This window comes from Phyllopteryx taeniolatus, chromosome 7 (assembly GCF_024500385.1).
Source record: "Phyllopteryx taeniolatus isolate TA_2022b chromosome 7, UOR_Ptae_1.2, whole genome shotgun sequence".
In the NCBI taxonomy this organism is placed as follows: Eukaryota; Metazoa; Chordata; class Actinopteri; order Syngnathiformes; family Syngnathidae; genus Phyllopteryx; species Phyllopteryx taeniolatus.
Window position 1 is genome coordinate 6,478,711 of NC_084508.1, and position 122,438 is coordinate 6,601,148.

Below are 122,438 nucleotides of genomic sequence, written 5' to 3' on the forward strand. Positions count from 1 at the left end.
TCCAATATGGAGTCAAACAGTGGCCAAGCGAAGGCCGTATTCAAGTAACATTTGAACTAGGGATGCACCAGTATCGGTATCTGTGCCAATACTGTACGTCTGTAATTCTCCGATACTATGACACTAATACCATTTCATCAGCTTGAAATGTACCTTCTGGGTAGGAGTCATGTCAGCGGTGTGGAGTTTTATTTTAGAACTAGCAAGTAGCAGTCTTGACAATACCACCCTCTTTATTTATTAGTCAACACACAGGAGTAACATTGACATCCCATCATGACGAGAGCCGGCTCATGATTGAACCTGATATTAATGAAGCTTCCGGTGCGTCTCATGCAACTGTTGCACAAACAGGAGACGGCAAATCATTTCCCACAGAAGAAACCGGATCAGCTCCTCAAAGCTGAGACGCTTGCTTCCGCAATGCCAATCTTAACTATAGATCAGTTATCGGAACACGTATATTATTTTTGTTTTGTTTGACATATTTTAATTTAGTACAGTATTGTGTTGTGTGTTTTGCAGGGATTCTGTTGTTTCACTTTGAAATTGTTTAATAGAAAAAAGTTAAAAGATTAGTTCAATTGTTGTTTTTATTTTATTTTATTCTATTGTAGAACAAAGAAGAGTGAATAAAGGCATAAATATAATGGAAAAATTAAATTAGTATGCAGAATTATATTATTTGTGCATAATAAAATAATGTAATTAACAAAAAAGGGAGCTGAAAGTGCCCATTCTCTAAAAAGAATCGGAATTCCCATCACTATCTTCTTCATCTCCCATCAACTGTATGTACTCATTTTACACAGTGCCCCCTAGTGTTCAGACTGTGGAACCACAACAAATGCCTTGTGTTACAGGCTACATTTAAAATGCTACTTGTAAAATGCAAAAAAAAAAAGGAACTTTGTTAGCCATCTTGAAAACGAAGTTGACCTGAGTATTTTCCGCTTCAGGACGGAGTAGTGGGAGTGGGGATGATGCCTGCGTTTGGGGGTAATTCGCAATGCTGTGACACGGGTGTGAAGTTTTAATATTCCTCTCACGACACTCAGTTCTCCTGCCCGTAATTTTTCCGTGGACTCAGTTTCCTGGAAAAAGAAACATGCAGAATGAATCATCATCCTCATCATCATCATCTTCTTCAGGTTGATAGAGTATCTGCAGGCCATGAGGAATTACTTCCTGCTGGAGGCCGGCGACACCATGTACGACTTCTACACAGCCATCTTTGACAAGGTGCGCGAGAAGGAGAGCTGGCAGCAGCCGTCCTTCCTCAACGGCCAGCTGCAGGAAGCTGTCGGACAGCGCCGCCCGGAGGACAGTAGCAGGTACTGCGTTTGCATTTCTCTGTTTCAATGTGTAGTGTTCTGTCAATAATCCACGTCTTTCTACCTTCATAAGATTGTCGATCTTCTTGGAGACAATTGACCCCGGCCGCAAGAAACACCCCGTCAATAATCTGGAAGTACTGACCCTCAGTTACAAGGTATGTTTTTCTTATTAGCCACGGATTGGAAGGTCAGAAGGAGCTACATTGTGTCTTTGTTTGATCTGGAGAAAGCCTAGGACAGAGTACCCAGAGAGGAACTGTGGTACCGCATGCGGAAATCTGGAGTGGCAGAGAAGCATGTTAGAATAATACAGGTACGAGGGCAGCAGAACAGTGGTGAGGTGTGACAGAGGAATTTAAGGTGGATGTGGGACTGCATCAGGGATCAGCCCTGAGTCCCTTCTTGTTTGCAGTGGTGATGGATAGGTTGTCAGAGGAGGTTAGATTGGAATCCCCGTGGACCATGATGCTTGCAGATGACATTGTGATCTGCAGTGAAAGCAGGAAGCAGGTGGAGGAACAGTTAGAAAGATAGAGGCATGCACTGGAAAGGGGAGGGATGAAATACTTGGGGTCAATGGTGAGTGTGGTCAGGAAGTGAAGAAGCAGGTTGGAACGGGTGGAGGAAGGTGTCAGGTGTGTTATGTGACAGAAGAGTCTCTGCTAGGATGAAGGGCAAAGTTTAGAAAACAGTGGTGAGGCCCGCCATGATGTACGGAGCTGGAGGTGGCGGAAATGAAGATGTTGAGGTCTGCTCTCGGGGTGACCGGGTTGGATAAAATTAGAAATGAGCTCATCAGAAGGACGGCCGAGGTTCGATGTTTTGGAGGCAAAGTAAAAGAGAGAGCAGACTTCGATGCTTTGGACACGTCCAGAGGAGAAATAGTGAGTAGATTGGTAGAAGGATGATGATGAGGATGGAGCTGCCAGGCAAGAGAGCGAGAGGAAGAGCCAAGAGAAGGTTGATGGATGTCGTGAGGGAAGACATGAGGGCCGTTGGCGTTGGAGAGGAGGATGCAGGAGATAGGCTCTCATGGAAAAGGAGGACGCGCTGTGGCGACCCCTAATGGGACAGGCCCAAAGGAAAAGAAGAAGTAGTTTCAATAACATTAGCAGGATTAAACAACTAAAACTGTACTGTACTTTTATATTATTTCACGTTTTTGTTATATATTTATCAATCCATTCCAACCCCACACCCCAAAAAAACAACAATGTGATTGAGTTAAAAAAAAGTTTTTTTTTTTTTTTTTTTATAACTCATTCACAGCCAGGCCTCCCAGTGAAAACGGATATTTAACTTCCATAGCCGTCAATGGCAGTAATTAGAAAAATAGCACTCTATAGTATTGTATTGTATTGAAACATACATTAACAGAATCTAAAGAATTAAACATCAGGCATCATGAAGATTTTTTTTCCGGCTCCTTCCGGTGTGCACGCCTTGGCCACCAGGGGGCAGTATAATACAGAACTACAGATATACATGAAGGAGACTGTCACAATGTCAGCAAGCTGCAGTAATATTAACTGCTTTTTGCAGAGGATAAAGGAAATACGCATGTGAGTATCTTGGGGAAAAAAAAAACATAAATTGGGTCATTCGTAAATCAAGGTACCACTGGAACAAAATTCAGGCATGTGCAGGAGGCGACTATCAAGGAAGCTGTACATTTGGTAGCTTGGTGCCAGTCAACAAATGATCAAAAGACAAATGAATCCAAATTTGTTCTTTTTTTTTCTTCTCTCCCACCTCCCCCCCACAGGTTCCGTGGCCTGTAGACATTGTCATCAGCTCCGAGTGCCAAAAAATTTACAATCAAGTGTTTCTGCTGTTGCTTCAAATCAAATGGGCCAAGTACAGCTTGGACACACTTCGATTCAGCGGTACTTTTCGTCTTTCCCTCCATCATACTCAACTGCTCCGAACTATAATCACACTAACCGATGCGTAACCAAAGTGTTGAAATGATCAGAGTTTGCAGATTTCACAGAGAAACTGGAGGGGGCGCCGGCTGACGATGCCAAGCAGAAGGAACGACCGGTCAAGCAGCAGATTCACCGCATGTGTCTGCTGCGTGTCAAACTCATGCACTTTGTCAACAGCCTTCACAACTACATCATGACCAGGGTGAGACCAACTTCAACACCTAATCACACGCCCTCGTTATACACTGGTACTTTTCATTACGAGTGCCCCAACTTACCAGTTTTTCCAGTTACGAGCCGTCGCCCGGTCGTGTTTTTTTTTTTGTTTTTTTTTTTTTGACACAAAATTTCAGTCACGACCGAGCTTCGGATACGTTGCAATTAAGGTACTATAATGCCCTCACATGTGGGGAAAGGAGAAACCTGGACTGCTGTTTATCGAATGGGACACACAGTCAAACACAATTACTAAATAAAAACACGCAGAAGGAGCTGCTGTCGGCCACAACTCACACCCAGACGCTCACACGCAGGCAAGTTTGCTTGTTGCAACCCGACTCCAGCTCATGATGTCACTCGCTAGAACACGCCCCTTAAAGGAACACATCCAACACGCGAATACTACGATGCGTACAGTAATTTCACTCGATAAAAGGTGTTGATTTCTTTCAATTTGTTTCCTCTCGCTCAGATACTGCACAGCACCGGACTGGAGTTCCAGCATCAAGTGCGGGAAGCAAAGGACCTGGACCAGCTGATCAAGATCCATTACCGATACCTAGCGACCATTCATGACCGCTGTTTATTGAGGGAGAAGGTAAATAATAGCGATGTAACGGTTCATGTATTCCTATTTTGATTTTTCAGTACGGTATTTTCCCAAAAGGAAGACAACTGTTGATATTGCACTTTCCTGAGAAGAAAATGAGTGGTGACGTTGCACTTTCCTAAAAAGTAGACAAAAGATCAGTGTTGCACGTTTTCAAAAGGAAGACAAACTAGTAATATTGCGGTTTCCAAAAAAACGAGCATCATTTCTGTTGCATTTTCCCCAAAGAAAAAGAAGACAAACTTCTGATTCAGACAACTTTATTTATTGATGTTGCACTTACCTTAAAAAGAAGACAAACTAGTAATGTCGCAGTTTCTTCAGAAGAAAAAAAGTTTAGGCTTTTTTTTATGCTATTCATTTTTCATTTTATTGTACTAATTAATTTTAGTTGAGAGTATTTCTTTTATTTGATAATTTACTGTTAGCATTTTTTTCCCTGCGATTTGTTCTTTGATTGAAATGTGTACGAACGTGAACACAACTGTGACATCAGCCATTTTGTCCTTCCTTCCTTCCCTCCCTCAGGTCAGTTTTGTGAAGGAAGCCATCATGAAGGTGCTCAACCTGGTCCTGATTTTCTCGGACCGATGGCAAGCTGGATTTGGAGCCTGGAAGTAAGAGCGTGTGTAGAAAAGTGTAACCTCATCAATCCTTAATGAGTATTTTTGAGAATTGTTTTTTTTTGCCATAGGGTTGAGTCCATTGCCAAAATGGAGTCCGATTTCAAAAACTGTCACATGTTCCTGGTGACCATCCTAAACAAGGCTGTGTGTCGCGGCTCCTTCCCTCATTGTAAGTACAATTTTATTGCAATTGTAATATTTTATGCACAGGCGAGATGTGTGTGTGTGTTATTTTTTATTTTTTTTTTATTGCTGTTTTTGTTCACAGTGGAGTCGCTCGCCCTCTCGTTGATGGCGGGCTTCGAGCAGTGCTGACAGGGGAGGCCGCAGTCCAACAATGTGCTTTATGAGCACTATACGTCATGTGACTTGTTTGTAAATGTCTGACTACCAGCTGTCAATGTGACTGTTAATAATGTGTGTTTGTTCTATGAAGCACAATAAATTCGAGCTGTCATTTTCATGGCCTGTTTTACCGGCTTTGATAATGCGACATTCTTCAGCATTTGCAATTTGCCACGCATCATTCGGTCATTTAACGAAAGCAGGGTACTTGAGAAAACGGTGACGTGTCCGTCGAAAACAAGCTGTTACGTGAGCTAAATTGCTTCCAAGGAAGACGAAACGCCGGCTGTAATTTACATTTCAACAGCTAACAGGAAAAAAACTGAATTGTTGCAATGTCTGCAGATTTGTTAAAAAAAGAAAAACTGAAATATCACACCGCCACAAGTATTCAGACCCTTTGCTCAGTATTGAGTAGACGCACCCTTTTGAGCTCATACAGCCATGAGTCTTTTGGGGAATGATGTTTTTCACACCTGGATTTGGCGATCATCTGCCGTTCCTCCTTGCAGATCCTCTCCAGTTCTGTCAGGTCAGATGGGGAACGTTGGCCTCATGATTCTCATTTGCTCTGAGATGGCACTGTGAGCTGTAAGGTCTTATCTAGACAGGGGTGTGGCTTTCCTCATCAAGTCCAATCAGTACCATCAAACACAGCTCGACTCCAATGAAGGTGTGGAACCATCTCAAGGATGATCAGAAGAAATGGACGGCACCCGAGTTAAATATGAGTGTCACAGCAAAGCATCTGAATACTTATGGTTGTGTGATATTTCAGTTTTTCTTTTTACATTAATCAGCAAAAAATTCAACAATTCCGTTTTTTTTCTGTCAATATGGGGTACTGTGTGAACATTAATGTGGGAAAAAATTAACGTCTGTATTATACTGGCCTGGCACGGTGGGCGACTGGTCAGCACATCTGCCTCACAGTTCTGAGCACCTGGGATCAAATCCCGGCCCCGCCTGTGTGGAGTTTGCATGTTCTCCCCCGAGCCTGGGTGTTTTTTCTCCTGGCACTCCGGTTTCCTCCCACATCCCCAAAACATGCGCGGTAGGTTGATTGAAGTCTCTAAATTGCCCGTAGGTGTGAATGTGAGCGCGAATGGTTGTTTGTTTCTATGTGCCCTGCGATTGGCTGGCGACCAGTTCAGGGTGTACCCCGCCTCCCGACTGAAGATAGCTGGGATAGGCTCCAGCACGCCCATGACCCTTGTGAGGAAAAGCAGTAAATAAAATGGATGGATGTATTATACTGCCCCCAGGTGGCCTAGGTGCGCATACCAGAAGGAGCAGCACAATATCCATTGAACCGAAGCAGAAAATGTGGCAAAAGCTGTTTAATTCTTGACATTATATGCACTGTGCAGTGCTAATTTTCTTATTAAAACCCATTATAAAAATTCCATTTTTTTTTGGGGGGGGGGGGGGGGGGGGGGCTTAGAAGGGATTAATGGTGTTTCTATGCATTTCAATGGGGAAACCATTATCAGATGCGCGCGTTTTGAGTTACGAGCGTGTTCACGTAGGGCATTGCACTCGTATCTAAAGGCGGCCCACTGTACATTCCTTTGGCTTCACCTTTCCGGGCTGGTGGGCGGAGTCGCTCCTCCTCTGCTCCGTTCTATCTCTGGTTTTCGCTTCCTGTTGAGTTTCCCTGTTTGTTGGAAGCCTGGACAGGAACTCCGAGCTCCCGCCCCATGGTCATAACACCGAGCCTGGAAAGCCTTCGAGCTGCCGATGATAGATCGAAAAACTCCCCCCATAAACTCAAAACTCGGACTTCGACCGTTGTTGGAAAAGGAGGAGGCGGAGGAGCCGACGGCGTGTCCGTCCGAATGGAGCTGCTGTCGGCCTAGTCGACTCTCGGTTTCCCGTAGCTAACCACCAACTCTCTTCTGCGGGTGAGTTTGGACTGATTAAACGGCGAAGTTAAGCTAGCAAACTTTGGGTGTAGTCCGCTAGCGCCGCCTGCTTGAAGGTTTTCCCACAAAAATAAAACAAAACTTAGTTTAACTGCGAATGTATCTGGGGTGTTACTTCTTAAATCGTATTATAATGTAAAAAAATAAATAAAATGGTGACCTTTTTTTTAAGGGTTGGAGTGGTGAGGCCGCGGCGGCGGCAGGCTCACCGCAGCGACATGTTGGGGGCAGTCGATTTCTCACTTCAAAGGCAAAACGGATAATTCTATTTAAATTCATGACATGTTTGGTTTGATTTATGTTTTTAACTCCATAATATGCACACAGGGATGATTGTTGATTCACCTGTCCGCGAACAGGGTAGGAAAGCAGTGTAAAAGCGTAGCTGTGGTTGATGATGCGTTCATGGGACTGTCCCTCCCGTTCACTGTGTTGCGTTGCGTATGGAAAAGAAAAAAATAACTACGAACAATACTGTGTAGTAATACAAACAAACAATAAAAAGAAGAATAAAGACAGCAGATGAACTTTTTAGTCACGTTATTTTTTTGGGGACATTTAAAAAATGTTTACCTACATTTTAAACTTAATACGGGTCAATTTGACCCGCTGCATGAGTAGTTGTTTTCGGTCGTCATAATGTAAACAATATAAGAAATAGAGGAAAAGGACAACGACAGCTAAAGTAGTTTTGTACTTTTTTTAATATTTAAAAAAATACATTTTCGACATTTTTAAGCTTTTTTTTAATCGGGTCAATTTGACCGCTGCATGTGTAGTAATTTTAGCCAGGTTTACATTTTTTTAAATAGATTTTTCAATTTTAAAACGTATCAGTTTGACCCGTTGCATGTGATTAATTTCAGGTCTTTAAAAAAAAAAAAAAAAAAAAAAAAAAAGTTTTAAGTACGTGTTCCGAATGTTTTAATTTGACGTCGGGGTGGAAGGAAGGCGTGTGGTAAGCCACATTACGTTTAGTGGAAGTGGTGCTGTCTTTTTTTCTTGTTTTTGTGGCCAAATCACCTCTTGAATGTAGCCTCGGAACAACACTTAAGCCAGCGATCCAACTATGTGACAGTGACACTTAAAAGTACTGAAAAGTGATTTGAAGGTTTCAATTCCCCCACTGTTCATTAGAAGAAAGTGCCAGTGTGGATAATACTGACACAAAACGACAGTCTGTTTCATTTGTTGTACACTACAAATGTTGTGTGGTTAGTCGCTTTCTTTAGAATTCTAAATTATATGTATCATAAATACAAGAAAAAGAAGGACAGCTAAAGATGTTTTATCCACAATTTTTTCTGTACATTTAAAACATTAAAAACGATACATATATAGGACAAAGACACACAAAAAACAAGGACAGCCAAAGAAGTTTTATCTCCATTTTATTTTACATTATTCAAATATATTTTCAACTTTTGCCCTCACCATGTTTTGTCACTTTACTCTTTATAAATGAAAAAAAAGTAAATAAAAACAAAACAAAACATACAAATAAATGTTTCTAGCTATTTAAACTTCAATTTGACCTGCTGCGTGTTAAGTCATTTTAAGTCTGCAAATTTGAAAAACAAATAAAAAAAATAAACATACAAAATAGGAGAATATATATATATATATTTTTAATGAGGACTGCAGAAGAGATTTAATCCACCTTTTTATTTACATGTAAAAAAATCGATCTTTTAAAACTTAAAACCAGGTTAATTTGACCCACAACACAATGAGTCATTTTTGATCTTTGGAAATGAAAAACAAAGATCACAAAAATATAATAAATAGAAGAAAATAACAAAAACAAGGAGAGCGCAGGATGTTTTGTCCACTCTCCCCCCCACCCAACCCCACCCCCTACATTAAAAAAAAAAAATATATATATATTTTTTTGATCAGAAATGTAAGAGGAGGGCTGTGAGAATCCTTTCGATGCAAACTGTCAGGAAGTTCTGTAATGCGCCGGAGTTTTTTTGGAGAAGTTGAAGGATGCCGATAGCTATAGAACAGGAAATGGAATGTACCGCCACAAAGAGAAAGCACTGGCAATGCCTTTGCAAGTCAAATGCGCTGTCCTGTTCAGGATGAGGATGAGTAGTTTTGCTTTATTTTAGTTTCATTACACAGTGGCACACATGTATTTTTACACTTGAATGTTTTTTTCAAAACATTGTTTGTACAGTTTACGTTGTCTTAAAATGACAACGTTGACATCAGCCAGCTTTCCTCGTATTAATTCGCGAACTTATTATCAGTTGTCATTCCACCAAAAGATTGCGCTGATTACATTTGAGCGCATCACCACGCTTCCTGTGATGTCACAAAGCGATGCAAATAGTTTTAACAAACGGGTGGGCGGTTGCTCGCTTCTGCGCTTGGCGCTGCCCGCGTCACCCACAGTCAGGCCACTCTAAGTAATAAGCCTCTTACCGTGCGGTGGCAGGAGCGAAACTTCTCGAGCTCATCTCTTTTACCAGAGGCGACACTTTGAGGTTACCCCTTCTCTTATTTATTTATTTATTTATTTTTACTCACGTTCTTATCTTGTGGAACCAAAACTGCTTTGTAAAAGACTCGCTTTGAAATGGGGAATACTCCAAAGCATCTTTTGGTGATGTTGACTTAAAACCTTTGGCGTATTTTCTTTGTGAAAGAGAACCTTTGGGGTGACTGCTTCTTAACATTCTTAACTTGTGTAACCAACATTATATACCCTGTGGGAGATTTCTGTATGGTTGAGCTCAAGATGAATGCTTTCTAAGCCATATGGGGAAAAAAAACTTACAAATAGCTGAGTGGAAGTGGTTCTTTTGCATCCCGTGCGTTTGAGTTGCACTTCCCTGTCTTGTCGCTTGTTGCAAGTAAGATTGGCAAAACTTTGCTTGTGTGGTCATTTTAGGTCTTCGCAAAGTCAAAAAGAATTTTAGAGATGTAAAAACAAATATTTTTTTCTTTGCTTTAACAATTTTTAGTTTGTTTTTTTTCTCAAAATTTTTTTTCTCAGTTTTCTTCACTTTTTTTTTTTTTTTTTTTTACATTTTTAAAACAAAAAATGTTTTAACAAATGTTTTTATATTCGCCCTAAGTTAGTATAAGCGAGAGTTAATTTCACTTGGACGTCTTCTGTTGGTGTTATGGTTCCCATGCATTTATTGATATATGCCCATTAATATATTTCATAATTCCCATTCTATATAGGTACGAAAGGAATTAAACTTGTAATAAAGCGAGCCAACTTTGATGTCCTCCTGTGACCTTCCGGGCCCGACATGCTTTGTTTGACTCGCTGATTGTTCGCTATCAGGGGGAAAGTAAGCAGTCAGCATCAATGTGATGAACCACAACGCTACACAATTTTGTTTGTTGTTGTTCTAGACCAGCGCTTCTCAAACTGGGGTCTCCCGTCCACAAAATCACTTGCAATAAATGAGCACGTCGTATCATTTAAATTAAAAACGTTGCATACCCACATGTGGGAGAGCAGTGTGTCAATAAAACAAGGATGCAAAACCGGTTACTCGCCTATACATTAGCCAGTTAAAAACTCTTTTGTGACGTATCATCATATAAATCAGATTTTCCTGCAAGGGTAGTCAAGTTTTTTTTTTTTAACTAAAAGCATGCTTTTTCAACAATAGTCCTTTTTTTTTTTTTTTTTTTAAGGATAAAGGTTTCTTTTCCCGAATAAAAAGTATTATATTACTAGAATGTAGTTGCATTTTTGAAATTTACTTGTAAAAATATGACTTTCTTCCTACGTTAAACTTTGACTTTAATATTTAATTTGGATTTTTCTCTCGAGAAAATACCATTTTAATCTCGTAAGATTTCGCCTTTTTACCCCCAAACAAAAATTTTAGTTCTTGTAAAGATTATTTTTTTTTTCTTGAAAAAATGTTACTTTATACCAGGCCTGTAGCTATCGAATGTTTTTAAAACAGTATTCTTTTAATTACCCCATTGAGTAATGGGATGAAAATTGGTTTTGTATAGCTAAATACCAAAACAAAGTGCATGGAAGGTGCAAGTATTATTATTGTCCACTTGGGGTCGCCATCCTCACATTCTACATTGTAATGTCTGTGACTTTTTGACAGTGTGTGGCTTTAAAAAGGCGGGGTCTTGGTTTGGTGAGTGACATGTGCATCAGCGAATGAGAGTGCAGTTGGCTGGAGTTTGTTAGGTTAGTGGCAGGCTTCCTAACTGGCTAACTGTTAGCAAGTCTGCGTGTTGAGTGACTGGGTGTCAGTTGTATGCTGGTGTATGAATGTGCTTATTACATGTTTCTTTTGTTGAATAAAGTGATTGAAAGTGCAGCGGTGGCCGTGTCTGTCCTTGACTACTAGTGGGGGCACTACAGTACATTCTAACTAGCGATAGTAGGCTAGATTAAATTAGCTAACAATGTTTACATTAACCTGTGTTGACTATTGTAAATGTGTTGCGTTAAAGACCTACTTTACACTCATGGCTCATTACTTTTCCTCTAAAAAATATGTCATCATAACCTTCTGACTTCTGACTTCTGTCAACTGTGTTTGCTTGACGAAAGTAGTAAATATGTTTTGTGTGTGTGTGTGTGTGTGTGTGTGACTCTTGCCGGCAGAATGACGACCACGGTCACCTTAGAGGATGCTCTCTCCAACGTGGACCTTCTGGAGGAGCTGCCGCTGCCCGACCAGCAGCCGTGCATCGAGCCCCTGCCCTCCTCGGTCATGTACCAGGTTAGCGTCCAACGGTCTTCACCTTTTACGTTACTCATTTTTACCTAGCACTATTTGGTACCTGGCCGCTGTGCTGTACACAGTTCTTGTGTTCAGACCACATAAATAGCAATAGTGCTTTGGCACCATCTGGTGGCATCTTGGTGCCAAGGGAACCATTTGAAGTGAGTTGAGGAGCTTAATTTACCCAAAAGTCGTTTTTTTTGCCACCATCTTGTGGCACCTATTGAGAATTACAAATCCTTTTGGAAGGAGGGCATCAATTGCTTGCATAGTTTTTGCTATTTGCGGCAGGGCTCGGGGTCTTTATCCCCTGGGGTTCATTGTATAACAGCAGGCAACTGTCCCCCAGACATCATCTGGAGCAGTTTTTGAAATCTGATTGGTTGTAGAAACTGTCCCATTGCTAATATAGTTTAAGTTACATTTCCATCAGTACAGATTGTGAAGACCCTGGGCAGGCTAGATTGACATGGCAACACACGGTTTGAAATCTGATTGGACAAAAAAAAATCCAACATCCACATACAGCAGCACAGCCAAGAGAAACACTATGGACAGTTACAAATAAATGAATAGAATTTCATGCACCAAATATTAGAATTCTAGGTTGTAATGTAGGTCAGTGCTTCTGATGGTGTTGACAGCCCACGCGTCTCATCGACGTCGTCTTTCCTTTTCTGTCGCAGCCCAACTTCAACACCAACTTTGAAGACCGCAACGCCTTCGTCACGGGCATCGCTAGATACATCGAGCAAGCCACCGTCCACTCCAGCATGGTGAGCTCCCTCACAGCTTTGAAACCATACAGTCCATTTGAATTCATTGTGCTCCCCAGCCCATAGGAAACAATGGCACTTGTACTAGTACTGTTTTTCGAGGCATTTTTACACTGATCACACCGATTAAAATATGGCACAAATATTAATGTTATTGTTGCTAACTTGCAGTCTTTGCTGTGGTTTCAGAGGACGAGTGTATGCCAGCGGGCGTCTTTGGCAGGGCTCAAAAGGTTTTGTGTCACATTGGGGGGTGGGGGTGGGGGTGGGGGTGTCATTGCTGGGTTTTGGACTCAAACAGCACTTTGTTTGGAAGCAGCAATGCCTCACTCTCTTTCTCCAGTTTCCCTGCCACCTCCTGAGAGTAAATGACTCACGCATGCCTGCTGCTTTTTGAAGTGTGTGTGTGTGTGTGTGTGTGTGTTAGAGAGAGAGCATTTGGAGGGCAGAGACTGAACACATTAAGTACATTGTTTATACAACTGTATCAAGATACCAAAATAGTGTGAAAAGTGCAACACCGTCAGCTTGTCTTCTTTTTAGGAAAGTCAACATCGATAGTTTGCCGCCTTTTTAAAAAATGTTTTTTATTTATTATTATTATTATTATTTTTTTTTTTTTTAAAGAAAAATCCAACACCAGTACTTTTGTCTTCTGATTAGGAACGTGTTTTGCTGATAGCTCGTCTTCTTGTTTGGAAAGCGCAACATCAATAGTTTTCCTTCTTAGGAAAGTGCAACATCAATAGTTGGTCTTATAGGAAAGTCCCAACATCAGTAATGTTTCTTTTTGTTAGGAAAGTGCAACATAAATGCGGACACGCAGACACGTGCAACAATTGCGCAATCATTTAAGTGCAACTGTCTTAACTATTGATGCTCTCGTATGAGACTCATTGAAAATAGTCCAGGTGTTAGGAATTCAAGGCAAATGGTGAACCTCATGAAGTGTTCAATGAGTGCATTCCGTTTTGACAACAGGCTTCATAGTGTTTGTTTATTTATTTATTTTGGTTTGTGGCTCTAGAATGAGATGCTGGAGGAGGGTCAGGAGTACGCGGTCATGCTGTACACGTGGAGGAGCTGCTCGCGTGCAATCCCCCAGGTAATCAGCACTAGTCTTCATCGTAGCACGACTCTCACTCACTCGCTGCTCTCCTGGCGCAGGTGAAATGCAATGAGCAGCCCAACCGAGTGGAGATCTACGAGAAGACGGTGGAGGTGCTGGAGCCTGAAGTCACCAAGCTGATGAACTTCATGTACTTTCAGGTACACAGTGCAAGTGAACTAGGGTTGCAGCTATCGAATATTTTCAGAATGGAGTATTCTACGCGTTATCTTATCGAGTAATTGGATAAGAATGGAGTTTGTGTCATTAAACACTATAACGTGCATGTGAGGTGCAGGTATTTATTTTTTTTGGTCCACTTTGAGATTGCCATTCTCATGTTCTACTGTAGTATCTGTGACTTTGAGTGTGTGTGAGACGTTAAAGGGCGGTCAAACACACAAATACCAAACTAAACTACGGCCCTCCCTATATGATCTAATCTCGCTATATTGCAGATTTGCACTTATTGCAGGTGGGTCTGGAACGTACCCCCTGCGATAAACGAGGCTTCCCTGTGTTAGAATGGACAAAGCCATATTACATGTTTTTTGCCTTTCTTTTCAGCGCACCGCCATTGACCGCTTCTGCGGGGAGGTGCGCCGCCTGTGTCACACTGAGCGGCGCAAGGACTTTGTGTCCGAGGCGTACCTGCTGACCCTGGGGAAGTTCATCAACATGTTTGCCGTGCTCGACGAGCTCAAGAACATGAAGTGCAGCGTCAAGAACGACCACTCTGCTTACAAGCGGTGAGAACAACCAATAATCCTACATACAATAAAAGCCTGGATCTGCACCTAAATATAGGAACATTTCAAACAGATGAAATATCATTAAAAAATAGTAACGTTTTAGGATTAATAAATATTAGTCAGAGTTTAAGAAGTCTGTATTGTTTGCACCTAAAAATGTCTTAATATTACCAATATGAATATTTTCATAACAAAGGGAAAAAAAATCCAAGTCTGCACCTAAATTAAGTAGAATTTAAAATATTATTTTAATAATAAAGTAAAGCAAGCTCAACTGTCAATATTAACAAAAAATACAAATATTTTCTAATTAACAGCTGTTGTTTAAGTCTGAATATTAACCTAAATTAAAGAAAATGTCAAAACAGATGAACTATTAAAAAAATACATTTTATTACTAACAAGGGTTTCGAAAGTCTGGATCTGCAGCTAAAATATAGTGTGGTGTCTAAACAATTCAACGTTACAAAAAGTGTGAAGATTTTGTTAGCAACAAAAGTTTTAACAAAGAAATACAATTTTTAAAATGTCAAAACATTAAATATTGTACAAATATTCATATACAGTATTATTTAAAAAGTAGTTAAAAATGTGCATATTTATCTAAAAGATGTTTAAAAAAATTACATCAGATTCTTCCCCTAAATAAAGGAAAAAGTCAAATGATACAAAATTAAATGTCCAAAGATTACATCTGAATTTTAACAAATTTAACAAACCATTTTATTTGATCAAAGACCTTTAAAAAGAAAAACATTGCATTGTTTTAAGATTGTTTCTGTATTTGAGGCGCAATCAGAGATAGAACAAACACTAGGTGGCAGCATCTGGCAACAATCCAATTCACACGCCTTGAAAGATGGAAATATCTGATCAAATGCTGTAAGATTTTGAGTTGAAACAAAACCCTCCTTCCTTGTTGTCTTCCAGTGCTGCTCAGTTTCTACGAAAAATGTCCGAGCCCTCGTCCATTCAGGAATCCCAGAACTTGTCCATGTTCTTGGCAAACCACAACAAAATCACTCAGGTTGGCCTCCACAACAACAAATGGCATCAATAGTGTTCAGCCTTGAAAAATGAGGCAATATTCAAAGTTGGAAACTTTCCACGGAAATTCATGGGCATTTATGAGAATGTACCAGGAGTTTACAGAATGTCAGTTATTTTAATATGGAATTCAAATGTAGTTTATGTTTAAGACATAATCCTCACTAAAACAACCATATTTCACGCAGGTACGGTTGTACCTTGACTTTCAAGTGCCCAAACTTTGTAATTGGAAGCCGTGTAGTGCTGAAATAATTACTCGAATAATTTCAATTTAAAAAAAAAAAAAAAAAAAAAAAGGGTGATGAAGCTTTGCAGGGGTTGTTTTTCCAACGACCCCAACTCGGGTATTACAAATGCAAATTTGCTAACGGTTAGCCAGTTTACAGACAGCCGCTAACCTGAGACACTCTAAAAAATGTCTGCTTATGACAAAACCATTTTTTTTATATCAATACTTGAATATGATACCTTTCCATTAAACTATCCTCAATTCCCAGTCAATTCTGTCACGTTCCCTTTGAGAGTTTCCGATTTGGAATATTTCCGAAATTCCCCATCTTAACTTCCCATGGAAATTTGCTGCAAATTTACTGCAGATGTTCCACCCATTTGCAATCCTAGTTTAGTTTGGTACATCTAAAAAAAAAAAAAAATCTGTATTTGTGTCCACACGCAGTCTTTGCAGCAGCAGCTGGAGGTGATCAATGGCTACGAGGAGCTCCTGGCCGACATCGTCAACCTGTGCGTGGATTATTACGACAACAAGATGTACCTGACGCCCAGCGATAAGCACATGCTGCTCAAAGTGAGTCAACAGGAAAGAATTTGCTCCGGTGTATTGTTTGTCCCCGGTACTGAAACCCCCCCACCGCCCCACCACCCCACCGTCCGACCAGGTCATGGGCTTTGGCTTGTATCTCATGGATGGAAACAGCAGCAACATCTACAAACTGGATGCCAAGAAGAGGATTAACCTGACCAAGATTGACAAGTTTTTTAAGGTATGAATAGTCGGTCACAGAACAAATGAAACTCCAAAGGTACCAATACGATAGCGCTTTATATTGTGGTACCTTGACTTATACATTCAGTGATCTTTTTTTTTTTTGAGTTTTCCCTCATTTCACCCTAATTATCCCGCATGTTCTTAGCATTTACGCTCCCTAAACGCGATCGATTCACTTGCCTCGTGTCGTTGGCAGCAACTGCAAGTGGTCCCTCTTTTCGGCGACATGCAGATTGAGTTGTCCAGGTACATCAAGACCAGCGCTCACTTTGAGGAGAACAAATCCAGGTGAGAGGAGACCGCACACGTGTAGCCATTTGGAATTGAACCATTGGAACGATTTCTATCCTGCCTTTACACGAACGAGTCTTATTTCAAACTGACACATGGGTCTTAGTTATAACTCACATTTGCACATGGGTCTTATTGCTGATGTTAGGTTTAGCCGTACATGCCCCTATATCCTGCTTTGTCTCCCATTCTGTGGTCTTTCCCTAACTGACACGACTTCCCTTGTCCCCCCACAGGTGGACGTGCACGTCCATATCCAGCAGCCCTCAGTACAACATCTGTGAACAGATGATCCAGATCCGTGAGGATCACATGCGCTTCATCTCTGAGCTCGCCCGCTACAGCAACAGCGAGGTGGGTATGGTAATATGGAGAGATTGATTTATTGGTGGGAGCTGTTACATTGTCCTTGAGATGCAGTGGCGGGCCAAAACGCAACATAATGGCACATAAGTGTGCTTGGCTGGGGCTTGTATCACACAATGTGGTTGATGAACTTAAACATGTATTCCATTGTGCTGTGAGAGGAGGTATGAGCAGTAGGCACGAGTGAGTGATTTTTACGGGCTTTTTCTTCTCTCAAAGTGAATCTGTACTTGATGTATATGAATGTATGTAATGATCCTTAGGTGGTGACCGGGTCAGGGCGTCAAGAGGCCCAGAAGACGGACACGGAGTACAGGAAGCTGTTCGACTTGGCCCTGCAGGGCATGCAGCTCCTGTCGCAGTGGAGTGCTCACGTCATGGAAGTGGTGAGTCTCACAAAATATAATCAAGTTATTGTTGGCATGTCAAGTAAAACTCCCCTTTTATAATGGGGGATAGAGACCGTACAAAAACCCGTCATACGTGCTTTAAACGACAACCCTTTTCTCTGCAGTATTCCTGGAAACTGGTTCATCCCACGGACAAGTACTCCAACAAGGAGTGTCCCGACAATGCTGAGGAATACGAGCGCGCCACCCGATACAACTACACCAGCGAGGAGAAGTTTGCCCTGGTGGAGGTGGGCTTTGTCATTGAGACGACGCCATGACAAAATCACACGTACTTCTGTCCGGCAATAGCTTTGATGGCACCGCTAGGAAACAAGCCCGTCCGTACGCGTCGTGTGACCGAGGCCGAGCGAATGAGCAAGCGAGCTAAATGGCTTGAATGATGATTTATATCCTTGTTGTCTCCCGCAGCGCCGTACTTTAATCGTGGGAAGTGTCGGTCTAAAAGATGTCACATGAGGAAAATTGCTTCCGAGAGAGATGAAATATCGGCCGTGATCAACACTTTTATATGAAGCAGCTGAAAGGGACACTTGGGTAAAAGTACAAGTATCGTTGCAGAAAATAACTTTGGTAGAAAATAGAAGTTAGTTGCCTGTTACCGGTACTTGAGTAAAAGTCGTAAAGTAGCTGACATTTTCCGTACTTATGTATTACGAGTAAGTATTGCAACTAGAAGTATTTTTAAAAAGGTGAGCGGTTAGAATTTTCATTGTTTTTTTTTTTGATGATGTCAACAAACAATTTCTTCTGATTTTATTATTTAGCCACCAGTAACAAAAGGCGGTTCGGGGAAATGGATGAAAAAAAGTACAATTTTATTTTGGAAATGTTAGTGGAGTAAAAGTGAAGTTGCTGGAAACAAAAATAAAGTCGAGATCCGTAAAAATTCAAGACTGATGTGCTCTTTTGACGCTAAAAATGGATAGCACGCTCTAGAGCTGACAATAGCTAACAGGCTAGTTATAAAATCAAATTACTCTTTAAGACACCCCAACCAAACCTTTTTCTGTACCTTCCACAAATCTGATGATGGCGTTTGACGGCCACTCGTTTTATCCTCTTCACCCACAGGGTCCGCTTGGTTAAATTCATGTTTTGAAAAAAACCCAACATTTTTGGGTTCTGGTGGAGCAACCACAAACTTGTTTCATTGTTTTTCAGTTGGAGAGACTCGATAAGCTTTATGGAAACGGTCGTATTGGGTGTTTGCCTCTGGCAGGTGATGGCCATGATAAAGGGGTTGCAGGTGCTGATGGGTCGCATGGAGAGCGTGTTCAACCACGCCATCCGCCACACCATATACTCGGCCCTGCAGGACTTCTCGCAGGTGACGCTGCGCGACCCGCTGCGCCAGGCCATCAAGAAGAAGAAGAACGTCATTCAGAGGTGGGCCGGATACAAACGCATGCGCTGTCGATTACGTTCTTTAATCGATCGAGCCCACCGAACATTTACATTAAGAGTCCTGTAGTACTGATTTAGCAATTTTGTTTTTTCCAAAAAATGGTTAAAATGTACAGAGGGTGTAAAAGTACAATTTTGATTACATATTCAAAATAATATTTAGAATGCCAAATTAGAATAACATGCAATGTAACATTAAGGACGGACACTTGCGTGCTTATATTGCTGGCCTTTTGCATTTACATTCTTCTAGTCTAGTGCATGTTTTTACATATTTTGTAAAATAATTTTTAAGTCAGAAATATTTGGTAAACTTACATCATAAAAATAAACATTTAATACAAAATATTGAATTTGAAAACATTTCCATCTATTTTTATTCATTCATATCTTGAAATAATAATTTATATATTGTATATAAATAGTAAAATAAAAAATAGTAAAATAAAACACAAATTATTTGTTGATTAATTATAAATCAATTATGTTTAAGCAAATTTAAATTATAATTTATTAAAATCAAGAATAGAATATATTAAAATAAAATATAGATATTATGGTTAAAATAAGCACAATTTCCATGCACGTTTTTCTTAAGTGATCTGTCACAAAAAGTGCATTTAAAAAATAATAATAATCACGTGTGGCCCAAAAGTGACGTGACATTAAAAGGTCGATACACCCCTGTTCAAATGCCAGGTATTTGTGATATACAAAAATTCATTTCAAAACCTTTTCTACCGTTAGTATGACCTATAACATGTCCAACATAAGGTTATAAAAAAAAAAAAAAAAAAGAGCAAGCAAAAATAAACGACTGAGATAACTTGGTTGCACAAGTGTGCACACCCTCTCATAACTGGGGATGTGACTGTGTTCAGAATAACCAATTACATTCAAACTCAGGTTAAATTGGAGTCAACACACACCTGCCAGCATTTCAAGTGCCTCTGATCAACCCCAGCGAAAGTTCATCTTTTCTAGTAGGCTTTCCCTACCATTCTTTCTGCTCCCGCTCCCCAGTGTCCTCCAGGCCATCCGGAAGACGGTGTGCGACTGGGAGACGGGCCGTGAGCCCCACAACGACCCCGCCCTCCGCGGGGAAAAGGATCCCAAGGGTGGATTCGACATTAAGGTCCCACGACGAGCCGTGGGACCCTCCAGCACTCAGGTGACACCTCCTCGTCCACGTGCATGACCCGCCACTAATTTTGGCCAAACTAATGTGTTCACCATCACGCCAAAGCTTTACATGGTGAGGACCATGTTGGAGTCCCTCATCGCCGATAAAAGCGGCTCCAAAAAGACCCTGCGTAGTAGTCTGGAGGGACCCACCATCCTGGACATCGAGAGGTTTCACCGCGAGTCCTTCTTCTACACCCACCTGCTAAATTTCAGCGGTGAGCTGCCACAAGGCACCCCCATAGACCTTTTCAGTGTCGTAAGAGACCACCACTAGTAAACAAACACTTCTATGTGATTTGACCCAGGCACAGCGATTGAGAAAACAGCAAAAACCACTTGATGATTTTAGCCTTCTTTACAGTTGTAGTTGGAATGTGTGCATGTTACGTAAGGTAAATTGCACGGAAGCGCGGCAGCTGTTTTTTTTTTTTTTTTTTTAAACATTTCAACAGGTAAATTTATTCAAAAATAAATGTGGTGGAAATTCAGACATAATTAACATTATCGTTGAGGGACTGGCTAGTTAATTGACTTTTCTCTTGCTCGAATTAATGACACAGATGTGCTCTTCTGATCTTTTTTGTCATTGTTTTCAGTTCAGGTAAGCGGTAGTCACTCACTTGCTACCACCAGCAATTGTTTAGAACTGGTCTCGCTCTCTCTCTGTCGACTTCTTTGTAGAAACCTTGCAGCACTGTTGTGACCTCTCCCAGCTGTGGTTCAGGGAGTTCTTCTTGGAGCTGACCATGGGCCGCAGGATCCAGTTCCCCATTGAGATGTCCATGCCGTGGATCCTCACAGATCACATTCTGGAGACCAAGGAATCTTCCATGATGGAGTGAGCACACCTACTCGCTTTGTTTTTGTTTTTTGTCTTTGTCCGAGATTCAAAGATGTGTTTATTGACTATTTCATTGAAGGCACACTTTGAAGATTTGTGACGTGGTTCATAAAATTCCTTCTATTTCAGGTACGTGCTGTATCCCCTGGATTTGTACAACGACAGCGCCCACTACGCTCTGACCAAGTTCAAGAAGCAGTTCCTCTATGATGAAATAGAGGCTGAGGTAATTCATTTCCCATTGCGTCTGTTTGTGGCCAACTAACCCAACAACGGGGATGAGCTGTTTTTTTTTTTTTCCCCCCCCCTCTCCTCATCCTTTCTTCACTTTGTTCTTTCAGGTGAACTTGTGCTTCGATCAGTTCGTCTACAAGCTGGCCGATCAGATATTTGCCTACTACAAGATCCTTGCTGGAAGGTAGCTCGAACACATTTACTCCATGGAGCTAGAATACTGTCATTTAAAAAGAAATGCTCGTATTGCAGATGATCTACAGTGAACTATGCATTGTCACTGTACAAGTAAATTGAGTTACCAAGTTGTCATGGTACCACTGTGTTGTTTTTGTTTTTTGTCTGTTTTCAATGCGGGCATTCTCCTCCTCCTCCTCTTCTCTCACAGTGGTCCATTGATAAGAAGTGTTTGATTCCTTTCAGCCTCCTGCTGGACAAACGTTTGCGGGCTGACTGTAAGAACCAAGGCGCCAACATTCCCTGGCCGGACTCCAACCGCTATGAGACCCTGCTGAAGCAGCGCCATGTCCAGGTACCTACAACTATATATATTTACAAAAAACTGTCATTTGATCAAAGCAAAGCTGTTGGGGTTAAATGGCTTGAACGGTGATTTGAGCCTTCTTCTGTAGATTTGGTCGCACCATTCTTTTGAGGAGGTACAGAACGACAATGGCATACCATAGTTTCGTATGCAGTAAAGGTTGACAGTGACTCGAGATGTGCTATTTGCGAAAAACAATGATCGAGATGGCGCTCGGCGCTCTGCCTCTCACTCGCTCTCGCTCTCGCTCTCTGAACGTGCAGGAGGAGTAGGTTGCAGTGGAAAAAATGGCGTCTTTCAACCATTAAAAAAAGATGGACTCTCTCAAGTGCTACAAGATGAGACTTCTAATCGCACAAGTTGAAAAAAAGACCAATTTGGTCACAGTCTCGAGTCCTGAGACATGGTTAACATGATCATGGAGGGAGCGAGCGCCTCATTATTGACTTTCCTGAAATGGTTAACGTGCTAATGTTTGGTTAAATTACTCAAAGACCACCCAAGCTAACATTTGATTATACATACCTCCTGAGAAAAAGTCTTCCACAAAGCCAGTGATGCAGTTTTCGTTCTCAGTTTATCCCTTTTAGAAGTGGCTTCTCCGCCACTGGACAGTCTTGCGATCGTCTATGCAAAACTATTTATGATGGCCACTCAATTTATTCTCTCCACCCACAGGTTGTGCTGGATGGATTCGATTTTATTTTAAAGTAAATCAAAAAACTAAAGGAAACATTTTTATCTGGTGGCGCAACCCCAAGCGCTACATGTTTCTGTCATTGTTTTCCGTTCAGGTCAGCAGTATTCCTTGACCTTTCTGGCACCGATTGTCTACCGACATGAAACGGCCTATAGCGTTTTTTTTTTCCCCCCACCTCGCTAACATATCGGCCTTGCGCAGCTCCTGGGCCGCTCCATTGACCTGAACAGGCTCATCACTCAGAGGGTCTCGGCCGCGCTGTACAAGTCCATGGAGCTGGCCATCAACCGCTTTGAGAGCGAGGACCTCACTTCCATCATGGTAAGCAAATACCTGCTCCAAAAGACAGGATGACGATGTGTTGAGGCACTCACCTCACCAACATGGGGACCTTCCCTCCATCTACTTTGCATCAATCTTTGTGACACACATTTTCTTTTTGGGAACAAAGGGGTTGAAGGAGACACTATGCGTTTTTCTCACCATTTCAAACAGTTCCCACGTGGCTTAGTATTTGTTGCATACATTTGTCACATTTGAAATATGAATATAAAATATGTCCTAGGCCAGTGATTCAAGTGTCACCTACAAAATGCGTAGCAACGATCATTAGAAGTAAATTCCGGAAGTGTAGTTTGCACAAGTGCCGAGTGCTTTTAGTCCGAAAAAGTATATTATTGTCAGCCACAATAATCTACTTCGTTCTTCGCCGCTCGAAGGAACTGGAAGGCCTCCTGGAGATCAACCGCCTGACGCACAAGCTCCTCTGCAAGTTCTTGACGCTGGACAGCTTCGACGCCATGTTCCGTGAGGCCAACCACAACGTGTCGGCGCCGTACGGCCGCATCACGCTGCACGTCTTCTGGGAGCTCAACTACGACTTCCTGCCCAACTACTGCTACAACGGCTCCACCAACAGGTAGCGGGAGCACGGGAACGGCTAGTGACTTGTTACAGCGACGTCCGTCTGGTGCGAGTTCTGACTTTTTGTGCTCAGGTTCGTGCGCACCGTCCTGCCTTTTTCTCAGGAGTTCCAGAGGGACAAGCCGCCCAACGCTCAACCCCAGTACCTGTATGGCTCGAAGGTCAGTGGCACTTTTCCCACCCGTTATACATACAACCTCGGGTTAGGTCGCCGTCGGAGGGGCGCTAAACTCGTAAACTGAGATCCTCCTGTCTTTGAGGAAATACGGTAGGTTCTTGGCCTATTCACACGGGAATCCAACACGGACTCTCATCCACAACTGCTCCACTTTACCTTACTCACTAGGATGAAGAGATTCACTCATGCAGATTAAAAGACTGAATGAAGCAGTCAATTTGAGTTGGCTAGGTTTTATTTCCTGACACATAGGATTCCAGAATAATCCATAATACAATACAACATCATTCGTCGGGCCAGACAATACGGCGATGACCTCAATCCAATCGCCTCAAACTGGCTCGCTCCCAGACAGCCGAGCCAGCGTCCTGAGCTCGTGGAGGCCGCGCCGGTCGCCGTTATCGCAGCTGCCCCTGGGCGTGCAGAGCCGGCCGGCCGAGGAGCGACCCGCCCGGACCGCGTCGGTCACCGCCGAGCGTCCTCGTCCCCCGCCGACGCCCCCCCGACCCGTGCAGGCGCCGTGCGGGCACCCCCGCAGCAGGACGCCGGCGATGACCAGCAGCAAAAGGCAGCAGGTCAGCCAGGCGCCCGTGCCCGGCTCCCAGCCGGCCCGGTCCCGCCCCTCGCCGCTGTCGTTCGGCGTCATGAACGCCTGGCACTGATCCCGCGCCGGGTTGGCGGCCTGGCACGTGACGCACAGTAAGTAGGTGGTCTGCGGGAGCAAGTTGGCCAGGTGGGTGGCGGTCTGGCTGACGGGGATGCGCTCTTCGTGCATGAAGCTCTTGCGCTTGAAGGCCACGAGCAGGCTGTTCCAGTTGGGGCTGTACATGACGCTGTAGAAGGTGTCCAGGCAGCCGGCCGACGGCGGCCAGCTCACCCTGGCAGAGGTAGCTGAGATGTTATAGACTGCGACCCCCATGAGAGTAAAAATGCTTCCTGTCAGGGAAAAATGATAACCCCATTAGTAGGAAAGGTCTTTGACAATAACGCGAGATCAACAGTTCAAATACAACCCGATGGCTGGCCCACACAAACAACGAACGACTCCCCCGCCAGCCAAGCAGTAACACAATATCAGCGCGATATCCGAAGTACCGCGAGAATAACCCATGCCTCATTTTGCCATTCATTACAAATGTCAATAGGATGAGGACGGGGCGACGGGATTGTAACAATGCCAGAATAATAAGCATTCTGTCCGGGGGATTGTCTGGAATAAAGCCCTAGTCAGCTCAGCGGTGGGATTAAATGACATAATCCCGCCTGGTGATTTGCCACGAGCTCATTGAGTCGCCGCCAAACATTTGAGTCCTTTTAGCATATCCTAGTTATTGCCCAAGATCATTGCTTGGCAAGCCTTTTACACAAAGTTCCACCTAGAAAAACCAAACAAAACCAACCAAAAACGTAGCTGTCTTAAAACCACCATCATGACCGACATTATTTGATGATTGAATTAAGTGGGGAAAAAAAATGAAACGCGTAAAAATTTCAACTTGGACCTAATTAAATGCATAACAGCAAACCGTTGTTAAAAATGAAATGCAAATTGATTAACCGTTAGTTAAATACAACTGATCTATCTGCACTCAGGCAGTGACTCTTTCATGCGCCACTCGTGTTTTTGAGAATCACCATCAAATTATGTCCAAGGGCACCCGGCGTCTTGGAAAATAGGGTTTGCCGTCGACTGTAAAACACACACTTCCATGTGGAATATGAAAAACACATTCAGGGTTTTGAGCAATAAATGACAGCACGTGGGACTTACCTCTCCAGGCTGTCAGATTATCCCGAGTCACATCTGGGATGACGCCGTCGACGGGCAGCGCAGACGAGCGCGCCCTCGTTTTAGCCGCCGCGGTCGGGGGTGTGCGCAGCCGCCGACGGAGTGGGGCGGGGGAGGTGAGGTGAGGTGATGTCCTGTGGTGGATGGCTGAAAAGAGAACGGTCCCAAACTCCAAACGTTATTATGAGATTGACGGGAAAGCGAGCATCTGGTCCTAAAAAGCAAACAAATGAGCAGCTTTGTAGGGAATATTTGAACAATTTTACAAAGGATCATTCCCAAATTGATGCTGATAAGCAGACTGCTTCATTTTTTTGTATTCAAAAAAGAAATCATAAGCTGATCTGCTGCTCTCCACATCCATGATTTGTCCCACAGTGACACCTTGCGAACGAAGAGTGCATGTGACGCATCCATCGCCCACTTCAACCACAAGTATACGCATATTTGTTGAAATTTTTGCTGATTTATTCAAAAAGAAAAACTGCAATATCACACAGCCATAAGTATTCAGATGCTTTGCTGTGACACTCATATTTAACTCATTTCTTCTGATCATCCTTGAGATGGTTCGACACCTTCATTGGAGTCCAGCTGTGTTTGATGGTACTGATTGGACTTGATGAGGAAAGCCACACCCCTGTCTAGATAAGACCTTACAGCTCACAGTGCATGTCAGAGCAAATGAGAATCATGAGGTCAAAGGAACTGCCTGGAGAGCTCAGAGACAGAACTGTGGCAAGGCACAGATCTGGCCAACGTTAAAAGAAAAACGTCTGCTGCACTTACGGTTCCCAAGAGCACAGCGGCCTCCGTAATCCTGAAATGGAAAACGTTTGGGACGACCGGAACCCTTCCTAGAACTGGCCGTCCGGCCAAACTGAGCAATCGGGGGAGAGGAACCTTGGTGACAGAGGTCAAGAAGAACCCAAAGATCACTCTGGCTGAGCTCCAGGAATGCAGTCAGGAGATGGGAGAAAGTTCTAGAAAGTCAACCATCATTGTAGCCCTCCACCGGTCAGGGCTTTATGGCAGAGTGGCCTGACAGAAGCCTCTCCTCAGTGCGAGACACATGAAAGCCCGCATGGAGCTTTGCTAAAAAAAAAAAACACCTGAAGGACTCCTAGATGGTGAGAAATAAGATTCTGTGGTCTGATGAGACCGAGATAGAAATTGTTGGCCTTAATTCTAAGTGGCAAGTGTGGAGAAAAGCAGGCACTGCTCATCAGAGTCCCAAAAGTGAAGCATGGCGGTGGCAGGATCGTGCTGTGGGGGTGTTTTTCAGCTGCAGGGACAGACAGGGAGACTGGCTGCAATCCAAGGAAAGATGAATGCGGCCAAGTACAAGTAAGGGTAACCTGGACGAAAACCTCCTCCAGAACCTCAGACTTGGGCGAAGGTTCCCCTTCAAAAAAGACAATGACCCTAAGCACACAGCCCGTGACTGTTCTTGAATGGCCCAGCCAGAGCCCTGACTTAAACCCAATTGAGCAACTCTGGAAAGACCTGAAAATGGCTGCCCACTGACGTTCCCCATCCGACCTGACAGAACTGGAGAGGATCTGCAAGGAGGAATGGCAGATGATCGCCAAATCCAGGTGTGGAAAACTGGTTGCATCATTCCCCAAAAGACTCATGGCTGTATGAGCCCAAAAGGGTCTGAATACTTGTGGCGGTGTGATATTTCAGTTGTTCTTTTTGACTAAATCTGCAAAAATGTCAACAATTCCATATTTTTCTGTCAATATGGGGCGCTGTGTGCACATTAATGTGGGGAAAAATGAACTGAAATGATTTTAGCAAATGGCTGCAATATATTAAAAAGAGTGAAACATTTCAGGGGGTCTGAATACTTTCCATACCCACTGTATTTCTGGGATCCTGTCCTCTTGTTTTGTTTTTTTTTGTGTTGGGAGGAAGTTCCATTTAGACCGAAGTTGTGCTTTGCCACCGTCTGTAATTTCCAATGTATTAGGGTGGGCATCAGTTACTCGTGGATTTTCCCTCTTCGCCCACCGTGCTTTTTGTTTTAACTTCCTGATGCCGCTCCTCCTTGACCGTTTTCTCCCTCCGTGCGGCGGCAGACGCTAAACCTGACGTACAGCAGCATCTTCAGCTGCTACCGCAACTTCGTGGGCCCGCCGCACATCAAGGTCATGTGCCGGCTGCTGGGCTACCAAGGCATCGCCGTGGTGATGGAAGAGCTGCTCAAGGTGGTCAAGAGCCTGGTACGTCCTATCGAAAGCCTCGCGATTGCGACATCGGGGCGGCTCGGCGTACCTAATGAAGTGTCCGCCGCCCGGCCGGCCTCCGCAGCTCCAGGGCACCATCATGCAGTACGTGAAAACCCTGATGGAGGTGATGCCCAAAATCTGCCGACTTCCTCGCCACGAGTACGGCTCGCCAGGTTCGTGTGTGCTCTCGTTTGCGTATTTTGTAGCGCTACTTTGCATGCAAGCAGGAGGAGGACTTGCATGCAAAGAGAGAGAAATAATAGAAAACGTTGGCACTTCCATCCCTTTCCTCAGAAACAAGACATTGAAAGCGGACGCAATTCGATTCGGTCTGTAACATGGCAGACAATTGCCCAAAATGTTGATCATTGTTTTCCAAAATAAAAAGTCTCCTTTGGATTAAACACAAAGATGGATCGGTCTGCTTTCGTGGAGGACTATAGAAATCTTACTGTTGAAATTCCGAGCATTGGGACAATTGAAAGCGCGTCGATAAGCGATTCATGGATGAGTTGTCGATGAATTGTTTTAGCGCCACGTCTTTGTTAGGAATCCTGGAGTTCTTCCACCACCAGCTGAAGGACATCGTGGAGTACGCCGAGCTGAAGACGGTGTGCTTCCAGAACCTCCGGGAGGTGGGCAACGCCCTCCTCTTCTGCCTGCTCAGCGAGCAGAGTCTGGTACGAGCGCCGCCACTCCCTCCGCAGCGCCGCTCGTTCAAATTGAAATGACGTCGTTCGTTTGGCGTCGGGGAGATGATGATGTTACACGAAGTTGCCGACGTAACACAAAAAATTGGATACATGATGTTGTCTGGTAGAAAACAAAAAAACGTTGTTGGATCTCGAATGAAAGACATTCAAGGGATTCCAAAATTGGGTCGTCGCACGTCAACTGCCCCAAAGTGGCCACGATAGCGCGCCTATAAACGACACGATTAATGGGGGACACAAATGGCCGCCGGACGGTGATGCGTGTCGTTGTGCAGTCGCAGGAGGAGGTTTGTGATCTGCTGCACGCGGCGCCTTTCCAGAACATTCTGCCCAGAGTCCACGTCAAAGGTAAACCGCCACCACGCTAATCCAACGTTTTGTCTCCTCAGTATGCAAATCATCCCACGTGAAGGTGGTATTCAGTGACTACAGTAGAAACTAAAAAGAATGACATGCACATAAGTAGAATGTGACTCGGACTTCAACCACGGTAATAACGAGAGCGTGAAATGAATATAACCAACTACAATACGAGAGGAAAATCAAATTGCAATCGCCTTCAACACAGCAATAAGAATATAGGATAAAAAGTGCAGCTATTCAAATGGAAAAGAAACTGCAAAAAGTACTGTTCATGTAATAATGATTGAAATAATGCAATCGATGTAAACTAAATGAGCTAATAATCAAAAGCCTTAATAAAATACATTGCATACAAATATATTTTTAACTAAATGAAATGAACAAACATATGTTATTGTGAAATTAGGAAAGTAACATTAAATGTGTTAATACAAATCTTGAGTATGAACTAAATACAACAGGAAAAAAGATACAGTTAATGTAATAACAATTGAAATCATTGAATGGATAAATATAAATCTCAAGTCCAGTAAAAAGATGTGATTCAATTGTTTACAATTATTCAATGTATTACGCGTACCTTTAAGCAGAGTAATATTGTTACATTCATGTCGTCATAAACAATGCGTAAAGTTGATAGAAAAGGGCTAATTGAATGAATGAAAATTCTATTATTGAAAATCAAAATTAGATACAAATATAATTGAATTGATTAAAAAACATGAGGGTTAAATAGATACAAATGAACTACAACCTTAGTAATAACGATTTTGTTCAATTAAAAAAAAAAAAAAAAATACTCACACCTTGTCAAAAGAATAGAAAAGTAATATAATGATGAATAAATGAAAACAACCCAGTTCACAAAATACAAAAATGAATATCTGAAATGTACGTCGTAATCCTGTTGTTTGTCGAGTCAGAATGTGTGCGCAGGTGTATTTAATGAAGGGGCCGTGCGTGCGTGCGTGCGTGTTGACAGAGGGCGAGCGTCTGGACGCCAAGATGAAGCGTCTGGAGGCAAAGTACACGGCGCTGCATCTGGTTCCTCTCATCGAGCGTCTCGGCACGCCACAGGTACGCCGTCGTTACGTGGGCCGTCCAATGCGCCCGTTCGTCGTCCCTGACCGCGGGAATTAGTGCGCCGTGAGTCGTGTTGTTTCTTATCAAAACTGCTTTGAAACATGTATCTAGGTAAAAAAAAAGTATTTTCCATTTTTGAGTGCAATGCGTTTTGATTTGAGTCATCAGTTTTTGTATTTTGACTACATTTATGTTCACCGTTAATGTTCAAACTGTGCATAATGTTGCAGGCCCACTATGTTAATGTTGGTTATGACGGTGGTCCTTTTTTTGTTTGAGAACCGCTGTTCTGGTTTGTCGTTTCCCCCCCCCCCGACGGCAGCAAATCGCCATTGCTCGCGAGGGCGACCTGCTGACCAAGGAGCGTCTTTGCTGCGGCCTGTCCATGTTCGAGGTGATCCTGGCGCGCGTCCGCGGCTTCCTGGACGACCCCATCTGGCGCGGCCCGCTGCCCAGCAACGGTGTCATGCACGTGGACGAGTGCGTTGAGTTCCACCGCCTGTGGAGCGCCATGCAGTTCGTCTACTGCATCCCCGTCGGCGCGCACGAGTTCACCGTCGAGTGAGTGCCGTACCCTCGCCACAGTGGAGGGAAATAACCAAGGGAAAATACTTGCTTACTGTACTTGAGTAGATTTGTGTTTTGTAGAATTAGACAGCAAAATGTTCGCTGACTTAATGCTAACGGAAATGATCAGAGATGACAATTATTCCAAGCCTCCAAACAACTGGGAGCAACAGCACATACAACAAAACACAAAATGTTCAGCCAAACCACAGAAAAACAAATGTCCGCTAGCTTCATGCTAACACATAATGCGAAATGCCACGGATGGGCTTAATTACAAACCTTCAAACAACTGCTAACTTAACCATACGTAGAGCAACAAACGAAAAATGACGTTTGCGCCATCTGGTTCCGGTCCGGTTTTCAGGCAGTGCTTCGGCGACGGCCTCCACTGGGCGGGCTGCATGATCATCGGCCTGCTGGGCCAGCAGAGACGCTTCGACATCCTGGACTTCAGCTACCACCTGCTCAAGGTGCAGAAGCACGACGGCAAGGACGAGATCATCAAGAGCGTAGTGAGTACTTTCCTGTACTGTGAAGCCCCCGGTACACCTTGGACTGGTTGCCAGCGCACACGCATTCAAACCTGTGGACAATTTAGAGCCTTCAGTGGAGCTATTGGGCATGCTTTCGGAATGTGGGAGGAAGCTCGAGAAAAGCCACACACCAGCATGTTGTTAATTAGTCTTTTTTTTTCAAGTTAAAAAAAAACAAACATTTTGCATTAATTTAAAAACAAAAATGTTTAAATCATTTCAAAATTCCTTTTTTAAGTTTTGCTTTAAAAAATGCATCTATTTTTAATTTATTATATATTTAAAATGATCAATGTTTGTAATATGAAGAATAATTGAATCTTTTTTTACTCAATTTTAATAAATTCAACTTTTGGCATTTCTTTGTCATCGTTTTATCACCTACAAATTGAGTTATTTCCTGAATTTGTATTTTTAGAATTTTGGCAAGTTGTATTTTTTTAGTCAGTTGGGGAAAAAAAATTATTATTTTCTTTCTAAATTAATGTTGAATGAAAACGTTTTTTTAAAGAATGAATTAAAAAATATTTTTCTCAATTTAATAATGTATGAGATTTCAAATAATTTTTAATAAAACAATTTTCACTCCAAAAATATTTTCTAAAAAAAATATATTTAAAAAAAACGAACTGTTAAAAATAATTTTTAATTTAAATGTTAGTTTTTTTTTGTATTCAAATTTAAAAAAACATGATCGACTTCACCTATTTTGATTACGCACTATGGGATACACCGTGCTTGACTACAAGCATCCATCTCGTCTTGTTTTTTTTTCTCCCCAGCCGCTGAAGAAAATGGTGGACCGCATCCGCAAGTTCCAAGTGCTCAACAACGAGATCTTCGCCATCCTGAACAAGTACCTCAAGTCGGGGGACGGCGAGAACATGCCGGTGGAGCACGTGCGCTGCTTCCAGCCGCCCATTCACCAATCACTGGCCAGCAGCTGAGCGCAAACGGCAAGAATATCCTCTTACCTGTACAACAGAAATATTACAAATATTCCCATTTTTTGACTTTGTTAGCAAAGACCACTGAGTTGTATTCCCGCAATAAACTTTTTGTATTCACACGTGCCTTATCGGGAAATAGATATTTGTTTTATACTTCTAGATAGATGACTTTTTAAGAGATTAATATTTAAAAGCTTTGTGATGGTGGAACATTAGAGGTGAGGTGAAGGTTGTTTTTTTCTTTTCATATTCTGCATGCCGAACGCATTTCTATTCACTGTGCCTTGACTTTTAATCATCCTTTTATTATTTCAATAAATATGTAACAAATCTGTTGATTCATCGTTTGTCAATTAAAAACAACACAAATAGTAACTTTCAAGTACCACAACAATTTGTAGTGATGGCAAAACGTCAAAGAATATAAAGGATCTTTCCAGTGTGTGAAAATGGGGGGGGGGGGGGGTCCTGTTTATGCTGCGGGTCAAATTGACCCATTTTAATGTTTAAACAAATAAAAGGGTTTTTTTTGGTGTAAAATAAAGTAATCTACATATTCAATAGAAAAGCTTCATTTCATATATTTTCAAGTTTTTAACCCTCCTGTGATGAGTACACCAAAAATGTTCATGGGTCAATGTGACCCGTTGCATGATTAATGCAGGACAGGTGAAATGTAGTGGGAATGAGAAAAGAACAAACCGCAGTAGTTTTTTCTTTTTTTAAATAGGGACAGTTTGACCCACAGCATATGTCAGAGGTTTAATTAATGAGATGTTTTGTGGATTTTCTTTTCAATGTTTCCCATCTGACACATGGATAAAGAACCCTTTTCTTATGTTGTGGTTCAAATTGACCCGTTAGTATTCTACAAACTTGGGAATCGATTGTGGTTGCCAACAAGCAACCATTCTTTGAACATTTCCTTACTAAACATTGACCTGTTCAAAACGTGCCTCATTATTATATATCTTAATTATGTAAAAAAAAAAAAAAAGATTAAACATGCAGCAGGTCGCATTGACACACAATTTCTTGGTGTACCAAAAGAAACATAACAGGAGGGTTATACATAGGTATAACACAGGTCAAATTGACCCAGGATAGTGATAGGGTTAAACTCGGTGGCTGTGTTTGGAATCACTACATAAGGACGCTTGTATAGGATTTTGACCATTTTTCATTTCTGCAAATAAATGCTCTCGATTACAATACAGTGGTGGTGCTCCTATCACAAACTATTTTGTAGCGTATTTTCGCTAAGAAAAATATCTCTAGAATTGTAAAGAGTTTGCGCATCATGCTTTAAAAAGGTTTATATGGCTCATGGTGTACCCCTTGGCCACCAGGGGTAAGTATATTAGACATCTGCACAACTGCTCTGTAAACTGTAGTGGTCTTTCCCCGCCCCCACAGATGAATACATCCATCCATCCATTTTCTGAGCCGCTTCTCCTCACTAGGGTCGCGGGCGTGCTGGAGCCTATCCCAGCTGTCCTCGGGGTACACCCTGAACTGGTTGCCATAGGAACAAACAACCATTCGCACTCACAGTCATGCCTACGGGCAATTTAGAGTCTCCAATTGATGCATGTTTTTGGGATGTGGGAGGAAAGCGGAGTGCCCGGAGAAAACCCACGCAGGCACGGGGAGAACATGCAAACTCCACACAGGCGGGGCCGGGGATTGAACCCGGGTCCTCAGAACTGTGAGGCTGACGCTCTAACCGGTCGTCCACCGTGCCGCCAGATGAATACATGCCTATGAGTATTATATTATCTGTCTTACATGCACAGTTTGTGTTCAGATAGATGTTGCTTAAATGCTAGTTTTATTAGTTTCACATTGTGGAATTTTCTAGGGCAAAGTTATGCGTTTTAAATACACGTGTAGTCTTCATTTTATTTAGTTGGACAGTAAACTTACTCTGCCAAACCACCTAGAGCACATCTCAAATGTTTGCTAAAACTAGTGCCTCTGCTCTAGTTTATCAAGATCCGAGCCTTGGCAGATTTTTTTTGTTTTGAGTTGCGAGCAAAAGTTTGGGCAGCGATCTTCATAAGCAGCAGAAATGGGAAAACTTCAAAAAAGAAGCCAAGTGCTTCCTTGCAGCTCTTTATTCCCATGTGGTTTACTGTAAAACTAAGTGTATTTAAGCAAACAACTTTTGTCTTACCAGTGTCCGCAAGCTTCACAAAACACCAAACCCTTTAAGCAACGCATATTTGAACAGTGGCGCAACACATCGAGATGGACAATAACACTCATGACTATACTATTAACTATTAGTATGTTTTTATAAAGTGCAATATAGTGCTACTTTAAATGAAAGTATTTGTTAGCATTTTATTGGGGCACTGGAACCGATGAATTGCAATTTCATTCATTTCGATCAGGAAAGTTGATTCGCAATACAAACGCGGTGACAGAATGAATCACTTATCTCAAGGCACCACTGTATTTGGGAGTCATGCTGTCGATTTCATGGAGTAAAACTAAAATGTTCATTTGACTCAAAACCAGCGAAACCCAAGAAACTGATCATTTTGCAGTGATCGAAATTGTTTTTCCCAGGGCAGTATAAATGCAGGGGCAATTGTGAATGCCCAATAATAGGCCAATTCTAAGTTTAGGAGGACTTTTTTTTTTTTGCTTTAACCATCATCGATGGCTGGTACCGTATGTGGCCCATGATAGCAAGTGATTCCCAACACAACCTTTTTTCCCAGTGCTACGACTGAATGGAAAAGTGAGAAGGGGGGGGGGAAAATGGAAGTAAGGCAAAGGAAAACAAGTACAATCCATTGGTCCTGATTGTCTCCATTTGGAGTCCTTACGACGCCAGGCTTCCGTTGCGCCTGGAGACTGCGTCGAACGGCGTGTCGCGCTCCTCGTTGGCGCCGTGCTCGTCGCTGCAGAGGAGTTGGTATGTGCCGTTGGCGTTCCTCTGGTCCTTGCGCACGGCGGTGGCGGCGAGCGCGGCCAAACTGACGTTGACGTCCTTGAAGGCGTGCAGCAAGAAGATGCCCGCCACAATGGTGAGGAAGCCGGCCAGCGTGCCGATGACGTCGGCCGCGCCCATGTGCCGCCACTCCTTGAAGAGGACGGCGGAGCAGGTGAGCACCGAGGTGGTGAAAAACACATAGTAGATGGGCGTCACCAGGGACGTGTTGAAGATGTCCAGAGCCTTGTTGAGGAAGTTGATCTGGGTCCCCACGCAGGCCACCAGGCCCAGCAGGAGGAGCCAGGGCAGGGGGGTACGCGCCACGTTGACGCCGCCCACCGCCTCCTTGATGGCGATGCCCAGGCCCTTGACGCACGACACGGACAGGGAGCCGATGAGTGAGCAGATGCTGATGTACACCAGGATGTTGGTCTGGCCGCGGCGGGGGGCCACCGCCAAGATCAACACCAGCACCACCGTCACCACCGCCGCGGCGAAGACGAAGAAGCCTCAACGACAGACAGAGAGAGAGAGAGAGAGAAAAGAATTGCGTAAAAACGGTGGCCTGTGCTCAGAAATGTTTGAAGAAACAGACGTTAAAGGAGCGATTGGCACAGTGTGGTACACGGGCTCCCTCTAGTGGTATGCGAAACAATCACTGAAATGTTCAAACCGTGCATAAATTACAGTAGCCTAATTTGGGGGTTTTTTTTTATTCAGTCTAGAACATTTGAGTACAGTTCAGTTGCATTTCACTTGAAAGTACATTTGCATTAATATTTTAGACCTGTTTAGCTCATTTTTAAAACGGTGTGCAATACATTTTAATTGAATCATTTAAATTGTTTCCTCGCCCCTAAATTTACATACAGTGTTAATGTTCAAACTGCATAATGTTGTAGTGGTTTACAATAATATTAAATATACTTTGTAGGCGTAAAACCTCCATCTTGTATTTAAATAATGATGGCGGTACTTTTGAACGCTAATTATTTTTTTAAGTGTAAAAACAAAAGTTTGAGAACCTTTGTTGTAGACGATATAAAGTTGGTACAATTTATGTAAACATTACCGATGGGAACAGTCGTTACATTTGCATTTTAAAGTACAGTTTAAAAAAATAATAATAAATAAAAAAAATAAATAAAAAAAAAGGGAAGCAAGGTGGACACAAATGGCCCAGCAGAGGGTTGAAATGTTCCCTCATGTGCATCATAGAAGCACCTTTTCCCCTCTGTGTTTCTATACGTTACTTGATTTATCCAATACGGCGTGCGGGGTACCTGGGTCGACCAGCTTTCGCGCCATGTCCTCCAGGCTGCTGATCTCCTCCTCTTTGGGGGCGTGGATGACCATGCTGGTGGAGCCCAGCACGCTGAGCAGGCAGCCCAGCTTACCGTGAAGGTTCAAGCGCTCGCTCAGGAAGTACGACGACAGCACCGCGCTGAGGACAAAAATCTCATCAAATCAACGGACATTTCAGTGAAAATAGGAAGAAGAAGAATTCAAAAGTTTCCATGTGTACCTGACCAGCACGCTGAGGGCGCCCAGGGGCGTGACCAGAGTGGCGGGGGCGAAGGCGTACGCCGCAAAGTTGGCGGCCTCACCTGCACCCACTGAAAAAGAACAAAATTCATAATAAATGAGGTTTTCATTTGATATTAGAAATGCTACTTTAGGGGCGCAACAACCTATTCAACGACAATCATTTAATCGTTCACAGAGACCTTGTTTAACTTAAAACTGTTCCAGTCCTCAGAATTTCAGCCACTGTGGCGCAATCCAAGCAGAGAATTGGACTGACGTATTTCCGGGTCACAGATATACAATATTAACAGACTTTCCTACGTGGCGGCCATGTTGAATGCGGGGCACTGACGTGGCGGCCGTGTGATGATGCTTCTATCTACGGTCTACTGTGCAGAGAGCGAGAGAGACTGGCATGGCTCTGAGGCAAACAAAACAGGTCTTTGGAGTCTGGAACAGTAACAGTTTTGGGGTTTTTGTGTCAAGCTGTTCACCTTTGGCAACTGATTTGGAACTCGGACGCACACTAATTCCTTGCAGCTCATGAAAGCCACTCGCCTATGATGAGTACTGTATGTCAACAACGCCGGCGTGGTAAGTTGGGATCAAATGTGAACCTATCCATTTTTCCTAAACCCCTACCGAAGTTCCACTGCATTTGACGTTTACATTACACTGGTTCACTTATTTCTGAAATGTGAACGAACAACTTGGAAGCCAAGCAGGGTTCCACTGTGGTTCATGCAAATGCAAATGTTTAAACCGACTTACTTGAAAGTAAACCTGCCCACCAAAGCCACTCCTTGAGATACGCATGACCGCCCTGACCTGAAAGGTGAACGAGAGGAAAAGCGGTTGTAAAGAAAGCACACGCTCGCTGCCACATTCCATTTGCATTGCCACATGGAAGTAAGAATTCCCTGTTGAGAAGAAGAAAACAAAAAAAACAATCAATCGGCGCCGCCCATAAGATCAAACAGGGTGTGGCCGCCGAGCTTAGTGTCATCAGCGGGTTGCAACAGAGAGACTGGAAGAGTCACACAAAGGCATAAAATGTCTTTAGAAAGGTATTGGTCAATTCGTGGATCAAACACCAGTTGAGAATTTGGCCGTTCACCTCCTGGTTAGAGAGGAGCAAAAAAACAAAGTCAAATTATGTCCAGCTGTATTTTAGCGTCATCCTGAAATTTCGTGCGTGATCTAAGCGGCACAAGTAAGCATCTGGTTTGAGTAAAGTGTTGCCGGTGGCTCATTCCCGCGCCAGAGAAGGGCGGTCGCAGGTTTTGTCCCGTACTTGCGGCTTTCCGGTTGCACAAACGCCATTTGCTGACGAGCAGGCTGCCAGCTAAAGTGAAGACACTTTTCCAAGTAGACCTTTTTGTCATGTTTGTAGACAACAGCAGGAAAATGAATGACTACCACTGAACTGAAACGATGACAAAAGCTTATTGTGCACGGCCAGATGAAGATCAGTGGATATTTCTTTTTTAGGTAGTGCCTTTGGAGTACGAATCTACATTTGACTCATCCACAGCAAAGCGCAACTTCTTTATTCCATTACAGGGCTGCTTAAATAAATCGCACGCCAGTAATTCAGTGCGTCTGCTTGCCATGTAATCTAAGAGGGGGATTTGCTGGATTTTAGCAGTCGTCCTTTTGGTTTGCCTTCAAGCTTTGTGTCCGTCACTTCTTGCCTGCATTCTTAGATTCTTTTTTTGTTTGCATAGAACAACGAATTATTGTTCTTTTGTAATTCCACACCACTCTAAGGCTACGTTCCCACTGCAGGGCATGACGCTCAATTTGGTTTTTGTGGGTTAAATCTGATCTTTTTATGTAGTTGTTCACATTACAAAAGCAAACGAGTCGACTTCTGAGGATGGAATGAGTCTGTGGCGTCACACGCACGCAGGACGTCACGTTGGGTATGCGCCGTATTTACGCAAGTCCATTTTCTCGACAGTCTGTTTTGTTGAACACTTGCGACGACGTATCGGTCGGATAAGCGTCGGATACATATGCGATTTATAGCCACACGCCAAAGACGACTGGGTCGGGGCGGACTAGGAAAAAAATTGGAATTGTACCGTTCCCATGGACAAGGGAAAAAACAAATCTGACAACGTCAAATTGGGCAAAAAAAAAAACAACAACATTGGAGTTGACCTGCAGTGTGAACATTGATATGACAATTTCAGCGATCATTTTTGTTCTTGTTCTCCGGCTTTTGAGGAAACGTCACTTCGAAATTCTTATCCTTCGTCTCGTAATGCCGGTTCAAATTGTAAATAATCACAGCTGTAATTTCCTGGCATATTAGGCACATTAGTTTTGTGCTAAATGGGGGGCGGGGGGTAGAAGGAATGCAAATCTTTCAGTCTCTTCTTTTTTTTTTTTCAATTGCCGATTTTCTAACTTCCCACTTTCCTTTTCGAGCGTTGTAAGATTCTCACCCGCTCGCATGGACCCCTTCCTGGCCAGACGCAGCAGGCCTTTCTTCTTGAGGATGAAGCTGCCTCCGATGAAGACGCTGGAGCTGATGGCCAGAGCCAGGCCGATGTAAAAGTCGTACTTGCCCCGGTCCAGAGCCATTCCGAAGCCGGACGTGCTGCTATTGCCGCTGCTGTCGTCGTCCCGCGTCACATTGACTACCAGGCAGCGAAGAACTTCCTGCTGGCCAGAAGCGCAGCTCAGGTTGAGCCACACGCCTGAGAGAATAAAAAATAAAAAATATATATATATATATAAAGAAGAGAAAAAAAATCATGCGATAGTAGAAGCAGCCACGCTTTCAAGCTAAATTCTGACAGGATAATGTCGTCCCGCATGAGCAAAACAAGAAAAAACTACACCTTACCTTATTTGCCTGTATGGTTTCCCCCCCCCCAGATAAAACTGATTTTCTCAACACGGGAAGCTGGTCGCTTGCAGCCTGGCACGAGACGACACATTCGCCACGCATCGCGCTTAAATTCTCTTAAATAAAGCCACGGATGGGGAATATCTTGCTTTCCCGAATCCGTTCCATGCTCGTCGTTAAAGCTCCCTGGTTCCCGTCGCTCCTGTCCCTGTTTTTTTGTTTTTCCACCTTAAGACGCCAAACATCTTTTTAATGTACTTTTATTTTTGTTTTTTGTTTTTTTACATTGTGTCATCATCCGCAGATGTTGGAAAAACAGGTAAGTGGCTTATTTTGATAAAGGAGTAGAAAGTACAGATATCTGTAAAAGGTCGTCAGAAAACTGAACACTTAACTACAGATACATTTCATTTAAAAAAAAGTACTTTACAGTAACAAAGTATTTGTAGTTTTTCTTTTTTTTTTTTTTTTTTTTTAATAAATACTACCCACCGCTGCTGACAGGTGTGGAGGGCATTTCTTTCTGCCAGGTGGCAAGCCAAGCACTTAAGCTGAACTTGTTTCAACTCCACAGAGGCGTACACCGAAACATTCTCTTACGACTGGAAAGAATGAACCCACCGTTTTCGCTACCAAAAGTCCAATTGGGCCCCGGAGACGACGGCGAGTCCACCACCGCCTTCACGCTGCACTCCATAATCTCGTTTAACCGGCTGTTCTCTTCTGTGGAAACGCCACGGCCGCCACCCCCCCCACGCGAAGGAGTCTTTTTACAGCTCGTCACGCGCCGCGTTATGTTAATTAAGAGCCTTTCTTTCTTTCTTTTTTTTTGGGGTTTCGTCTTCCTTCATCGTCGTGAGACATTCAGGTGACCTCGGCAGGTGAGCTCAATTAGCTTCGTGGCTAGCGCGCGTCCCGATACCGGCAAAGGTTTTGACTTATTTCCGCGACATTCGCGAAAAACATGTAAAATAATCAAGTGATATCAGGTTTAAAAAAAAAAAAAAGATTGGTTTTGAGTTAAATCGGACACAAACCCGCACTGCTCCACACACGCGTTAGCTTCCCTAGCATGACGTGCTAACTCCGGCTAGCCAAAGTCGGTCAACAATCCCTTTTAGAAAAAACAAAAAACCAAAGCTACTTTTATTTTTGGATGAATGTGCTGCAAAAGTACCTTTCTAAAAACACTCCACCACAACCGGCCGAGTGAAGCTCTCTCATACACACGGCCGCTTCGGAACCATCGCAGCCTGCGCCTCCACAACCGTCCAGCGGCGATGACGAGTGGCTCTGGCTCGCCGGGCGGACTCGGCTGCTCCGGCCGCCTGCGGGAGAGCCGGCAGCGGCCCCACGCTCCGCGGTGTTCACGCGTGGAATCACACGCTCCGCCCCCACCCCACGCACACGTTATAGCTGACTACGCAGTCAGCATTTCCCATTCTTGATTCAAACAATGGGGAGAATATTACTATGCTATCCGCTGTTTTGTTGTACTCGGGACAAAGCGATGTCTAATTTAAAAATAGTGCTTCGGTGCCATCTGCTGCATCTTGGTGCCAAGCAACTATGTTGAAGTAAAGGGGAGGAGCTTAATGGATTCACGCCATAGCCTTGTCTAATAGGAAGGGGAAGAAAAAAAACACTTTGCTGCCATCTAAAACCACTTGGAAACCTTTTTGGGAGAGTCAATTAAAAAGGTTTACAATTGCTTATGGATGCCACAAGATCGCAAGCAAAGCACTACATTAAGCTCCTCGACTGTCTGCTTTGTCAGTTGTTGTTGGGTTTTTTTCAGTTATCATGTACTCACACATATGACAGGTTAGTTCACTTTATTTTGTATATTTATCCAAACATACAAGTCATTGCCAATGGCAAAGAGAAAAATTGTGAGTACTGCAAAACATACTTCTAAAAGGCAAGGCACTCTGTGCTTCAATAGAGGGAAGGAAAAAATGCAATTCAATTCAAATGTGCTGCACATAAATAAATAAAAATACATGAATATTAAAAACACAGTTCTTAAAAAGATGAAATGGATTGAACTTCAAAGTTAAATACAAATGAAATGTACCGAGGCAGTCAACCTTTCACATACGACAAGAGGGAGTCTAATGCATTCAGTGCGGCGTTTTTCCGTCAAGCGAAGCCAAGACGATTTGAGCTGAAACTGCGGTGGAAAAGCTACGCTGATGCCCCTTTTCCATTGCACACTAGCGACTTGGCTCCACTTGCTTAAATCACCTTTCTCGTGGTGGAGAATTTTCTGTCATTGTAACATTTCCGCTAGGGGTTTGTAAGTGTTTAGAGGATCATAAAGCATCAACACCATGCATCTAGAACGTACACAATCTGTAACAATGACTGTTATTGCCGTACATTATTCAACACAAACAAAGCACCTTCACCTGAGTCTCATCAATACAGTAGTATTAGCTAGCATACTAGCTTAAATAACACGCTGGAACAAACTGAAGCGATATCATATATGGACAAACAAAGAAACGTTATTAAAAATCGCCTTTTGCCATTTAGACGCGTTAATAAATGTAAGGGAATGTAGGAATTTGCGAATGCTGAACAAAGTCTATGCAAGGGTTACACATGTGTCACATATTCACTGTAGACCCGAGCAGTGCAAAAGCAAAATGTGTTAGTTCACACGAAGTTGGGTAAAAACACAAAACTAGGTCGTCTTGGTTTGCGTCCAGGCGAACCGCCAATATTGCGGGGATTCGCTCTGGACCCGAGCAGCAGAAAAGCAAAACGTGTTAGTGTCAAAATGTCAAAAGAGCCCATATCACTGCGTCTTTTCGGTTTGCTTCCAGACGAGCGAGGCTTCCTGCGATAGCCGCAGCAGGGCGACGCCCACGCACAACGTGACCAAGCCGCAGAGCGCGGCCAGCCAGTCGGCCGCCGTCGGCGCCGTCCGCTCCTTGAAGAGCAGCGCCGACGACACCAGCGCCGCCGACGTGAAGGCCGCGTAGTACACGGCCTCGAACACGCGGGAGTCGAACGCCTCCAAGGCCTTGTTGATGTAGAACAACTGCAGCAGGACGCAGGCCCCCAGCGCGGCCAGCAGGCCCAGAAACAGGGCGACGGCCGGGCCGCCCGAGAGGAGGTCGCGCGCCGCCACGCCCAGGCCCTTGCTGCAGGGCACCGTGAAGCTCCCCAGCAGGGAGCAGATGGCCGCGTACGTGCCCACGTTGGGCCGGCCGTAGGCGGGGGCCGTGCGTCCCATCAGCGCCGCCAGCGTCAGCAGCGCCAAGAGCGCGTAGGTCACAAACACTGGAAGGACCACACAATTGCATAAAAAGACCTTCACTACATGCCCCGCCCATCACTAGAGCACATTCATTTGTTCCAGCCCCTCAAAACAATCCCAAAAAATCGTGTTACGTTTAGTTTGAGCTTATCGCTGACCGCTGAGCTTGCCCAGCGAGTGAACTGAACGAGGCGACGGAACGGCAAAGAGGCTGCGGTCACCTGGGTCTGCCAGCCGGGCCTCCAGCTGGCGCGCCGACGTCACGCTCTCTGAAGCGGGCGCGTGCAGCACCAGCACCGCCGAGCCGCAGCAGCACAACACGCATCCCAGCTTGCCCGCCGTATTTAAACGCTCCTCCAGGATACGGGACGCCAGCACGGCTCTGGAACACACAAGGGCACAATATTAAGGGACACTAGTCTCTTGCCCTGCCTCAACCCCTGACATCGGGATTTTGGCCTGTTTTACTGCCCCCGCTGCCCCCGCCACACACACACACAAAAACACGTTTTTGTTTATTTTATTTGATAAACTCTAAGTTGAATTGGCACAAAATATATTTGATTGAATTTTATTTGAGAAAATAAAATATAGATATTAAATATGTGTTTAATTGGTCCAAAATACACTTGCTTACATTTATATTAAAAAAAAAATACAGGACATGTGTAATGGGTCTAAAATGCACTTTTCTATTTTATTGGAGAATCTCTGAGTTGAATTAGTCCAAAATACATTTGTTAAGACTCTGATTTGAGAAAATACGTTTAAATATGTTTATGGTCCAAAATACACTTGTTACAATTTTATTTGAGGAAATCTGTTTAATTGTTCAAAAAGAAACAATTTGTAGATCTTATTTTAAGAAAATCTAAATTTAATTGGTCCAAAATACCTGTTACAATTTTATTTGACAAAATCTGTTTAATTAGTCAGAAATACACCATTTTTTATTTAATTTGACAAAATCTAAGTTTATTTAGTCCAGAACACACTTTAAATCGTATTTGATTTAATTAGCTGAAGTTTTACTATTTTTACATTAAGTTTGAGAAAATATCCCAAATACACTTTTTTGTTGTTTTTATTTGAGCTAATTAAGTTGAATTTTTACAAAATACATTTGTTAGAATCTTATTTGAGGAAATCTAAGTTTTATTTTGGCAAAAATACATTTGAGAAAATATACAATAAATTAAATTGGTCCAAAACACATTTAACAATTTTATTTGAGAAATCTATTTTCAATCACTCCCAAATATATTTTTTCAAATGTTATTTATAAAAAGAGAAGATGAAATGGTCAAAAATGCACTATTTTTAGATTTTATTCAAAAAGACTGTTAAATTGGTTAAAAATACACTTTTTTTTCCCTAATCACTGACCCTGATATTTTGATCTAAAAATGATCATTAAAGTCTTCCTAGCTTTTAAGCAGGAGCGGCGAATCTACGGCCCAATTGTAAAAGCCTTGTAATATAAGCTCTAAAAATGGTCATAATAAAAAAAAAAAAAAGTGAGGGTATGAATGCATGTACAGTACGCATGCACACTATACTCATTCACGTACCCAAATAGAACTCCAAGTCCCCCCAGCGGTGTGACGATGACGGCGGGGGCCGCGTTGTAGGCCAGGAAATTCCCAATTTGACCTACGACCACTGAATGACATGGGAAAATGTGCGTCAATGTATTTAAACATAAATGTGCACAACGCAGACAAGGAAGGCTCTTTGTGTCGCTGAAAGCGTGACAATGTACACACACACGCGGTACAGTGAACCCCCGCCTATTCGTCAACTCACATACTTTGTTTTTTTTCCCCCCTCTGGAACCTAACCCACAACTCTATAAAACCCACTTATTCACAAAAAGCGCACAAAATATGAAGATAGGAGCAAATAGTTGTTGGTTAGGCTCCAAAGGAAAAAAAATTCAGGAGCAGGTAAGTTCGCAAATAGGTATGGTATAGACCTCTCACACATAAAAAAAAAACAAAAAAACTAACATTCACCCAGCAAAAAAAAAACACACAAAAAACAAACCTCTCCAAGACATTTTTCTTCCTCATTTAAACGGCAGGGGTCGCCAAACTCACTGGACAGCGTGCCGCTCCACCACACCACATCTTTCAAGTACGAAACCCCTAAAGGAAATAAGAATAGTCAATGTCTGAATTCGGCTCAGTGCATCCGTTTGAATTGATCGCATAGTCGCGTTTAAAAACATAATCAAAGTTTTGTGAGCTTTCATCCACTTTCGTCCAATCTGTACCTCGTTGGCGTGATCGTAATATCCCCTTCTTCTGAAGCACAAATGTCGAGCCGTTGATGAAACTGGAAATAACCGCAATCGCTATACCGACAGCTGGCTTCGAGGCGACATTCGGCTCCCAGTCTGAAAACATTTCGATATGCTAAGTTTATTTTCGCCCAACTACTTCTGGAGAAGGTTTTCTGGGCTCTCAATGCCGGGATATTAGGACCAGGATGTGGAATGGTGCGCATGCGCAGTTGGCTGCAATTCAAATTTATTTTTATTTTTTAAATTTTAGCTAAAACAGACTTGAACGACACAAGGTGTACAATATCAATCGATAAAGTTACATCATTCTGGATAATTATTAATTGTGAAAACTCGTTAACACAAGCGTCTTCACGTAGATGATGATCTAATAACAACATTATTAAAGGTCATTTGAGTAAATTAGTTATTTGAGACATCGCGTGGACATCGGGGTCACTGCCTCTGGATTGGCAGACTGGGGTGGTGGTCACCGCCGTCATTCTTCAGTACTTTTTTTTTGTGACATATTTTTTTGTGTTGCGCCGTTCGTAAACACCAAATGTCGTATGTCGACTCCATCTACGTACAACGATTCCGCGAGCCTCGGTCCCGCCTTGAATTCGGAAGAAACGCTTGCTTTGTGTATCGCTGTGCGCCGAGCGGGCGGAGCGGCGGTTCGTAACGCGAGCCTCCCGTCACCAACTCTACCCCGCTTCCCTCGGGCGGCCCCGCTTAGCTAACACAAACAAACGCAATGGAGCTACGTAATGTGTCTCCATGCTTCGTGCTCCTGTCGGCGACCTGTCAGTCAAGTGGAAATAATGCAGTCGAGTAGCTAAGGAGAGGACGGCGAAGACGTCAGCGGAGACCCGCAGGTAAGTTAAAGGGCTTTATGGTGAATTATGAAGTCGTTTAATTGGAGAAAATCAAACCAACAACAAAAAAAAAACGTTTCCCTCGGGGTTTCCGACCCGGGCTAGCATGACGATTGCTGGATTAGCATAGCTAGCCGTGGCTAACGTTGTGTTCCAATTGCGGCAGGCTACTTTAGCTTTAGCCGGGGAGCCGCAGGGCTAGCTACTTTGCAGCGTTAAGTCTACCTCAATATTAATATGATTTTTGGATGCGGCTACGTCGTGAAGGGTTTCACTGTGGCAGTCCGGCTTGCATTGTAAAGCTACGACGATGATGCTTTAGCTCAACCCTCCCATCGTTATGTCACGAGAAATACATACACACATAAACAATATATTAGCGCATACATACATACATACATAAGCATATGCAATGCATCCCTGCCGCTAATTTACATATTAGCTCGTGTTAACTTTCAACGTCTTATTCGCGCAACGATGCAACGACCGTGTGACATTCTCGTCGCGATTAAAATAAAAAACACCTAAATATAGACGCGGCCACGACCTATTATTTATTTATTTTGTATTAATTTGTTTGCGGGGGGTGGGTGGTGGGGCAGCAGCCTGTAAACATCTTGTGATTGAATTTCCGAGTCTTGCAATCATATGATGAGATCAGTGGCCCGTTACGGTGGTGTTTACGTGATATGCATGTAATAAGTTGCGTGTACGTTCACTCCACGAGCTGCAGCGGTTTGTTGTCATGTCTGCTGTGTGGTTGAACTCGTATGTCATCTGATTTATATTACATGAAGTCATCGTTTTTCTTTTTATGTTCGCAGGTTGGCTGCGTTTGCAGCCGAGAGGGGAGGGTGGGTGAGGATGCCTTCTCCGTCTTTTAACCTCGACGCTCAGAGCAGATTCCATGACAAATGGCTCAAGATAGATTTACAGGTATGTGACACAATAATCCACAAAGGCATTCTCCTGTCATCAAATTATGGTCTACAGTCTCATTGCTAAGAAAGCCCTTGAAATACTCATATTGTTTGTTACAATGTACCGTTCTGAGTAATCATGTTCAAGGATGGTAGACAGAATCGCCCAATAGGAACACATTATTACGAAAATGAAGTATGAAAGTGGCACTCGCCAAGGTCAAGGCGCATATTTTTGAACTTCTCTCTATAAGGTAACAGCAAATGTCACATTGATGTGCGGTAAATATCCATTATTGAGTCATGTTTTTTTCGTGTAAAATTCATGTTTTGTCGGTTTTGTATGCACGTGATGCATGGTTCATTTTATACCTGTGTTTTGAATTCGTTTTATTTTTCCAATTCCAAAGTCTTTGAACGCCCGTCTGAAAAAGGGTTTGCATATTCAAATATTAAAATGCGTGGCGTTGTCCAGCCACCCGCGTCTAACATGGCGGCAGTTGCTTTCAACACAAAGTTCACACAGATTTCGCAGCTCTTTGAATTCAGATAACGAGATGCGTGGTTGAATGTTCTATTTTTACCTTAAAATACTCAGCTGAGAGTTTTCCAGTGGGCTAAAAAAAAAAATGTTAACATGTTTATCGACAAATGAGTCCGCCAGCCACACTGGATTACTTTTAGCTCAGCCTATCAGGTCATGTGAAAGTGATCACATGTAAATGTATACATATCCAGTGTAAATATATATATATATATATATACACGCATGCACAGTATGTTGATTTGTTATTATTTTTGAAGTGGCTTCTTTCCTGTGGTAGTGGGCCTTCTCTGCAGAAGGACTGAGCGAGATGTGGAACGAAATGGTGAAGGATGAGGAGATAACGTTCAACGGAGAGGAATCGGCGTACCCAGGTACGACACAATCTTGGCACGTTAACATTTATTTATTTTATTTTATTTTTTATCAGGAACAGCAAAAGGCTCTGGGTCAATTTGGCCCGGAGTGCGTTTAATTATCCAAAAGTGTCAAAAACAACAACAAAAACATTCAATAAATAGTGTTCTCTCATTAACCCCATTCCTAGTTGTATTTCATTGCAAACATGTTAAATGTGTATGCTGGTTACAGTTATCACCACTAATGTTTTTATAATACATTTTTAGAAGCGTTCAGTATTTTCATGTATTTGCTGTGGCTTTAAAGTCACGCTACGTATTGCTGTACGGTTTACACCCCGAGTCCATAAAGATGTCGCAAGTCTCGCAGAGTGGAAATGACTCACTGGCAGCAGACTAGTCGGGTCTGAATTCTTTGATGCGACGCAAACTCAGTGCTCACCTGCGCCATACCTTGCTGTCTTCATGATTTGACCTGTGTGGTAGCCCGTTTCGTTGGCAGACGAGTTGGGTCTGAATTCGTTGCTGCAACGTGGACATATTGATCTGCTAACATCGCGCACATGTCAAAATGGTTTGAAACAATACGACGCTCGCTTCATGTTTTGATCTCTACAACAGCCCATTTAGGTGGCAGACTAGTTGGGTGTGATTTTTGTTTGGTATTTTTGTACCCGCACTGTACTGAATATGAACCCAAACTTGACATTAAAACTAATGAATTTGCCGTACCATTACACCTGTAACACAAAAACGACACAAAATGGCGCCTCTTATAAATACTACAACTGCCGCCTTCTAAACGCTGATCTATGCTAACGATCCTTACGGCCACGCAGAAGACTGCTCGGGCTGCTTCGGAGGTCAGAAGAAGGATGAAGCCAACGACAAGGAGAAGAAAGACGAGGAGGAGGCGGCGGCGACTGCGGCGTCCGCGGCCGTCCACCGTTCCATCATCGAGACCTGGGACTGGGGGCGGCAGCCAGGTGAGACACTCGGCCACGTCACCAGTGGTGCTTTGCGGATGTGTGCTTGTGCAAGTCGGCCGCTTTGTTATTTGTACCCCTGCCCAGTGTCATACATTGTGGGTCGTATTTACTCATGAGACTGGGTGGGATGCCTTTTTGCTGCATGGAGATAAGCTTCGGGTTGAGTATGGGGCTGGCGTGTGGGGGTGGGGGCGTAACAGTGTTGGAGGACTGCTTCTTACTATTGATTCAGGAAATGACATCATCGGTAACCGGATCGCCGCATGGATGAGCGCTCTGCCATCCGGGCTGAGGGTTCAAACGGCACACTTCCTGCTCATCCACACCCACTCGTATCTCGCACGGCAGCAGTTTTCAAACTAAAATAAATATTGATGTGGAAGTCGCCTGACAGAATGGTCTGGCTGCCATACTTGGCTGGCTTCCGGTTTTGATTGCATCAGTCGCTCGTTTAGGCGGCAGATTAGTTGGGTCTGAATTGGTTGATGAGATGAGGAGCCATTGATTATGTTAACTTTCAAAATGGTCGCTCATCATCATCATACTTTGTCTTTCTTCCTGTTTTTATCGCTTGGGTAGCCCATTTAGGCAGCCGACTAGTTGGGTGGGACAGAATTAGTTGTTGTGATATGGGCATATTGATATGCTAACTATGCTCACCCAGGCAACCACACTCCAGATATTCTTGGCTGGAGTTATTTTTTGTTCTCAATGGTTACATATCAGATCTCCCTCGTCGATTTGTTTTCTCTCCGCAGCTCATTTAGGCAGCAAACGAGTTGCATGAGTTGTTGTCTGCTGTCAAGGATCCAAATGAAGGATGTGTTCTTTGCTTTAAGACTTTGTCACTCCACAACTTTAGCTCGTTGACTCAACTGTTGCGTCCATGCGGGCGGCCAAGTGGCGCCGATTGTGTGCTCACCGTGCATCCTGACGGCTGTGCACAGCTGAGGTGATGTTGCTCCCGCAGCCTCTGGCCATTCTGGCTTACGTAAAAGATTAAGTGGATTTCTGAGCGGCTATTTTGACCGTCTTGTCTTTCCCCTCAGCGCTGGCTGCCGTGACCGCGGCCAGTACAACAAGGTCCTGCTGCTTTAATATTCATTGAGTCAAAGACTGTGCTCCAGCTGTAATTCTTGCGTGTGTTGGATGAATGAAGGCAGTTGAATTGCTGGTGTCGGCTGCTACCCTCTTGTGCTGTGAGTGATATTAAAAGCACCATTGTAGTCTAAAGCAGTGTTCCCCAACCTTCTTTGCACCAGTGACCGGTTAGGAGTCGGCATTTTACTCACGGACCGGCTGTGGTGGCGCACACACATGCATCTTCTTCTTTCCCTTTGGGCTTGTCCCTTTAGGGGTCGCCGCAGCGCGTCCTCCTTTTCCATGAGAGCCTATCCCCTGCATCCTCCTCTCCAACGCCAACGGCCCTCATGTCTTCCCTCACGACATCCATCAACCTTCTCTTTGCTCTTCCTCTCGCTCTCTTGCCTGGCAGCTCCATCCTCATCATCCTTCTACCAATCTACTCACTCCCTCCGCTCATGTAGGTCACCCTATCTTCGTGCCTCTTCTGGAAAAAAAGTGTTCACTACAGCCATTTGCATCCTTGTTGCAAAGTCTACCACCATCTGTCCCTCCAAGTTCCTTTCCTGGATGCCGTACTTACCCATCACTTCTTCATCACCCCTATTTCCTTCACCAACATGTCCATTACAGTCTGCACCAATCACGACTCTCTCTCTCTGTCAGAACTACTTCGTCAGGCTCCTTCCAGAATTTCTCTTTCACCTCTCGGTCACATCCTACCTGTGGCGCATAGCCACTAATCGCATGATACATAACACCCTCAATTTCAAGTTTCAGCCTCATCACTCGATCTGATACTCTTTTCACCTCCAAGACATTCTTAGCCAACTCTTCTTTTAAAACAACCCCGACTCCATTTCTCTTCCCATCTACACCAATGTAAAACAAATTCAACCCTGCCCCTAAACTTCTAGCCTGACTGCCTTTCCAACTGGTCTCCTGGACACACAATATATCAACCTTTCTCCTAATCATCATGATTTTCCTGTCATAGTCCCAACATTCAAATTCCCCACATTCAGTTCTAGGCTCTGTGCTTTTCTCTTCTCTTTCTGCCGAAGAACCCGCTTTTCAACTCTTCTTCGACTTCGACCCACAGTAGCTGAATTTCCACCGGCGGCGTGCAGGTTGTACTCTTGGTACAGTATCCTAAACGATTGAAGGCTGGCTGTGTGTTTCCAGACGAGAAAGAGCTGAAGGACTGCCTGATGGTGCTGGTGGACGACCAGCAGAAGCTCTCGGCCCAGATGGCCAAGAGCACGCTGTCGGCGCGACGTCTCTGCCAGCGGCTGGTCATCCTGGAGCGCTACCACATCTCGCTGAGCTACAGCATGGTCGAGAAGGACAAGTTCTCCTGGAAGTTCCCCGTCAGCTCCCCGCGGCCCGCCGCTGACAATAAAAGGTATTGCGACACACGGCGTTACACAGTCCGAATGTGGTTTCTTCGCTATTGAGTGCGGTGTTTATTCTTTCAGCCCGCGTCCGGACAGCAAAAGCGTGGAAGGTTTGGCCGTGGTGGGCTCCAGGGCGGCGCTCTCGTTCGCCTTTGCCTTTCTGCGTCGGGCCTGGAGGTCAGGTAAGAGAAGTTCCAGTGTGCGGGGTTCTGCAAAGAGTTTTTATGAGTAGTTAGTTTTGCTAACGTTCGAAATTTCAATCGCAAGTGAATGGTATCGCAGATGTAACGGTCAATCAAATTCGCAAAGCAAAAATTATGTTTCAGATAAGCCGTAACAATGCAGTATATACCAACATGTATCTTGTTTTACAATAATACTTAAGTATTTTATCATTTTATTTGGTCCTGCCTATGGCTAAAAAGTAACGCGTGGAGTCTCTTGGCCAAATGTGCCAAATGCACTGTGCTATGTTTTCCATTGTCAGTGCGCCATCCGTTTATGAAATGCACCTCGACCCTAACCTTGGCCTGAAACCCTTCTTTTAAATCCGAACCATTTTTTTCACACCCTCGCCCTGTTTTGAAACCCAAATCTGTCATCTCAATCTCTGGCAAATCTTAAACCCTAACCCTGGTTTAAAAACTCTCAATCGTAAACTCCAATCTGAAACCTGACCGTGGCTTCAAACCCTACTTTTAAATCCTGACCCCAGTTTGAAAGCCTAACCCGTGGTTTGACACCCTAATTTGAAATCTTCCCCCTTGTTTGAAAGCCTCATCCGGGGTTGAAACTCAAATCCTACTTTTAAATCCCAGCCCTTGTTTAAAACCCTAACTCTAGCATGAAACCCTACTTTGAAACCTGAACCCCTAAATCCAAAATCCTGACATTTATCCCCTGATCCCAGGTTTGAAAGCCTCCTTTGAAATCATAACCCCAACCCTGTCTTGAAACCCCATTTTAAAACCTTGACCCTTCCTCGAAAGCCTAACCTCGCCTCTGCTTGCTTGGGCGCAGGAGACGACGCAGACCTGTGCAGTGAGCTCCTCCAGGAATCTCTGGACGCTCTCCGCGCCCTGCCCGAGGCCACGCTGTTCGACGAGGGCACCGTGTCGTCTGTGTGGTTGGAGGTGGTCGAGAGGGCCACCAAGTTCCTGAGGTGAGCAGGCCGCTAGCGCTCCTTTTGCGACACCGCACTAAGGACCCGCTTGCGTTCTCACGCGTTCTCGTCTCCCCCGTGGAGCAGCGACATCCACGGAAACGCCACCACCAAGGCCAACATTCCTCTTCAGGACCAGCACCTGGCGCTGGCCATCCTGCTGGAGCTTGCCGTGCAGAGGGGCACGCTCAGGTACCCTCACAAACCAGGGTTTTTCCTGGCCCAAATCGAGGCAGTACCATTCTGATCGTTCAGGTCATTCACTGGCTGTGAACATTTATATTCGTCAACTGTTTACGATGTCATGGCTTTGAGAGCCACAGATGTCCCGGAATGAAACCTACCTCCAGGTGTATTCTTGGCCCACATTCAAGGCCAACTTCTTGTGTGCAGTCAGCTGCTGTCCGCCACCCTGCTGCTGCTGCGCCTGTGGGAGAGCGGCACCCGAGAGATGGACAACGAGCGCTCCACCCAGGGCACCAGCGCTCCGCTGCTGCCCCTTCTGCAGCGCTTCAAGAACATCTACAGTAGCAAGGACGAGCCCGCCCCAGACGAGGAGCCAGAGGTCGGTGTCATGTCTCACAATTACAATGGTGGAACGCATCGGGTTTTGGCCTACAATCAGTTTTCCCCAGAGGAAATTACGGAAATTAGATTATTCCCTTTCAGGGTCAAACTGTTGGCATCGTAAAACCCTCATTTTGACACCTTACCCTTGTTTGAAAACCAAATTCAGGCTTGAAATTCAAATTGTAAATTTTAACTTTAAAAAAAAATAATAATAATAATTCTAACCTAAGTGACGTGACGTCGCCGGCCCAAAATGATATTTTAAGCACAACTGCTCATTTTATACCGAGAGAAGTCCGCGTCGATATCGAGGCCATTGTGATACCGCAATACTGGGAATATTGTGGAAATGACCAATTTGTTATTTCCAGATCCTCTCGGCACCACTGAGTCCAAACGAGAGTTTCCTCCGCTACTTGACCTTGCCCCAGGACAACGACCTGGCCATTGACCTGCGACAGACCGCCGTGGTCATCTTGGCCCACCTGGACCGCCTGGCCACACCTCGCAGTCCACCGCAACTCAACTTGCCCACTACGCACAAGGTGACATTTTTTGGTCTTTATGTTTTATCTTTGTGTTTAGAGACACAATTTGAGTGCTAAACAAGCTTGGGATACGCCGCTGCCCAATTGATGTTAATGTGCATGTCTCATTCTTCGTCAAAGGGGAACATGCAGGAGGTGATCGCCTGCGGCCTCCTGGGCTGGAAGCTTTACGCCAACTTGAACGGGCCCATCCAGTGCAAAGCCCTCGCCAACGTGGGCGTTACTCAAGTGGTGTGCTCGGAGAAGGGCTTCCTTATCCTGTCCAACAGTGGCGCAGTCTATGCCCAAAACTACAAGAGCACCACCCTGGTAAGAGGACACTTGCTACACAAGTGTCCTTGGGTCCCTATCATCACTTCTCGTCACAGTTTTTGTTTGGTTTCCCACGCAACAGTCCCCCATGCTCATCTACGGGCTGAGCTCCAGGAAGATCACCAAAGTGGCGGCCCACCCGGAGGGGCAGCACCATCTGGCCTTGTCGTCCAGCGGGGAAGTTTTCTCTTGGGGCTGCGGTGATGGCGGCCGCCTCGGACACAGCGACACCACGTACGCGCCGCCCTCTGCTCACATGGCAACCGAGCTTTTTCCATCTTTAAAAACCATATATATACACTGGAACGTTACCCGATGCATTCGCAGACCGCTTACAATGTTCCAAAGTCACAGGTGGCGTGCGTGATTGCCACCTAACTATAAGGCCTTTTTGGCTTATCGGAGACTTATCTCACCAGACCATATATTGCACAGGTATTTATAAAATTATAGATATTCTTTAAAATATTTAATGGCATTTTAAAGATGCGTATACAATATGCGTAATATGGGGGCATGGTCAGGATATCAAATGAGGGCTAGGGTTTGAAGCCACGCTCGGGGTTTCAAGTTGGGTTTTCATGTAACTGTAGGGCTTCATGGCTGGGTTAGGGTTTGAAGCCAGGGTTAGGGTTTCAAGACTTGCTCATTGTTTTCAGTTAGCTTTTAAACCTGGGTTAAGATTTCAAAATAGGCTTTCATGGCAGGGTTAGGTTTGTAACAAAATGTTTCTCGCCAGGGGTAGGGTTTAAACAAGGGTTAGGGTTTAAAATACTGGGGAAGGTTTCAAGCCTGGGGTAAGGTTTCAAAAGTAGGGGTTTTCAACATAGGTTGAAGTTAAGGGTTAGGGTATCCCTAACTCTCCCCCTAACCTTAACCCGAAAAGGGTTGGGTTTCAAAGTCAGGGTTTCATGCCTGGGTCAGGCTTTCAAAGTAGGTTTTTAAACCAATGTTGGCAAATAATAAGTAAATGTTCTGTTTTTATTTTTTTTTTTTGCAAGGCAAATTTTAAGCCCTTAAAAGGGTAATTTTAGCGAATCAGAGAGCTTGTACAATTTTCGGCAAGGGCACAAGCACAACATTTCAGCGACCTCAAATGCAGTTTTTGGATTCAGGTATCTGGAAGAGCCGACCATGATCACCGCCTTCAACGGGAAGCAAGCAGGAAAGCAGGTGGTGCACGTGGCCTGCGGGAGCACATACAGCGCCGCCATCACCGCAGATGGTGAGCTCTACACGTGGGGGCGCGGGAACTACGGTCGCCTGGGCCACGGTAAGCGCCACCTCCGATCACGCTCGCAAACAAACAAAAAATGGCGCCTCGCTTGTAAATATGACGTCGTCTGACTCGCAGGCTCAAGCGAGGATCAGCTGACGCCCATGCTGGTGACGGCGCTGAAGGGTATGAAGGTGGTGGACGTGGCGTGCGGTAGCGGCGACGCGCAAACGCTCGCCGTCACGGAGAACGGTGAGGAGAGGCTTCGAGCTGCTTATTGCCACTACCAGTTTAAGCTAACTAAAACAACTTTTCCTTTGGAATGCCCACTAATAATGCTAGCAAACCATTTAAAATGCCATAAATAGGCTAACAAAACTACCATTAGTGTTGCAGTGTTACAACCCTTTAAGCAAAACGATATTTGAACATAAAATGTAGAGCAAAACTTCTAAACTTAGAAAATATAACAATACTCATAGCCTATATTCCTTATCCTCTGTGACGAACTACAAATATTACTGTGGCGTACTGAGAAGCTAAGACCGGCTCCATGTTAAGTATTTCAGTGCACACCAGTATGAGCAGCACAATGTCCATAGAATTAAAGCAAAAAAAACCAAAAAAACATTTGATGTCATTATTGTTTGGGTTCATAAAGTACAATATTGTAGTGATCATTTTTCTTATTAAAACACATTTAAACCAATTATAGTGCTTAAGATTAACCCCAAATAAAGGTCAGATGCTCTAGTCTGCTTTCCCCCCAAAATGTTTATGAATTTTGCTAAAGTTGTCTATCTGCATGTACTTCCAATAGAATCCTGGCTTCACTTTATTGTGTGAGCAATCAGGTTTGCGCCAGGTTTTTGCATGTGCAAACCGTTAGTAAATGAGGCCCAATACTGTATTTCTCTGGATTAAATGTCTTGGCGTCCTTTAACGTTCTTCCCGGTCCCTCCAGGTCAAGTTTGGTCCTGGGGCGACGGCGACTACGGCAAGCTGGGCCGAGGAGGCAGCGACGGCTGCAAGACGCCCAAGCTGGTGGAGAAGCTGCAGGACTTGGACATCGTCAAGGTGTGCTGCGGCAGCCAGTTCTCGCTGGCGCTCACAAAGGACGGACAAGTGTACACGTGGGGCAAGGGCGACAACCAGCGCCTGGGCCACGGCACGGACGAGCACGTGCGCTACCCCAAAGTGCTGGACAGTCTACAGGGTGAGACGGGCGGAGAGCAGGCTGCTCTGAAAATTACGTCCATATTTTGTACAAATCAATCGTCATGGCCTTCTGTACAGCACTGTTAGTAGAAGGTAGTCAAGCAGACTCGGAGAAATAAATCCCATGTGGTTCACCAATTGAAAACCTAATAAAGTATGAAAAACAGAAAAAAAGCTAGCGAGCCGCTTGTTGTGTTTGTATTCAGGTAAGAAAGTGGTGGACGTGGCCGTGGGCTCGTCGCACTGCCTCGTCCTGACCGATGACGGCGAGGTGCACAGCTGGGGCAGCAACGACAAGCTGCAGCACTTCGACACGCTCTTTTACAACAAGAAGAACCCCAAGGCTCTGCCGGGTCTCAAGTCCAAACACATCGTGGGCATCTCCTGTGGCCCGGGACAGGTGATTATTCAAATTTCACAATCTAAAAGCGTTCATTTCTGTCTTAATACAGGTTCTCAAAGTCAAAATACATCAAAGATGATCATAGTGCATACTACGCTGCTTTCAGGGGTGCCGTTCTGTTTCATGCAAATTCAAAGTGCAGATTTTGTTACCATGACGACCGGGGGTGAAGCCAGGGGATGAAACAAAGCGAGCCTACTCGGTGTTGCAAATGTACTTACACGAGCAACATGTCTAGTGCGCCGTTAATGGAGACTTGGGAAGTCTCTTGAGAATTCCAACAGAGCAGCAGCCGTTCGCCCCTCTGCGTCCAGACTGCAAATGAATGGTGTGTGCACAAAGCCAATTTGACCACACAAAAGGCAGTGGGCAGCTTTTTGCACTCAAGGGCCATGTTTGACTTTGAAAATGGATGTCTCATTTGGACACTTTATTTCATGACAAAAACATTTTATAATGGTATTATTTACAGTAAGTGTAGTACTTACAGTTAATGTAATTATAATTACTCAACCAAATGATTCAATACAAATTCCATGTATGTTCAAATTCTTTATTTTTTACTATTTGTTCATTTTATTATTAACAAAAATAATTATCCAAATAGTTAATGAAATAATAAGAAAGAACTAATGAATACAATGGTTGAAAAACTGTTAAACTAATGCAACAACTATTATAGGAGTCTTTGTAATGTAAATAAATGAATAATAATAATAAACAGCGACTATGGCTTTCCTTGCCCACATGCGAGGGCATTAGCGCACTTTAAGTGTTCCATTCCCCCCCACCCCCACATCACCCGAGCGGCAGTGAATCTAAAGCTAAATTTTGTTTTGTGACACAGAAAAAAATTGACAAATCAACGGCTCATAACTAAAAAAAAAAAAAAAAACTTCGTAAATCAAGGTGCCAATGTATTTGTATAGTGGATCTGCAAATAATTGGCACCATGGGGGAAAAAAATACTGCAAATAAGCGAGATAGGATCCCCCCCCAAAAAAAAAAATTTGCCAAATGGTGAATCCACGAATGCCAAATCTCGAATATGTGGGGGTCCGTTGTACAAGTCAATTTTCATAATAGGTCAAGATGAGCTTGCTTCCCTCTATTTTCCAGAGTTTCGTGTGGTCCTCGTGCTCAGAGTGGTCCGTTGGTCAGCGCGTTCCCTTCGTGGTGGACGTGTGCCCCATGACCTTCGAGCAGCTGGACCTGCTCCTGCGCCAGGTCAGCGAGGGCATGGACGGCAGCTCGGACTGGCCTCCTGCGCAGGAGAAGGAGTGCATGGTGGTCGCCGCGCTCAACCTGCTCCGGCTCCAGGTAGTCTTTACATAATCTGCGCGTCATTCACTGCGTACAAGGAGTTGACCCGATTAGTCAACTAGTAGACTAGTAATCAGTCACTTGTCGTTTTGTAATTTTGGCTTTCCAATTAAAAATGGAAAAAAAAGGAATAATACTCTGATTGGAAGTTGAAGCTCGTTGTATTTGTCGCTGCAGCTCCACGCTGCCATCAGTAACCAGGTGGACCCGGAAGAGCTGGGCTTGGGGCTCGGCAGCACCCTGCTGAACAATCTCAAGCAAACCGTGGTGGTGCTGGCCAGCAACGCCGGCGTGCTCAACACGGCGCAGGCGGCCGCTCAGGCCGTGCTGCAGAGCGGGTGGTCCGTGCTGCTGCCCACCGCCGAGGAGCGGGCCAGGGCCTTGTCCTCGTTGCTGCCCAATACTGGTAAGCGCAACACTACAATTGCATTCTGCAGACATTTTCATGATGTTTGTCAAAAGAAAATAGGTGCCAGTGTACTTCCGGGTGGCGGAAAAGTGATTGACTAACTCACGCTTTAATTTAAAACCGTGACGTTGATAATGAGCTTTTTGTGCCTTCTTAGCTTCTGGAAATGAGAGGAGCGTGACCCCCGGCCGCCGCTTTATGATCGACCTGCTGGTCAGCAGCCTGATGGCCGACGGCGGCTTGGAATCTGCTCTGAAGGCGGCCATCGCTGCAGAGATACAGGTCAGCTCTCAAAACCTAACTGTGAGGCCATTTTTTTTAGCCAATCAGAAGCCTGCAGCAAGTCATTTCTGGAAAAAGCATAGGGGCAATAATCGTTAATAAAGGACACTTAGTACTATTTTTGTCCCCCATTTTATAGTTAAGATGCATTAAATTGAAGGAAATAAATTACTAGCATGAAAATGTTGTAGTTTGGTGTCGCCCATCTGTCCCGGACCGAGACTGCTTGTGATTGGGGCTCATTTGGGGGAATTCCCGAGTAGGAGTTTGTCGACGTATTTCGCCCAAAATTGAATTGCTTTGAATCAAAATGGCCGACTTCCTGTTAAATTTGGGCGGGGCAAGAATTTTTCAGGTGTCCTGTCATGATGGACGTGCACCCGTTCTCGTGTCCGTCGGTGAAACTGGTGCCTAATTTTTCGGACTTTCCAGGGGCCTCCTACTGAGTGAGTAAATACTGAAATCTTTTGTGGCTTGCTCACTTTTCTCTCTGACAGGACATTGAAGCCAAGAAGGAGGCGCAAAAGGAGAAGGAGATCGACGAGCAGGAGGCTAACGCTTCCACCATGCACCGCTGTCGCGCCACGCTGGACAAAGACCTCATCAACACCGGCATCTACGAGTCGGCCGGCAAGCAAATACTGCCTCTGGTACAGCTTGTGCAGCAACTTCTGAGGTATCTATAGCTTCATTCGAACCTGTATTCTTATGCGTACTGAACATGGCAGGAGGCTAGCGTGTCGGATCGTGTTGCAGGAATATCGCGTCGCAGACCATCGCCAGGCTGAAGGACATTGCCCATCTACGCATCTCTAACTATTTAGAGGCAGAGCACGACAGCAAGGAGCGCTCGGCGTCCTTGGACCTGCTGCTGCGCTTCCAGAGGCTGCTGGTCAGCAAGCTCTACCTCGGTGTCAACGACGAGGTCAACGTCAACGGATACGGTGAGTGGCGCATTAGGTTAAGCCCGCCGTGCGCCGAGCGTCGTGGCCAAACGCGACTGAATTGTCATGCGGTGTGTGCGGGATGCTCCGAATAGTTTTCATGAGTGCCCGACCTGACCCTTTTTTTTTTTTTTTTTTTTTGTACTGTAAAAAAGAAAAAAGTACAAAAGCCAAACACACTCTTTGTCCTCGAGGAACTCCTTTCATTTTTCAATTGGACAAATGTGCCAGGTCATTCATAGATGAGGTTAAAACAAAGATTGAAACAAATGGGGTAGTTTAATCATAAAATAATTCATTCTCATTTAATTATAAATAATCAACCAAATATTTAATAAGATAAAAATAATGTTAAATATATAACATATTTTATTTTGCTTTGTGATTCTATTTATAATAAAGAAATCAATTGTCGAAGGCAATGTATTCCTAAAAATAAATACATTTAATTTAATTAATCAATTAGGAAGAATGCAGGTTTTAAAAAACATCTAAATTAATGCAACAAATATTACAGCTCCCTCTCTTGCTAAGCAAAAAGTACAGTTCAGTTGTATTTAACTTTTAAGTTCAATATATTTGCATTTAATCTTGAAGATCTGTTTGTTTCTAAACATTCAAGTAACAATGTTCCTATTTTTAATCCCAGAGCTAATGATAAAACTGCACAATGTTACAGTGGTTTACAATAATATTAAGGATTTAGGTTTTAGGAAAAGAACCTGTCCCATTTTTGAGGTGCACTTAGTTCCTGCTGCGCTACTATACTTGAATGTTGGTCATGATGTAGTATTTATTCATTTTTTTAGATGGTGTAAAACATTTGCCCTCAAGCATTTGACTCGAACTACAACTTCCCTCTGTTGTTTGTCAGATCGTGAGCTCCTGGGCGTCGGCTCGCTGCTGAAAAAGTACATCGCCTTGCTGTGCACCCACATCTGCGACATCCTCCCCGTAGCCACCAGCATCGCCTCCACCGGGCATCGCCATTTTGCCGAAGTATCTCATGTCATTGAAGGAGACCTGACGGGTAAGAAGCTGCACTGTGTTTGGTTGTTTTACATGCGGCGTGAATTGTACGCTCTGTGTTCCTGTGGTAGGTGTGCTCCTGCCAGAGTTGGTGGTCTCCATCGTCCTCCTCCTCACCATCGACGCTGGCCTGATGCAGGAGACGGGCTCCATCCCTCTCCTGGCCGGACTCTTGGAGCATCTGGACCGATTCAACCACCTGGCCCCTGGTCACGAGAAGGATGACAATGAGGATCTGGCATGGCCTGGCATTATGGGTACACCGAGATCTTTGTATATTAAGTACATTTTGAATCTGTACTTTTATACTAATTCACTCTGTCCTTATTTCTTTAAGTACAGCAGTTGAATCAGTCCTTTTTTATTTTATTTTTTGTATCTGTACCTGTATTACAATGCAGCATATGAGTACTTTTGCCACCTCTGCTCGGCGACTAACTTTGTTTGTGTCGGGGCAGGGTCGTTTTTCACTGGGCAGAGCTCTAAGAGCAACGAAGAGGTGTCCCTCATCCGCAAGGCCGACCTGGAGAACCACAACAAAGACGGCGGCTTCTGGACGGTCATCGATGGACGGGTCTACGACATCAAGGACTTTCAGGCTCAGTCCCAGTCGCTCACGGGAAACAGCGTCCTTGGTAATGGATTTGATTGGAAACTTATTTTCATACTTGAGGCGGGTATACTAAATTGTTTGGCCTCTCACAGCCCAGTTTGCGGGAGAAGACCCGGTAGTCGCTCTGGAAGCCGCCCTGCAGTTTGAGGACACCAGAGAGTCTATGCAGGCGTTCTGTGTCGGCCAGTACATGGAGGTATACCTACTATGCCAGCGCACTTTTGAAGTGGGGTACTTAGTGCTTCTACTTGTGGGGGATGGGGACCAAACCCCGCTGGCACTGACTAGCATACTAGCCTAAATAACATGTAAGCACAAACTGACCCATGGGAAACAAACTTTACACCAACAGTATTTCAACTCACTTTTTGGCACTTTAAATACATGTTTTTTTTGTTTTTTTTTTACATCCATCCATTTTCTACCAAGTGTCCGAGGTCGGGTCGTGGGGGCAGTAGCTTTAGCAGGGACGCCCGGACTTCCCTCTCCCCGGCCACTTCATCCAGCCCTTCCGAGGGGATCCTGAGGCGCTCCCAGGCTAGCCGAAAGACCAAAGAAAAGGCCAAGCTTTACAGCTAATAACAGAGAATAGGTTAAACAAAAGTTGCAAATGCCAAACCACGAATATGCAGGGGTTCACGATATTTGTCAAGTATCATGGTGAAAATGAACTGAAGTGTGATTGTAAAAGTCAGATTTTCTATTTCCAGCCGAACCAGGAGATGGTCACGACTCCGGACCTCAGCAGTCTGTCGTCGCCTCTCATTGACACAGAAAGGAATCTGGGCCTGCTGCTGGGTCTCCACGCGTCCTACCTGGCAAAGAGCACCCCCCTGTCACCCATGGAGATCGAATGTGCCAGTAGGTTCCCCTTCTCTCCTCCATCCATCCATTTTCTACCGCTTACCCGAGGTCGGGTCGCGGGGGCAGTAGCTTTAGCAGGGACGCCCAGACTTCCCTCTCCCCGGCCACTTCCGGGGGGATCCCGAGGCGTTCCCGGGCCGGCCGAAAGACGTAGTCTCTCCGGCGTGTCCCGGGTCGTCCCCGGGGTCACCTCACCGGGGAGGCGTCCGGGGGGCATCCGAATCAGATGCCCGAGCCACCTCATCTGGCGCCTCTCAATGTGGAGGAGCAGCGGCTCTACTCTGAAATCCCCCACACACAAACTCCTCCAACACAATAAAGTGACGGCTCAAGGAGGGGCCCTTCTCTCCTTAAAATGAAATGTTCAGTTCATTTGACTATGCGATTGCCTTCAACCGGGCTCCTTTCTTATACGCAAAAACGTGAAAATGACGGTGACCCGCCTTGTAGTACTGAAGCCGCAAAGAAAACAAATCGGCCGAACCTAAAAACGCGATTAATCGACGAACGGTTAATTACCCAGCCCTTTTCTCTCTTCTTTGCATTTCAACATGTCCCCCTGATACTTTGCACAGCATGGCTGCAGTCCTCCATCTTCTCCGGCGGCTTGCAGACCAGCCAGATCCACTACAACTACAACGAGGAGAAGGACGAGGACCACTGCAGCTCCCTGGGGACCGCCGCGCCGGATAAAGCCAAGCTGTACTCTCGCCGGATAACCCTCAGCGACCACGCGCAGCCTTTCCTGCAGGCCATCGCCGACAACAACACTCAGGACCACACTGTGAAGGTAACGCAGGCCAAACTGTGCAAGATTCTGCAAGTGGCCGACCGTCGGTAACTAGTTTTGCTGCGATTCAAAATGTAAATTGCAGATGTAACGGCCAATCAAAAATCCCATGTTGTATCACCTGATCTTTCACAACAAAAATGACGTTTCCGGGTACAAAGTGGGCAGTCTCACATGGCCTCACATTTTTTTTTTCTTTTTTGTTTTTTGTTGTTGTTTTTTTTTTTAACTCGCAGGACTTCCTATGCCAAATAGAGCGCTGCTGTAAGCAGTACCATCTTATCACACCCATCACCTTCCCACCGGAGCACCCCGTGGAGGAAGTGGGCCGCCTGTTGCTGTGCTGCCTGCTCAAACATCAGGACCTCGGTAACCAAGCAACAGGCCACCGATCTGATAGTTATGCCAACTGGATGGTTTTCCTTGTGCCTCTTTTAAAAGGGTTATTTTTTCAATCAGGTCACGTTGCTCTCTCTCTGGTCAGCCAATGTGCCTTGGGGGTGGACCAAGGGAAGCAGAGGTCCCTCCCTAAATCAGTGATTGACGTGTGCCGTATGGTCTACCAGGCAAAGTGTTCTTTAATCAAGGTAGGGATGATGAACATGTTGATTGAGCTAATAAAAAAACGACTGGAACTCGAAATGTGATCGTCTGAGCTTGAACACAGTCAGACTATTTTTAAACAATGAATTCGCATGTTCATGTTTTTTGTATTTTGTTCACTGTTTTTTTTAAACACAGTTTCCTTATTTACATTTTTTGGGGTATTTAAAAAAATAAAAAATAAAAAAAAGATATATTTTCCTTGTTTTAAACTATTTTTCCTTAGGTGCTTTAGAAATTGCGCATATAATTTTTTTCTTCCCTTTTGCATAATTTAATGCAAGTGATGCCACATTTGTGCCCATTTAATGGAGTGCTGGCCGGCGTATCTTTTCAGACCCATCAGGAGCAAGGTCGCTCCTACAAAGAAGTGTGCGCCCCGGTCATCGAGCGACTGCGCTTCCTGTTCAATGAGTTGCGCCCGGCGGTGAGCAATGACCTGTCCATCGTGTCCAAGTTGAAGCTGCTCAGTTCTCAGCCACGTTGGCGTAGGATCGCACAGAAGCTTATCAGAGACCGGCGGAAGAAAAGAGGTAGGGGTGGTGCCAAAGATCCCACATAAAGTGATACCTTGACTTGGGAGTGTCTCAACATGTTTTTTTTAATTGATCTATTTTATTTTTGTATTATTCAAGAATTTTTGTGTTTCAAAAGTCAATGCAATTATAATTGGGCGTCAGTTAGCTGCGGAATTTCGCTATTCGTGATCTAGCCCGTTCCCCCCCCCACCCATTTCATTTCAGAGGTGAAAATGTCTTGGATATACGAGTAAATTGAGTTACGACCTTGGTAACGGAACAATTTAAGGACGTAAGACAAGGTACCACTGTATTGTTTTTCCACAAATATGTTCATGATGGTGTTTGTCTTCCCCAGTACCTAAAAAGTCGAGTGACGTAGAAGAGCCAAAACTGGAGAATGAAGGGACCATACAAGGAGAAGCGAATCTCAATATCGGCCCCACAGTGGCTGACAGGAAATCACCTACAAGCAAGACCGCTAAAGTACTTTTTGATCTATTGTTTAATTGCAAGAAGCTATAGCATGGGTGGGCAGGTCATCCCCCGCGGGCTAAGTACATTTACATTAGCAGGAGTCCTGTAATATTTGTTGCATTCATTTCAATGGGATTAAGTAAAATGTTTTTTTTTTTTTAAATATTATTTTTTTATTTGTATTTAAAATACTGTATTAAATGATTCGTTATGGTTAATATACTTTAAAAATGAGATTTAAGTGTTAAAATTAATGTTTTGCATGCACAGTTTAACCTTTAAAAAGTATTGTGTTTAATAAGTGGTTCGGTCATTATAATTATATATATATATTATATAATATAATAAACATTTTATTTAGATTAAAATGTTATTCCAATACACTAACATTTTTATTTAACATGAACTTATTTTTAAAAACTTTTTTTTTTTAAATTATTTAAACTATTATACAAACACATATCTACTTAAAAATTTGATTTGATTAAATAAGTGGTTAATTAATTATAATGAAATGGTAAATGATGTGAAAAATAAACTAATTTAGAAAGACTAACTTAAATCAATCATATGATTCAATTGATTAACTATAATAAATGTATTGTAAATAATCTAATTAAAAATTAGAATTTATTTAAATTGTTTAAATGCACATTTTTACTTTAAAAAATATTCTATAATTGGTTAATTCTATTTTTTATGACATCAAAAAATTAAGATGCATTTTATTAAAATCCACAATTTCACATTCCCTTACCTTTAGTTTGGTTAATTTGAATTAAATTAATTATTAACAGAAAAGATGAACGATTTCATTCTCAAAACAAACAATTTCAACTTTATTTATTTATTTTTTACCTTCTCTTTACAAATGACCTGGCTCAGCTGCCTTTTTTTTTTTTTTTATATAAAAATAAATCCCAAATTGGCCAGCCCTGTTGCTATAATCTGACAGTGTGGCATGGTTCTGTCGCAGCAGGACAAGTGGGAGCCCATTCTGAGCACGGTGGACAACGTCCACAAATACCGCTGGCTGAAGCACAGCGTGCACGGCGCCTTCCCCCAGTCCAGCCTGATGGCTAAAATCGTGGAGTTTGCGCTGAAAGAGGAGCCCCTGGACGTGGAGAAGATGAGAAAGTGTCTCCTCAAACAGGTGACGGAGCAAAAATGTCACCGTTGTCGCCGAGTACAAAGTGGAGACCGAGCTAAACGCATGTTTGTTGATAGCTGGAGAGGGCAGAGGTGCGGTTGGAGGGCATCGACACCATGTTGAAGTTGGCCTCTAAGAGCTTCTTGCTGCCGTCGGTGCAGTATGCCATGCTGTGTGGTTGGCAGAGGGTCATACCAGAAGCAACCAACATCGGGTAACTTGGCCTCAATATACATGGTTGGATGTTTATTTGTTGACTTGTGTGTATGTAGACCTTTTCACCGTGACGTCCCACCGATTCTTTGCAAACACGATTAAAAGCGCTAACGGTATTTTTTGATCTTCAGAGAGCCCCTTTCCGACTGCTTGAAGGATGTGGACCTGATTCCCCCCTTCAACCGCATGCTCCTGGAGGTGACTTTTGGCAAGTTGTATTCCTGGGCCATCCACAACGTTCGCAACATCCTGCTGGAAGCGAGCACCCGCTTTAAAGAGCTCGGTAAGCGCACCATATAGTAACGTCAATAGTTTGTGTTCTTTTTAGTAAAGGGCCACATCAACAAATACTTGTACCGCTAAACCCCAACGTTGTTCTGTCGACCGAACGATATAAAAAAGCAGCATATTGATAGTTGGCTCCAACTTACACGAGAAAAGAATACTACTGTGACTTGTACTCCAATGAAAGGGTATAAATTGGATGCTCTGTGACTCTTTACAATGGAAACGCTAAAAAACACAGTGCCAGAGTGTACATGTATTTTTCTGAACACCAGGGGTGCAGCCTGTTCCGTTGCAAACCATCACCAACGAGAACCCCGCGGGACCGAGCCTGGGCACCATCCCGCAGGCCCGCTTCCTTCTGGCCATGATACACATGCTGTCGCTCAAGCATGCCGCCAACAGCCTGAGCCTCCTCCTCAACTCGGGCATCCTGGCCCTCACGCAGAGCATCCTCAGGCTCATAGGTGAGTAGACTGTGTTAGCGTCATCAATCGATGTAGGCTCAGGCCGTGATTCTGTCTCCCTCTAGTGGCACGGAAAAGAATCACTGCGTAGGTCCTGTCTCGTTGTATTTAACTTTTTTAACTTCAGTACATTTACTATTCATCTTTAAGAACTTTGTTGCAAAGAAATGATTAAGGTAACAGTTCTTATTTACCTTTTATGTGCAGTGCATTTAATTGAGTCATGATTCAAGTCAAATTCGTTTAAGTTTTCTGATACCAAATTTATACGGGCTTCCTCTAGTGGCCGAAGGCAAGGCGGATTTCATACACAAGTATGAATGTTTGGTGATATTTTCTTTACTTATTAAGTACAGTTTTGGGCCCAAGTACAGTTCAGGGGTATTTAACATTTTTTTTTTTTTTTAAGTTCAGTACACTTGCATTTAAACCTTAACAGTTTACAGTGACAGTTTATTTATTTATTTTACATTTTCCTATATTTTAATACAGTGTTAATGTTCAAAATGCATAATGATACAGTAATATTAGGCATACTTTTTAGGAATAAATCTTTTGTGTTTTGATGAAGACTACTATACTACTATATTTTAGTGGTGGTCATGATGGTGGTACTTGGAGCAGCACCACCTTATTTTTTAAGGTGGTGTTTGGTGTAAAAAAAAAAAATTCTATAAAACATTTGAGAACCGCTGGGCAAAAGTGTGACTCGTCCACCAGGACCGAGCACCGACAGCAGCGATGAAGATCTGAGCTTGTCGGCGCACGGCGGCTCGGCCACCGTTCTGGAAGAGTCCAGGAAGGAGACGGTCCCCGCGCCCGTTCCCGCCTCCGGCCCGGAGCTGGCGGCCCTGATGAAAATAGGCACCCGGGTCATGAGGGGAGTGGACTGGAAATGGGGAGATCAGGTATGGACGTACTTAGTTTATTGTGGTCAATTTTGTTCAATTACGCAGATGTACCCAATGTGGTAGGCGCCATGTTTTCCGAACGCGTGTCTATTTGGCATCCAGGACGGTCCGGCACCGGGTCTCGGCCAGGTCATCGGCGAGCTGGGCGAGGACGGCTGGATCCGAGTCCAGTGGGACACGAGCAGCACCAACTCCTATCGGATGGGGAAGGAGGGCAAGTACGACCTCAAGCTGGCCGAACCGCCGCCTGCCGTCCAGCCTGCCGCCGAGGACTCCGACACGGAAGACGACGCGGGTCAGTTCACACGCGGCTGCTACTTCATCACCAATTCTGTACCAACTTTCCGCTGTGAAGAATACAATTCTGTGAAAATGAATACGTGCTATAGAAATATTTTAAGACACTGAATATTGCAAAATTTCAGTCAACAGCTTGAGTTCAACAAGCCGAGGTTGGTTTGGTGGAACCCTTTTTTTTTTTTTTTTTTTATGGACTGCCCCATCTTTTTGTATTTTTATGTCTACATTTACAAGTCAAGGGCTTTACTGTTCCCCCTTGAGCTTGTGTGATGAGTCAGTTGAGTTTGCCAAGATTTCCAGATGGATTTGTACATTTATGTATATTCTAGAGCTTAACAAGATGTTTTCTAAAAGGCACATACAGTTTATAGAGCCACTGTGATATGTAGTCTGCACATGTAATTGTAAACACTGATTCATAATGTTGAAATTGCACTCATTTTTGTTCATATTGCTCATGATTTTCAACAAGGTGATAATGAATAATTGTGAATATTTTCCCAATGCACCAAAACAATGGGGAAAACACATTTGAGCTGTTATTACGTATAGCTTATTAGGCCACGAATATACTCGGTGTGGCTCACTTGGGATCAAATTGGGGTGAATGTGGCCCATGAACTAAAATGATTTTCACCTATTGCAGGTGGGTTTGGGACTTATTACCCTCTGTAGTCCTTTTAGAACTTTCTTGTCGTTGTTCCAGAAGGCGAGCCAGTGGAAAAGAGCAGCCACCCAACTGCCATGATGCTAACGAGCACCGTCAACCTGCTCAAGACGTTAGCGCTGTCCTCTGGGATCTACGCCGACGTGTTGCAAACGGACGCCACGCGCACCCTTTGCGGCCTCCTCAGGATGCTCGTGGAAAGCGCGGCTAACGACAAGACGGGTAGCTAAACCTGCGCACTGTCATATTTTTTTGCAAAGAAATAAAAGGCGCTTGGTGGAATTGTAATCTTCTGCTCGCTCGGCGTCAGGCTGTCACACTCACAGGCTGGTGTCCCGGGAGCAGCACAAGAGCTGGTGCACGCTGGGCTTCATCCGCAGCATCGCACTCATGCCCCAAATGTGCAGCACGCTGAGCACCTCGGCGTGGATCGGCCTGCTCGTCCGCATCGTGGAGGGCAACCACTCCTTCGGCGCTGTCACCTTGCAGCGACAGGTGAGTGGCGCACGTGGGATCATGTCATACAGGTGCAAGTCTTAAGAAACGCTTAACATTTCAGTCTCCAGCCATTTTGTCAAGTCACAGTAGCTATCGAATCATTTTGAAATCGATTATTCTACCAATTATCCTATCGAGTAATCGGCTGAAAAACTTAGTTTGCATGATTAACAACAAACTGTGCAGGTGAGATGCTGGTATTATTGTTGTTCACACACTATAATATCTCTATTCTTATTTGTTAGTTCTTTGTCTGCTTTTTTTTTTTGTAGTTGCTGTCTTTCTTTTTTTTTTTTTTTGCTTCCTTGTCTTTGTCTTCATCTGCATCCTTCTTTTTTGTTTTTTTTCTGCGTCTTCCTCCTTGGTCACCGTCTTCTTCTTTTCGTCCTTTTTCTTCTTCCTTGGTTTTGCTCCATGAACTTCTTTTTGTCGTCATCTTCTTCCCTTATCTTTCTCATTCTTTTAGTCTTCCTTCGTCTTCATCGTCTTATCTTCGTTTTCGTTTGTTGTTGTCTTGCCTTCTTTTTCTTCCTCTTCCTTTCTCACCATCTTTCTTTGCTTTTTTTCTTCTTTATCCATTCTTCTTTTTTTTCTTCCGTATTTTTCTTTTTTATTCTTGTCTTGTCTTCCCTTATCTTTTTATTCCTTCTTCCTTTGTCTTTGTCGTTGTTTTTCATCTTATTCCTTGGTCTTTTCCTTGTATTTCATCTTTTGTCATTAGTTTAACCAAGCGTCTTTTTTTTTTGTCGTTACTTCCACTTCACTGTCTAATATTGTTCAAACAACAAATAAACGCCTCCCCCATCTGCAGCTGAGTGAATATTGGGCACATTTTAAGAATTCACATGTTCCTCTGTGCAATGTTTTTTCATGCTTTTTTGTGTTTTTGTATTCATTATTTGTGTGTTTGCTTGTTTGTGTGCATTTCCAGATCCTCGCGCTGCGTCTCTTGCAAGCCGTGCTGCCCTCATGGGACAAGCTAGAGCGCTCCCCGGACATGAGGTTCCTGGTGGAGAAGCTGTTCGTTTTTTTAGGAAGCTTACTGAGCACCTGCTCCTCGGACCTGCCTCTGCTCCGAGGTGCGGAGTTTTCCGACAAAATCCGACATACTCGCCGATGAACACACCACGAGGTCCGTGTTTTGAAGTTGTTCCGTCTCCCCGTCAGAGGGTTCCCTACGACGCAGGAAGTCCCGCCCTCAGGCCTCTTTGACGGCCACTCACAGCAGCACGCTGGCTGAGGAGATCGTCGGCGTCCTGCGTACCCTGCACTCCCTCACCCAGTGGAACGGTCTCATCAACGAGTACATCAACGCTCAGCTGAGCTCCATCGGAGATGTCATGATAAGCTGCCAGTCAGAAGCGGTAAGATGGTGCCCTCGCGTCGATGCCCGACCACTGTGCCGCCAATTGTTCGATTTCACTTAAATGTTCTGAAACCGATTGCCTGTTTACTGCAAAGAGTGTAAAGTTGTTCATCTATCTATGAACGGACGCTACTTTAATTCAGACTCACATTAACATTTTGCACCTCCTCGTCCCAGAGTTTCCTGGAGGAGTATTTCCCCGACGCCGAGGGGCCCAGGGTGGGCAGCCTGATGGCGGTGCTGGCCGTGATTGGAGGAATCGACGGGCGCCTGCGGCTCGGCGGCCAAGTGGTCCACGAGGAATACGGCGAAGGCACCGTCACACGCATCACGCCAAAAGGACGCATCACCGCGCAGTTTCATGAAATGCGCAACAGCCGGGTGTGCCTCCTCGGTCACCTCAAACCGGTACGGAAGCCTTAGGACAGCAGTGTTGATGTCCTTTTTTTCAGCTAGGCTTTCATCCATCGCTGCACAATAGAACAGGGTCCTTTTTTGGCAGGACTTTGACATTTTTGGTTTGAATGTCTCTTAGTGTCCTGGGGTATCCTTCAGCGTGCAGAACCTACCCTTCTCGGAGTCCATGCTGGCGGTCTGGGCTCAGCTGGTGAGCCTGGCTGGAAGCAAACTGGAGAAACAGCGCATGAAGAAGTGTCTCAGTCGAGGCCTTACAGGTGCAACTCACACGAGTCCACTTTATGAACAGATCCTTTTACCAGGACAGAAATAAGTGCGAGCGATTATTTGGCGGTGAAATCCCAAACACAAACACAGTTTTTGTCATCGTTTACAGTTTTAGTCAATCCCTTTTTGCCACTCGGAAGTACCCGGGCACCTATTGTTTACAAACGCGATGAAGAGGTCTGTAGCGGTCGACGTGCTAAGAATTCGCCACGTCTGTGGTGTGTCATTCAGCGGACCAGGTGGACATCCACTTGCTGCGCTGGCAGCAGCTGAGGCTGTACATCCTAAAGGCCGCGCGGGCGCTGCTCTCGCATCAGGACAAACTGCGGCAGATCCTCTCTCAGGCAGCCGTGGTGGACATCGGACCCGACCCCGGCGGTAAGGCAGAGGCTTGCAAGTAAATGTTGCCAGTGCGATTGAAAAGTCTCCAGTTTGAAGGTTCGATACAGAAATAATGTATCTGCTCGTATGGTGTCTAGGTGCGATTTACATTGTAAAATGGTCCTCATGATTTGTGTTTTTGAAACCGTTGCTCATCAGAGGATGCGGTGGTGTCGTCACCCGACGTTGGAGAGCTGTCTCCCGAGGGTCCTCTTCCCCCGATGATCCTACTGCAGCAGCTCCTGTCCGCCGCTACTCAGCCGTCGCCCATCAAGGCCATTTTTGACCGGCGGGAGATGGAGGTGAGTTGAAAGACCTGACGCTCCAGTCCAATTCATCCGCGCTGGCCATGAGCCTCACCTGGTGAGATCGGAAGTAAAAGTCTCGAGTACAGATTACCTGAAAGATCTCCACAAGTACAGTCATGAAGTATTTGCGCTGGGTTGCTTCCCACCATTGGCGTTGACCATTGAACTGCCTCGTAGGCCGCGGCCCTGGCGGTGTGTCAGTACCTGGCCGTGGAGTCGGCCCACCCGTCCTCCCCTCTGTTTGAAGAGAGCAGCTCCAGCGAGGCCACCACTCCCGTCACCGTGCAGCAGCACGTCCGGCCGCAGAAGAAGCACAAGACCTCGCCCGTCCCGCCTCTCCCCATCGTTCTGCAGCTGATGGAGATGGGCTTCCCGCGGAAGAACATCGAGTTCGCCTTGAAGTCGTTGTCGGGAACGACGGGCAGTGCCTCGGGTGTCCCAGGTAGGGTCGGCTCATGATTCGCTTGTGTCAGTTTACTAACTCGAGTGGGCAGACTCACCAGAAACACCGCTGACCCAAATGATTTGTTTGTATCTGTTCACTGATTGGCTTTTCAGTGATCCAAGGTAGCGGACTTTGTGGAAGCGGGGTTGACCGAGACGATCGTATTCTATTTATCGGAAGTTATCATCCTACAACACGCTTTAGTGATTGACTTAAAATGTTTCGAGTCCTCATTCATCAATTCTCCTCAGGTGTCGAGGCTCTGGTGGGCTGGCTGCTGGACCATCCAGACGTTCATACCTCGGAAGTGTCGGACGCTGACACCGTGTCCGAAGAAGAGTCGGACGAGGAAGTGCTGGAGGAGCTGGAGGAGGCCGAGCCGACGTTCCCTGTGGTACGCAATCGCTTCTGCCTCTTCTCTCCCTATACGACCATTTTTTTTATTTCTCGAATTACCCAGGTTCACGAATCGAATCTTGGTAGTGAATATAGGAATCACAAGTCTTCATTAACACGGGTCCTATGAGTCTTCAGTGATTTCTTGTGTTGGGATAATTGTGTTGTTTCGCCTCACTGGCTTGAGTTAGAGGACTTTCGGTCATACTAGTTCACAGAGTCCAATTAGTAGGTTCACATGAAACACTGCTCATTCAGATTTAGTTGCGGTGGTTCAGACAATCACTCGGCTCGTTTGGTTGTGTCGGATCACTGACTGAAGTTAGCACTGTCGAATCAGAGGATTCTGTTGTATCGCTTCACTGACCCAAGGTGGACGCAGATGATTCCGTCGTGTCAAATCACTGACTCAGTAGTGGATTCACCAGAGTCACTACAGACTCGGATCGATGATTTTTCTTGTATTGGTTGACTGACCCGAGATCATGCTCTCAGATTATTTGGGCAAATTAGATCGCAGACTCACGGGAAACATCACTGATTTGAAGGATTCATTTGTATTAAATCATTGACTCAAATTTGTGACGCATTTGACCCGACTTAGCAGACCGAGATGATTTGGTCCCATCGAATCACTGACCGCAGTTAGCGGAATCACAGGGATGATTGTCTTTATTGGTTCACTGATTGGACATGGACGACTGAATGGATCGTATTGGCTCACTTACCAGAGATCGCAAACTCACCGGAAACACCGGATGATTAGATTGTATCGTTTCACTGATTCGAATAAGTGGCAAACACCACTTGCATGGCTCAACTGAACCGAATCATTTTAGTGAGTAACTCGGCATAACCCAAGTCCTTAAAATGAACCACTTTTACCTGCTCTACTACTTATTTGGTACTGTGCTCCCTTTTAGCCACCAGGCGCAGTGGTAACGGAAAGCCAGACGTTTAAGAAGCGCTCGGATTTCCAGAGCAACGACGACTACGCCGTTTACGTCCGGGAGAATATTCAGGTAAGAGGATGATTTCCAACTGCGATATCACGAACCGTGGTTGATGTGAACATTTCCCTTCAGGTGGGCATGATGGTCAAATGCTGCCGAACGTACGAGGAAGTGTACGACGGCGACGTGGGCAAAGTGATCAAGCTGGACCGCGACGGCCTTCACGATTTAAACGTGCAGTGCGACTGGCAGCAAAAGGGTGGAACCTATTGGGTCCGCTACATCCACATCGAGCTGCTCGGTGAGCTGCTTTGGTTCATTGGCATATGTTAGCCGACTCACCCAAAACACAGCTGTCTTACATGATTTGGTCGTATCCGTTCACTGACTTGGCTTGGCAAACACCGCGGTCTCAGATGATTCGTCCATAACGGTTCGCTCAATGAAAGTTTCTGACTCACCAGCAACATGCGAAAAAACACAGATGATTCGGTTGTATTGCTTTGCTGAATCAAGTTTGCGGGAAACCGCTGTTTGGGTTTGGTGAATCATGTCTGGTAAACAAACACATTTATATACTTGTTCCTTCAGGGTTCCCGCCTCAAACTTCGCCTTCGCATATAAAGATCGGCGACAAAGTGAGGGTGAAGCCTTCGGTCACCACGCCAAAGTACAAATGGGGCTCCGTCACCCACAGGAGCGTCGGCGTTGTCAAAGGCGAGCTCGCGTTTTCATTTTGATGAATGATGATTTGTAACAAGGACGGAAGTTCATAATGGAACACGTTTGTGGCTGTAATTCAGCTTTCAGTGCCAACGGAAAAGATGTGATCGTGGACTTCCCTCAGCAGTCGCACTGGACTGGCTTGCTGTCCGAGATGGAGCTGGTGCCCAGCGTGCACCCCGGAGTCAGGTTGGGTTACAATCGATTGTGAACCTTTTTTGCCTGCGCTGTCTACAAGTCATCAATGTAGATCGATGCTTTCGAGGGACTATATACCAAATTCACACCTAAAACGGCCACGCTGCTTTTCCCCTGCAGGTGCGATGGGTGCCAGATGTTCCCGATCAACGGCGCCCGGTTCAAATGCAGAATCTGCGATGACTTTGACTTCTGCGAAAACTGCTTCAAGACACGCAAGCACAACACCCGGCATTCCTTTGGCAGAATCAATGAGCCTGGTTAGTCGCACGCACGCACGCACGCACGCACACACACACACATACAAAGCTTCAGATACGCTGTTGCTCGCGTAAAGTGGAAAAACATTGAGAAATTCAGGTACTATAGAGAGAGAGAGAGAGAGAGAGAGAGAGAGCCACAGTTGCCGTTGTATTTTTGACAGTCAAACACACCAAAAGGAGCACTCTCTCAAGGAGCTGCTGTAGGCCGCAACTCACATCCAGTTGCTCACACGCAAACTCACTGGCCAACCACTCCAGCTCCTGATGGTACTCATTAGGCCACTCCCCTTAAAGGCACACATCCAACACACAAATACTACCGTACGAACAGTAACGACACGTCATAAAGCCAGTTTCAAACAAATTCAGTTCAACTCAGTGAGCACTGTAGCCGCACTTTCCCTATGTTACGCCTGAAATGCTGCTATTGATTTCCATCAGGCCAGTCGCCGGCCTTTTGCGGCCGCTCGGGGAAGCAGCTGAAGAAGCACCACGGCAGCCAGCGCGGCATGCTGATCGACGACTGGTCGCGCGCCGTCAAGAGTCTCAACGTGTCGTCCTCCGTCAACCAGGCCTCGCGCCTCATCGACGCCGGCGACCAGTGCTGGCAGTCGTCCGGCTCGCAGGGGAAGGTAAAAAAATGTCTTAACACTGAATACCTCTATTGTTTCGTATTCTTTGCCCCAAAAAGGGCTTTTGTACAACCCCTGTGCAGCGAACTACATCAAAGACTCTCTCCGCCCTGTGCGGAAATACAGTGTGTCAAAATGTAATTTAGCACATGTGCAACCATGCGCCTTGCAGCATTGGATTCGTCTGGAGCTCTTCCCAGACGTCCTCGTGCATCGGCTGAAGATGGTCGTGGACCCAGCAGACAGCAGCTACATGCCCTCCCTGGTGGTGGTATCGGGTAAAAAAAAAGATCCTTTTCATTTTCAAAATGTATAGTTTGGATATTTATCCTGTATTCCTGCAATTAAAAATGACACTTTTTTAAAAGAGACCTGTCATGTTACGCGCAGGCGGAAGCTCGTTGAACAACTTAACCGAGCTGAAGACCATAAACGTCAACCCCACTGACACCGCCGTCCTGCTGCTCAGCGACTGCGCTGAGGTTGGTCGGGTTCAACTCGTTTACAGTGAACTCCCCTGTTTATCGCAGGGGATAGAATCTAGACCAGGGTTGGGCGAGCGCTTCAATATCGACGATGGAGCAGTAAACCATGATACAGCGAGGGTTGACTGTACTTTGTTTTCTCTTCAAATAAGTACTTCATCTGCGCTTCCCTATCCCCCAGTATCACAGATACATTGAAGTTGCCATCAAGCAGTGCCGCAGCTCCGGAATAGACTGCAAGATCCACGGACTCGCCATCGTGGGACGCGTCCGAGCGGAAGACGAGGACCTGGCCACGGTCCCTTTCTTGGCGTCAGACAACGAGGAAGAGGACGATGACAAAACGGCCACTGGGAGGTGTGACCGAGGCTGAATTGTGTTATGGTCATGACCTTAAGTTTTTGCATGAAAAAAAAACCCCCTCTTTGACTTCTTTGCTTTTTTAGTCTTGCTCGCAAGAAATCCTCTGGATTGGAGTCGTCCGCGACCATCAGGACTAAAGTGTTTGTCTGGGGGCTGAATGACAAGGACCAACTGGGCGGGCTCAAGGGATCCAAGGTGCGCCGTAATTCAATAACCTCCAAGGCAATGTCTTGGCCTTTAATGAGCCACGGCACGTATTTTACATTTCAAAAAATCTAACAGCCCAACACCAAACAAATATCACCAAAAAATGGATACGCCGGTTAATTAAGTACCCTCTTCCTTCCCTTGATGTGGAAGTGCATTCAATGTTTCTGCCTGTCACTATACGTCACTGGCATAGCTAGATGAACAAAGGTACAGGAGTTCTCGCAAATAACACATTTTCGGACTAATTCATTGAAATTGGATAGCTTCCCATGGCACACTGGTTGCGAGTCATTTCTCTCAGGTCACATCTAATTATTTAGAATTGTTCTGCTAAGTCGAGTCGCTAAACTGACGCAACCGTATCATGCGAATCCAGTCCAAAAACTTGATGCAGTTGAATCGTCCGAGTTTGCTGTATTTCTGGGGTGTCCCTTCACTTGAGTCAGTGATCCCACACAATCGAATCATCCGAGTCTGCGGTGTTTCTCTCTCTCCACAGATCAAGGTGCCCTCCTTTTCCGAAACCCTCTCTGCCCTCAACGTGGTTCAAGTCGCCGGTGGTTCTAAAAGTCTCTTTGCAGGTAGATGCCGCGATGTTCCACGGTATATTTTGCCGCTTGGACTTGATATACCTTAAACGTGTCACTTATTGCAGTCACGGTGGAGGGCAAGATTTACGCGTGCGGTGAGGCCACCAACGGCAGGTTGGGCCTGGGTCTGACCAGCGGTACCATCCCCATCCCGCGGCAGATCAGCGCCCTCAGCAACTACGTGGTGAAAAAAGTGGCCGTGCACTCGGGCGGACGCCACGCCATGGCGCTCACCGTGGACGGAAAAGTGTTCTCCTGGGGAGAGGGCGACGACGGGAAGCTGGGACACTTCAGCAGAATGTAGGTCTCTCTTCAAACCACTGCTCTTTTCTTTTTTTTTTTTAGGTAATACCAGTGTTTGGCCGTGCATTTGGTACCTGGACCTTTACTGGAGACTTTCTGTACTTAACCCACCTCTTAATAATAAACACCACCACTATCACGCCGCAATTATAGAAGCCATCAATAGTAGACAAAAATGCAATAGAACTGGATATATCTGGAGCGGTTCAAAATCATACTCAGCAGAGATGCTGGTTATTAAAGTTAAGTGCAGTGAATCCCAGCTATATGCAGAGGTACAGAGCCCTGGTGCGAAGAAGGAAAATCATCAATCTGGTGGTTGATGCCCACCAGAAAAGGTTTGTAATTGCCTACAGTTGGCACGATGGCAGCAAAGCAGACTGGCCTATGGCCGGACTAAATGAAATTCCTCCCTTCACATCAACGTAGCTCCTTGGCCCCAAGATACAAGTAACTGATGCATCCCTATAAATGTTTCTAATAGTTAGTATTACTTCAACATAGTTCCTTGGCACCAAGACAGGGCCTCTGGCGACATCTAATGGTGGCTACAGACCTGTTTTGCTAGAAAACAATATTTGTTTAGTTTAGGACAGAATCCACTTTGTCATTGTTGTAGAGGCAGTGAAAAGCAGTTTAGTGCCTCTCTGTTTCCGTGGTGCACATGTATTCATTGTAATAGCGAGAGGAGGACAAATCTGACATTGGTTCAGGAAACGGTCCCATCGGCCAGCACGACTGATTCTAAAGGCCCTTGGCAGATTAGGGTCCGTCCGATATCCACAATCACGAACTGGAAACAGTGCAGACAAAAGAAACGCTATGAAAAGAAGAGAATAGAATGTTGGAAGTCAATTCATACAATACAACGAATAACTGAGGTTGTCAATGTAGGGCAGTGCTTCTGATAGTTTTTAGGACTACCGCTGGGTAATACGCGTTTGTGTGTGACAATTGCTGCCTGTACCACATTGGTTTGATTTCCCATCAGGAACTGCGACAAGCCTCGGCTGATCGAGGCACTGAAGACCAAGCGCATCCGAGACATCGCCTGCGGCAGCTCCCACAGCGCCGCCATCACTTCCTCCGGGGAACTGTACAGCTGGGGGCTGGGGGAATATGGCCGCCTGGGACACGGCGACAACACGACGCAGCTGAGGCCTAAACTCGTATGCTTAATTTGGCGTTGCCGCTTTAGTCACGCACGAATCGTCGTGTAACTCGGTGTTGTCTGTGGCGTCCAGGTGAAAGTTCTTCTGGGACACCGTGTGATCCAGGTGGCCTGTGGAAGCAGGGATGCTCAAACGTTAGCGCTCACTGATGAAGGTATAGAATACAGTACACAGCCATCTAGCACCTTTCAGTTTGAGATTGACAGCCTTCAACATATATTCATTTTCACTGTGCTTGCGAGAGGACCACCTTTAAAAGTAAAAAAAATAAATAAATAGCTCTCACTCATTAAGGTATTTTAGTATAATATAGAATACACTGTATTGTCTTTGTTAAAGAGACAGACTATAGTGTTTTACATTGTTTAATCAGTTGACAAACTTGAATGTATCGATTGTGCTAGCTAGCGAAGCCCCTTCAAAAGTCAAGAAAATAGCTCTCACTAATGACAGCATTTCACTCGTATAGAATAGAATACACCGATTTATGCGCTTCGTAGTTTTTCCATTTGTATGCGGTTGACAGACTTAAACATTCAGCGTGCTCGCAAGAGGATCACCATTCAAAGTTTCTTAAAAAAGTATAGCATTGAATACGCTTTGTCGCAGAGAAAATCTCTGTTTATGCGATTGACGGATTTAAACGTATTCGTTGTGCTAGCGAGAGGAGCACCCTTAACGTTCTATATAATATGTCTCACCGATGGTGTTTTTCCGATGTAGAATAGAATACATTGCATAGTCGTTTGGTATAAAATCGTTAAAGAGACATTTAAAAGCAGTTTACCACCTCTGTTTATGCGACTGACAGACTTCAGAGGATATTCATTGTGCCAGCAAGATGAGTATCTGTGCAAGTCTTTACAGTCTATACTTTGTCATTGTTAGAGAAAATGAAAAGCAGTTTGCAGCCTTTCTATTTATGAGCTTGACAAACTTAATTCAACATGTATTCATTGTGCTAGCAGGAGAAGCACCCTTAACGTTCTAAGGCAAAATACCTCACACTGGTGAGTGTAATTCTAGATTGAGAGAATGAGCAGCAGTTTAGCGCCACTGTCTTTGAAATTGACAGATGCAAACATGTCTTCATTTTGCTTGGGATAGGAGCACCCTTAAAACCTCGAAGAAGTGACTTAAAATGCACAGCAATGCAATGTTGCTAAAAGCTGCGTTTCCTTTCAGGCTCGGTGTTCTCGTGGGGCGACGGGGACTTTGGGAAGCTGGGTCGCGGCGGGAGCGAAGGATGCAACATTCCCCAGAACATCGAGAGGTTGAACGGGCAGGGCGTCTGTCAGATTGAGTGCGGAGCTCAGTTCTCCTTGGCTCTCACCAAATCGGGCGTGGTGTGGACCTGGTAATGTGGACCAGTGCCGTGGTGCCTTACTCTCTCCTCGGCCTGGGTTTAAACAGTTTGTACCCGTCTATATATATATATATATATGCACAGGGGCAAAGGGGACTACTTCCGACTGGGACACGGTACTGACGTCCATGTGCGGAAGCCCCAGATGGTCGAGGGGCTCAGAGGCAAAAAGATCGTCCACGTCGCAGTGGGAGCGTTGCACTGTTTGGCTGTTACTGATTCAGGACAGGTCTGTATGGTGAAGCAGCATCTGGCTCATTATCAAAGATCATATTTGAACATCCTCTTCCAAGTTAAAATTGTATGTTTATCAAGCGACGACCCATTTTTTCGTAGAAACGAGGCGGCACCTTCCAATGTTAGTCCGAAAACACAAACCGAGCGTCATCTAGTGCAAACACGCACAAGTCCCAAGTGAATACACACAACAAACAATTGTGTATTTGTGATTACGAACCAACACCAATGTTTCGTACAAGCGGGAGAACAGCTTATGTGCGAATCAGAATACATACAGTAACCAGGGCATCAGCTAATTATGCTGCCACATCAGGTGTACGCTTGGGGCGACAACGACCACGGACAGCAGGGCAACGGCACCACCACCGTCAACAGGAAGCCTACACTGGTGCAGGGTCTGGAGGGCCAGAAGATTACCAGGGTGGCCTGCGGTTCCTCGCACAGCGTGGCCTGGACCACCGTGGACGTGACCACCCCGTCCGTGCACGAGCCGGTCCTTTTCCAGACCGCCAGGGACTCGCTGGGGGCATCTTATCTGGGTGAGCCTTCTTAATGTAAACGGGAGGGGGGAGGGGGGAGGGGGGGAATATTTGATTTTTAACACACAGATTTTGCCAGGTAATTTTGGGATGTGTTGCAAACCAAATCAATAAATGATCAAATAATAATGAATTCTCATTCATTTTATTTAGAATTAATTTAAATGCAACTAATTAACCAATGTAAAAATACATATTTTTTAAATTGATAGTCTATGTACAAGTGTTGTTTTATTTTTATACATAATAAATCATTAACCAATTATTGAATAAAGTAAATGAATAAATCGATATTAATTGGCCAGAGATCGGGTGAGAATCTCGGTCATCCGGGAGGATCTCGGAGTAGAGCCGCTGCTGCGCCGCATTGAGAGGAGCCAGATGAGGTGGCTCGGGCATCTGTTTAGGATGCCTCCCGGACGCCTCCCTGGTGAGGTGTTCCGGGCACGTCCCACCAGGAGGAGACGTAAGGACACGCTGGAGAGACTATGTCTCTCGGCTTGCCTGGGAACGCCTCGGGATCACCTGGAAGTGGCTGGGGAAAGGGAAGTCTGGGCTTCCCTGCTGAGGCTGCTGCCCCCGCGACCCGACCTCGGATAAGCGGAAGGCCAATGGATGGATTATTAAACTTTGTTTGATTTGATTTACGATAAATCAATCAAACAATTTAGAAATAGGTAAATACATTTTTAAAAATTTTCAAATTTCAAGAAAAGACAGCTCAATAAAACAAATATTACAGGACTCTCAATAAAGATAAAACAATTATTTTATTGAAAAATGTAATCTAAAATTATTTTACTAATAGTTTTAATATACAGTATTATTTTCAACAAATTTATCAACCATTTGATAAATAAAATATTTTTTAATGAGCCACTTTTAGGAAAAAAGTGCTGAACTGTTACTTGATCATGTGAATGTCATGTGATATACTGATAACTTGTGCTGGATTTAATCTTGGGGCATACTGTATGTAGCTCACCGCTGCTCGAAATGCTTTTATACGCCTCCAAATGCAGCATCAGTTACTTACCACCAGGGCGCACTGGACATCTTGGTAATAGTAGTGTTGTTGTTTTTTCGCCACTCTGCAGGCGTCCAGTCGGACAGCGACTCGTCGACGGCCAGCAACAAGACGAGCGGTCAGAGCAGCGTGAAGCCAAATCGGCCGTCGCTGGCCAAGATTCTCCTCAGTCTGGACGGCAACCTGGCCAAGCAGCAAGCCTTGTCTCACGTGCTGTCCGCCCTTCAGATCATGTATGCCAGGTAAGTTCGCCGTAGGAGCCTAAAGACAACTTCTCTAAACCCGCCGAACGCCGCTAAACTGTCGCGGAGTGTGCGAGGATCTGCAAAGAGCTTTCAGGAGTGCCCGACCGTCGGCCACTCGTTTTGAATCACAGGTGAACGGCGTTGCAACGTGGTAGATGTAAAGGCTGGTCAAAAATGCTATGTTGTAGCACATGATCTTTCACAACAGAAATGACATGCAGACTATCAAGCAAGACCCATCTAACTGTCGGCTGCGACCTAGTTGGGCCTGAATCCCAAATCTCAGCCCCCATTTTGTTGCTACGACCTCGTGACCTCCATTTTGCCTTCACTGCACAAAGATGCACTCTGTGCAATTGATTGATCGTGCCACCACTCCAAGTCCCGGGATTCATAAATGTTAAAAGTGTCCGCCCTCTACATAAATGACCCTGGGTGTTCTGTGTTCCCCCAGGGATGCGGTGGTGGGCGCGCTGATGCCAGCCAGCATGATCGTTCCGGCCGAACGCCCTTCCAGCTCCCCCGTGCCTCCGTTCGATTCGTCATCCTCGTCCAGCGTCAGTGACGATGAAGGCCCTCCCATCATGCCCGAGATGGAGGCGCCGGTCAGCCCCAATCCCTGGCAAGACAAGAAGGGCGAGGTGCAAAACCCACAAAAGGGCCCCATTGACACATTTGTGTTCAAAATAATAGCAGTCTAACATGACTAACCAAACCAATGTCTGTCTGAAGCTTATCGGCAAGAAGGCCCGCCAAAAATGCAAAATTTTGAAGCTTGTTGATGTTTGTGTTTGTTATGAGTAGGTTCCCTCCTCCGAAGACGCCGTGACGCCGTCGTCCGCCATCACTCCCTCCGCCTCGGGCGCATCCTCGCGTCCTTTCATCCCCGTCACCGACGACCCGGGCGCAGCCAGCATCATCGCAGAGACCATGACTAAGACCAAAGAGGCCCGTATAGACATTAAAAAGAATAGAATTAGAATTATTATTATTATTACAGTTGTAAAGAACATCAAATATTAGGCAAATATGATACATTCCAAGTCAATAGCTCATTCAATATGACGGTGCACCTGTTGTGCAGGACTCTGAAAGCCAAAGCAAAGTGGTGGGTCCGGAGCCTCAGTACCTGGACGAATTCTCCAGCCTGCTTGTGCCTGACGACACGCGAGTCATGGTGGACCTGCTCAAACTGGCCGTGGCTTGTCGCTCCGGGGGGAAAGGCAAGGAGGTGCTCTCGGCTGTGATGTCCGGCATGGGAACGGCGTACCCCCAGGTAGCGTCGTCGAAATAAACTGGAAAGTCAAGGTACCGCGGTAAATGCCACCTCTTGTAGCGCTGAGTGTCTTTTTGCCTGCAGGTGGCCGACATGCTGCTAGAGCTGTGCGTCACCGAGCTGGAGGACGTGGCCACCGACTCGCAGAGCGGCCGGCTGTCCTCGCAGCCCGTCGTCGTGGAGAGCAGCCACCCGTACACCGACGACACCTCCACCAGCGGCACTGTCAAGATCCCTGGTAAAAATCAATCAAATGGAAAAGCGCAACAAGCGCTCAACTTGTGTTTTGTGCTCAAGGTGCAGAAGGACTGCGGATAGAGTTCGACCGGCAGTGTTCGACGGAAAGACGGCACGACCCTCTGACGGTCATGGATGGAGCCAACAGGATTGTGTCGGTCAGATCAGGTCAGAAGACATTCTTGAAACACGGCTTTCCTGACCAGAAGTCAACACACGAAGACATGGCATCATTTTATAGATTTTGCATTGTCAGTCATCTGCCTCAAGTCAAACATTGACTTTTTAAGGTTGTCTGCACTGAATTCATTCAATCAGCCTGTGTTTGTGTATTTCAGGTCGGGAGTGGTCTGACTGGTCCAGCGAATTAAGGATCTCGGGCGACGAGCTCAAGTGGAAATTCACCAGCGACGGTTCGGTCAACGGCTGGGGCTGGCGCTTCACCGTGTACCCCATCATGCCTGCTGCGGGTAGGCCAAATCTCACGCTCACTGACACCACTGGTGGCGAAAGTACACACATGCTATACTTAGCTTGTACTTGTAGAAGTACAGCTACGGGTGTTTAAAAATAAAAAACCAACTCTGGTCCTTTGCCCTTATTTAGTGGTAATTACAAACCCTTTTGGGGGGGCCATACAAATATTTGCTATTTGTGGCAGGTGTTCGCTCAGTACACACACACTGAACGCGGATGTCTCGTTTGCGTCCGTAGGTCCTAAAGACTTGCTGTCGGATCGCTGCATCTTGTCCTGCCCCTCCATGGACCTGGTGACGTGTCTCCTCGACTTCAGGCTCAACTTGGCCTCCAACAGAAGCATCGTGCCCCGTCTGGCCGCGTCCCTGGCAGCTTGTGCCCAGCTCAGCGCGTTGGGTATGAGCTCCACTCCGATTGAGTATACAGTGGCACTTGGACTAACCGATGCACTTACTAATGAGTTTTCTGAGTTACGAGCTGACCAACTGATCAGCAAAGGTTTCATGGAGGCGGCTGGGTTCTGCTTTGTTTTTCAGTGTGTCGGTTTTGGCTTGTTTTTAAAACCTGACAAAATGACTTGGGCAATTATGCTATTAGGCTAAAGGTGTTTAAAAAAAGTATATTTGAATGAGTATGAATGTATTTAAAACGAGGGAGGGGTTCCCTGTTTAACTACAGTACGGGAAGAAAATGTGGTGGGTGGGAACGGATTAATGGGATTCAGATGAATTGCAATGGGGAAAATTGATTTGTTATAAAGTGGACCGTGAAAGGCGAAAATTTGCATGCAATTGACGGCCTTTAGAATTGCATTGGGGAAAAAAACGAAATCAATTTAACCTCCCCCCCCCCCCCCCCGAAATTATTGAATAAGCGAGGAGAGACCGTCAAAAAGAGTTTTCGGGATTGGCCCCCTGCCCCCAAAAAAACAATACAAAAAGAAAAATGGAAGAAGAAATGCGACTAGGTGACTCTGCAGTTGCCTAAACGTGACTACGCGGGGATCCACTGTACGAATAAATTGAGTTAAGAGCTATGTCACAGAACAAATGTGTGCCACTCACTGTTATATACTTTTGTTAACTACGTCCTTGCTATTGTTTTCATCCATTTTTAAGTTGCTCCGGCGGGTGGCACACCCCACGCATTTCTAACTTTTGTCGTGTTGTGTTTGCGCAGCTGCCGGAAACAGAATGTGGGCCCTGCAAAGACTGCGAAAGCTTCTGACCACAGAGTTTGGGCAGTCCATCAACATAAACAGGCTGCTGGGCGACCCGGACGGCGAGGCTCGCGCCGTGGTGCGTCACCGCGCAGATGGGATGAGCCCTGATCCAAACTCCCCATTTCCTTGAGTAGTTTTAATCCTGGCGGGTTTTGTTTGTCTCTCAGAGTTTTACAGGCAGCGCACTGGCCGCCCTGGTCAAGGGGCTTCCCGAGGCTCTGCAGAGGCAGTACGAGTATGAGGACCCCATCGTCCGGGGAGGGAAACAGCTCCTCCACAGCCCATTTTTCAAGGTCTGCCCGTGCTCTATATTTTTGAAAAATTGGATTCTAAATTGGACGACTTTGCCGTTGACACGTGACACAAACCTTTATCTAATTACCCAATTATTCGATGGAATCATTGATTCTCAAAATATTCAATAAACACCAACCTTTATCTGATTACCCAATTACTCGATGGGATAATTGATAGAATCTTTGCTTCTTCAAATATTCAATAACTGCAGCCCTCATTGTCATGAATAATTCCCAACATATCTGTTCAGAATATCCTACTCCCTTAGTCTTGTTTTTATCCTGATGTTTATGTTCTCAATTTTCCACTTGGATTTTCCCCTTTCATTTCCCTTTGAGACTCCTTCAAATAAGATGCATTATTATTCCTTGTCAGGTGTTGGTGGCTCTCGCCTGCGACCTGGAGCTGGACACGTTGCCGTGTTGCGCTGAGACGCATAAGTGGGCCTGGTTCCGCCGCTACTGTACGGCCTCCAGGGTGGCAGTAGCGCTGGATAAAAGGACCTCCTTGCCCAGACCGTTTCTGGACGAGGTGAGCGTCAACAATGACAAGTGGAACCCGTCTTTATTCTCTGCGTTGTGCTCATTTGCGTGGAACTTTTCCAACTTTGAAAAATTCCCGGAATTTTGCAACCATCAAAACAGCATAATCCAAGTAAATAAAGTCCGTCTTAACTTGTTCCACAAGTCATTGAAAAGCGTTTCCTCCCAGGTGACCAAAAAGATCCGCGAGCTCATGGCCGACCACGAGAGCGTCAACGTGCTCCACGAGAGCCACGAGCTGTTCAAGCGCGAGCACGACGAGCAGCTGGTGCAGTGGATGAACCGGCGGCCCGACGACTGGACCCTTTCGGCCGGCGGCAGCGGTACCATCTACGGTTGGGGGCACAACCATCGCGGGCAGCTCGGCGGCATTGAGGGGGCCAAGGTCAAAGTGCCGACGCCCACCGAAGCCCTCGCCACGCTGCGCCCCGTGCAGCTCATCGGAGGGGAGCAGACGCTGTTTGCCGTCACTGCGGATGGAAAGGTGGGCCTCCAAGAACTAAAAAGTACATCACAATACATTTAAGCTGATGAAAACATACCTTTTACAGTATTCCTTTGTGTCCATTTTTACGCGCACAGTTCTCCAAATAAGAACCAAAGTTTGCTTGCTTCAAGCGCTTTCTTTTTCTAAAAGTGACAATGAAACTTAGGTTCAAGCAAGGGCGGCACGGTGGACGACCGGTTCAGACATCTGAACATCATTGATTGGCAAAATACCTCCACAAAAATACAGTACGCCGTGGCCGATTGCCTGATGCTGTAAACATGGGCTTTTTGTTGTAGCTATACGCCACCGGGTACGGCGCCGGAGGCAGGCTGGGTATCGGCGGCACCGAGTCGGTGTCCACCCCGACCCTGCTGGAGTCCATCCAGCACGTCTTCATCAGGAAAGTGGCAGTGAACTCGGGAGGAAAGCACTGCCTGGCGCTCTCCTCGGAAGGAGAGGTGTACTCGTGGGGAGAGGCGGAGGACGGAAAACTTGGCCACGGCAACAGAAGGTGGGCAAAGTGCTGGAAAATGGGCAGTCAATCTGGGGAATTTCGCAACCGTAGCTCTTGAGAAACCGCACTGCCAACGACCCTCTTTTTATTGTTTTGGTTTGGTTTTTTTAGCCCCTGCGATCGTCCTCGTGTCATCGAGTCCCTGAGGGGAGTGGAAGTGGTGGATATCGCCGCGGGAGGGGCGCATAGCGCTTGCATCACGGCCAGCGGAGAGCTCTTCACCTGGGGGAAAGGGCGCTACGGTCGCCTGGGTCACGGGGACAGCGAGGACCAGCTCAAGCCCAAGCTGGTACCGTTGATTGTGTGCTCGTGCCATTTATGCCGTGTTACATACAGAAACTTTCATCATGATCATAGTCACAATAGTCAAATAAGAAATACACTGATAATAAGTAGATAATACAATCAGAATAAATGAAGGGAGACATTAATGCTCTGACGTGTCATTTAATGATGATTATAAAAAAACAAAGAATTAATCAAATAAACAATCAGAAAATAGTTCAAATCATTGAAATGAAGTGATCCTTTGGTTGTGTGGTTTCAATTTCAATTATGCGCTTACATAGCATTTAATGCTATTATTTAATAACTACACAATAACTATATAAAATGGAAATTATAATGATAAAATAAAAGTGATCATTGTTAAAATATAATCAATGATGACATTTAAAAAATGCACAATAATACAATGACAAAATAAGTATTAATGATAAAATAATGCATTGCATATTATTATAATCAAGAAATCATGATACTAATCATCACAAATTCCTCCTTTGACATACTTGGCAAATAGAGAGGATTCGGATTCATTAAGCGATCCAAGGCTGTTTCATTTTCAAAACAATATAAGATTCTTCTGCGGTTAGAGATCCCAATTTTCTAAAATTAACAAAAAATATATACATTTATGGAAAAATAAATATGACAAAAGAACATGGATCAATTAACCGGGTAAACCCACTATGTCCGTTCTTCTTCTTCACAGTTTGGCTCCAGATCAGGATAAATGTCGGACGTTTGCTCGTTGCTAAGTGGGCCAGAGAGCCACCATATCCAGCAGCTGGTGCTCGAGCTCAACTATTCGATGTCCCTCCTGGTGACTGTTGTGTTCTGCGCAGGTGGACGCTCTGCAGGGCCACAGGGTGATCGACGTGGCCTGCGGTAGCGGCGATGCCCAGACCCTGTGCCTGACCGACGACGACATGGTGTGGTCCTGGGGCGACGGCGACTACGGAAAACTGGGCCGAGGGGGCAGCGACGGCTGCAAAATACCCATGAAAGTAAGTCGGCGTCTAGCACGAGTCTGTCTTTTAATGTCGGTCGTGATGACGCCAATCATTTCTTTAACGTTTGAGACTCACGGGTGTGTATTAAGCCGCTCGTCTGATTTATTCCCAAGATTGATTCGCTGACCGGCGTGGGCGTAGTCAAAGTGGAGTGCGGATCCCAGTTCTCTGTGGCGCTCACAAAGTCGGGAGCCGTCTACACGTGGTACGTTCTCCATCGTAGCCTCCATCATTGTAATCACCGATCCCAGGACTCAAGTGTGTGTGGGGGGGTTGTGTCTTTAAGGGGCAAAGGAGACTACCATCGCCTGGGACACGGGTCCGACGACCACGTTAGGAGGCCCCGGCAGGTCCAAGGCCTCCAGGGGAAAAAGGTCATTGCCATCGCGACTGGATCACTGCACTGTGTGTGTTGCACAGAGGATGGTAGGTGGAACCCCCTTCCCTTCTTTTTGGACACTGTTCTGTAAAAAGGAAAATCGACACAATGCAGCACACGGCGACATTTTCACACCTTTTATCCGTCACGCTACACCCATGGACCTTTTCACAATGACGTGAAACGTACTTCCAAGTGGCAAAAAGCGAGTCAAACAAAACCATCTCTCATTTGACCAGAGCAGGGCGATTGAGAAAACAGGCTAAGTGGCTTGAACGAGGATTTTAGCCTTCTTCTCTACCGCCATTGTTTGAAATTGTGAAGTGTCAGTCGGAAAAAATGTGACGCAAGCTAAAGTGCCCGGAAGGGAGACGGAATGCCGGCAGCCATTTACATTTCGACATAAGTTGAATCCAAAAATAGACATGGTGTAAAGTCAGACATAGTTACCTCATTCACTGCCAGGAGTTCCCCATATTGCCAGCCGTTTTCAAGCATTGACTGATCTTTCGAGACCCACAGAATATTGTGGTCTGTGAAAATTGAAGCACCCGAACCTGAGACAGGGCTTTTGCTAGAAAAATAATCATTTATTTACACACAAACAACTATGAAACATACCGTCAGCGACGCTGGCTCAAGTTAAACATCAGTGGGTTTTTTTTTTGTTTTGTTTTTTTTTTGTTTTTTTTCTCTCCCCCTCATTCACTCCATCAACTTTCTCACTTTCTACTACTGACCGCGACACATACTCTGTTTACGCAATACATATACATACTCTCTTCGAATGTGAGGTGCCTTAACTTGTCCGACTTGCATGTTTGCATTTATTTCCCTCCAAATGTACATTCACTGCCTAATCTTTATTTTCGACTCAAAAGCCGTGCTGACCTCAAATCCAGAGCGATGCAACGCCGCCATCTACAGGGATCCGTTGGTCATTACAGTGGTTTACGAACCTGAGTTTCATAGGGCCTCTGAGAACCTGTTGAACAACGTAATTGACGAAATTGACGTCGGTGGCAGTAAACAGTCGGAAGTAGATGCACATTATTTGCTTTCGCAGGCCACATAAAATAATGAGTCTGGCTCCCGGGCTATAGTTTTGCCACCTGCGGTTTATAGAGTCAGACAGATCTGAGGAGGTCTATCGCTGACGCCATTGCTATGGTGCGGTTGGGCTCAGGAGAAGTGTTCACATGGGGAGACAACGACGAGGGCCAACTGGGCGACGGCACCACCAACGCCATCCAGAGGCCGCGGCTGGTGGCGGCGCTGCAGGGCAAGAAGATCAACCGGGTCGCTTGCGGCTCGGCCCACACGCTCGCCTGGTCCACCAGCAAGCCCGCCAACGCCGGCAAGCTTCCCGCGCAGGTACGATGACTCGGCGCTTCGTCTAGTCAGTGATTCTTAAAGGTACGCGGGCTCCCTCGAGTGGTATGCAAAGACTCACTGGATTCAATTGTCAAAGTGCATAATGGTCGTGCCGGTGGTACATGGTGATCGAAGGCTTTTTGAAGTGGTACTATTGTTTGAATCCAAGGTGCCCATGGAGTACAACCACCTGCAGGAGATCCCCATCATGGCACTGAGGAACAGGCTACTCCTGCTGCATCACATCTCTGAGCTCTTCTGCCCCTGCATTCCAATGTTCGACCTGGAGGGGCGCTTGGGCCAGACGGGCCACGGACCCTCCCTGGGCTTTGACACCCTCCGCGGCATCCTCATCTCGCAGGGCAAGGTGGGTGAGGTAGTGATGATGGTGCTACACACGATAGTCAGTGGTGTTTGGAATATGGCTTTATTTGAGCAGGAAGCGGCTTTCAGGAAGGTGGTTCAGGCCACCATGGTGAGAGACAGACAGCATGGACCTGTGGTGGAGCTCAACAGGATCCAGGTAGGGATTCTCATTATTTTCCCACAATTCCCAGAAACGTTATTGAGAGCCACGGAGGACACACACACACACACACAGGAACCGCTGTTAGCCACAGCTCACGCCCAGACACTCACACGCTGACTGGCCGACGTCACACCGCCTCTTAAAGGCCCATGCATGTATAGAGACGTTCAAATACATACTCTATATTCTATAGAGTATGCCTTTTTTATGCCTTTTTAAATGTTTTGCTCAAATACATTTTAAAATGTGTTTCAAGTCTGTGGGAGGGTTAAAAAGATTTATGGTCGATCGCAGATTTTCACTTCAGATCTTGAATGTATCCCCCGTGATCAACGAGGCTTCACTGTACGTGTTGTAAACACTGAAGTCAGTTTGTTATTGATGTCATAACTTTTGATGGGTATTTTCCTGGAATTAAGTCAGAGCCTTTCTTATCCACACGCGCACACGCACTCGCGCACTCGCGCACACCCTCACTACCAGGCCAAACAGGCTCCTGATGATTACATGTGATGTCTTTCATAAAGGGATTTTTCTATCTTTGTGTGTGTGCATGATCTGTACTTCAGACAGTCTGTAGAGATTTAAACAAAGCACCTCAGTTTGGGCCAACACACACACATATAGTGTATTGCTTTTTTTTTTTTTTTTGTGGGTCTCATTCTCTACTTACGTAGCTACGAGATATTCGGCCTCGGGGTAAATTATCCGCATGAATCTAAGGCCCACCACGCGCCGAATGACAAGGCCGAACACGACTGAACCGTCGCGCAGTGTCAAAATTGGAATTGGAGTCGAACGGTTGCAACGGCCAATCGATAATGTCGTCTCGTATCACGTGAGCTTTCACAACAGAAATGATATTTCCAGGTATGAAGCGAGATCCAGCCTACCACTGCCAAGCGGTGTATATACATAGTGTTTGAAATAAATAGTAAACACTATTTCTAATTTGATATGTACCTGTGGCTAAAAAGTTAAGCGTGGCAAAGTCTCTGTTGCTGAAATTCACAAGTACAGTCAACAAATGGAACTATCATGACCGACACCCCCTGAAATATTGTTGGCTTGATCTTACCCAACATTATAAAAAATAGACACAAAAGGAATGAAGACACTGGTTTCTTTTTCTCATGAGGAGGGCAGGGCGTATGGGAGATTGTTCGGATCACAGCCTCTCAACACGCTCGAAACAATCTCTCCCGTCGCTCCTGCATTTATTTGAAAATAGGAGGGTTTTTCCCAGACATAATGTTCTCAACAATAAGACACAACACAAAACATTGGACCAACACCTGTCACGTCCCCGACCACATCCGATCACGTCCTTGGTCCAGGCGCCCTTCCATCGGATGATGCTGGGTCATCTTTTCGAAGGCGAGACATCTAAAATCGTCCATAATACTAATGCAAGCTAAGCAAATAGATGATAACTTCTAAAATATATTTAACAAATATCCACACTCTCCTTTATTTCTCTCCCGTTTCCTCTCTTTGCATATTATAATTGAGCTACAGCGGCCATATAATGAAATGTAGTATGACTTTCCTACATTTTTGAATGTCCCACTGTTCAATTTTGGAATGAACGTGTGCTGTTCTCTAGCAAGGAGCGGCTTCTGGTTGGTGAACAGCGAGTTGTGCAAACAGTGCTGGAATATGGAACACTTGGAGATTCAGAAGTTGAAGGGAGGTCAAATTAAGTTCACCCGCAGAGGTTATAGTGCATTTAGGAGCATCAGCGAATTTCACCCGAAAGCCCAATATCCCTAACTTATTGTGTGTGTGTGTGTAGTGTATTTGTGAGCCCCCAAGTGCCGACTTTGTCCTCTTTGTTCTCAGGTGAAGCGCTCTCGAAGCAAAGGAGGCCTGGCGGGTCCCGACGGAACCAAGTCGGTGTTCGGTCAAATGTGTGCCAAAATGAGCTCGTTCAGCCCCGACTCCCTGCTGCTCCCACATAGAGTGTGGAAGGTCAAATTTGTGGGTGGGTGTCAGAAAGATCGACTCAATAATGAAGGCTTGTTTTTTTAGAACTTATTTTAAAAAAACGTGGGAGTGGTAACATAACCTACATCTTTCATCTTTCATTCACATTTTTCCTGTTTTACAACTGCACATATTCTTCACATTCATGTACAAGGGTCAGATAATAAAATGGTATGAACACATTTTTTAATATGTATGCTGATATTGAACAGCGGCATATTGAAAAATTGAAGGATGCAAGGGGCCACTATGACATTCTTCGACTTTATTAAACATGCTAAAACCAACCCATCAAGCAATTTTATGTTGTAGTTTTTTTTTGAGGAACTGCTACATCACAGCTTTCTGTTAAAGGTGATAAGGTTTTGAATGTTTTTTTTTTTTTAATTTTGGTTTGGCCCAAATAAGCAGGGGTGTCCATGAAAAAGACGTCGCTTGGATGGCAGCATGTTTCTCCAAAACCTGTATGTACCCTTCAGCGTTAATGGTGCCTTCACAGATGTCTAAGTTACCCATGCCATTGGCATTAACACAGCCCCATACCATCACAGATGCTGGCTTTTGAACTTTGTGTCCGTGACAGTCCGGATGGTTCTTTTCCTCTTTGGCCTGGAGGACACGACGTCCACAACTATTTGAAATGTGAACTCGTCGGACCACAGAACACTTTTCCACTTTGCATCGGTCCAGCTTAGATGAGCTCGGGCCCAGAGAAGCCGGCAGCGTTTGTGGGTGTTGTTGATAAATGGCTTTTGCTTTGCATAGTAGCGTTTCAAGTTGCACTTACGGATGTAGCTGAACTGTACTTACTGACATTGGCTTTCTGAAGTGTTCCTGAGCCCATGCGGTGAGATCCTTTACACATCGATGTCGGTTTTTGATGCAGTGCCGCCTGGGGGACCGAAGGTCACGGGCATTCAATGTGGGTTTTCGGCCTCGCCGCTTACATGCAGTGATTTCTTCAGATTCTCTGAACCTTTCGATGATATTATGGACCGTAGATGATGCAATCCCTCGATTCCTTGCAATTGTACGTTGAGGAACATTGTCCTTAAACTGCTGGACTATTTTGTTGACAAAGAGGTGACCCTCGCCCCCATCTTTGCTTGTGAATGTGAATGACTGAGCAATTCAGGGAAGCCATCACGGCACCCACCTGTTCACCTGTGGGATGTTCCACATTCCTCCACTTTTTTGCCACCTGTCCCAGCTCTTTTGGAACGTGTTGCAGCCATCAAATCCTAGGTTCATGATTATTTGCTAAAAACAATCCGGTTGATCCGTTTGAACATGAAATATCTTGTCTTTGTAGTTTATTCAATTAAGTACAGCTTGAACATGAATTGCAAATCGATTTGATTTCTGTTTAACACAACGTCCCAACTTCATTGGAATTGGGGTTGTAGAATAATTATGAATGGAAAATGTTAACAATTATATGACTTACATTTTAGAAAGAAATGTGTGTTGGAAATGTATTCCTCTTTTGTAGAATAATTAATGAAAACAATCTTGTCTTTATGGGATTTATGGGACAAGGCTCCACATCTCAGAGAAGTTACACCAGAGTTATGGAACAATAAAACAATACATTATAAAGGAAAGGCACTCAACCTTATAAATGTGAATATAAGTAATGAATTATAAAAGTAAGAAGAGGGGGGAAAAAAAACCCAGTCAATTCTTTTCTTTTTCACGTTGTGATGGTTCTTTTCTTTTCTTTTCTTTTCTTTTGTTTTGTTTTGTTTGTGCCCCTCCAGGCGAGTCTGTGGACGACTGCGGCGGCGGCTACAGCGAGTCCATCGCCGAGATGTGCGAGGAGCTGCAGAACGCCCTGACGCCGCTGCTCATCGTCACCCCCAACGGACGCGACGAGTCCGGGGCCAATCGAGACTGCTTCCTGCTCAACCCCGCTGCCAAGTCGCAGCTGCACATGAGCATGTTCCGCTTCCTCGGTACCCGCCCACAAAACCTGTACACAGTGTTCCTTTTAGTTGATTTAGTTTTTTTCTACAATACAATATCTGGAAAATATGACTTTCATCTCCTAAATTTACGACTATTTCTCATTGGAACTTGAGTGCTTTTCTCGAAAGTATGACTTTATTCGCACAAGATTGCGACTTTTTGTCTCTCAAATTGGATTCCTTTTCTTGATGACTTTCTTCTTGGAAGATTTCGACTTTTTCTGTAAAATTTCACTGTTCTATAAAATCTAATGTAACATTACCCCCCCCCTCCCTCGAAAATGATCTATTTGATCTGATAGCCGTTTCCCTCCAAAATTGCCTTAAAAATGTAACTTTATCTGATAAGTCATAAGATTCCATTTTTCTCGAAAAGACATGACTTGAAGATAGATAGATAGATAACACCCCCGAAAATAAAAATGTTTCTTCCAAGATTGATCATTTAGTTTTTTTGAACACGAAAATCTGACTTTATTCTTGCCAGGTTCTGACTTTTTCTGGTAAACATATGACGCGGTTCTCCAAAAATGAGATCTTCTTGCTTAGAAATGCAATGCAATGATTGTTTTTGTTTTTTTGGTTTCTCGGCGCTTCCGCAGGGGTTCTGCTGGGCATCGCGATCCGCTCCGGAAGTCCGCTGAGTCTCAATCTGGCCGAGCCGGTGTGGAAGCAGCTGGCCGGCATGAACTTGACCATCGCTGACCTCAGTGAGGTGAGAACGCTTGCTTGGCCCGCTCAGATTCCAAACTTGTTTTCGCTTATTTCTTATTTGAATAGCACTCCGTACACCCAGAACACCATTTCAAAACACGAAACAAACAAATATATTAATACAAACTCTCATCATATCTCAAAGTCTGAGGAGCACAAATGTGTAATATTTTCGTATCAAGTCAGAGCGGCACGTGCCGTGCCGGTCAAAATGGACGACGGTATCGTCGGATACCTTTTCAGCCAATCAGTAAAGACTACTAAAAAAACGACTATGAATGTAAACTAAAATCCGACTTCTGTGCATTTAATGAGTGCAAAAAGCAGCTGTAAAAGAGGCACATTCCAGGAACGGGCGCCGACGCAGTCGCAGTCGAGCGCCGGTTGCCTCACGCTGCGATCATGAGCTTCCTTCTTGTCCACGCACACACGCAGGCTCCCTCCCGCATTCTCTCGTTCACATGCTCTGCCCTTGAGATATCACAAACGCACCAAACGTAGCAACGCCAAGCCTGTGTGTTTTGTGTGTGCCAATGCTAGTCCCTTTGTTTTATTTGTGCATGCGTGTCCATATCCGTCCATCCGACCGTGTGTGTGCGTATGCATGTTTGTTTTGGTCCATCTGCGTGTGTGAGGGGTTGTACAGACTAGTCGACTTTTTGACTCAACAGTGACATTTAGAGCGTGATGTCGACCAGTCGCTAATCCCGTGGTTTTTTGTTTGGCTTTAGGGGCAGGTAAAGCACAAAAAACGAGCGCGCTGATTGAAATGATTCCGTCCCCTCGATTGATTTCAATTGTCGTCGGTGTCTGAAAGCGCAGTTTTGTTAAGCGAAGGACACAACCAGTAAAGCGGAAAAAGCCAGGCAGGAAACTCCGGCAGGATTTTGAACAATTCTTCGGCCGACACGTTCAAAGTAGAAGGAGAGCACGTCGAGCGCGAGGACTCGTGCGCACTGACGCACGTCCGCTGTCCCTTCACCAGGTGGACAAGGACTTCATTCCCGGCCTGATGTACATCCGCGACAACGAGGCGACGTCTGACGAGTTCGAGGCCATGACGCTGCCCTTCACTGTGCCCAACGCTAGCGGGCAGGACATCCAGCTCAGCTCCAAGTACTCGCACATCACGCTGGACAACCGTGCGGAGTACGTGCGACTCGCCATCAACTACAGGTCAGGAGAAATGCGCATTACCGCCACCTACAGGAGCGGAGTGGAACAACGAATTGGATGTCATCAAATGTGTGTGTGTGTTAATATTCACTCTGTCCTGCTGCTGTTGCTGTCGTTCTTTTTTTGCGCGCAGGCTGCACGAGTTTGACGAGCAGGTGTCGGCCGTGCGGGAGGGCATGGCCCGCGTTGTCCCCGTTCCCGTCTTGTCACTTTTCACCGGATATGAACTGGAAACCATGGTGAGAGATGCATGGCGGTGAAGTTTGATGATCCGCCAGGACTTCTATGAAAATTCAGCCCACGAAGCCAGTTTGTAGACATTTCTGTCATGAGTAGACCCACAAAAAAGTCTCAAGATTCCATGCCTGAAAAGGTACAGGAAGTCAGCCATTTTGGTTTGAAATAGCGTCTTTTAAGAGTCTTGTTAGCCATTTCCAGGAGTCCGTCAAAGATACATTTTTGTCCAATTGCTACCAAATCTGAAGCGCATCGACCAGACCGATATGGCAAATAATCCACTTTAATCAAACGCTTTCTTTGGTTGCAGGTGTGCGGGAGCCCCGACATCCCGCTGCACCTGCTCAAGTCTGTGGCCACCTACAAGGGCGTGGAGCCCACCGCCCCGCTGGTGCAGTGGTTCTGGGAGGTGATGGAGTCCTTCTCCAACACGGAGCGCTCGCTCTTCCTGCGCTTCGTGTGGGGGCGCACGCGGCTGCCGCGCACCATCGCGGACTTCCGCGGACGCGACTTTGTCGTACAGGTAGAAAGACGTTTGAAAAAATCGGTGGCATACGGAGACCGTATTCAAAAGCACTTTTTCTTGCCGACCCTCCCGCAAGCTTTGAAAGACATTGAAACTATTACAGCACACTGAAACAGATGAAAACACACTTTTTCAAATGTTCCCAAGCGCCTGTTCGTACTCTCGTTTTCAAGGAATAGGAGACTATTGTATAACATCACTTGGAGGAAATGAAAAGTAAGAAGCAAAGCATGCTTGCGTGCTTCAAGCTTTTTCTCACCTGGAGAAAAATCTAAAACAAACAAACATAAAAGCAAATGATGTTATTTTATATTTTCTTTCCATCCATATTTTTTCCTGTTTATTTTTTATTTTTGGCCAATTTTTTTCTGTGGGGATGATCCCCCCCTCCCTCGTTTTTGTCTTTCAAGTTCATATTTGACCTTTTTACCCCTACCTTTTGTACGGCAGTTCCTTGACTTATGAGTTGAATTTGATCCGTGACCACGCTTGTCACTCAAAGTACTTGTATCTCAAATTATCTCTCCCCATGTATATGAGTGGAAATGCCATCAGTCCATTCCAGGTCGCAAAAAAAAAAAAAAAACACAAACAACAAAATTGTAACTTGTTTTTAAAAAAAAAAAAAAAAAAAAAAAAAGTAAACCAATACTCAATAATATTTTACATTATAAAAACATACAGTAAAAATGACAATTAAATCGAATGTAAAGAATTCAACAGTTTGTGCACTGATTCATTGTGACTGTGCATGGTGTGTGCATCGGCCACCAGGGGGCAGTAAAAAACAGACTTACACGGAGATGGTTACAACTGCTCATTAAGCTGCAGTAATATTAGTCGTTTTTTTTTTTTTTTTTTTTTTAAAGAGTTTAGCCACTATTTGCCTGTGAGTATTGCTACACTGTCGCTCTACATGTGCTTGCGTTCAAATATAATATCCGTTGCCTAAATGATTATTACACCGCAACGTTGATGCTGTTCGTTTTCTTGTCTATTGCGCTTTGCACTGTGTGCTAGCTTTAAGCTAGTGGTCTTCCGTAAGGCAAAGTTATGTGGTGGTTTTAAATACTCAGCCTTTGTTTTGTTTAGTTGGACACTAAACGTCAACCGGGAATGGCAATAAACAGCCTCTTTTTTTGGAGGAATTGTTCATTTTTTGCCAAATTGCTGCTTGTTGTGGCGTGAGCTGCCACAATCGAGCGCTTATCTCTCAAAATTTTGCTCGCAAGTCAAAGCGAAAAAACGTCCGAGGGACGCCTTTATCTTGAAAATGTTGTAAGTCAAGGTACCAGTGTATTTAAATAAAGTTTTTTTTGTTTTTTTTTCCCCCCCTTCTTCGTGTTTTTGCAGGTACTGGACAAGTACAACCCTCCCGACCACTTCCTCCCCGAGTCGTACACGTGCTTCTTCCTGCTCAAGCTGCCGCGCTACTCGTGCAAGCAGGTGCTGCAGGAGAAGCTCAAGTACGCCATCCACTTCTGCAAGTCCATCGACACGGACGACTACGCTCGCATCGCCCTGTCGGGCGAGCCGGCCGCCGACGACAGCAGCGACGACTCTGACAACGAGGACGCCGACTCGTTCGCCTCGGACTCCACCCAGGACTACCTCACCGGGCACTGACCTCCTGCAAGTTTAGCGAGGCGGCGCGTCCAGGTGGAATTGTTCGTTTTTTTGTTTTTTTTTTTATGCTCACATTCCTGCAGGTTAGACGCACTCGTCTGTGTGAATCTGTGTGTGTGTGTGTGTGTGTGCAACCAGCTGTGAAGCATTAAGAGCTTAGAAGAAGAAGAGCCATCCCGTGATTGTTACAATTTATTTATATTAGAATGACGCCTTTAGTGTGTCTGTACATAAAAGTGGATAAACGGTAGCTGCCCCATTTGTCTTTTTGTTTTTGAAAATAAAGAATCATTTAACAAATGTAGTTGTTGCTCACATGTCGGTCTACTGAAGTGTGCGTCATCACAGTGTCTCCCCATCGAATGTGTGTACATAACTATACAGAATTAAATATGACTGTGCCATGTATTCAATGGAAAGCTGTCATTCCTGTGTCGTTGTGTATACACTGAACAGCCGCATATTTGCAAATTCACAGCTATTGTTTGGGGGGAAGCTATCCTCTGTTATTTGCTGAAAAACTCACCACTGTTTTTTGTATGCAGGCCAAAGCAATTCAATTACTGCTGTGCCACCATCTTGTGGCATCTTTATGCCGTGGGGAACTAGGTTGAAGTGAGTTGAAGCGCTTCATTCGGACAAAAGTTGCGCTTTGCCGCCATCCTGTGGCGCGTTGGGTTAAGGGACCGAGACTGTCGTACTTCGTCTTGTAAACATCAAAGACGGGAAGACAATGTTTAGTTTTTTTTTATCCTCAAAGATGTGTTTTGTAAATAAAGACAAGGCTAGAAATTGACGTACAGACCGACTTTGTAAACATCGGAGGCAGGTTGTTTAAAGACCGGAAACTGACGTACGAATTTGTAAACACCGGAGACGTGTTCTTTGACTCGAAATGAAGATCGAAAAGATCGAATTCAAAATGTCAATTTTTGGGGGTAAACCTCAAAGTCTGCTTCATTTAGGACCAACGTGACACATTCGTTCAAGTGGATTTTCTTTTATGGGACGTGCTTATTGATTTGTCTTTTGTGCTACAAAAGTTGTGAAAGCAATTGAAAGTAATTCCTGCAATTCCCTGGCCTCGGTGGACAGCCAATAGGGTGCGGCGCCTCCGTCATGTGCTCGGGGGTTGAAGCGATTGCCTTAAGACCCCTCGTGCATAGACAACCGTTCCTACGCCTTCCTCGCTGTTTGCATGACTTCAAGAAGACTCCCGGCTCTCCCACCTCTAATGTGTGTGTGTGTGTGTGTGTGAGCTCCACTTTGTTTAAAAAAAAAAAAAAAAAAAAAAAGACAGACGCCATGTTTCTGAGTAGTTCAAAGGCACGAGGGAAGGCTTGGCTTAAAAATCAATAGCATTCTTTGTGGATTTAGTGACCTTTCCCCCCTCCCCCCCCCCAGGAAGAATGGCCAAGAGTACATTACGCTGCTGAGAAGTCAGGTGCTCTCATACAGTCGAGCTGGAGGCGACCGAGTGAAGGCCAAGTTCAATCGATCACTCCGCCACTGTAGTGTGTCTCACTGCGAATTTCCAAACCTCAATGAATGTGCGATAGATGTTTTCTCGAAACATCAAAGGCGTTTTGTTTTTTTTACAGCGAACCTAACACGTTTTTGTAAATATCGAAGGCCGATCGGCGTCTTCAGTGAACCCGGCGTCCATGTTTTTATAATATTGTTTTCAGCCGTCCTAATGTACACCATTTTCCGTCAACGTCAAAAGCGTTTTCCAAAACATGAACAAACATTTTGCACTGTCACATAAGTAGCAAAAGTCAAAGCTGGATCTGCCCATTTCCTGCTAGTCTTCTCGAAACGACTTCACTTTTTTCCCCTCCCCCTGTAGATAAATAAAAAGGTTTGAGTAGCAAGGTTGTGTCTACAGGGGATATAAAAAGTCGACACACGCCTGTTGAAATTCCAAGTGTTTGTCTTCCGCCTGAAGTTCCTACCAAAACATCTGAACTTTATTTGGGGTTATTCAAGAGCCGCTTTAAATTGTAGGAACTTCTGGTCACCTAAATCAACATTGTCGACTTTTTAGTTCCACCACTGTACGTTAAGTATGTTGTTGCTACAGTTTAGTTACATTTTGTCTCAGGACAGCGAGAACTTGCACAACAAGTGCATGTGTGAATTTTGTGCATGGATTATTAGAAATTTCCCAGAGGGGGGGCAGAAAATCTCCTCCAATTCTGGAACGTGCCAAACCTTCTCCTTCCTGTTCGATGGACATTGTACATCGAATCCCATCTAAAACAATCCAATAAATGCATTCCAAAAAAATCCATTGTTGATCCGCCATCACATAGGGGTCATCTCCCAGTGGAATTTGGAGTTTTCACAGGCGGCCTGGAGGCAAGACGTAATGCATAATGATGTTGGACAGTGTGGAGCAGGTGGCAATGGCGCGCATTGTTGGAACTCCCTTCTAACAATCAGTGACCCAGTGAATGGAAGATTCAAGATTCTTCACGCAACCACTTCATGTACTAAGGCGTGTACAGTATACTGGGGGAAAAAAAAAAAAAAAAAAAGTTGGATTTCACAGTCAGTGTGAAAATGGCTTCTGATCTCCAAAAGTGGAAAATTGCTTTTGTCGGTGCTGCTAAGACAGAACAGCGACGCAGTGGGAAACTAATGATACTACCTCCAGAAGCGGAAATTTGGCGGTTCAATTTTGTTCCCACATTCCGTGTCAGTGCCTTTCATATAAAACAGCAATGGGAAATCTGTTACTACACCCGCAAGCGGACAATTGCCAAATGAACTTTTTTTCCCCTCCATTTTGTGTCGGCGCCGATGATACAGAACAGCAAAGTGGGGAGAAAGTGGAAAAATTGACTTTTTCTTTTTTTGTACAAAAAGGGGCTTTAAATATTTCCTCTGAAAGCAAAAAAAAAAAAAAAAATCCTCCGTCCAGTCAGTGTTGCTGCCATTTATATTATTGGCCGAATCAGCTTATGCGTGTTATTGAAAGTGACAAATGACTAAAAGTGACATGAATGGAGGTGCGGGACCTGATCCCATAACCTTTGATCCTGAGAGGTCGTTAGGCTTTAACCGGCTAAAATCCCACCCAACGCACACGCAATGCGTCTTGTCTCTGAGCTGTCTGACCTTTCTTCGCCCCTCAATGTGTGAAGTTGACTCCATTGGTTTACAAAAGTATTAAAAGCTCAGCCATGATTTTTTTTTAAATGACATAACGCTAAAAAAAAAAAGCGATTCTTAATAAGATAAATGATAAATGACCGGGGGGGGGGTCTCCCAAAAATGAAAAAAACCAGTGGAACTAAAGTGTCGAGAGAAACTTAACTGCACTACAGTTTTTCGGATAAAAACAAAAAAAATAAACCCCCAAAAAGTATGGAGTCGATCTGAAAAATAATTGTAAAAAAAAAAAAAAAAAAGATAATTAATACTCACAATGCAAATAATATAAACTATGAAAATTTGCAAAAATATGAACAGCAACAATTTTATATATATTCATGAATAGAATAATATATAGCGTAAGAAAACTCTTATTAATAATAAAGGTTTCGGAGGGGTTGAGTGAGTTAATAATATATGTGCCCTGCGATTGACTGGCGACCAGTTCGGGGTGTAGTCCGCATTTCGCCCAAAGTCAGCTGGGATCGGCTCCGACGCCCCCGCGACCCGAACCAGGAGAAGCGCTGTTGGAAATGGATGGATGGATAGAATCAGTAACTACAAATAATGATTGCAATTTGGAGAAACACGACCAGTGCCAATTTTTCTGAATGAAGAAAAAAGAAAACAAGTCTTCAAAATAACAAGAATAACCTCCATACATAGTGTCGTGTCTTGGATTTGTGGTCGTATGTTGTCTTGGTGAAAACGACATTTCGACAACTTTTTCCCTCCCGATGAATTTGTGAGACAAAAAGTACAAACCGGTAAGAACAGTGCAGAAATGCAGTCACGAAGCAGCGTTGTGAGGATTACGAGTAAAAAGGGGCTGCAGGGGGGGAATGGCAAAAGTCTTTTGTGTTAAGCCGCCATTACAAGATTGTTCCTCCTCCTCCTCCTCCTCCGTCTCCTCCTTCTTCTCCTCGCGGCCGAGCTCTCCTTCACCAGGGCGCCGAGGACCGTCTTCCTCCTTTGCTGGGAGAGGAGACGCCGACACCTCCGACCTCCCTCCCTCCCTCCCTCGCTCCCTCGCTCCCTCGCTCCCCTTTCTCCATCTTCTCCGTCCTCAGTCAGGAGGTCACGAGCTGGAACCGTCATCAGCTTGAAGAACTTTGGTCAATGTAGGTACCCTCGCCGACTTTCCTCTCAAATTGGCCACTTTTCATATCATGGAAACCATTCTTTTTTTTACTACGAAGAGTATTTGAAATATCGGCAGTTGTTATCATACAAAAAGTTATGTTTTTGTTTCTAAGAAAAGAAAATAGCTCGAAAGTAAAATGCTTCACTTTTGTTCCTGCCAAAATGTCTTTGCCGTTATGTGTGCCAATTGTAATGTCATGAGTCGCGACATGTTTTCTGAAGATTCTGGTTTCATTTTTGGATATATCGATCGATTTTTCAGCATGAGCACCATTTACACATAAAAAGTAGAGAAAAAGTGTCTTTACCGTTATCAATCCAATGACCGTATATGAAAAGGACCCATTCGATGCACGGAGCGCTGCGTCCTCTTCCGCATACACAGTCGAGACAATTGCGCCGCTTTTAAAGGGAAGGAGAGAAGCCGCTTCGATTGGTCCTCTCTGTCTCAACTGGGTCTCAGATTCTTGGCTTTGACTTGGTATCAACTTGTCAGATAGTCTTGGTCATGAGCTGGTCCCATCTCGCCTCAGTCTTGGTCTCAAATTGCTTTGAACTCTTGAAAGTATTGACTTGGTCGCAGTCTACCTCGGTCTTTGTCTTGTCTACGTTTGAACTTTGCAAAGTCATGATCTAGAATCGGTCTGATGTTGTCAACACCTTCGTTTTGCCTTGCTCGGTCTCGATCTGCATCGTTCTTTGTCTTGAACCAGTCTTGCATTGCCTTCGTCTTGGTCTCACGTTACCTTAGTCTTAGGCTCAAATTTGTTAGAACTATTCAAAATCTTGACTTGATCTCATGTTGCCACAGTCTCGGTTTCAAATTGGTCTGAACTCCTCTAAGTCTTTGTCTTGACTCCATTCTGATCTAGGTTGTTCTTGCGTCACAAAGTCTTTTTCTCAACTAGTTCTGAGCATGTCATAGTCTTTTTTTCTCGACTTGGTCACGTTAGTTTCCTCGGTCTTGGCCTCAATTGGTAGAACTCTTCAACGTCTTTACTTGGTCTTGACTTGGTTTTAATCTATCTCTTCATCTCGATTTGGTCTGATCTTCTAAAAGTCTTGGTCTTGACTTGGTATTAACTTGTCAAAGTCTTGATCTTGACTTGGTGCCATGCTGTCTCAGTGTTGGTCTCCCAATTGCTATGAAGTCCTTCAAGTCTTGAATTGGTCCCCTACCTCAGTCTTGATCTTGACTTTGCATAGTCTTGGTCTTGTCTAGTTCTGAACTCTTCAAAGTCTTGGTCTTGACTCCGTCCTGATCTGTGTTGGTCTTGGTCTTGACCTCACAAAGTCTTGGTCTCAACTAGGTCTGAACTTACCATAGTCTTTTTCTTGACTTGGTCTCATGTTGCCGCGGTCTTGGTCTGAACTCCTCTTGACTCGGTTTTAACTTACCTCGGTCTTGGTCTTGACCTCACAAAGTCTTCATCTCAACTTGGTCTCCATCCATCCATCCGTTTTCTAGCGCTTATCCGAGGTCGGGTCGCGGGGGAAGTAGCTTTAGCAGGGACGCCCAGACTTCCCTCTCCCCAGCCACTTCATCCATCTCTTCCGGGGGGGATCCCGAGGCGTTCCCAGGCCAGCCGAAGGATGTAGTCTCTCCTGCGTGTCCTGGGCCGCCTCCCGGTGGGACGTGCCCGGAACAGCTCACCGGGGAGGCGTCCGGGAGGCATCCGAATCAGATGCCCCGGCCACCTCATCTGGCTCCTTCGACTTGGTCTGAACTTCGAACAATCTTGGTCTTGACCTGGTTTCATTTTGCCCTGGTCTTGAGTCTGAAATGGGTCTGTCCTGACTTTGTAGCACCTGTGTAAATGAATGACATTTTGAAATATTTTCATATTTGTCTATTTTGGGTCACTTTAGGACAAGTCATCAAATTTCAGGAAGGGCAAAAAATCTCCTTTGAAGGTATTTTTTACTTGTGTCTTATGTCAAAATGCATCAAATTTGTCCCAAAGTATATAAAAGGGCTCATTCTTCTGTGGTTCAAATAAGCGAGAGAGAGAGAGAGAGAGTGTCAAATTGTTAAAAAAGCAGTTTGTCTTGCTCGTGGGCACGAGGCGGCCACAAAAAGGTTCATTCATGGCCGGGACGAGGCCGGTGAAACCGTCAGACGCAAAAGCGCCGGCCGTTCTCACGAGTCACGCGAGACCTCGGTGCGTCGAGACTCTGACATCTGTCCGTTGACCTTCGGCGGTGGTGGGAGGTCAGGGTCCAGCTAGGGTTTCTGTGCAGACCAACAATGACAATGTGTATTCCAGGAAATTGTTTTCCAACAGTCTATTCTCTTCATTTGGTAGCGTTTCTCTTGGCTGCACTGCTTCAACTACGCGTATGTGGATTTTTTTTTTTTGTCCAATCAGAGTTCAGCCTCTGTGTTGTCATGTCGACCTAACCCTAACCGCATTCTAGTAGCATAATGTTAGCATTTGGAGCTAACAACGACAGCATTGCGTTATTCTGCAAATAGTAGGTACGTAATACTACGTACGCGACCTCTCTGGTAACATGATAACACGTATAATATAATAACCAAAAAAATCAATGAAAGCAAATATGGATAATAACGATAAGTAGCACGGAGTTAGCATTTTCCCTCCGTCTTCGAGTGAGCTCGAGCCTGGACCGCCGGCAGATCATTTATCTGCGTTCGTTTGGGCTTTGGGAAGCGGCGGCATCGAACTTGATCCGTGGGGAAAGCCACGTGAACTCCGCAGTTGGGCTAACGCACGAGAGCTCCGCTCGACGCGCATGCGAGCGATAATCCCGTCGGATTCCCGAGCACGTGTCCGACGGAGCCCAGCCGGTCCGGTCCGCTGACTCCCCCCCCCCCGCCCCCGGCTCAGCCGATGTGTCGGATTTGTGGGTCACGTGAAGGCTGAAAACGACGGTTCCGCCGGCTATTTTGCATGAGCGGCCGACGGTCAGCCAATAATGGCTTTTAAGACCGAGCGAGACGTACGCTATGCTTCCATTGTATTTCTAATTTTGTCCTCGCCTGCGGATAGTTTGGCGAGCAAACCGTCGGCAAAATGCACGCGAGTGACATACGAAGTGACACCCACTTCCTCTCTTTGTCGCAACACGCTTCTTCCTTGACAATGGCACCGTGCTTTTGTGGTTCAATAAAAGTCACACAGGACAATATGCGGAGCCTCAGAACCCGACACAGGGTCGCGGTTTTTTATTTCTTCGTTTTTGCGGTTTACTCGAATTTCATGTCGCCTCGGGGGCCGAATTTGCACAATTGCAGCATTATTAGTCAGATACAGAGAGACTGGAAGAGTCACCGAAAGGTATAGAAGTGAACAGGACCCTAAGCCCTGTCACGATTAGCGAAAATCTGTCATTGGCAAAATTGCTTGCGGAAAAAAAGCCCTTTTTCTATTCGACGAGGCTGCGGCCTGACGAAATGAAGCTCTTCCGCTCACTTGGACAAAGCAACATTTTGATGTTCCCAAATATGCCCGGTGGGTGACGTCATGCGTCTCCTCAATTGCTGCTCTCCGCCCCCCCCCCCCCCGCAGCGTCGCCATGTACCTGGAGAACAAAAGCAACCTGGACCTGGAAATGTCGCAGGCCTCGGCGCCCGCCCGCCGAGGCGCGGGCAATTTCGCCGAGCTGCGCCTGCTGCAGGGAATTTCGGAGCGGCGGGAGACGCAGAAGCCGCGGCAACAGTCGGCCGGCGTCCGCGCCGACGGCTTCGAAGACAGGTGAGGACTGACCGGCCCGAAGGCCGAACTCGGACATTTTGTGCGACTTTAGGGTCGCCGCGCTTGAACGGCACATGTTCTGTGCCACTTTCGCGATGTCTTCTCTTGAAAGTTTGCTCAAATTCCAAAATGTTTGCCAACGAAAAAAGCCAAACAATCAGAGTTTGGTCTGCGATGGTTGAAATTTCAAAATATTTTTACAGCTTTAAAGATGGATTCTCTTGAAATTTTGCTCAAATTCCAAAGTTTTGCCCAATGAAAAAAAACAAATAAATGAGCCGAACTGAAAGGAATGCCAACGTCAACATTTGTAAAAATTCCCAACAAAAACCAAAAAGAAGCTGTCCCATTCCAAATGATGCGTTTTTGGCAGTTTCCATCGTGACCAACCAAGGACAATCTGCATTAACTGATGCCCAATTGAGCGGTGTGTGTGTGTGAGGACCCGGCTGCGCTTCTGTGCAGGTCCCTGAACGCAGCAGCAGCAGGTGGAAAAAAAAAAAGCCAAAAGCCGACTTCATGACGGAGGTTGTTTCTTTGTTTCTTTGTTTCTTTGGGGGCAAGAGAGCATCTGGCAGATGCTCTCTGTGCCCGCACAGATGGGGCACCTGCTCGGTCGCGGTCAGAGTTCACCAAAAAAAGCCTTTGTGTTCCTCGGGAAAATGGGCCAGCGTTTATTTGTCAAAGTATTTTCGGGGTCCTGAACGCAACGCAAGCAAAAGTCACCCATTCGTGCCACTTGGAAAGTTACAAAGAATTTGTAACCTCAAAACCTGTTTCAGCGATCCACGTGAAATTCGCAGGGAAAAGTCTCAAGGGCCCATGTGCAAAAGGGAACAGCGAGTCGCCCATTTCGGTTTGAATCAGCCATTTTGGAACGTTTGATGATCGTTTTGTGTTTTTGTTCCAGGCACAATTTTACCGCGGTTAATATTCTCACCGGCAAAGCGAATTCGGCCAGCACCTCAGAACGGTCGCCTCTGCTCAGGTTCTCGCGAGATGACAGGTGAGCACTTTCGAACACCCAAAAAAAAAACGACGACGACGACGACGAACAACCCCCCCAAGCAAATATATCAACGTATTCTATTTGTTTGCAGCACGGCCTACATGAGCATGCACGATCCCGGCTTCTACGGCGGCGAGGAGCCTTGGGACAGCGGCGGCGTGGAGCTGGAGAGGAGGTACCGCCTGGGCAGCGAGGTGACCGGCCTGTCGCTGCTGCGCTCCGACTCGTCGGACAAGAGCGACGCCCTCGAGCACCTCGGCGTCGGCTTCAAGGTCGCCAGCGGTCTCAAGTGAGGCCGGCGGCGCAAATTGTTGCGTTGGAATTGCTCATTCCTCTCTTCTCATCTTGAATATGCATGCATGTATGACTTCATTTGCAATATTTTTCCAAACATGTTTTCCAATGTATTTGACCGCGGTGTCGATGGGAAGAGAAATGGACTCGGGGTTGTTTGAAAAGAAGAGTTTCAGATCGCGCGATGAGGCCGAAACCTGCAATCGAGGGTGTTGCGTGTCATGCGATCAGCGGCTCTGCCCCACAGGCGGGACGCGACCGAGAGCTGAACGAGAAATGGAGGTGGCGAAGGCCAAACGAGAGGCGTATGATGTCATGTATGGCGGGTTGGACACTAAAGAAGGAGAAAAGCATCTACACAGGCTGGCCGGAGAGAGATGGGAAGGATGTGCAGCAGGTTAGGGGGGTTAAGGATAGAGATGGAAATATGTCGACTGGTGCCGGCAGAGTGCTAGCTAGATGGAAAGAATACTTCGAGGAGTTGATGAATGAGGGAAATGAAGTGCGGTGGACCAGGAAGTGGCAGTGATTAGTAAGGGGGAAGTTCGAAAGGCATTAAAGAGGATGCAGTTGGTCCGGATGACCTTCCTGTGGAGGTACGGAAGCATCTAGGAGAATCTGGCTGTGGAGCCTTTTGACCAGCTTGTTCAATAGAATTCTAGCGTGCGAGAAGATGCCTGAGGAACCAAGGAAACGTGCGCTGGTGGCCATTTTTGAGAACAAGGGTGATGTGCAGAGCTGTGGGAACCATCGAGGAATAAAGTGGATGAACCAGACAGAAGTGAGTATTTGCGAGCAACAGCATGCTTTCATGCCTCGAAAGAGGAGCACAGATGCATCAGATTTGCCTTGAGGGTGTTGATGGAGAGATACAGAGAAGGTCAGAAGGAGCTACATTGTGTCTTTGTGGATCTAGGGAAAGCCTATGACAGAGTACCCAGAGAGGAACTGTGGAGTCTGGAGTGGCGGAGAAGCATGTTCGAAAAATACAGGTTTGGACACGTCCAGAGTAGATTGGTAGAAGGATGGAGCTGCCAAGGCAAGAGAGCGAGAGGAAGAGCCGAGAGAAGGTAAGAAAGGGAAGGATGATGTCGTGAGGGCAGTTGGTGTTGGAGAGGAGGAGATAGCAGGAGATAGATAGGCTCTCACGGAAAAAAGGAGGACGCGCTGCGGCGACCCCTCAAGGGACAAGAAGAAGAAGATGATGTATGACTTCATTTACAATTCTTTCAAATTGTGTTTTCATTTGTTGCTTGCACTTTGATTTGCTTTATTTGCTTCTCCTTCTCACCGCATTCTGAAAAAAAAAGGCTTGCATATCCAGAAAAAGACAATTTCAAGTCATCCTTTCCGTTCTCGTGTTTCGGAAAAGTATCACCAAATGCGCTATTATTGTTTTGGCTGTTCCAATTCCCCCCCGCCCTAAAAAAACAGAGCGTATGACATGATTTTCTTAATATTACATGATGACTTGACTCTGGAAATTGTACAACCTTTCCCGCCAAAATACCAATTTTTCAACCCAAAACCCAAACTTGATATTTGTGACATTGTATTGTGACTTTAGTCTGTAAAATACATACATTTCCCCGCAAAATATAAGATGTCAATTTCATCATATTTTGAAAATAGACAACTTTTTTTCCCCAAGCCAAACGTATCCACATCTATACTTCAATATTCTACCTTTATCGAAGTAGTAGTCATTTATGTTCAGATGTTGTTTGCTGTGTCACCAGATGCTGTTTCCGCGTCTCCAAAGTGGCCACCATCTTCGCTCTGGTCGTTTTGTGCACTGTGAGTTTGTCGCTAACTCGCTCAACATCAGCGCGGCTCAATTGCTTTTATTTGTCTCGCTTTTGGAAATCAGCCCCCGTCGTCGTCGTCGTTGTTGTCGTTTCAGCTGTTCTTCAGCATGTATCCCGACCGGGACAACCCTCGGAGGATGTTGGCCGTCTCGGCGAGCGACAGCTTCTGTATCCGCTTCATATTCCAAACAAACAAACAAACAAACAAAGGCGGAGTTTCTCGAGGGCGGCTTTTATTCCTTGACGGGTCGCCGCTCGGCAGCGATGAACCTGACGGACTTCGGGGACAACGCTCTGCTGAAGCTGCAGGTGGGAGGCCCGTTCGGCGGCGGCGGCGGCGGCGGCGCGGCCGACCCGGCCGGCCGGGAGTACGTCCTCGTCCGGGTGGAGCAGACCGAGCCGCCGGGCCAGCGGAGGAGGAGGGCGCAGCAGGTGGGGGCGGGAGGGGCGAGGGGGACGCTTGCTAACCAAAACAGCGGCAACAGTCTCGCAGGAATTCCGGTGTGCACGACGTCGTCGTATAAAAAGTCGTAGCGTTTTTACATTCAAGGAAGTTATAGCAGATATTTTCCACATGAAAGTCAAAATAGTATGCAAATAAGTCTTTTATTGTTCAGAAAAGAGAAAAACAAGTTGGATATTTTCCACATTCAAGTCATAATATTATATCCGAAAATAGAATAGTTTTATGCTTTTGAGAACAAAAGTTGTGTATTTTCCAGTTGAAAGTCAAGGTATATATGAAAATAGTCTTTTGTTTTTGCATTTTCATTTATTTTCCAGATTAAAGTCATAATATTAGTTTGAAAAATTGTTTGATGGTTTTGAGAAGAAAGGGAATGAATTCATTCATATTACAACTATCAAGTTTTGTATTTATTTTTTTTTTTTTTAGAAAAACAATATTCACTTTTGGGAGAAAAATATAAAGTTTCAAGATTAAAATCATAACATTACAAATATAAAGTCGACTTTCTTACTTTAGTACAAAAATCGTAATATGATGAAAATAAAAAGTTGTATATTCTCCAGATTGAAGTCATAATATTACGAAAAAGAGACGCTTGCCCTCTGCAATTTTGTGCCCGTCATCGTTTTTAGTTTCGAAACTAAAGCGAGCATTTTTTGTTGTTGTTTTCTGCAGGTGCTTTACAACTGGACAATTCCTCTGCACGGCGAGCGAAGCGACCAACTGCTGCTGACCAAAACCTTCGAGATGCTCAGCGGGTACGACGCACGCTCGTTATGAAAGTAACCGAGTACAAATACTTTGTCACTATACTTTAGTATACTTTACAGGTATTTGTACTTTACTTAAGTCCCTATTCCCCCCCTCCCACTCCCACTTCCAGCAGCTTGGGAATGATTTTAACGAGCACTTTTGCCCTTTCTGCTCCACTTCCAAAACAAACGCTCCCTTTCCTGAATTTTGCCGACCGCACGTAGCGACCCGATCGTCATCACGGCGCAGGCGTTCACGACGGACGACGAGGCGGTGCCGCTCTCCATCACGCACCAGTCGCTCTACGTCAGCGTGGAGACGCAGGTGGCCGTCGCCGGCGTCATCCTGGCGGGCGTCTACGTCCTCATCATCTCCGAGGTGCGCGCGCGCGGACACGCAACGTCTGTGAAATATATTGTATTACATCTATCGTGTATTTGTGTTTTTCAGATCGTCCATCGCACTCTGGCGGCCATGTTGGGATCTTTGGCGGCCTTGTCCGCTTTGGCCGTCATCGGCGACGTAAGTGGGCGAGCGCGTCCTCCTTCCGCATTTGTCACGCGCGTCAACATGGCCGACTCCTCAGCATTTCGGTCACGCGCTTTGCGGGCGCTGTTGCTTTCCCTCCCGCAGCGACCCAGTTTGGTCCAGGTGGTGGAATGGATCGACTACGAGACGCTGGCTCTCCTCTTTGGCATGGTGAGGCCAAACCAAGATGGAGAACCTGGATTCTTCAATCCAATCCAATCAAAAGCCCTAATATAGATCAATATAATCCAATCAAATGTCTCAATTGGAGTCGTATAATCAATCTGGCAGGAAAGGAGAATGAAATTGAATGAAAAAAGCATTCCGATGAAATCTCCCAAATGTTGCCTTTTCCGGCAGATGGTGCTGGTGGCCATTTTCTCCGAGACGGGCTTCTTCGACTACTGCGCCGTCAAGGTTGGTTTTGGTTCATCGCTTTGATTCCTATTTTGCCCGCAAGATTGACGTCGACCACGCTTGACATTTGAATGGTCGCGCACCGTTGGCATTTGCTGCCCAGGAAGTACAGACGAGTCCGCCTCAGCGGTTTTTTTCGCGTGACTTCCTGTTCTCGCGAACGTCCGCGCACGAGCGGCTCAAAAGGTGAAAGGTCGCCGCGACCTCATGGCACTTTGGCCCGAGATCAAGAATTTTCCTGGTGGCGAACCTTTGAGTCAGCCTGGCTCCATTTTCCTGAGGGCCCTCCAGCGCGCCTTCATCGTCATCGCGGAGGTCGGGAGGTCGAGGGGGCGAGGGCGACTCCGGGAACGCTCGCCGTTAATCCCGAATATGCGGAATGTGCTTCCTTTGTCTCACGCCATGCAAAAGGCAGCTTTTGTCGCCACGGGGCAAGAAGAAGAAGAAGAAGAAAAGTCGGATACGATCCGTCTGTATGAAAAACAACTACAAATAGAACGGCAAAAAAAATAAAAGAAGATGCGATATTATGATACACCAGAAAAGGCTCGTATACGATGTCAAAAATAGTTCAAATCTCATTTTCAAACAAGAAATAAAAATGTATCTATAATATAGAACAATCAAAGAAATGTCTATACGAGGAGAATGGTGTGGGCGGGAAAAGCCGACATAGAAAATGTCAAAATAGATTTGATATGAGAAAAGCTTCAATAGAATGTTCATGTACAATTTTAAAATGTATATTGATATGAGAACATAGCGTATGTATAATGTGACAAAAAACACATCGGCGAAAATTCCATATGAGATAAGTCTTCAAAACATATATCATATATCAAACTAGTTTATGTATAATGTTCAAAATCAAGAATTATTGTCACGAGAACACAATTCATGTATAGTGTCAAAAGAAATGAAAAAAAAAAATCATATACCATGTAAAAATATTCTTTTTCAAATCCAATTATGTATATGATGTAAAAGTAAAAAAAGTACTAAAAATCAAGCCTCTTTTTTTTTTGGTTTCAACTTTCTACGCCAGTGACGCGTTTTTAGGATTCCCACGTAATTTGTAGGCAGGACACGCCCCGCTGCAACACGATTGGCTAAAAGGAGATGACCATCCCGAACATGTCTCCCATGAAAATGAAAGGTTGTCTTTTTCTCCTGTAAAACAGGCGAGGAGGTTTAACGTCCCGTGGAAATGTAGCTAGCGCTAACTTTCCGGACATTTGGCGCGCCTTCGTAATTTCCCGACTTTGGTCGTCCGAGGGTCCGCTGTCGTTTGGATTTTGCATCTCGGCGCCCGCTCGCTAACTCACGGTTGCGTTTCGCCCCGGCAGGCCTACCGCCTCTCCAAAGGTCGAGTGTGGCCCATGATCATCATCCTGTGCCTCATCGCCGCCATCCTCTCCGCCTTACTGGACAACGTGACCACCGTGATGCTCTTCACCCCCGTCACCATCAGGTGCCGCCATTTGCCGTGGCTGTCCAATTCAAATTGGCTTCAAAGAAAACAAATGGCCAACCTCCCGTTCAATCCCTTGAGACTTTTCCGTTCGTCCCGTCATGATCGACATGTTTGCCAAATTCCAAGTTGATGTGTGAAACAGGCTTTGGGGGAAAACTTCTCTCAACATTCCTGTAGGGGCGCTAGTGAGTGGGAAACGGCTTCTTCAAACTTCAAAATGGCCGACTTCCCGTTCAATTTCGGGGGGTTGGGTCCTTGAGACTTTTTCGTTCGTCTTGTATTGATAGAAAACATCCACCAAATTCTAAACTTTTCCAGCTTTCCGTGGAACGCCACCTAATGAGAAATAAATGACGACTTCCTGTCCGCTCCTTGGGACTTTTCCGTACATCCAAATTGTGTGTTAATCGGTGAAACGGATGTCGGGGACTGCATTTGCCTTGCTATCAAGGTGGCGTCGCTGAGTTCGTTCTCGGGGGTCCGCTTTTTGCGCAGTAGTCGCGAGTAACGTAGCAACGCCAAGGCGCCACTGGATACGCGCCGTTTGATTCCTCTGCGGTCTTTGCTGCAGGTTGTGCGAGGTGCTCAATCTGGACCCCAGACACGTGCTGATCGCAGAAGTCATCTTCACCAACATCGGCGGCGCGGCCACAGCCGTGGGCGACCCGCCCAACGTCATCATCGTGTCCAATCAGGACCTGCGCAGACAAGTAGGAGCTTTGTCTGTCCTCGTCTGTCGGCGGTGGCAAACCTTCTCCCAAAGTAGTAAAACATTGATTTGGGAAAAGTAGCGGTACTGATTCAATTACTCGAGTAAAAGTTAAAAAAGGAAATGTACTTGAGTACCACTGCATAAAGTAATGTCGTGTCGTCATCCGCCGAGGTTGAAAAAAGGAACTCTTTGTCTATTTTGACAAAGTGCGGAGTAGAAAACATCGATATCTGTTTTCAAATAAACACAGGGACAGATAGATGCCTGTTAAGTACAGCGCTTCAGTACTTCCCGCCACGGCAACAAACTGACCAATAGTGAGTGAGCGCTCGATGATGTGCCGGTTTTCTATACATGGCGCTATCAAATGTAAAAACAGTCGGGTCGGCGTTTCTGTCTCCGGATCGCGTCCCGAAATATCCCCCGGCGCGCGCGCGCGCGCGAGCAAACAAACAGGCCAGCAAAGCGTGCATGCGCACACAAACTGTCCTTATCAGAGCGCAGCCACAGCCCGACCGACCGGCGTCCCCCCGTCGCTGTCCGCCGCCCACTGCTCAGTTTGTCGTGAGCGGCGCCAAGACAAACTGGACGGCAGGACGGCGAGATCCGCATTTTCTGGAATCGACGGAGCGGATACCAAGGCCAAAATGTCGAGCGTTGGCGAGCTGCGTGGAGAACGAGAACATGATGCGAGGCCCGCCCGGTCATCGTTCCGAGGTTCTTTCAAACAGCAATTCCGGATTCATTTCTGCCTTGGAAAAATACCTTTTTGTCGACGCATTCCTCGACATAAACTCCAATTTCGAGGCGGACGCTTGTTCCTCCAGGAGCAGTCCGTTATTAAAGTCTGTTATCTGGAAATGGACCAAATCGTCCGACAATCGCCGCGTTGAGCAAAATGCGAATCAACGAAAACGAAAAAGCTTCCCAATTTAGCGGCTCCCGTCGATCTGCGCACGCGGCGTTTGAATTTCGGGCCGGCTAACCCTAACCCTCCCGTCAAAGTCGCATTCCCGCAAACGGCCCAAGAATCGACGGCTCCGTTTATTTTCCGCGCCGTATACTTTGCTGAAAACGCGAACGGATTTTGATCTCCAATTTCGAGCTGAACGGCGTGTTCCTCCAGAAACAGTCCATTCAAATGTCTTCCCTGGAAATCGCTCCGCATGACTGACTTCCGCCCATATCATCTGCTGGGAAATGGGATTCTTGCAAAGGCAGATATTTTCCGAACAACCGCTTGACCGTAAACCTGGTTTAACGTAAGACGTCTGGAAAGGGCTGAAATTCTTTCTTTCATCGTGCGTCTCCCGCAGGGCATCGACTTTGCCAACTTCACCGGCTACATGTTCTTGGGAATATGCCTGGTCCTGTTCACGTCCTTCCCCTTCCTGCGCATGCTCTACTGGAACAAGAAGCTCTACAACAAAGAGTCGATGGAAATAGTGGGTGAGTTCCGACGCGGCGCAAAGGTCGTCAAGTCTCGTGAAACCCTTTCCCGTTGGCCAATTCATCCCGTGGGAGTTAGCCTCGCTTGAAGACAGCGCGAGATGGCGCCAAAGGAAAGCAAAAACAACTTGTAAGTTGGGGCGTGCCTAATTAAGAGACCGCTGAATACTGTCCAATAAAACATTTCCAAAAAACGCTCGCTAATCGTTGGGATTCGCTTACCGGAATAGCTGCGGCCGACCCGTATTGACCGTTTCATTTCCGTCTCGTGTGTTCCCGGTCGGCGGGGCGGCTCGCCGCTCGCATCGTCGTCGAAGGCGCCGTCGCCACCCTCCGAGGCGTCTTTCGCATTTCATGTTATTGTTATTTGCTTTGAATCCGCCGCAGAGCTCAAGCACGAAATTCTGGTGTGGAGGCAGACGGCGCAGCGCATCAATCCGGCCAGCCGCGAAGAGACGGCCGTCAAATGTCTCCTCATGCAGAAAGTCCTCAACCTGGAAGGTCTGCTGCGCAAGATGATGAAAACCTTCCAGAGGTAAAGCCAACCTCGGCCAACCTCCCGAGGACGGCTTTCGTGTCATGCTACGGCCAAAACCAAAACCAAACCAAAACAAAACAAACTCACCCGATAACTCTTTGTAGTCTTAATAATCCGGTCAGACATTGCGTTATTTCGAGCGTGACAAGAAATGTGCTTGACAGAGAAATTTCCCAAGAGGACAAGAACTGGGAGCAGAATATTCAAGAGCTGCAAAAGAAGGTATTTGAGTTCGGAATTGTCGACGTACTTCCCAACGCTTGACCTCCACGAACGTTTTGTCCGGAATGAAGTGTTTCGTCTCGTCTTTTCTTTCAGCACAGAATCGGCGACAAGGCGCTCTTGGCGAAGTGCGTGTCGGTGCTGGCCGTGGTGATCTTCGTGTTCTTCGTCAACTCCTTCGTTCCCGGCATCCACCTGGATCTCGGTGAGGGCGCGGGCGCGCCGGTCGAGTCGAACGACGAGTCGCCGTCGACCTTTGGCGGGAGCTGAAATGGCCGAAACGTGTCCATTGGCTTAGAGCGGCCTGTTTGTTGGTTGCTTTTGTTTTCTGACGTCTTCTGACGTCTTGATGTGCGGTGTCGCGCTCAGGTTGGATCGCCATCCTGGGCGCGCTGTGGCTCTTGGTCCTGGCCGACATTCAGGACTTTGAGATGATCTTGCACCGCGTGGAGTGGGCCACGCTGCTCTTCTTCGCTGCCCTCTTCGTCTTGATGGAGGTGCTTCTTCTTTTTGGGGGGAAAAAAAGACAAAAAAGAATCTACAACTTTGGCCAGTCAACACCACATAAGCGCCACTGTGCACATTCGCAAAAGCGCTGGAAATAATCCACAGAGGCGGGCAAGTTGCACTCCTGATATGATTTGAGCCACTGAGAACTAGAGTGGGCTAACTCCATTTTCTGTCATTTGTGTGATTCGCTACAACAAAATCTACTAAATGTCTTTCTTGGGGATACTTTTTTTTTTGCTTCTGATTGCGATGACGCTACTTTTAGCCACCACGACTGAGGGACTTGCCGTCGTCTTCCAAATTGGAACTTAAACTTGACTTCAGCCTGCGTTCATCTGCAAGATACTGTATGCCTTTTTTTTGTTAACATGACGAAAAAGGACTTAGGCCCACTACAGTTCTCAGTGGCGCATTTTCTCGGCTGTTTGCGTCTCATCTCTAATGTGATTGCCAGTCTTGCGTAAAAACCGCCAGATAATGTAAATACAGTAATAATGTGATGGGCAGATTTGAATTAGAACCGCCACCTTACACAGCAGAAACAAAGTCAGTCACAAGAAACTTCCACAGTCTGGAAGTCCCCTATCAATCGGATTTTCATCATCTTAGTTTTTTCTGCCCCCGATGTCGCAGGCTCTGGCCCAGCTGCAGCTCATCGACTACATCGGCGAGCAGACGGCGCTGCTCATCAAAGTAAGTGACGGCGCCGCCGCGTCGAAAGCGGTGGGTGTTGATGTTGGGCAATTTGGCAGACGGTGTGCGTCCCCTGGAGATGCGCTCGGCAGAGTGAGAATTTGGTGTCAGGAAGTCTGTCTAAACTTGCGCCTAATAGCACCTCATCCAAGTTTTGCCGCGATTTTGCTGAATTTGATCGTTTTCGTCAACGCATTGGCTGGCACGCAACTATGAGTTCCGCGGCAAGTTAGCGGTTTCGACCAGTTCATTCTGTATTTGGTAACGGTACCCGCGAGCGGTCAATACTCCAGTCACTCACGGAGGACTGCGTCCTCGTGCGCATTTCGACACTTCCCGATGCGAGACGTTTCGCCACATTTAAAGGGAATGGGAGGAGCCGCTTGGATTGTACAGGATTGACTTGGGCAGTGAACACCTCCGCAGCCGCAGCGGCGCAAACCTCCCACTTTGAAATGCGCCGATGGACGCCGCTCCGCGAAGTTACCAACACAAGGTCTAACCCTCCGCCTCAGTTGAACATGCAAGATCCCACCAGATGGCGCTAAAGCAACATTTGAATGGGTGTGTTTTTCAGCGTTCCCAATAAAATCCGCGACTATGCAAATTTACATATTTATGCAAACCATAAATATGCAGGGGTTTACTGTATTGTATAGACAATACTTTTTACTTTTTACATTTGTACTGGAGTGCATTTTTAGTTCTTTGTCTGTACTTTTGAACTTTGACTTAAGTACAGTTGTTGACTCCATTCGTCTTTTTTGTGCGTCCTTTCCTTCTGTACGTTTCCACCCGGCCTGGCTTAGAATGTCCTCGTCTTCGGGAGCGTGATTGCCGGCGTAATAAGCGCGTCGGCTAATCGCCGGGAGCTCTTTCCGCCTGACTCCCTGCGAAAAAAGCCATCTGCATGCAAGCGTGCGACAGGCGCAAGGCACAGATCTCATTTGGGTCGTTTCGTGCCTCCATGGAGCAAAACTCTGCAATACGTGAACCATCTTTGAAAAACGAGTACAGATGCTTTGTCACTGGACTTCAATGGATTTTTCAGGTGTCTCTACTTGCATATTTCTTTTCCCCGTTACTTTTGACCTTTGAAAACAGATGTCTATACTTTCCACTCCTTACTTTGCCAAGTACTTTTTTTGGGACTTTTTTTCTGCCGACCTCTACGGATGTTCTTCCTGTCGTTCTCGGTTTGATTCCAGTCCGTACCGGAGGACCAGCGCATGGCCGTCGCCATCATCTTGGTGATGTGGGTGTCCGCCCTGGCTTCTTCTCTCATCGACAACATCCCCTTCACCGCCACCATGGTGAGAAACGCACTCGAGCCCCGAAACAACCCCCCCCCCAAAAAAAAACGTGTTGTTCTTGCAGATTCCAGTCCTCATCAACTTGAGTCAGGACGCAGACGTCAACCTGCCGGTGAAACCGCTCATCTTTGCCTTGGCCATGGGAGCGTGCCTCGGCGGTCAGCCTCACCCCCGTCAAAACTATGAACTAACGGTTTCCGTAGTCCTGGTAACTAAACAATCAACTAACATAGAACATGAGAACATAACCCTCTTCCTCTACAAATCAGTTACGTCTACCTACCTACCTACATCCTGGTTACTAACTAACCCTTGGTCATGTGTTCCATGTAACTCTGATGACCTACTAACTCGGTAACAGATACTTTTGTGTGTGCGTGTGCGCGCGAAGGGAACGGCACACTGATCGGCGCGTCGGCCAACGTGGTGTGCGCCGGCATCGCAGAGCAGCACGGCTACGGCTTCTCCTTCGTGGAGTTCTTCAGGTAAGGACCAAATGAATGCGCTTCTTACTTTGACTTAGGAATTTCATTCCGCGCTCGGAACTCAAATCGCACTCGGATCTCCGGTCAACGTTCCCATTCGGAATGAACGGACGAATGGAAATGCCATTCATCCGGTCCATCTTTGATAACATTATTATTATTATTATTATTATTATTATTATTTGTCTTAATGCCCTCAACAGGATTTGACTGTATGAAATCACACAGCACAGTAATAACTCGCAAGTCAAGGTCGCGATGGAGCACGATCTGGCCGCCATCTTACCACGCCCGAAGGTCTGCTTACATGTTAATGTCGTGCATATGTCTCCATACTGTAGCACGTCATCAATATGCACGGACCGGCCCGAAAACAAATGTCCGCCTTGCTGCGTTGTATTGTTCGCTCCGCCGCTTGAATGGGTGCAGCGGTTAGGGTTAGCTCGGCTGCGGAGGAGAATACGTTGCTCAACCCCGACTCGGACTCCCGTCTGTGCGCTGGACACGAGCCCGCAGAGCCGGTTGCTATGGCAGCCAGCTTTAGAGCCACAGCAGGCCATCCCGCTTGAGCGGAGGTGGCACAAGTACTTAACGAGAAGGACAGACACTCTGGTAAAAGGCGCTATTAACAGGCCTGCTAACGTAACTACTTTCACTCGTTATCCGGACTTTCAATCTTGAGGTGACATAACGCCGATACGGCTCCCGCAGCGTGTGGGGCAAGGGGCGGAGCTTTACAACACTCGTCAAACACTTCAAGCTTTCAAGAGAGTGAATAGATTAGATTAAGTTATTTTCAACGCATTACATTGGTTAATAATGCATACAAATAACAGACGACAGGGGGGCAGACTAATAGTATTGGTTTGTGGAATAAATATGAACTTGAGCATAAAACTTGCGTTTTCAGGCTACAAAAGGGGGTAGTCGGATGATTAAAGGTCCAGAACGACTGCATTTGGGTCCCGTTCACTTCCTGGATGGAAGTACGGCCCCCGATCTCAAGTGGGCTAGGCTATGTCGTCTGGGTCACGGCTGCTCGGAGGGGGGGTGCCGATTGGTGGGGAGACCCCCTGAGAGCGCCCGACAGCTGAGGATTGTTGTCCGCTTATTCACTGACTGCGACTGTCGTTATACACGCGAGCGACCGCTGCCGTTCTCGGTTGAAAGGACTCACACAAATTTGAAATAATAATCATTAACATCAAAAGGACAACTTTGTGATTTATTTATATATATATATTTATTTTTTTTTTTTTGCGCTATCCTGGTAGCTAAGCAACAAAAAGGAATGAAAACGTCAGAGGTTTTTGGGTGGGTCTGCATGTGCTATCTGTTACTAACCAAATTTCAAGTTAAACTAGCTCGGAAGATGAATTTTCTCAATTTCGCAATCAAAATGATGACAAAAAAAGAAATACATAAATCGAATTCTTTGGAATTCATACGCTATTCATACTAATATGATAGCCATACCTATCTAATGTCATGTTGCTAAGTTCGATTGATGTCAGGGGCGACATTTTTGTGATGAGTTTCTCCTGTTTTATGTCAAACGTTTGGCGAACGCCTCGGTCGAGTTCGTCGCGGGAAAATGAACCCCACCGAGCCGCTTCAAAGCAAAATGTCACAACTTCCTGTTTCTTGGGCCCCAATAATAATCATTGGCACAACCGGCACAAAGCGCGTGTAGGATTGCCAAGGGATCTGCGCTGGCTGACGAGCCGGGGGGGCAAAGCCGCCATGTGTCCACGGAGGACGCGGAACCATCTGCAGTCGCTCGAGCGGACGAGGGCGACGTGAGGGCGAGTGAGGGCACCGGCGAGTTCATACTGAAGAAATCGCAAATAAATCCGCCCTCTTTGTCAGGATGAACCTAAAATGCACTCTAACCTTTACAGGCGAACTTAACTGGACCTTCACTCAGCTTTTGAACGTCCAACTGTTCCATTTATTTCTAACGTTGTGGCCTGTCTGTGATCTGCCAGGTTAGGCTTCCCCATGATGATCATGACGTGCATGATCAGCATGTGCTACCTGCTGGCCACTCACATCGGGCTCGGATGGAACATGTGATCAGGGACGGCGAACCGGAACACAATCGGGGATCCAAAGCTCCAAATGCTCCCGTTTCACCGCCAACCAGAAAAGCAACAACAAGAAGAAGAAATCAGAGGAAGCGGCCAAAATCGTACTTTTTTTTTTTTTTTTTCTCCCTCCAATGAAGAAGACAGAGAACGGTCGTCATGCAATGTTGTAAAATGTGACCTCAATTATTAAACAAAATCTTCCTCCCAAAAGTATGTCCATATTATTTATGTTTAAAGGTAACCATAACACCCAGCTAAAGGGATTTTATAATCGTTCATGTGTAATATTTTGGGCACATATATCCGTAAAATAATGTTCTTCTTTTGGCAGAGATCTGATGTAAAGCGCTGATTTACTTGTGATGATTTCGAACTTTAGTTGTGACGACGTCTCGTCAGCGGCGCCGCTGCAAAGGAACCCCGGAGGAAATAAAGTTGATGTTTGTAAAATATGTCGAAGCTTGTCTTCCTTTCAACATAAAAAAGCCTTTAATATGTACAGTAGGAAGTCAAACAAATACAAATTTACATTAAAAACAAAAATGATAATACAAAAAAAATGGATAAAAAATACAGATGAATCACAATCATAAAGTTGACCTTGTTGCCTTTGAGATAACATACAAATAATACAATCTAATACATCTACAAATCTATATCTAAATAATAATAATAATAATAATAAAAAGAAGTGCTTGAAGGCTTCTAAGCTTGTCTCTTGAAATAGTTATGGAATCAAATATTATTTTGATTTTTTCAGACTTTTGTGATTAGTCTATTAAAAATAAACTCGACTTTTATATAAAATAATACAAAACAAAACCATAATCATAATCAAATCATAATATATAACAAATAAAAAGTATAGAATGAAATATAAATAGAATAATATTTATACATAAAATAAATGATTTAAAAAAATCTGCTCCTTTAAAAATGTGCCCCTTCATATAAAAATATTTTAGAATTACAATTTAAAATCAGGGTTTCAAGACAAGGTCAGGTTTCAAATTAGGGTTCAAAGAGAGCGTTAGGGTTTCAAATTCAGGGGTTACAGTTTCAATTTAGGGTTTCAAGGCAAGGTTAAGGTTTCAAATTAAGGTTTAAAAACAGGATTCGGGTTTAAAAGTAGGGTTTCAGGATAAGGTTAAGGCTCACAAGATGGTTAGGGTTTTAAATTAGGGTTTCAAAACGGGGTCACGGTTTCAAAATGGGGTTAGGGTTTGAAAGGAGGGGTTTAAAATGGTGTTAGGGCATCAAAGTGGGGTTAGGGTTTCAAGAGCAGGTTAGGTTTTCAAACTGGGTTAGGGTTTCAACATAGGGTTAGGGTTCCGAGACAAGGCTAGGG

The 122,438-nt window shown here is 45.3% G+C and overlaps 7 protein-coding genes across 25 annotated transcripts in view; 4 read left to right on the top strand and 3 right to left on the bottom strand.

The window, feature by feature from the left end:
- Positions 1 to 5,177, top strand: part of tubgcp5 (tubulin gamma complex component 5) — a 12,284-nt gene extending 7,107 nt beyond the window's left edge. For 4 of the 6 annotated variants that reach the window (XM_061778247.1, XM_061778248.1, XM_061778244.1 and 1 more), the window contains 8 exons: positions 1,152 to 1,334; positions 1,408 to 1,492; positions 3,103 to 3,223; positions 3,313 to 3,467; positions 3,957 to 4,082; positions 4,623 to 4,711; positions 4,789 to 4,889; positions 4,989 to 5,177. In XM_061778247.1, coding sequence (XP_061634231.1) covers positions 1,152 to 1,334; positions 1,408 to 1,492; positions 3,103 to 3,223; positions 3,313 to 3,467; positions 3,957 to 4,082; positions 4,623 to 4,711; positions 4,789 to 4,889; positions 4,989 to 5,035 — 907 coding nt within the window. In that variant the 3' untranslated portion in view covers positions 5,036 to 5,177. The remainder of the gene's footprint in view (positions 1 to 1,151; positions 1,335 to 1,407; positions 1,493 to 3,102; positions 3,224 to 3,312; positions 3,468 to 3,956; positions 4,083 to 4,622; positions 4,712 to 4,788; positions 4,890 to 4,988) is intronic. The other 2 variants (XM_061778249.1, XM_061778245.1) reach the window with 1 other exon arrangement.
- A 1,525-nt stretch (positions 5,178 to 6,702) lies between these two features.
- cyfip1 (cytoplasmic FMR1 interacting protein 1) lies at positions 6,703 to 32,056 on the top strand. The gene is made up of 31 exons (XM_061779349.1): positions 6,703 to 6,969; positions 11,597 to 11,714; positions 12,404 to 12,493; positions 13,521 to 13,598; positions 13,661 to 13,762; positions 14,169 to 14,350; positions 15,284 to 15,380; positions 16,080 to 16,208; positions 16,300 to 16,404; positions 16,606 to 16,697; positions 16,937 to 17,054; positions 17,330 to 17,452; positions 17,581 to 17,706; positions 18,699 to 18,865; positions 19,907 to 20,054; positions 20,130 to 20,283; positions 20,750 to 20,906; positions 21,039 to 21,135; positions 21,251 to 21,327; positions 21,567 to 21,675; positions 22,589 to 22,708; positions 23,107 to 23,306; positions 23,385 to 23,472; positions 27,363 to 27,506; positions 27,595 to 27,685; positions 28,062 to 28,192; positions 28,501 to 28,573; positions 29,571 to 29,665; positions 29,994 to 30,232; positions 30,606 to 30,753; positions 31,557 to 32,056. Exons 2-31 carry the CDS (start codon positions 11,598 to 11,600, stop codon positions 31,719 to 31,721), a joined length of 3,762 nt encoding a protein of 1,253 aa, XP_061635333.1. The 5' UTR covers positions 6,703 to 6,969; position 11,597; the 3' UTR covers positions 31,722 to 32,056.
- LOC133480770 (fibronectin type III domain-containing protein 9) lies at positions 23,708 to 25,715 on the bottom strand. Its single transcript, XM_061779355.1, has 2 exons — positions 25,261 to 25,715; positions 23,708 to 24,425 (listed from the first exon to the last, which is right to left on the bottom strand). Exon 2 carries the CDS (start codon positions 24,406 to 24,408, stop codon positions 23,821 to 23,823), a length of 588 nt encoding a protein of 195 aa, XP_061635339.1. The 5' UTR covers positions 24,409 to 24,425; positions 25,261 to 25,715; the 3' UTR covers positions 23,708 to 23,820.
- Positions 32,057 to 33,826: 1,770 nt separating the features above from the next.
- Positions 33,827 to 40,438, bottom strand: nipa2 (NIPA magnesium transporter 2). 3 transcript variants are annotated; one of them, XM_061779352.1, is made up of 6 exons: positions 40,233 to 40,438; positions 38,649 to 38,903; positions 36,967 to 37,023; positions 36,194 to 36,284; positions 35,952 to 36,112; positions 33,827 to 35,177 (listed from the first exon to the last, which is right to left on the bottom strand). In XM_061779352.1, the coding sequence occupies exons 2-6, from the start codon at positions 38,785 to 38,787 to the stop codon at positions 34,558 to 34,560; spliced, it is 1,068 nt and encodes a 355-aa protein (XP_061635336.1). In that variant the 5' UTR covers positions 38,788 to 38,903; positions 40,233 to 40,438; the 3' UTR covers positions 33,827 to 34,557. The 3 variants fall into 3 exon arrangements, with proteins under 3 accessions (XP_061635336.1, XP_061635334.1, XP_061635335.1); XM_061779350.1 differs by lacking the exon at positions 40,233 to 40,438 and adding an exon at positions 39,677 to 39,823; XM_061779351.1 differs by lacking the exon at positions 40,233 to 40,438 and adding an exon at positions 39,548 to 39,674.
- A 437-nt stretch (positions 40,439 to 40,875) lies between these two features.
- Positions 40,876 to 44,851, bottom strand: nipa1 (NIPA magnesium transporter 1). The gene is made up of 5 exons (XM_061779354.1): positions 44,599 to 44,851; positions 44,423 to 44,470; positions 43,895 to 43,985; positions 42,545 to 42,705; positions 40,876 to 42,346 (listed from the first exon to the last, which is right to left on the bottom strand). The coding sequence occupies exons 1-5, from the start codon at positions 44,729 to 44,731 to the stop codon at positions 41,859 to 41,861; spliced, it is 921 nt and encodes a 306-aa protein (XP_061635338.1). The 5' UTR covers positions 44,732 to 44,851; the 3' UTR covers positions 40,876 to 41,858.
- A 260-nt stretch (positions 44,852 to 45,111) lies between these two features.
- Positions 45,112 to 98,713, top strand: herc2 (HECT and RLD domain containing E3 ubiquitin protein ligase 2). Of its 4 annotated transcripts, none has more exons than XM_061779346.1 (91): positions 45,112 to 45,485; positions 46,310 to 46,421; positions 47,230 to 47,323; positions 48,148 to 48,294; positions 50,566 to 50,785; positions 50,859 to 50,959; positions 51,798 to 51,939; positions 52,027 to 52,131; positions 52,333 to 52,504; positions 52,881 to 53,054; positions 53,178 to 53,366; positions 53,452 to 53,603; positions 54,485 to 54,642; positions 54,724 to 54,837; positions 55,550 to 55,801; positions 56,010 to 56,203; positions 57,326 to 57,526; positions 57,707 to 57,935; positions 58,096 to 58,220; positions 58,718 to 58,896; positions 58,977 to 59,164; positions 60,039 to 60,194; positions 60,265 to 60,450; positions 60,652 to 60,828; positions 60,899 to 61,002; positions 61,517 to 61,667; positions 62,246 to 62,460; positions 62,697 to 62,829; positions 62,920 to 63,047; positions 63,401 to 63,596; positions 63,940 to 64,067; positions 65,035 to 65,211; positions 65,286 to 65,422; positions 65,556 to 65,707; positions 65,985 to 66,176; positions 66,897 to 67,084; positions 67,190 to 67,382; positions 68,094 to 68,276; positions 68,365 to 68,549; positions 69,484 to 69,631; positions 69,720 to 69,916; positions 70,096 to 70,326; positions 70,454 to 70,592; positions 70,834 to 70,980; positions 71,143 to 71,285; positions 71,469 to 71,733; positions 71,988 to 72,130; positions 73,056 to 73,154; positions 73,218 to 73,386; positions 73,677 to 73,802; positions 73,889 to 73,997; positions 74,127 to 74,266; positions 74,711 to 74,901; positions 75,074 to 75,179; positions 75,292 to 75,383; positions 75,568 to 75,743; positions 75,833 to 75,944; positions 76,459 to 76,540; positions 76,615 to 76,849; positions 77,844 to 78,021; positions 78,097 to 78,178; positions 79,210 to 79,381; positions 79,475 to 79,619; positions 79,944 to 80,169; positions 81,267 to 81,438; positions 81,896 to 82,082; positions 82,246 to 82,389; positions 82,526 to 82,717; positions 82,802 to 82,955; positions 83,015 to 83,122; positions 83,293 to 83,424; positions 83,669 to 83,827; positions 84,611 to 84,729; positions 84,821 to 84,946; positions 85,326 to 85,481; positions 85,662 to 85,976; positions 86,279 to 86,493; positions 86,608 to 86,785; positions 87,624 to 87,785; positions 87,905 to 87,996; positions 88,078 to 88,217; positions 89,360 to 89,544; positions 89,714 to 89,911; positions 89,984 to 90,067; positions 91,916 to 92,057; positions 93,820 to 94,014; positions 94,629 to 94,741; positions 95,726 to 95,916; positions 96,050 to 96,155; positions 96,464 to 96,676; positions 98,033 to 98,713. In XM_061779346.1, exons 2-91 carry the CDS (start codon positions 46,350 to 46,352, stop codon positions 98,303 to 98,305), a joined length of 14,493 nt encoding a protein of 4,830 aa, XP_061635330.1. In that variant the 5' UTR covers positions 45,112 to 45,485; positions 46,310 to 46,349; the 3' UTR covers positions 98,306 to 98,713. The 4 variants fall into 4 exon arrangements, with proteins under 4 accessions (XP_061635330.1, XP_061635332.1, XP_061635331.1 ...); XM_061779348.1 differs by having other exon boundaries at positions 45,116 to 45,485; positions 68,097 to 68,276; positions 89,357 to 89,544; XM_061779347.1 differs by having other exon boundaries at positions 45,116 to 45,485; positions 65,038 to 65,211; positions 89,357 to 89,544.
- Positions 98,714 to 102,378: 3,665 nt separating this feature from the next.
- On the top strand, positions 102,379 to 121,542 carry oca2 (oculocutaneous albinism II). 9 transcript variants are annotated; one of them, XR_009789426.1, is made up of 24 exons: positions 102,398 to 102,585; positions 106,141 to 106,326; positions 107,237 to 107,332; positions 107,427 to 107,624; positions 109,369 to 109,426; positions 109,533 to 109,605; positions 109,700 to 109,869; positions 110,582 to 110,664; positions 110,884 to 111,037; positions 111,110 to 111,181; positions 111,293 to 111,358; positions 111,548 to 111,604; positions 112,951 to 113,075; positions 113,650 to 113,788; positions 115,107 to 115,239; positions 115,627 to 115,774; positions 115,942 to 115,999; positions 116,096 to 116,204; positions 116,369 to 116,496; positions 117,143 to 117,202; positions 118,411 to 118,515; positions 118,580 to 118,723; positions 118,907 to 119,000; positions 120,989 to 121,126. XR_009789426.1 is itself a non-coding variant. In XM_061779880.1 (24 exons), exons 2-24 carry the CDS (start codon positions 106,148 to 106,150, stop codon positions 121,074 to 121,076), a joined length of 2,487 nt encoding a protein of 828 aa, XP_061635864.1. In that variant the 5' UTR covers positions 102,414 to 102,585; positions 106,141 to 106,147; the 3' UTR covers positions 121,077 to 121,221. The 9 variants fall into 9 exon arrangements, 6 of the variants coding, with proteins under 6 accessions (XP_061635860.1, XP_061635866.1, XP_061635865.1 ...); XM_061779880.1 differs by having other exon boundaries at positions 102,414 to 102,585; positions 118,580 to 118,673; positions 120,989 to 121,221; XR_009789428.1 differs by lacking the exons at positions 116,369 to 116,496; positions 117,143 to 117,202 and having other exon boundaries at positions 102,383 to 102,585; positions 120,989 to 121,033.
- Positions 121,543 to 122,438: the final 896 nt, after the last annotated feature.

Bases quoted from the DNA above. Each gene is read 5' to 3' on its own strand.
- oca2 (XM_061779876.1), top strand. From the start codon at position 106,148: ATGTACCTGGAGAACAAAAGCAACCTGGACCTGGAAATGTCGCAGGCC. The intron at 109,427-109,532 runs GTGAGTTTGTCG...TTGTCGTTTCAG, and splicing joins CTCTGGTCGTTTTGTGCACT to CTGTTCTTCAGCATGTATCC. The intron at 113,789-115,106 runs GTAGGAGCTTTG...CGTCTCCCGCAG, and splicing joins ATCAGGACCTGCGCAGACAA to GGCATCGACTTTGCCAACTT.
- LOC133480770 (XM_061779355.1), bottom strand. From the start codon at position 24,408: ATGGGGGTCGCAGTCTATAACATCTCAGCTACCTCTGCCAGGGTGAGC.
- cyfip1 (XM_061779349.1), top strand. From the start codon at position 11,598: ATGACGACCACGGTCACCTTAGAGGATGCTCTCTCCAACGTGGACCTT. The intron at 13,599-13,660 runs GTAATCAGCACT...CTCCTGGCGCAG, and splicing joins GCTCGCGTGCAATCCCCCAG to GTGAAATGCAATGAGCAGCC. The intron at 20,055-20,129 runs GTGACACCTCCT...ATCACGCCAAAG, and splicing joins TGGGACCCTCCAGCACTCAG to CTTTACATGGTGAGGACCAT.
- nipa1 (XM_061779354.1), bottom strand. From the start codon at position 44,731: ATGTTTTCAGACTGGGAGCCGAATGTCGCCTCGAAGCCAGCTGTCGGT. The intron at 43,986-44,422 runs GTGAGTTTGGCG...CATGTCATTCAG, and splicing joins GTGGAGCGGCACGCTGTCCA to TGGTCGTAGGTCAAATTGGG. The intron at 42,706-43,894 runs GTACGTGAATGA...TGTGTGTTCCAG, and splicing joins GGACTTGGAGTTCTATTTGG to AGCCGTGCTGGCGTCCCGTA.
- nipa2 (XM_061779350.1), bottom strand. From the start codon at position 39,752: ATGGAGTGCAGCGTGAAGGCGGTGGTGGACTCGCCGTCGTCTCCGGGG. The intron at 38,904-39,676 runs GTGGGTTCATTC...TTATTCTCTCAG, and splicing joins GACTTTTGGTAGCGAAAACG to GCGTGTGGCTCAACCTGAGC. The intron at 37,024-38,648 runs GTGAGAATCTTA...TTCACCTTTCAG, and splicing joins GAAGGGGTCCATGCGAGCGG to GTCAGGGCGGTCATGCGTAT.
- herc2 (XM_061779345.1), top strand. From the start codon at position 46,350: ATGCCTTCTCCGTCTTTTAACCTCGACGCTCAGAGCAGATTCCATGAC. The intron at 74,902-75,073 runs GTAAAAAAATGT...TGCGCCTTGCAG, and splicing joins CGTCCGGCTCGCAGGGGAAG to CATTGGATTCGTCTGGAGCT. The intron at 79,620-79,943 runs GTCTGTATGGTG...CTGCCACATCAG, and splicing joins CTGTTACTGATTCAGGACAG to GTGTACGCTTGGGGCGACAA.